The sequence below is a fragment of the Myiozetetes cayanensis genome, unplaced genomic scaffold (assembly GCF_022539395.1).
Source record: "Myiozetetes cayanensis isolate MyiCay16 unplaced genomic scaffold, myiCay2020 scf5-8, whole genome shotgun sequence".
Lineage (NCBI taxonomy): Eukaryota > Metazoa > Chordata > Aves > Passeriformes > Tyrannidae > Myiozetetes > Myiozetetes cayanensis.
The window spans coordinates 108,440,793-108,555,860 of record NW_026087742.1 but is presented as its reverse complement, the minus strand read 5'-3'; the positions used below and the strand labels follow the sequence as shown (position 1 = coordinate 108,555,860).

At 41.8% G+C, this 115,068-nt stretch overlaps 3 protein-coding genes across 4 annotated transcripts; all 3 read right to left on the bottom strand.

The window, feature by feature from the left end:
- Window positions 1–1,565: 1,565 nt before the first annotated feature.
- LOC126649434 (cytochrome b-245 heavy chain) lies at window positions 1,566–22,405 on the bottom strand. Of its 2 annotated transcripts, none has more exons than XM_050333578.1 (13): window positions 22,197–22,403; window positions 19,413–19,508; window positions 17,901–18,011; window positions 15,343–15,427; window positions 13,965–14,110; window positions 13,379–13,569; window positions 10,315–10,444; window positions 9,337–9,429; window positions 7,757–8,010; window positions 7,317–7,479; window positions 6,362–6,508; window positions 5,062–5,186; window positions 1,566–4,359 (listed from the first exon to the last, which is right to left on the bottom strand). In XM_050333578.1, exons 1-13 carry the CDS (start codon window positions 22,239–22,241, stop codon window positions 4,233–4,235), a joined length of 1,713 nt encoding a protein of 570 aa, XP_050189535.1. In that variant the 5' UTR covers window positions 22,242–22,403; the 3' UTR covers window positions 1,566–4,232. The 2 variants fall into 2 exon arrangements, with proteins under 2 accessions (XP_050189535.1, XP_050189534.1); XM_050333577.1 differs by lacking the exon at window positions 1,566–4,359 and adding an exon at window positions 4,472–4,957 and having other exon boundaries at window positions 22,197–22,405.
- An 11,270-nt stretch (window positions 22,406–33,675) lies between these two features.
- On the bottom strand, window positions 33,676–53,310 carry XK (X-linked Kx blood group antigen, Kell and VPS13A binding protein). Its single transcript, XM_050333408.1, has 3 exons — window positions 53,042–53,310; window positions 44,040–44,302; window positions 33,676–37,633 (listed from the first exon to the last, which is right to left on the bottom strand). The coding sequence occupies exons 1-3, from the start codon at window positions 53,284–53,286 to the stop codon at window positions 36,807–36,809; spliced, it is 1,335 nt and encodes a 444-aa protein (XP_050189365.1). The 5' UTR covers window positions 53,287–53,310; the 3' UTR covers window positions 33,676–36,806.
- A 2,020-nt stretch (window positions 53,311–55,330) lies between these two features.
- On the bottom strand, window positions 55,331–93,123 carry LANCL3 (LanC like family member 3). Its single transcript, XM_050332477.1, has 5 exons — window positions 92,556–93,123; window positions 66,335–66,458; window positions 65,065–65,262; window positions 63,531–63,738; window positions 55,331–62,452 (listed from the first exon to the last, which is right to left on the bottom strand). Exons 1-5 carry the CDS (start codon window positions 93,099–93,101, stop codon window positions 62,293–62,295), a joined length of 1,236 nt encoding a protein of 411 aa, XP_050188434.1. The 5' UTR covers window positions 93,102–93,123; the 3' UTR covers window positions 55,331–62,292.
- Window positions 93,124–115,068: the final 21,945 nt, after the last annotated feature.

Below are 115,068 nucleotides of genomic sequence, written 5' to 3'. Positions count from 1 at the left end.
AAAGTACCAGTGGAAAGGGAGGGAACGAGGCCAGAAGAGGTGCAAAATGGGACTGGAAAGCATTTGTAATCTTTCATCAAGTCTTTCAACTGTTTTCCACTCTACTGTGATTATGTTTAACTGCTAGTCTGGGCTGGTTTGTGTGTGGTGAATGTAAATGAGACCAGTGGGTTGCTAAGGTCTGTATCAAATGCAAAATCAAGTGTCTGGTTCATGACAAATAAATGTTGCAACTTGTCTGTGGAACTGACACTGTTTTACACAGTCAGGCATGAGGATCTTGATCCTGCCAACACTTACAACCATAGCATCTTCATGGATGCTCCTAACTTCCTTTGAGCATGTATATAACTATGTGTTTGGGTGTCAGGGCTAACACCTGGCTCTGAATTCTACAAAAAAACTCATTGTAAGATGAAAAAATATAATCAGTCAACATTAACTTGCTAAGAACACTCCAAAATAGAGCAGGATCCTCAGAAAAAGTACCATAACGAGACCTTAGCGTTCTTTCTTTTTTTTTTTTTTTCAAAAATGACTTGTGTTTCACAGGCAGCTTTTCTTTCTGTTTCTAATTTATTTAACATCGCTAATGATGTTCCCATCATTTGAGAACTGAAAGGCAGAAAATCCCCACCCAGCAGAGAAAGACTTAAAAGACTTCAACGAGGAAGACCTATTTTGCAATCGGCGTGTTTTCCCCACCATGATGGTGAGCAGGAGGGGTAGCATTTTTAATGCAGGAAACTTGGATCTCATTTGCCCACATGCACACTTTGCAAGTAGGTACCAGAGAAGGAAGGAGGACTAGATGAGACCCAGTACAGATGAAGTTCTTGTTTGAGTACGTTGTCTGAGTATGGCCAAGTGCCGTGTCCTCTCCAAACACCCTCCTACTTTCCAAAATCAAGATGAGGCCAATGGAAACCAGAGCTGTGCAGCACTCCAGAGGGTCATGATCTTTTTAACTGTTAGACTAGTTACAATGGACTGGAGAGCAAGGATATTGGTGAATTAATTAACTGCTTATTTCAGATGACTACATATGGGAAGACATAGAGAATATATAAGAAGGGAAGGAAAACATGCTACGCTGAGGCCATAAGCAAGGCCAATTCTTCAGTCACTTTGAACTGAACTCGTAATTGCTTCTGTGAGTTTAAACAGTTATTTTAATAGTCCAACAACTGGCTTTCCTTCCCCTCAGCAGATCATTTTTCATTTGAATAGCAAATTGTTTGGAACTGAAGGACAGATCAGGTGTCAGTCCCCTTTGTAAAATCAGGTACAGCCTAAGTTCAACAACGTGTGTCACACAGACTGCACTTCTGTCTGCAATGACTGTGTTTTACCTCTTTTAGAGTCATCCCTGCTGATGAGGCAGAGCTAGGACTGAAGGTTACTGTGAAAGGACAGCCTTGCTGGGAGAGCTCCTTGTATTGTTTAGATTCCACTGGAAGTGGGGGTGATACTGGAGGGCTCCCAGAGACCCTGGTGGGTGTGGGCAGTGGCAGAGCTCTGCCAGAGCAAACACAACAGCTCATTTACTTTGTCACCCAACAAATCAGGAGCTTTATAAAGATGGAAGGAAGAGTTTTGTGGTGGCAATTGACCCTCATCAATGATACGTGGAACTCCCTCAAGTCCTGCCTTCAACCATTCAGTGCTACCCTACTCGCTCTGCTTCACCTCGAGATCTACAGAACCAACCCTGAGACAGCTCTGCCTTTCAGAAAACACTGATGGTGCTGCTGCAGCAGGGTCATGGTGCCAGATGGCCTTCCCAAAACTGCCTGAGAACCATTTGCAGTTTCTCAAACAAAGGTGAGAGACCACCCTTTGTTTCCAGGGCAGGCCTTTTGGAGTAAGCAACTTCACAGAAAAAGAATCAGTTTATTGAGAAAGTGATCCCTTTCCCTGCCACCCAGAGAGAAAATCCACGAACACACAGAAGAAGGAAGTTTTCAGCAAGACCCCCAATGGAAATCTGGTCAGATTGCAAGCTGTGGCATTTGGCCACAAAGGAGGACTGTCCTTTAGGCTCGCCTGTAGCCCACTGCCCTGAAGACAAGCTAGTTTGGCTCTTATATTTGTATTTTAGTGCTCTCTATTTCACTCATGTATCCTAGACATAAACATATTCAGACCATGACTGATAATGCATAGCTTGCTATTTTAGCATGAATATAACAAACTTTTGAAAGAAACTGAGAAGCTCTCACTTGCTTATTCTTTTATATGTTTTAAGAAGATGGTGATTTATTAATAAACATGTAATTACTTTTTCTGAGTTCCAGGTGACAAACAAGCCCTGGTACAAGTGTGCAGCAGGTTAGGGACTGTCATTGCAAATGACTGAGTCAGAAAAGATCCCTTTTAAGGACAAACATGGAAACTTTTAGAAAATTAATGAGTGACTTAAAATACACCCCTCCGAGACTCTTCATACGATAAATATACTGTCTCCATTAGAACCCTTGTGATTCCTCTTTGCCCACTTTCTAAGAGTATAAAAGCTTGATCACATTTTCATTAAAATCAAAGGCAAAAGTTTCAGTACTCTCTGCATAGGATGAGATACTTATTATATTTCAGTAGCAATGTTTTTTATTCCACAGAAGAAGTTTCTTTGGTTCTTTGTTCTACTATTCTTTAATAGGTGTGTTTCAGACAGAATTATCTGGATTTGAATATGGCCTTTCTGAGAGAAAGAAGTGTAAAATTACCCACCAAGAGTTGATCTTTGCCAACATTTGTCAAAAACTGATATTAATAAATAGGAACTGGTAGGTTGTCTTTCTGAAGTAGCTTTGAGACCTTCAATAACATTTAAAAATGCTCTAAATGGAGAACACATCCTGTCTGGCAAGATGAGGTGTAAAATATGCCACATGCGACCAGATGGCTGCACAAACTTGTCTGAAATTGCATAAGGAGACCACCACTTTCTTCTGTGGCTGTAAGAACCTGTCAGCAAGGTCTTGTGCTGTGTAGGAACTATCACAGGACTTGGCTGTGGAGTTTAAAAGTCACTAATCAGGCAACTGGGATGAACAGAAGACTGATAGTATACTTAACTGTGGCTTTTTCAAGGCTTTTTTGTGCTTGCTTTTTCAATAATTTTTCTATGCTTCTGGTTTTACTGCCTTTTTTTTCCCCTCTGCTATATTTTCCCTACTGCTATTAAAAGTTTCAGTTCTCTTTTTGTTGTTGTTTTTAAGAACCTGCTACCTGTAGTGTACACAGAGAAGTACTGTGCTCTGCATGGGAGTCTTATTTCATAGCTGTGAATAAAGTGGTCACTCCTTTCTCAAGCCTTTTTCACCATCAAAGGGGAACAGCTGAGCAACAGGGCCAAAAGCACTGTGTGCTTTTAAGACTGCTTCAGAAAATACCCATTAAATCATTAAACAACAAGCTTGTTCAGCCTCGAAAATCAGCAATGGCAGTCTTGAAAACACAAAACCTCTTCTTGTTTGGATCCCTGCACCATGAACCTGAAGAAGTTGAAACTGAGAGTGCTCAAAGCAGCAAAGTGATGGCTCATATGCCAGGTGTGGGCCTGGGGTTGAATCTCTCCTCGTCATACCCCTGCAGCTGGGGTGGTCCTCAGGAGCCCAGGTGGTTCCTTTCCAGCTCTCTACTTCCCTAAAGAGGAGAAGCTGCTTTTCAGCTGCCTGCATGCTCTGTTGGACGGCACGTTTATGGGTTATGTTGGAAGCCTGGAAGACACTGGTGTGCAAAAGAGTTTTCCTCTTGCACGGGACTAACTTTCCCAGTCACCCTTCCCCAACTCCCTTTTTTTCAGGGACTGGCTGCAGCCAGGATAAGCTGTCTCCTAGTAGCATTATGCTAGAATGCTTTATTGTTCAATAGCATTAAGCTTTATCAGTGTGAATTGGCTCCCAAATGGGTATGTCAGCCTGGACTGTTGAGCAGTCCTGATGAATAATAGGAGGATAAAGGCAGTTAATTGAGGGGAAATCCCCTCACACAGACAAAGAAAATAGATTTCTACTAAATAGCCAGCACGTGGAGGGCAGTGCAAACTTCCCTAAGCTAAAACCTGACTCTTTTACTTTACCACAGCACCAAAATAATTCCCAAGAAGCAAAGGGATTTGTGTTAGTGTAGCTGACATTAGAAGTGGGGCTGCCCCTCTCAGACTCCAAACAGAGAAACACATCCAGTCTTTAGACTTTGTATTGAATGACTCCCACATGCTTAGGGAGTTAGAAATTTTCTTTGTTAAAAATGAAGTGTACTCCTCGTGGGTCAGCTTCTGAGTTGCTGATGCTCTGCTTGCTGAGTGTGTCAGCTAGGCCCTCAGGTCCACAGAGAAAAACACCTATTCTGGAGCTGTTGAGAAAATGAAAATATGGTCAGAAACTAGGTATGGATGCTCTTCCTGTAGATAATTTTTATGTTCTTTTTTTTATGTCTATTTTTTTCCTCAGTTACAGGAACTAAAGTAGAACTGGATGTCTCCTTCTTAAAATTTATAACCCCTTAAAACTTACTGCTGCTTTTAAAATAAAGGTGGGCTAAATCTTAACTCAGTAGAAGTCAGTGAAAACAGGTTTACAACCTCATTGGATTAAGGAAATAGAGTTGCAAAGATCTTATGGCACAAATCTTGAGAGAAGCTGCCTGGTTTTTTCCTACTAATTTTAGCTGCTTAATTAAAGGTCATCCATATTCAGGTTTCGGTTTTGGAAGTAGAAAGTTTTTTTGGAGGTATTTAGGCATCACCTATCATTCCTATCTACTTCAGCTGACATGATGGGGTATGTTTTTTTCCTAAATCTTCTGCTAGTAATTATACACTCCAAGAAGTACCTGACCGAAAAAGGATGACTTTTTTTTTTTTTTTTTTAAATTGTAGGTCAAAATGCTTTGGTCAAGATCGTAGTTCATGTTCATTGCTGAAAAGAGAATAGAAGATACCTGGAGATTGCTAGAAAAAAAAAAAAAAAAAAGCTCCTCAGACTTTATCAGCCAAAGGAACATGGCATTTAGATAGAGGAAGTCCTTAGATATTATAAGTTTGCACAGGTTTACCCAGGATGCCGCTCAGCAATAGTTTTGAACTCATTTTCCCAGTTAGGTCTTCCATACAAGGTCTTCTGTTTAAGGCCTGTAATCACATCTTTTTCTTCTTCATGATGCACCACGAAGTGAGTGGCCTGTGGGAAATGAAACACAAAGGACAGTGTAAAGGCAGAGGCAGATATGGCAGCATAATGTCCTGTTAAAAAACTAAGAATGTCAATATTGACTGCGTTATTTCCCAACAAAGAATATGGAATTTATAGTGTTTTGAAAGGAAAGCCAACAGTAATAAAGTCCTGACTATCAGTATCTACCCATTACTTTTCAAATATGGGACGATTTCAAGAGTTAAAGTTATGCAGCATTGATCACAGCAATCAGTTACGTTTCTTTTGCAATGAACTGTTTTGGTCTAAGAACTCTAAAGTAAGGCTGTAAATTAAAACAAAACTTTCCCTTCAGGTACATTAACACAACTCCCTTGACTCTCATGAAATCCTGTCAGTTTGCTCTCTGGAAGGTTTGATCCATATGCATAACTTTCACCTAGACCAGTTCAGTTAAACCAGGAAAAGATGTGGTTAAGGGCTTAAGTTCTGGCCTTGTAGAGTTCTGCAGAGCTTTTATGTGAGGAAAAAAGAAAGAGTTACAGGTAACTTTCTCCCCGAGCAAAAATTGTGGGACTTTTCTTTTTCCCTTCCTGTTTTTTAACACTGCAAGTGTGATAACATCTTACCTTGCTTCTCCACTTCCCTCTCTGTCTAGCTGAGCTACAGCACTGTAGGCACATGGTGAATTTTGCAGCAGTGAGATGTAACTAAATAAAAACCTCACTAAAAGTAAGAGTGAGCACTTGATTCATCACACGTTCTCAAGTGGCTGCTCCTTTGTACCCTCACAGCAATCTACAGATGTGGGACCAGACAAGGAACCCATGGGAGTCCTGAAACAAATATGCTGCTATTGTTCATGCTTTGTGCGTTAGCTTCTCTGGTCCAAAATGCTCTTAATTATGTGCTTTAGGCAGCATTAGCTGTTTTAGAGATACTTCCATGGTCAGCTGAGGTTGTTGCTATGAGGAAGGCCTGATTCCCACAGTGCACGGCCAGAGTAAACCAGATAGGATGTCAGAGTGCACATTAGTTGCTGATCTCATGTAACTCCTGATGGATAATACCTGTCTGCATTCAAAAGCTCTGAGAGACAGATGGACGCCCAGGATAAAAGTCCACTTGAACATTTATCAAAACAGACTTGCTAACATTAACCCCAGTGCACGTGGAAGTGATATTTTCCACCGTGTGGTTACCTGAGTTTCATCCCAGCCTGTAAGGTAGATATTGTAGCTGAGAAAATCTGCATTATTCCTCTCCTGCATTTGGGCCTCCAGAGATTGCAAGAGATCAGCAAACCATTCAAAGGCATGAGTGTCCCTGCAAAGCCAGTAAAAATAAATCTGGAAGAGACAAGAGTGAGCTGTCAGGGGATATAGGCACTTATGGTTTCTGGGTTTATGTCTGCTGACAGAGTGAGGATTGTGGAGTTCTTGTAGAAACTGTCCTGACCACTTCAGTAGATGGGTAGGATGCTGTTGAAGCTATTCAGGAGTTTTAATGCTGGCAGGGTTGTAAAGCTGAATGACTTATTGAAAGAACAAGGAAATATCTTTCTATTTCTCTTCCACATTTTTAGTTCACAATGTTTCCCTACTTACATCCTTGTAAAACAGTTTGTTAGGACATAAAGAAATGACTTAGAGGTGAACTCTCTTTCTGTCTGCTGGCAGGCAAGATAAAGCAGATAACAAAACCAGTTCTGTTCTCTGAATAGGACCACAACTGCAAAATATGACCCCACACCTCTGCACAGGGAGTTTCCAGGTGCAGGAGGGGAGAGGAAGATGGTAACTTTGCTCTTCCACTGATGAAAAGTTGTTCTCTTTGTGCTTGGGGAAGGAATGCAATATTTGCCCAGGCTGCATTAGTACCTCAGACTTTGTGTTCCTCAAGCAGATTGAACACCATCTGCAGTGCAAGTGGAAATCCCCAGGACCACAGTCGGTGTGTGCATTTGCTCGTGGGCTATTTCTCCTTTCATTATGCTTTTGCTTTTGATCTCTCCTACTAACCTTGTGAGGCAACTGGACTCTTTCTTCTTTTAGTACTCACGTATATCTGGAGCCAGATAAGCTTTGCTGTACCTGTTTTGATTTGGGCTCTTGGCTCTTGAACAATTACATGGGCTCTGGGGATGAGGACATGTACCTTCTTGAGTTTTAGGTTGGTTGCATCGTGGCAGTATTTGTACCACACAGACTTGAGCACAGATGCAAAGGGGGTGACCCCTATTCCAGCTCCCACAAGCATAACAGTTTCATAACTGAACACGTCCTCACTCGCTGTTCCAAAGGGGCCATCCACAGCTATCCTGAAATGGAAAGTATGCTCAGTAAATCAATAGTGAATATTTATTAACACCATTTAAAATAACAGCAAAAGGGTATTTGTCTGCTACAATGCATATTGGGACTGAACACTCATCAGCAAAAGGAGAGGTGGAACTGATAGAAGAAACTGTAAAGAGCCACCTAAAGCTGTGATGAAAGTAGTCAAGGTTTTATCGCTGGTGTCACCAAACTGGTTGAGCAAAATTTAAACTGTCACAGGTGTTTGTTAACTTTACCACAGAGATTCTTTGTACATACTTGGGCAGCTTCCATGCCTCCTGGAATTCTTGTTTATCACACCCACAGGCATTGAACAAGCCCTCTGTCCAGTCTCCCACAATACGGACGTGAATGCTGAAGTAATCCTCTTCTGGAGCAGAGGTTAATGTAAATGGATGCCATTCCAGTTTAGACACAGCTGGACATTTGACAAAAATGTATTGTCCAACCTCCATCTTGAAGCCTTTTTTCATCATCTGGAGCTCAATTGTCTTGAAGGGATGAATGACCACCTGTGGTGAGAAGGACAAGGGAGAAAAATAGGAAAAGACAATGTCTGTGTTCACTGTTCACTGATCACTGGATGTATCAACATCTTCCATCCCTGTCATCATCCTCTGCTGTGAGAGCAAGGGAAGCAGGTGAAACTGTCTTCCCAGCAGAACTGAGAGTGAGGAACAGCACCTGACAGCCAGATGAAAGCCTGGAGAAAATGTCAATTTTTTTGTTTTAAATAGTTTTTCACACCATGCTTGGAGTCCCTCCAAAAGGGACAGGCCAGACCGGCACATCTTGTAACACATCACCAGATCTATGTGTGCACGTTGTTAATTCCAGATGCACCTTACACAGTGACACAGAGCATGTTTTTAATGGAACTGACTGTAAATAAATAAAGGGGAAAAACATAGAGCTATCCTCCTACAGATAGGGAATTGGATAGGTAGTACCACTGGAAATTGACATATAGTTGGGTGGAACCTTGGCTGTTTTTTTAGAATAAATGGAAGCAATATTCTAGAAGCAAGGCTAGTAGTTGCTAGTAATTCTGCCACTGTGATTTTTTAGTTCTAAAGTTGTCTGACCAAAGTTATTTTCATTTTTCAAAAGAGATTTGCAAGAGGGAGAATCAGGCCTCTCTATCTGCTAATGTAAGTATTAATAGCAGTGCTTACGACTATGGAAGACATTTTGTGCTAACAGGTCACTAAACAGACACCATAGACATATGGTGTAGAAATGGCTCACAGATATTTTGGTAAAATTACCAAAAGCACACTAGTATATATAGGCACCTTCCAATGTGTCAGCATTGTTCCAGAGCATTTGAACAGGGTGTGTCCTCAGGATGCAGCCCAGTGTCATGTAAGGAAGTTACACTGGTAAAGGCCAGGGCACTTTTTACATGTTTGAACTTAGAGCCTTGCAAATTTGACTGTCAGGCTTACAGAACCTGTGCTAGTATTTCTGCAACACATCCTGGGAGTGGAAGCTCAGCATTAGATTTGAGGGTATAAAATAATCAAACTTTAACTGTCATTTTCAGAAGTCATTGGTTCTGTATCTTAAATTACTCTTAAGTCTGTTGAATTTCTGCATTGTAGAATTTTTCACCCGACACAAAGAAAATTCTCTTTGCTAAGATTCAGTCCTATGCCTTAGCTAAACTTCCTTCTCTTGGTCCCTTTTAGAGAATGTTAGAGGTTTGCATCATGACAGCAGTCACAACATGCCTTTCACTGATAACTTTGTTGTGTAGGAGCCTCTGGCTTTGCTGCAGCATTTGGAAAAAAAACAGTACTGTTTTGCCTGGTATTAGGTGTAGCATCAGCACATACCTTTGTGATAACAACCTTCTGCTGTGACCTCCAGAACCGCACCAACCTCTCACACAGGTACAGAAACATGGGACCTACTACCCATTTCCATGTCTGTAAGCAGAAGACAATAAGTCAGGTGATGAAAATCATAGGATCATAGAAAGGTTTGTGTTGGAAGGGATCTTAAAGATCATCTAGTTCTAACCCGCCTCCTGTGGACAGGGACACCCTCCACTCGACTATATGGCAACTTGGGTTAAATCAAATCCTGGAGGTGCTACAAGCAGAGAGGAAGTTCAAGTAATCTAGGTTTCTTTTAGTCAGAGTTGGGAACCCTTAAGATAAATGACTCCTTCAAAATTCTGGACAGAGTTACATCTGGCTTTTTAGTTTCTACCAGAGTTACACCAAGATGTTTTCCTACAAGCAATTTTGTCCCTGTCTAAAAAATAAGGTAACAAAGTGAAATGTGGAGTAAAACTCTAAATGTATTATTGACTCATGTCTGTATTACTGCAGTAAAATATGTGGTTTCTGTTAACAGATCAGTCTGATATGTGAAAGAAAACCCAGCTTGGTTAGTCAATAAAAGCTGAGGTTTCAATGTCACTTTTCCAGAGGCATTAATTTTCTGTTAATGATCCATTAATAATCTGAAACTATCTGTTATGCAGTTTCTAGGAAACCCCAGAAGCCATTTTTCACTTTTTGGATAAACAGTTCTCAGATACCATTTGCTCATTTGCTTTGCCTGTTAATTGTGCTCATTTTAGCGTACACTGAAAGTGGAGTTGTCTATCTGTCTGTCTGTCTGTAGTCCACTTCTGCTTATCATCCATTGTGTTGAAATCTATTGCTTCATGTAAGGAAAGCTGCCACTGAAGAGCACTGAGGGTTACATGGCTGTTTTTCTATGCAGGTGCATATATTATTTAAGAAAAAAAGTAAACTGTAAACATTTTCAATCAGATCTACACTCAAGCCAACTTTTCTTACCATAGGAGGATTCCCTGAAAACTGGGGGATTGGGCAAGCCCCTTTCTTCCCCCAGTGAGTGAAGTTCTTGTAGCAAATCTCTGGATTATGTTCAGCCAGACTCTCAGCTGTCTGCCCCCGTACAATACGCCTGGAAAAAAAGTAAAGATCATTAAGGCAACGAAATTAAAATGAAGGTATCTGTCCCTTACTGTTATTCTATTTATGTACTACTCTATTTATACTGAGTTGTGGACTTCTACACTGCCACAGCTTTGATACAGCTTTACTGCTCTAATCAAACCCACAGAATTGCTAGTAAAGAAGTAAAAATGGGGAGGAAAGATCTTGGGAGAAAATACTGATTTCAAGATTAGGTAAAGAACCCAGAGTGCCATTTCCAGGATGTGGTCATAATAGGAGAGCTTTTTTTCTTTTCTGAGTTATCCTACCTTTTTTTTTTTTCAAATAAACAATAATAAAAAAAAAATACAAAAACCCCAAACAAACAAACAAGCAACAACAACAACAACAAACCACCAAAAAATCTGAAACCTGGAGTTGACAAGCAATCAGTTTTCTGCTGACCAGTACAAAGATTATGTCTATTATCTTACAAATTTGGAGAGCCCTTTCCAACATATGTTCTTACTCTGACCTTTCCTCTCCCTCTAAAGCTGTGGAGCAGCCATTCAGATGGTGTGAGTGAACACAGATGTTTCTGACACAAAGCAACTATGCCAGCTATACCAGCTCACATCAGCTGATTTTTGGCCCTTATATTCTTGCCTGGTTAGGAGTTTTTTCTGTTGTTGCTGTTTGTTTTATTATAGAGAATTCTGACTGATCCAGCTGTATTTCCAGCAGCAGAACTATTGCTGAGAGACAGTTTCAGTTTTGAGGGGAAAAAGTGTATTCTGATCTTGTTCACTATTTCCTGCCCCTCTCTTGAGTTCTGCCAACCTCAGGGGCACGTGAGAGTCCCAAAAATGATGGCAATTAGTAGATAAAAATTAGTAGATAAGAATCATAATAGAGAAATTCATATTAGATCTGATGATTTTGCCTAGAAACACTCTGATTCTGATCAGGTTGTTTGGTTTTATGGCTATGTATTTCTGTCGATATCTTCTTTCCTTGACTTCCCTTTCTGCTTTTCTAGCTCAGTGTCCATGAACTAGACTGCATTTCTGATATTTCAAAAAAACCCCATGGTATCTAAGTCATATGCATGGCTATCTTTGGGTGACAGATTTATCAGAGGATTATTAGAAAGCCTGTGTACATTCTTGAAAGTTAAGATATTGCACTGCTCATAAATATTATTAATGAACCTCTTCCTCGTTAAAGATTTGATTAATATCCTGCCTGAAAAATAAAGGGAAGCAGTGACACTGTCCCAGGAACATCACGAGTTGCAGTTTGCAGTTGCAATTTACTTCCCCACTAATGACAACGGGTTCAGCTGAGCCGCCCTCTGGGATGAGTTACGGGAACAGGAGGAGCCCATTTCCCCCTTTGTTCACCCCATTGCTTAAGGGAAAGGGGGCTTGAGAGTTTCTGTGCCTTGCCCTAAGCTCTGTTCAAGGTTTGAAAATGCCAGTACCCTGTACAAGAGAAACAAAAACTTATTTTCCCTTACAACTCAGTGTAGATGCTCTTCTGGTACTGTAATTCAGCTTTCAGCAGTATAGCCTTAAAATGACTTCTTTTTTTTGGCTGAAAGTCTTTCTTTAGCTTCCAAAGCAGAGTGAACTACTCCTCTGTACTCTCCTCTTTTTACATTTATTGTGATGAGAAATTTGGGACATTTGTCTGTGACACATAGCTCATGCACAAAAAAACATTAGTGCTACAATAGCGATGTAACAGCTTGTGTCAGACGAGAATCTGTCCCTTTGAGTCTATTAATAGTATTTGGTTTGGTTTTCTGTGTGTATATATATATATCTATGTATAAATACATACATGTGACAGTCTTCTGTTTCCTGAGGTAAACTGACATCTATGCCTCTTTATGACAGCATTCTGTAGTAACTACTGGCAAGTTTGGACATTGTGTCAGTAACTCTACAATATTTGCTGCAGAGAACATGAATCATTTGTTCTTTTCCTTCAGTAGGTTTTGCACAAACATTCTTCTTGTTTTGAAAATTGGAATGGACAAATAGTTGGGGGTGATCCCCATCTGCCTTCTATTTTTGTTCTTCCTGTTTTACTCTCATTTCTGTCTTTTTTAATGGCATTACTGGCCGGAAAGAAGTGGTTTTGAATAGTCAATTTTCGCTGGGCATTTTTCAAGCATGCTTTCTAATGGATCTAGAATTTCCTTTAAAAAGGACAATGTAGTGTAATTATGAACTACAAAATGTGGCATGGATACTTGAGTCTTTCTTTTTTCTTTATTCATCATAATTGGTTTTGTAAAATGGAACTAAAGTTCATTTTTTCTAAGGGATAAAATGTGTAGTATTAAAACTGTTTCATTAGGGTTTTCAGTTATTTCAAAAGAAAATATGGAATGAGGTAACAATGGAAAAAAGAGTTTGGCATTTGGATGTTAGAAAAACTTAGAGTTGCCCTGTATCTGAGCTGCAGCAGCTAAAAATCAATTCTTAAATGCTGCTGATATTAAAAGTTCATCCAATCTGGAACATAAATCCATATCTATGATTACTATAGCTTTCATTTACCCAACAAAATTCTAAACTCTATAAAATTTTTATACTAAGATCCCCTTATGTGCATGTGTGTGAAGCAATTTCTTTTAGGAGAGAAAAATAAATTAACAATTAGAAACAGGAACCTTGGAAAAGAGCTTTACAATTAAGATGTCAGAAGAAGCTGAGCGTCAGTGAGCTGTTTGCCAAAATCTCATAAAACCTCTTGTGTGTGTGGACAGCTTGCTGCACCCATCAGCGAGAGCCTCTTGGCCCTCAGAGCCTGTATTGGCCCACCACTTTGACTGGCACATCAAAAATAACCTGTTGCTCAGTGACTGAGATCCTATTCTCATGGGTGTAGAGGGCTTTAAATTAAAACACTGTAGTTATCACGTATTTTGTGACTAAGCACAAATACTCACCCAGCACCGTGGATGACGAGGCCAATAAAGAAGATGACAAAGAGATGGTGGGTGTACCAAAATACTTCAAAATACGACCTCCGGATGGTCTTGGTGGATGATGTGATGATCAGAATGAGGGCCAGCGTGATGATAACGCCAGTGAGACCAGCCAAGTACGTGAAAGCCACATATAGGCCCCCCACAGGATTCTGTGAAATAAATATTGAGCTAAAGAAGGGCACCAAAGCAGAGCCAGTTGAACCATCACTCACCAAGCCCTGTACCTTGTTACAAGTCTGAAGTCCACCCTCTGAGAATTTGTTTGCCAGTAAAGCCAAAATCCCACTCCAGTCAGAAGACTGCTTTGCAGGGTATTTGGTTTTGCATCATGATTTTAAACTACTTTGAAATCCTAAGGTGAAAAAGTTCAAGGTGCCACCAAATTTTAGCAACGCTGTTCCCGACAAATAGAGAGAATTAATTATACAAGGTTTTGCTGCAAGATGGCCCAAACCTGGATTTTGCACACCAGAAATAGGCACTCTGTTCTTATATGATCATCAAAATAAATGCAATAAGGATTTCACAGCCTGATTTCACTTACCCCAATAGTTTGTCTAAAAAAGTTGACATAGGTTTCTTGAGGTTTGTCACCAAGGCTGGAAAGCACAGCTGCCAGAGTTTCTTTCTCTTCAACACGGGCATGCACACTCCACTCTACGTTGAATAAGTGTGCAATGGTGTGAATTGCTGGGAGGGACAGGAAATAATCAGCATTAAGCACAAGTACTCAGTGGTTTGGGGTTACCTTTGAAACATTGTCACATTTGTCAACTGCAGCTTAAGAGCTTTGCCGTTCCCACCCTCTTCATCACAATTTCAGGTCACTGATGTGTGTTACTATTAAAGCTTTACCACCTGAAGTTTACCAAATTTGCATGGGTAAGAAGTAAAGGGAAGTTTCCAGCACGCCTTTGTTTAACACAGGTATTCAACAATGCAAGTAGTAGTACCTTAATACATGGGAAACTGAAGCATGGGATGGCTTAAATTATTTGTCAGGATCATCCTCATCTATGGTTTATGTGGAAGTGCCAAGAAGTGAATCTGGATTTCTTTGGGGGTCACATTTGTTAGTGCTGCTTTGTTGTTTTGTATCACTAATAATAATAATATTCATATTCTTGCTGGGCTGAATGTATCAAAAATCCTAAAACAACTGAGGTGTTTCACACTAATTCTACTACAGCTTTCAAAATTTGTCTCCTCTTGTATAAGAAGATACTTATTCACCTTCAAAACAGATACAGATCAAACATGCCCAAACAATCCTCCTCTGCTGCAGACCTCCTTTGTGGCCTGATGTTACCTGTGTCACCCTGATACTTTCCTATGAAGTGCTGGTCAGATTTCAGCCGCAGCTCAGGAAGGGAACCTGCTCAGCTCAAGTAATGTGCTGATACAGGGACTGGTCTAGGATGTGTGATTTGTAAGGTACTTGCATTGAGAAATGATGAATTTGATGAAAAAAAAAAAAAAAGGTGGAAACCCCTTAGTTTAGGAAATGAGAGATAAAATATAATAAAACCATTTTCATGGCCAGTCCACATTTTTTATACCTCTTTTTTTTTTTTTTTTTTAAATAATTTTTATTATTTGTTTCAGAAATGCCAGCTAAAAAATTAATCTGAACAAGAATTCAAACCAGGATACCTGGTTCTCAGGGCATTGCTAAATACCCCTTATTAAAATCTCATAAATCATGTTGATGGTTCAAAATAAAACTATTCTTTCTTGTTTATCTTTTGCTCTCTGCCAGTTGACAAATATTTGGAAACTGCTTTAAGCTTTGGCACATGCTGAGTCCTTTAGGTTAGTGAAATCGGGTTTCTTCCCATACCCTTAAGAACTTGAATCCCACTTAGATTCTGAGCAAAAAAATGCACAAGAAAACTACAAACAAAGAAAGTTAGAGTACCAACCAGTATGAAGGGCGATCATCCATGCCACCATTTTGTGAAAGGTGAGGTTCCTGTCCAGCTGTCGTCTGATACGGGTAGAGCAGCACTTCGGGTATGAAGAAAAAAAGCATATTGGAAGACTGTTTGTGTGGTCTATGCACACTTTTTAAATGCAGGGACAAAAACAGTGACCCTGAGCACAACAATTGGTGGCTTTGCTAGGAAAAATCTAGAACTCCTAGATGTAGTAAAAAATATTTTAGCCCATACTTCAGAAAATGGGAGTAACAGGTTATGTTTCAACCTGTCTCACTGAAACTAAGTTTTTGATAATGAGAAAAAACTTAGCATCCAGTAGGACAAAAGTATGTGTCTTATCTATGTTAAATTACAGGTTATAAACAGAAGGAAGGATCACAGTCTACCATGGCAGATTCTCAAGTTGCCACTCAGCATCAGGATCCCACAGATGTGGTTCACACTGTAGAAATGGACTGTAAAGCTTGGGTCTAACTGTCTCAGACAGCTCCCATCCCAAATATGCTAATCACTTATGGTGATAATACAAAGGGATTCCTTCCCCAAAACACTGGGTGTACTTGCAGGAATTCACTTACAACTTGTTGTTGGAGTTACCCAAAAAGGGACAGAAAAAAATCTCTGCTGATACAAACCAAAGAATTTGGTTCTTAAGAAAAACACAATGGTATTTTCATGAGGGATGATGATGGGTTCCTAACAGGCTCCATCTGAATTGTGCTGCAGTCACTGGGAGTCTTCCTAGAACTTTAAGTTCCTGTAAAGCTGGCATTTGCTGTCTCCACACAGCAGAAGGCATGATTATCATGTGCTGTAGCTTTGTATTGGGTTTGCTGGCTGGCCAAGGGAAGTAAACACATTGTAAACTTACACAAACATTTCTACACAAGGAGCAAACACCCTGGGGCTGTTGCAATGATTTATGTAGACTGTAATATCAGCCAGGAGAAATTTCTCTGTACCTTGAGACACAACTAAAAAGATTGTAGAATAAAATGTAGCAGGAAGTCCCAGCTGGAGTACAATTCTCAGTGCTTGGAATCAGGTTTTAGCCTTTCAGTAATCTGTCAGTATCTTGAGATCTTTCACTGCTTTGACCTTGGGAGATCTCTGCCCAACCCCCTTTCAGATCAACCTCTGTGGAATCTCAAGAAGGTCTTGACCTCGTCATTTTCCTGTTGCATTTGTCCATTAGCAACCATATTTCTTACAAAATTTATGTTCATTATTGACTTCTGAAGCCTGAGGAGTCAGCTCTGAATTTTGGCAGATACTAGGTGATCTGTCTCGGGTTGGAGGGAGAACAGTTTCGACCCTACAGTTTTACTTACTATTATTTTTCCTTTTACATACATGGAAGTTATGGTTGTCTGCTTTTGTAGCAGCACAGAATCTGAAGGAGTACAGGAAAAGATGAAAACCCAATGTGTGTGGCTCCAAGTTTATATTTCTAAGTGTTGTACCTTAGAAAGTGTTGTACCCGGCCTTACTCCTGAACGTAATTTAGGAGCTTAATGTGGCAGTCACATCTCATTTATTCAACCACACTCATTTTCAGGATATATGTACTAGATGGAGGAACAGCCTGGATTGTCTCTGATTATTTTCTTATTACTTCATATCCTGCTCTCTTCCCTTATGAAGGACTCTTGAAACACTGCATCTATTTTACCACTTCCTCTCCTGCTCTGCTTTTTCAGCCCCCACAGGCTGTCTCATTGGCATGAAAGAATTCATACTAGATTTAGAGATGAAAACCAGCTGCTGTGAACTGTTTTTGTTGATCATGTGTTTATTAGAGGGGCCAGAAAGAAAAGAGGAATCATTATATATTTGGAAGGACATTTCATGAGCTTGAGGAGAATATTGCTTTTTCACTGGATTGTGACCTTCACTATCTGCATTATTCTGCTGTAATAGCCTGAAATCTTGTTTTTGGCAGTGTGATACAGTCAGTAGTATCATAGAAAGTCCCTCTAGCTGTCACATAGAATCACCTGTGCTTGTCTTAGTGATGGTTCCTTAGTGCTGAGTATAACAGCTGCACTTGGGAGAAAAAGTCAAAAGGCTGTGAACTGTTTCATCTTGAGATGGAAACACAAACCAGACAAGAAAGAATGTAATTCATGAACCAGCTAAAGAAAAAGTCCCATTCTGGATGTCTGTGAAAGACTACATTTGTCTTAGGCTGATCATGCAAAGATGGCAGACATGGGCTGATATCCCTCTCTAAATGGGTGTAAGCACCAACAGCCACTGCCAGCCAAAAGAGGGACTCTGCATCCACAGGGCAGCACCAGGCTAAGGAGGCATCAAAAAAGGGAGGACTAATTCAAGGCTAAGCCTCTCAAGAGAGCTCTAGATACACCAGTAGATCTCAGTCTTGCTCATAACAAAACTCCAGGCTTAACTGCTTCTTAAAAGAGGACATCCCCAAAGTGTGGTATATTTGGGGAACTTGGACAAAGTTTCTCGGCATATTTGCAAGGCTGTTCAGGTTAATATCTTTCATAAATTTTGAAATGCTTTCTTCATCTTACCGCACTTGATCCTCTGAGGAAGGAGAGCAAGTTTCGACATACTGGCAGCAGAATCAGCATGCAATTGAAATTCAGGCAAGCTGCAGGAGCCCTTGCAAGGGCCAAGGCACGCTGTAATTGGAGAGTTGCTGTTATTAAATGCACTGCCTAAGACATTATACGGGACACAGATAGGCACAAATTTAATTTATTCATTATATCACAACTTCTAGTGAGTGTGAGACCTAGAGAGCATTCACATTTCACAGTAATCATGCTCTGGTCAAGTCAGAGACACATGTGCAGGCAGAACACATTCCTCCAGATAGACACCTTCAGTTTTGAAATAATACGGTATTTGTATAAAAAACTCCCCGTCATGTCTGGCAAACAACAGTCAAACACAGATGCAAATCTAACCATTAGTAGAGTTTTATGTCCCAAGGCTGTAAAGAAAGTCTCACAGCTGTTGCTTCAGTTTGACTGGGGGTTATGGTAGATGGACACCTTATGAGGGACGTGGCGTAAGTTCTCTTTCGTTGCCACATCTTTTAGGAATCTGTTTCCTTAATGTTGGTTTTCACACCCTAAATTATTTCAGATTTTTGAACAAAGACTGTTTGAAATGAGGGAATAATGACCATATTAATCCAAACACAACGAAGGGAAGGAAAAGATAATATTTGCTTTCCTTGCATGGACTGGGACCCTTTCAGGTTTCAGACCACAGCTACTCACTTGGGGCTACACTGAGCCAAACTTATCCAAGTCTCAGGTCTCTGAGACTTCAAAGGCAACTACACCATGATTGCCAAGGACAGGATTTGGAACACAGATCTGAAGCTGTATGCAGAATGGGATTTCATGCTTTGTTGAATTAAACCATGGCTTTGCAAACCTTTGACAAAACCCTGTGCTCTGTGATTTGAAGCTTAGGCTGATTCTTGTGTCTGCGATCAGGGTTTTAAAATATGTGAACAAATTAATTTTCCCTGTCAGTTGGTCATGACCCGTGGTAGCTTTGGAAGCAAGTTTTTAGTAGGACACATAATGCTGCATTAAACAGTTGGATTATATTGAATAGCCCAGGATCCAGGATCATTTCACAACTGAACTGTAATTCAGATGCTTGATGAATATGTGAGTGATGATTGCTTTTCAGAGCTCATATCTTTGTAAACTATTCATGCTCTGAAAAAATATTTGCAAGAGAAAATAACTGCACAATAGTTCAATGGCAATATTTTATTCATCTTTTGCTTAATAAAGAAGCCACAATTAATGTTTACTTTTATTACCAGGAGCATAATAGTTACCAGAAAACATGTTCGGAATGGGATCTCTCTATTTTGTGTACCAGCTTTCTCTTCAGAAGCACTTGACATCTCTCTGCATTCAGTTACCTGTTTGCATGTGACTTTTAACTCCTACATGAACCTGCTGCTCCAGCCACTTGACCCTGCTTCAATCAAGTAAAACCAGGCAAAAATGCTGTGCTCTGTCTATGCCAAGGTAATAATGTCGTGTACTTACGCCGAGGAGTACTCTGGTGTAGAAGAACTTTGGTGGGACATCGTACACAAGGTAGTACCACCAAAAGAGGAAGACATTTAACCCCAGCCACACAAGCTGAAAGAGAATTAAACAGGAAGCTTACAGTTTGTTGTTAGAGATCATCCATCTGAATTTGCACAGTTTAGATAATGGTCGATTAGTTCCCCATGCTTCTGTTTGCACAGAGAGTTGTTCTGCAGGGTATAAATGTTTCAGCAGGGATGATTTTTCTGGTGTAAATGGGCTCTGATGTGTGCACACAGGGCACAGGAGTGGCAATAAACCAAAATACAGCAATGTGTGGCTGAAAATTTTGCACAGCTCAAAGACTTTACACATAATTGTGTAAGGACCACGATATTGCAGGTGTTTAACTAATTTTGTGAGTAGCTGAATCTCCAAACATGATTAAAATTTAGGGATCTTATGGTTGTTCCTCAGGCAGCTCCAAATGGCAGCTCCTCAGGCACATTAACCCATGTATGAGGAAGACTTAGGAGTTATGACAAAGGACAAAGAAGCTTGAAATCTAAACACAGATAGCCTAAATTACACCTAGGGCTGAATTGAAGAGGAGGCTTTGAGGGTCTGAAATCAGCCATCAGGAAATATTAAATATTGGTAGCATGCAGACTACCCAAAACTGGGCTTCTTCATAGCTGTACTGCAGAATTTTCTCACACTTGCTCATCTCATGGTGCAAGTTTTCTCAGGTTTCTTTAGCAAAAGACAAGTTATCAACTCTTAGGTTCATCTGGGCAAAAAGATCATCATGAACCTGGGCATTTGCCCTCCTGGAGCTGGTTGGCTGATTTCATGTCCCATATTGAAACAAATCTGCATCAGTGCACACTCAGTCTAAGTAGGTTTTCTGAGTGATGCATGAAAACAGAGAGAAGGTCTGAGAACTGGGAGAGAACCCAGTTCTCAGACTTTCAGATAGTTCTCTGGTCAGAAGGTGAGGATTCCAGGAACTGTGACATTACAGTCCCTCACCCCTGCTAACCCTAGTTATCCTGACATATTTTACTAATTGTTTTGGCTCAACTGACACTATATATAAAAAAAACAAACCTTGGGATTAGTTCAGATCTTGAAAATGTAAATAAATACTGGGAAATGAAGGGATTTCCAACAGGGCAAGGCAGTATATGGGAAATCCCCAAGTCCTCATTAAAACACCAAGGATTTGGTGCTCAGGATTAATGTGAGGATTAAAAGCTTAGTATACACTCTTGCACACTCTGACTTTAAATAAATATCCTAAGCATTTAAAACAGCAAGATGCTTGGCCTTATCTTGATGGTCTTTTACAGTTCTTCTGGGTGTTAACCCAAATGAAACATGGACCCTTGGCAGCTTGGGTAGAGTTGCAGTCAGACATTTCTTTGACCAGGACCAGTGGAGGCAGCACAGGATGGGATTCAGGCTGACATGTTTCTGCTCTGTTGAGTTACATCGGTAGAAATTGTGTCTGTCCTGTTTCTGTCAAGCACTGGACAACCCTGTACCTGGTCAATGTGCAGCAAAGCTGCAGCAAGCCAAAGCAGAACCCTTCAGTAAGGCTTCCACTGATCTGTCCTTTTAGCTGGTTTTATCAGTGTCTCCATTGGTTTCCTTCCCTATTGGCTGACCTTGTTATAGCTTTGAGGCTTTAAACCCACATTCCTTATTTGAACAAAATAAAGGCCTCTTACTTAATTCTTTTAATATTTCAGTTCTGGTGGAAAAAAAAAAAGAAAAAAAAAAGCCAAAATTGACCTCTTGGCAGTTTCAACTTCCTCAAGTCACTGAAGGTGACAGCAAACACAGTTACACCCTTTCAAAGCACTGAAGTGCCACGGCTAAGGGGTTATGTTCATAAACTAGAGCTCCTCATCTACAGTGTAATATGAAAGTATTGATTCTTCATAGCAGCAGAAATACTCCTTTGAATAAGGATGTTCACATTTCCATCACCACAAATATCTAAGTTCTATGTCTTCTTTTTCTTCCTTTCACCATTTACATCTACTAAGCACACTTGGCAACAACACCTTAACTGCTCTTACATTTTTGTGTTGTATATGTATTTAATATATATATCTGCATATAGGATATATATTTAGGTATACCTGTAGCCCTTCACACTGTGAAGTGAAAAAAACACTGAAATATTAACAGTTTTCTCCAAGGAGGACTGCCCTGGTTACTCTTCAGCACTCTTAAATGCAACTGGGATTTTCAACGATTTTAAATTTTGCTCAGAATTAATTTAACCTACTTTCACAGCCCCTCTATGCAAGCTGTAAACAAATTCAATTAAAATAACTAGTTCTCCTGATGAAGGATTCATGATCCTCTGCTCTCAATTCTTGAATCTGACTCTAATACATATTTTGTACCATCAGGACACTGTGCCTTCAGTTGCACCCACTTTTGTTTACAAAAGTGCAAGAAAAGGTGGTTGATGTAGTTGCTTTCTTTGTTGAAGTGCACAGTCAAGTGAGTTGCAATGTCACTTTTTTCCTTAACTAAAATATTTCTAACAAAGCAAATTAAAGTTAATATTGGATCATTTCTCAGTTAACAATGAAGACTACAGCAACTGAGATACCAGACAGAACTCCTGAAAAAATTATTCCCTTGAAGCATTTCCCTGCACTTGCTGCCCTAGTTTCAGCACGGTCAGGTGCATCGTTCCCTGGCACAGTGAGAACTGCTTAGCACAACTTTCTGTAGAACTTTTTTCTTGTCACAAATCACAATAAAAATTGTACTTACAACGACGAAGATGGACAGTCCTTCATTCTCCACCCAGTTACCCATGATTGCCTGAGATGTGTGTGCACAACAGCCCCACTCTCTCTGGGACAGCCTCTATGTCTTCTCTCATAAGGAAGTGAGAGTAGAAGCTTGCAGCAACTTGTTTCCTTTCTCATTCATTTAGGAAATAAGTTAACCATTGAATCATGCCCACAGTTCTCTTTCAAACATGTTTCTATCATCTTTACATATAATTTTTCATAACACAAATATATATAAACTGTTGAAATAGCCCACTTTTTCTTTCTGATACAAAGGATAAAGTAAATAATACAACTGGTCAAGTTTTCTGCTAAAAAATGTGTTGCCACTTTATAGAACTTTAAACTCTGAGCTGTAATATAGAAAGCACAAAAGAGTTATCTGTGCCCAGACTTGCCATTTTTTAATCACCTCAGGTCTGAGATGCAGTTCATGCTGATCCTTGTTGATAAATAATCACAAGTATTATTTCTCTTCCAGTAATTCAGTGTACACAGAAGCTTCAAAGTGTAATCTAACGCTCTTCTTGTGTAGTACATTCAAGCCTTGCTAATTCTTCTCTGTTCTGGCCAAAACTGAGGACATTAGATGGGCTATTTTTTCATATTTTCCACTCTTACTGAGCCTCCAGCCCAGGAACCAGGTCACTTCATGCTGTGGTTTAACCAGAGCTGGCACCAAAGCACCACACAGCTGCTCATCCACTCCCCTGGTGGGGAGGAAAATCAGAAAAAAAAACAGTAAACCTTGTGGGTTGAGATAAGAACAGTTTAATAATAGAAACACAATAAATAAACAAAATAATAACAACAGCAGTAACAATAATAATAATTATAATGAAAAGGAGAGAGAGAGAAAGGAACAAAACCCAAGAAAAAAAGTGATGCTCAATACAATTGCTCACCACCCTCTAAACGCTGCCCAGCCTGTCTCCCAGCAGGGATCTGTGGCTCCCAGACAGTTCTCCCAGCTCATATACTGGGCAAGATGTTCTACTTTATGGAATATCCTTTTGTCCCATTTGGATCAGCTTCCCAGCTGTGTTCCCTCCCAGCTTCTTGCACAGCTCCTTGCTGGCAGAGCATGAGACACTAAAAAGTCCTTGGCTTGCACTGCCCAGCAACAACTAAAACATCAGTGTGTTATCAACATTATTCTCATCCTAAATCCCAAACACAGCACTGTACCAACTGTTTGGAAGAAAACTCTACCCCAGCTAAAACCAGCACCCTATATAAGAAAAAATATTAAACATTTTGCTTTTGTGATTAGAGAAAAATATAGGAAATTTTACAAATGTACTTCAGCGCTTACAAGCCAGAGGATATCTATCTCAAGTGTGTTTAAAAAAAAAGAAAATTAATGGAGTTTAATGATTTCTGAATGTTTTGCCTCTGTAGTATTACAGTGCCAAAATCTGCAGTAAATAGTGCAAAATGGTGGGTTGGAGGAAGCTTTGTGATTAACAGGGACCATCCTTTGTAAGGTCCAGGCCCCTAGAAGCAGCAAGGCATCCTGTCTCCTGATGGCTCATTTTCTCATGTATTCCACCCACTGTCCCTCAGAAATAAAGATCTCCTCCCAAAGCTACTGAGATGAGTCTGCTTCCTTTCCAGGGAGATGTAACATGGTTTTTTTAAAAGACTGTTTTAGGCTTTAGAAAGCAGCAGAAAGGCAGTTTGAGTGGCGATGTCTCTCTGATGCTACAACTTGTTGGACCCTGCAGAATTTCATGGATCTGAAAGCCTGAGCCAGCCTGGAGCAGCCCCGTGCTGTGCTGACAGCTTTAGAGAACAGCCACATTCCCACAGGCCTGATCCAGCACCTGCTGGAGGGAACAGCAAGCTGCTCATGGCATCTGTTTGACTAAAGTTTGCTCTCCAGAGTAAAAGCTGATCTGATCTGCAACTGAGAAGGAGATGGTGAACCACTAATGAGGACAAGAACTGGAGAGGTGGGATAAATCCGGCGTGACTCACAGCCTTCAGAAAAAGGACTCTGCACAGCCTGCCTTACTCTGGAACCAGAAACTGTATTAAGGTCTGATTGAGGCAGTGATGGGATATTTGATCATGATGTGAAAATGAGGGTGAGGGGACCTGGACCGAATACCCATGTACTGGTGAATGTCTCTCTTCCCTCCTCTACTTCCAACACACCACTCCCTTGATTGAATTTCTCCTGGAATATGGCTTCCATCAGGTGACACAACTGGGACTTAAACAAAGATCCATTACAGCAAAAAACTCACATATTTCTGCATTTTTCCTAAAACAGATAAACACAGCTATTTAAATGATTCAGGTGGTTTCTGCATTATTGTTCCTTCTTGTGATATAGAGAAGAGACGTCTCAAATGTAGCCCAGGAATACTTCACCTCCTCAGTGTAGGCAGGACTTGCAGTGTCATAAACATCTTCCTCCTGAAGCCTCTCAAGCTTCAGTAACTGAAAATCAAAATGAAGTCTTCAAAATCTGTTAAAAGGGGTTTGCAGCAACCTCATTTGGCAGGCTCTGTGATGGGCCAGGCTCTCGTGTGGTATCAGTCATGTTCATGGCCATTCCAAATGGATCATGGAATCATAGAACGAGAGAATGTTTTGGGTTGGAAGGGATTTTAAAGATCATCTAGTTCCAACATCCCTGCTATGGGGAGGGAGACCACCCACTAGATAGGCTGCTCAGGGCCCAATCCAGCCTGACCTTGAACACTTGCAGGGATGGGGCAACAGTTTCAGGGATGCTGGGTGCCATGAGAGCGTCTGGTCCCCCATATATTTGTTTAGGGAGGCAGCCTCTGGAAGCTGAACAGTTGGAGCGATTTGGGAAGGAGAGGAGGGGGGCAGTTCTGAATTGTGGATGTCCATTCTGGCTTTGAGGACTAGCCTGTTCTTCCTGCCCAGAAATGGCAGTGTTCTCATTGCCTTTTTCTTCTCCTTAGCTCAGGCTAAGCTACTTGCACCTTCTCTGGGGTGAGCAAGTGCAGAGTAACCTTGCCTGGAAGCTCCTCAGACACCATAGCCCCTGAATCATGGATTTACTGGCTCAGAAGGTTTCTGAGAGGCCACAACCCCAGAAGAGGCTGAATCTTGGATCAGTCACAACAGTCACAAAGTCTGACATCCTCTTAACAGCCTGAATACAGGCCATGAAACAGAGTATATTTCAGCTGCCCCCAGCCTAGCAATTGTTAAATGCAGACGCTGCCTGAAATCAAAAGAAATGGCAGAGGTGCTGGGCCCTTCCACAGCTGGTGAGTTCTGGTGCTCCCTGATGCTTGTGAGTTTTCCTATTAATTTTGAAAGTCCCATGACAACACATAGCAAATATTGCCTGTTGCAAGTGTGAGTATAAACAGTACCCAAACCACCCACACATCACCCCTGATTTAATTCTGATTCTTCCACCTTCTGAATGAGTGAAACATCTTCGCTATTACAAAACCTTTCGTGTCTTGTACTTTGTTCTAATTTGGAAAATGCATCCTGTACAAGAAAAGGCAACATTGGCTGCTGTGCATTAATTAAATAGGAGTGTAACACTGGAGAATGGAAAAAATTAAATGCTACCTCATTCTGTTTCTAAAATTTCTCTCAAGCTATATATTACTCACAGCATTTTTCATCCTTCTTTGCACTGAAAAGTTCAGTGAATGGGGATCCTTTTGCACCATGACAGTATTGCAAAAGTGTTCAGGTCTCAGGGTTCTTAATTTCCTTGCAATAATTTTACCCCATTGCCTTGGAATTAATTTAGTTCTTCTCCTGCTCTGTGCAACAATGGTCTGTGCTGCACAAATTTGAGGCCAGACACCTGCAATTGGCTGAGGGGTTTCATATCTGCCTCCTAAAAGGGACAATGAAAAATTCTGCAAGTATAAACTCCAAAAGAGAGAGTGATATGATGAACAGAGCAAAAGAGACCCAGCCCCTCCTTCTCGTGTAGTGGGAGGAAAACCAAGGAGGGACCTTGATTAACCTCTTTTGTTTTGTGTGCTGAAGTCTTTATTTTGAATGCTGTGCAATACTTGTTTACCAACCATCCCTTGATTCTACACCAAAGAGGAAGAAGCAAACAAGAGGCTTGTCAAGCTGTCTTCCCTGAAGGGACTCTTCACACACAGCCTGAGGCTGTCAGTGCATGCACTTGCCTTCACTCAAGGGAATGGCACAGTTTAAAATCCTACTCTTTCTGTTTTGTTTACAAAATAAATTATTCCATGCTGAGATAAGGGCAGAAAAGAGGATAGATATGAACCAGGAAAAAACATGTCAGTGAGACTCCAGTAAGGACTGGCAGATCCTTCTAGGTCTTTGCTTTACACTATAACCCTCAGTATAACCCTGATCCAGGACTTCCTCACACCGCCTTTTGCAATGATCATGAGAGAGCCACATGCTGTACTAAAAAAATCCAGATGCTATTTGCCACACCAGTCTTGGCTTGAAGTCAAGCAGCACTATCACAGAACAGGCCAGAATGGTCAGACACTGCTGTGTTATTGGAAGGATGAGCCACCACCAGCAACATACCCCACCTACGGAAATTTAATTCCATTAAGCAGGCAGTAGTTTTGGTGTAGAGCTAGAATAAAGTTTTTTATATATATATATAACACAAAAATATATATTTTATATACATATATTATATACAAATAAACATATTTATACACACAAATATATACATACATGTACATAATATACATATATATACACATATATATACATACATAATATACATATATATATTATACAGCATAACCTCCCATGCAGTAAAGGCAGAGGCCAAAATAACCTGGCTTTGCATGGGACTGAGGGAGAGGAAGCCTAGCTTACAGCCTTTCTGCAGGGTCCCAGCCTTCGTGATCTGCTAATTTGTCTCTGGAACACAACTATTTGCTCTCGCTCTGTAGCGAGACTTCTGTTCCCGGAGCTTCAGATCCACTTCGTTTACACGTGCCGGTGACAGCCCAGGGTCACTCACCTCCGTCTGGAGAGAGGGAACTTCACCAGCGATTTCCCACTCAAGGAAACACCTCGGAAGACGTGAGCGAGGGCAGGTTCTCCTAAGTCGGTGGTTCTCCAGCCCGAGCGCTCCCCGCAGCTCGGCGGTGCCACCGCCTGGGCAGCGCCGGGACCCAGCATCGCTCCCAGGGCACGGCTCAGCCGAAGGAGCTGGAGATGTGTCCATTCTGGCCAGGACCTTCCCACGGTACACACCTCGTGTCCCCTTTCTTGTTTCATCCCTGTTCAAAATCGCTTTCCCACTTTTCCCTCTCGCTTTCAGTGCTGCGCTGTGAAATCCCATTTTTAATTAGCAGCTCATCATCACAGTCTGGGAAAGGATCTCCGGAGATCATTAGCCGACTTCCACTCCGAATAGGATCCACCGGAGCTGTATCACTCCAGACACACATTTGCATCCCCACTTCCACAACTAGAAATCAGGGAGGTGCCTCCCAGCCTGCTATAGCTGTGCTGTGGTAGCTCATGACTGAGAGTGTGCTGTGAGGAGTCATTTAAAAACACCTGAGAGGAGAGGTGTGCTCAGCTGGTGCTGCTGGACTGGGCTTGGTACTGAGGAGTGGGATCTGTGTGGTTACTGCATATTGCAGTGGTCTCTGGACCAGTTCTGGCAGTGGAACTCCTGTGCTTTTATCTGGGCTAGGTGGGTGTCTTAATGTCTGTGTTACAGCAGTGGAAAAAGTGGCATCAGTATAACTACACAGCCATAGAAGTGTTCCAGCATTCCCCCTCAAGCACAGGAACATCCACCCAGGAGTGAACACCGCAGTGGCTACACCCTGCCCACACAGGGTAACATTACAGGCCTCTGCATTGCTGCAGTTTGTCTTATAAAATGCAAAGGAGTGCTGTGACAGCTTTTTTACTGATTTTTCTCTCTCCCAGTCCTCACTGGGGGGGCAGGGAAACAGGGTGACCCATTCATTTAGCAGATACCTGTCCATGACCAAACACCCAACAGATACAAATCACAGGATATGCTGAGTTGGAAGGGACCCACAAGGATCACTGAGTCCAACTCCTGGCCTTGCACAGGATCATGTGCCTGAGAGGATCATCCAAACATCCCTTGAGCTCTGTCAGGCTTGCTGTGGCCACTTCCCTGGGGAGTCTGTTCCAGCGCCCAGTGTGAAGAACCTTTTTCTAATATTCAACCTAACCCTCCCCTGACACAACTTCAGGGCATTCCCTCAGGTCCTGTCTGGCTTGGCCCTGCTTTTATTGAGAACTGCTAGTTTTTAGTAATACCAACAGAGAAAACACTGAGGAATGATGTCATGTTTTATGGACATGTCTAAGCAAGATAACATGATACAATGAACTGTGACACCGAGGAACAGGCTTTTGCTTAAAAATTATCCTTCAGCTACATTACTACAACAGGGTTCACCCCTGTGCCAAGATAAAGCAGGAATCCTACATGCTAAATCATAATTAAATTGCCTCATATTATAGAATCATTCTGCTCCAGCCACACAATCACTGCGGATTTATATGTTTCCCTTCACTCATTTGCCATGATAAAGCTGTTTTGACTTCTGGATTTGCCCTGATAACTTGGACGCTTGCCTGAGAGTACCTCACAAAGCCATACCTGGCTTAAGTTACACTCAAGAGAAGCTCAGAGACATCTGTCCATCTCTTAAGGAAACTTAGTGAAGACACAAATGCCACATAACCTGGGCTTTGAACTGGGATGACTTTCCTCCAGGCTGAATTACCACTGGATTAATAGCTCCTGAAGCTTTCTGTCGCAAAAATATTTACAGCTTTTGTTTTACATACACACACCCCTCCCTCCTGTAATACATTTTCAGCACTTCCAGAGAAACCACAATGAAACCCAAAATTTAAATGAGTGGATTAGATCAGGGATTACAATTTCCACAATATTATTAATTCTTTGTCTTTCTTGCTGTTATGACCTTTCAATGTAAGGTTTGATGGTTTAATCATATTCTGCTATTTTCACTGCTAAGGTTTTCCTGGAAGCAGCAATAGGTTGGAGATACCTCAGTTCTTTCTCAGCTAGATTTAGAGTTCCTTCTCTCACATAGTTTTCTGACAAAGCTCAAGGAGCTGTGTCCACCTCAATTAAAATCAGAGCTGTTGACTGCTAATTACAGTGACCTACGACACTTTATTTTGCATCCAGGGACACAACCCCACTTCACTGAGACTTTTGCTACCTGGCAGGAAGAGTCTGCCAGATCAAACTCCAATCCTTTGTCAATATTTTTTTTTCCATACTAGTATGCTTTTACATGTGCTAATTGCATTTAGTTTTCTATTACACTAGAAATTCTTTGGAATGAGTGATACACTTCAGACCATAGACAGTTCGCATTTTTAAATTTTAGATCTCCCGCTAGGAAATCTTCCCTTTACCTTGCAATTTTTTATTCTTTTCTTGCTTGAAGAGACAATTGCTCCTTTGCTGTTGTACCCTGGTAGGAGCAGTGATGTATGGTTTATTAAGATAGCAGTTCAAACACATAAGCCCTTGATAGCTACAGGACACTCCAGGACATGTGATTGATAGGTGTTTGCTGACGGATTCCTGCTTGGTGCCCCTGTGGGCTTCCAATACATTTTGTACCAAAGGTAAATGATACTGAAGAGCCAGCAGTCACTGGCATTTGAGTTGTCTGATGAGCTAATGGCTCAGCACTCGTTCGCCTTCCCTGAATTTGCCTTACCATCAATCCTCATGGCAAAACAACAACATCCTTACTGGGGCCCATATTTCATGGTAAGGCAGAAGTAATTTTTCACGTATTACATTCCTTGCCTGTTCCCACCTGATAACCTGTCTTCCCTGCGATGTTGTCCCTTTCCTCTTACTCTGAAGCAGCTTGGTTCATTTCTGATCCACACAGCCAAATCACCATGAACAAGGCTTAGCATGTGCAACGTCCCAGGTTTATCCAATCGATTATATTTTATCTTTCAGTAAAAGCTGACAGATTTTTTCCAGAGCATCACATCTTGATGAAGAAAACAGGATCCAAGCAATAACCATCCAGCTACTACATAGTTTAAAACATGATCTGATATATTGCCTGGCCTGTTGTTTTTCTTCCCATGCATAAGGTGGAGTTGAATAAGCAAATTGCACATATTATGTCAGTGCTAATATTTCTGTTCTGATCATTAGCAAGGAAATTGCCTATTTGTGCCAAGATGCAGAATCAGAACTAATGTGTGTACTGCAACAAAATGCATATAATTAAGACTGCTGATATTAAGACAGTCAAACAACAAAGAAAAATGTTTGGTTTTTTTTTTTTACATAAGGCTATGCCTAGATCAGAGAGACCTTCTCACTTTCTGAGGCTGGGCTACACTGCCTGGCTCTACCTGAATTCTTTTATAGGGTTTGCACCTAGTAACTTCAAGAGGATCAGTGGATAAATCTAGGCTTGCCCTCATTGCAACATGTTTTTGAGTTGCCTCACACATTTCCATAGGTTTGCAGTGACATTTTATTTTTTAATAAAATATTTCTTTTTCTCCTGCTTGCTTTTTTTTTTCTTGTTGCTTAAAAAATAAGAAAGGGGGGAGAGAGCTCACAATAAACACAATGAAAACAAGTTTAAGAAACACCTAATTACTCTACTGTTGAAGGGCTCCCTTGCTTTCCTTGCAGTACTACAAGTTGGTGCTACTCATTTTTAAAAATTTCCTTTCCATTCTTTTGAGTCACTGTACTGCCCCCTAGAATTAAAATTTTCAACGTGGCAGTAAAAGAATTTGATGCACTCCATGAGTTCAGCCCTTTTCACAGCTTTCAACTTAATGCAACACAGATTTAAAAGAATTGCAAATCCACGCATAAAGACAACAAAATGCAATGCTGGCATCTCACCTGTAAGGTGCTGTGCTATTGTTTTTGATATTTACCTCCCACTCTAGAAGCCAGATATGAATTAATCATCACCTTGACTACTTCTGGCATCACTCTCCATCTGTATCTGTTCCTGATCATCTCCTGGAAAGTATCTGTGGCTGATTAAAGCTCTGGGCTGACAGGGCACATTAATAAGATGAAACAACTAGCTGATGAAAGACATTTCAGAAGTTAAAATATGTAACATCCATTCCCTGTCATTTTGTTAGCTCTGTCAAAATAGGAACTTAAACAATTACGAACGTGGAGGCACATAAGGTGTTTAAGACAGGCTGTCTCTAGTTCATTCAATCATGTTTCACCTTCAGAGCCAAAAAGTTACAACTGTGATGTTATTCCAGAAGGATCTCAATAAGCAACATTGACAAATTAGCATCCATCCTCTGCTTAGATGTGTTTACCCATTAATGCAAGGGTGTGATTAGAAGCCTTTACACACAGATGCAATTACATGTGAATTTCACACCTGAAAGGTAAAATTCTCATACCTGAATAGACACTCCTATTTCTGTAAAGCTTTATTTCAGTGGCAAGAGATTTTCCTTAGGACTGCAAGAAATAATAACAATAAAAAAGATAAAACTGTCCTTTTTTTTCCCCAGGATATGAAGCTGTTGTTCATCCAAGGGAGCAATTCAGTAAGCTTTCATATTGTCATTTTGAAGCACTTACCTTTCATTTGTAGTTTAGTTTTGGGGTGAACCCAAGACCTAAGAGTTTTATTATACTTATTCTTCTTAGTCAGGAAGAAATTACATAATCCTTAATTCTTTTTACTTTTCAAGTCTTCTGTCTCTGATGAACCAAACTTAACCCCTCTGCCAAATTACTGTATATTCATGTTTCTGTGATGATTCATGAGTGACTAGAGGCAGTCACTGCAAATCCATTTTAAAATAAAAGATTATAAATATCTACTATGATGTCTGGCTTGAACCTGAGTTCAAAATCCCATTTTCTTTGGTACATAAGCTCTTCAAACAGGTAGAAAATAACAGAAAATGGTTTATTGTTTTAGGCTAGATATTTTCAGCTGTTACGGGACAAAAATGAAGGAACTATTGGGGAGTTAAAAACCCCTCAACAATTTAGATTTTTTAAAATTAGATTACAGTTTACTAACCCAAATCTTGTTTAAAAATGTTAATTTTAGTTGTCATGCATTTTTGAAGACTAACAAAACCCTGTCTTTTATTAGATTGCTTAGAAACTTACTTTCAGCTGTTCTGCAACCAATGGACCAATGTAGAAAATATAATTCCCAATCCAGTCCATGCTGTACCCTTCCAACTGAAGTGACTCCCATTAATTCCCATGACTTAATGATGTTCTCCTTGTCCTCCTTCCCTCTGCATCTTTTCCTCCCCACACCTTCTGGTCCTCTTTCATGCTAAGGGTAAGAGTTAACTGGTCTGGGGATCACCGAGTGATACACAGGTTTATAACCCCTAGAGTGTGCTCATTGCTTGGCTTGTGAACTTGTCAGAGAGAAGGTCATGCTGAAAACTCTCATATCAATAAAATAATTTTATCAATTCCTCTTCAATTTTATCTTTTCCTCCTGGAAGTTGACAGCCATCACAAAGCTTGTACAAACCTCTTTTATTTCATCAGCTATCTGATCTCAGAAAAATGTAATTTTAATGTGTCTAAAGTTGATGTTGTTTGATGATGATGTCTGATATGTATTGGGGAGGACAGGGCCGACAGAGAAATGGTGAAGTCACATAAACTTTTCTTTAAGGAACCACGTTGAAAACAGAAATTATCAACATTGTGCCTAAATCTAAAATTTTTCAATGAGTTTTTAATCTACATGTGAATACAGAAAATATATATGGTGGATATTAACTTTAAATCATCCCTTGAGACTAAAAACAATGTCTGTAAGAAAGGATTAATTAATTTCTATGCTATAGGGAGTGCAGCAGTAGTGTCAGTCACCACCAGGACATCTAACATCCTTTCTCACTACTCCTCATTTAAGTGATGTACTCATATTACGACTTGTATCTATTTACACCTGTGTTTATAAAATAAATGTATATTTTATAGATACAAATTTACAAACACTTGAATGTGTTCCAAAGTCTTTATGCATTCATGTCCCTCCACAACAGTCCTCAGAATGGATTTTGCTGGCTATTAACTATGTCAGAGACAAGGTCATGGTAAATCCAGATGAGTCTGAAACAAATATACAGAATAAAAGTTAAAATATTCTTCATAAGGTAATGAATTCTTCCCGATTCCCAATGTAAATCAGTAAATATTCTCATTCTGACAGTAAATAATATATATACTGATCTTGTTACACATAACACCAGTTTCTTAAATTGCCCACCTCTTAAAAAATTTCCTTCTAAACAGCAATGGAAGCATCACAGGTTGGAGGCAAGGAGATCCTTAATCAATCACAGATTATTCTTCTGTCACATCTGCTTGAAAACATTCCCGCTGCTGTGTGGTGACAGATTTCTGAAAGCAGCACAATAAGAATTGATACCAACACAACTTGAAGGATAGTTTCAACATTTTAATTTCTGTTGTTTTACAAGTACAAAAGAAAACCCATGTATCAGATCTTACATACTCTTATACACATGAATAATCCTTACTGAGCAGTCCTTTGTGTGACTCAGGACTACTCAAGTGAGTACAGTTTTCAGCAGTAGCCCCAAATCCTTCCATTGAACACACAAGCCCCTCAAATATTCATGGAGCAGAGTAAAACCAGAGTAAAGTTTGCAGCCAGAGATCACTCATTTGTACACATACAGACTTTGTAGCCAATATTATCCTCTCCGTGCAGCCACTGGGCGGGCTGATAACAACCCCCTCCAGACTGTTTTTATCTTGAGAAAAACTGCCTCTCCTGGCACTTCAGAGAAATCAGCTTGTCCTTAAAAACACTGGCCTAACAGAGTGCCTGTCTCTATGACTCCCTCTCATATCTTTCACCTGCAGTGGCAGCACAGGGGTATAAAATCTCTCAGGCTGCTGGTGAAGCTGCACTCCAGGCTGTGGTGACATGAGGCACTGCACAGGCAGTGGCCCTCATGCTGATGGAGTGTTTAAACTGTATTTGGTTAGTCTGCACAACTAAGGCAAAATCATAGGACAGTAATATAACCCATACAAATATTTTTATTTTTTTTCCCCTCTCATAACAGTGATTTAAATATTCAGTTCCCTATGCATGCACTTCAGGTATAAAAATAGGAAGTAATATGGCACACACTCTAAAATATGCATATGCAGTAGCCTTCAGCATTGTTATGTGAGGTAAATGGTACTCACTGTGTATTCATACCGGGCTCCTGGTTCTGTAACTCTCCTTTACTTGACTTCACTGCAGCAGAAACATTTTACCAGCTGAGGTTTGTGAAGCTTTCACTGTTTCCAAATGGCAGAATCACAACTGCACCATCACTTACAGTGCCCAAAGGCTGCTTTAAGTATTTGAGAGATCTTTAGATATTAACTACTTCTACATATGAAGCCATTTTCTTATTTTCCCTCAAAGACTAACATTTCAGACCTGGGTACATCTGTAGATAGGCACCAACCATAATTCCCTGATTAATGATATTGATGAGTATCCAACTATAAAGATAGACACTCAGTTTTGGCTAAGAACACCAGAAAATTTGAGACTGTGTGCTGAACTTTGCAGGTTTGGAAGCAGGGATTATATTTTCTCTTGTTCCTTTAACTCACTACTGAAAAACAACAACAAAAAATAAATACTTTTTTGCATCTGGAAGAGTAGAGAGAAAAACTATACTGTATTTCCACAGACAAAAGTACAGAGAACTCATGTAGTGTCTTCCAGGAGTCACTTCACTATTTTATGCTCCTCAGAGAGAGAAATTAGAACTGAGGTGTTTGGTGTCTTCCCCAGATGTGAAGTACATTCCCTTGGCAAGCTTAGGCCAAAAATTCCCATTACCACCCACCAATAATTTAATGAGATCTACATACACACAACATACACAGATACATATTAAACTAAATAACTCAGTTATAAAACTGAAATATAAAGACATTCATTTACAGTGCAATAAAGTAAAAAAAAAAAAGGTAGCTTAGCTCTTTGCAGAACTGCAGGTGACTTATTTCATTATAAATGACCTCAGACCTGAATTTGAGGCATTTCTAATGCAATGATGCCGATGTCATCCCTAGTGAAGAGCTTCACCCTCCATGGTGACAGAAGGGAGGCTAAGCTTAGGACACTGGGAGATGCCTTGGGCCATCAATTATTTGTTCCCACGAGCAGCCACAATGTGTATCACTCAAAAGGAATGCAAGGTGCCAAGCAAACAAAGTGCTAATAGCTTTCACTTAGTTTTTGAAAATACAGATGGGTTTGTGCATTTCCACTAAATTCCTGGGTGTTCCTCTGCTAAAGCTTTCTCAGCAACTTGCAAAATACAGAAACCCTTTTATTTGTGGTTACGTATTGCTGAGAAGAAAAAGCCAACGACTTCCATTTTTTCTTTCAGTCTTCAAGCCTGTGATATTTCTGAGGTAAAGAAGTCAGAGTGTCTTGAATTAATGATATTAAAGTAATCATAACAAATCACAGCCTCAAAAAGAAGGACTCAGTGTCTTCTCTCCCCAGATAAAGTCACTGAGCTTCCTACCTGGTGCACTACCAAACCTCTGATAATCAGAGTAGTGCTCATCTCCTCACTTCAGCCATCTAAAAGGGAGATGGATAGTCAAAACTCGTTGTCAAGGCATCTGATTAACACTGAGTAACAGGTGTCCAGAGAAGGATTCGCATCGCCTGTGCATTTTAAGATCGGGTGAATCACTCCCTGGAGATGTGCACTGGAGAGCACCTACATGACAAGTACACACTATCTGCCCAGCTTCTAGGTATTTAAATAAAGTGAACACCCCCCTGATACCAGAACATAGCAAAGTATTAGACAAATGATAATGTCAGAAAAATGAGGTATTCCAGAACATCACAATTAGTGTGTTAAATTTAATTCCCTTACTAACAAGCAGCAAATATGAAGGGTGAAACAGTGCAAAGTCAATAACCCCTCTGTCCGTCCTCAGTAACAGTCACATTTCAGTGTTAGTGCTAGCTAATTGGCTGTTTCATGGCAACCCAAACTACACTGCTCAACTCTTATACCGCAGAGAGAAGTATTATCTCATTACACTGATTAGAGTGTAAAATAGTCTGCAATTTTGATCAAAGCAGACCACAGCTACAGCCTCCATATAGTCCAGGTCTAAGTTCTGTTTCTGTGCTAGGTGTGCCATGGGACATCCTATCTGCAATAAAATTCATTGCCTTCCATCCTCAGACTTCCTGAGTAAGATGAGCAACAGGCCAGTTTTTGAAGGACATCTCCGATAATAACTAAAAAATAAGCATGTGGTAATAAACCTATGTGCAAAACCCCTCTGAAATAGAAGTCTACAAACAACAATTGCTCTCCACACACAAACACACAGAGATACAAATACCCAAACACTGTTCTCCACAAAGACAGGCTTGTCAGCCACCATGCAGTGCTACACCTGCAAGAAAGAAACTCCATCCACAAGACACAACGTCTAAGATACGCAGCGTTCCCAGCAGGTGACCTGCCACCTTTCAAAGGCACCTACTTGCTTCCAGTTGTATTAGGCATTGGAAGAAGCACTTTGATGAAGGTTCCCCTTTTGAGAATCTATTGTCTTGCTACTGCTCTGTGCTTCATCAATATTTTCAGGAGTTTTCACCACTGCCTCACCTCCCAGTACAGCGGATTTGCGAGTCTTGCGCATAAAGAAGAGGAACTTGAAACAGGACAGCAAAGTTTCGGTAATGCTGGACGAGAAAAGCCTTTTGCACGGGTGGCAGAACTGGTAGAACACCAACATGAAGAAGATAGCCATGCAGTAACTTAACAGCAGCCTCAATAACAACAACGGGGTGCAGACATACATGTAGATGTCTGTTTTATAAAGGTACCACATCATCAGGAGGAACGCGTTCTCCAGGAACCGCAGCGTGTAGTACATAGTCATTCGGTACCAGTTTTGGGATTTGCTAATTAAGTCAGGAGCACTGAGCTCCACCTGCACTGCTGACCAGCAGAACATGTTAATGCCAGCATACAGGAAGGTGAGAAGGCACAAGACGATGGTAGTGCCGACCCTGCTGAACTCCTTCTCTATGTTCTCGGGAAATGGGGATTTGCTACGCCAGAAGAGAATCCATGGGAAGAAGTAAAAACCAAAGAAATTCGCCATCGCAACGGGGAAAATCCAGATTCGAAGGACTGAACTGAAAAGGACCAACACCGTCACCCGTGTGGCAATCTCAAAGCTTCTCCACAGGAATATGCAGAGGTAGGCCGCTGGTTTCACGCTGATATCGTAATCATCGTACTTGATCTTAATGGCCAGGATGTTGCAGCGCAAGGCTCCGTAAACAATGGACAGGAGAGAAAGCAGCATAACGATACCTACAAAGAGAAAACACAAATCAGGACCTTTGGCTCAGCAGAAGTTAAAGACGCTGCAGCAAAGTAGTGCAGATGCAGTTATTTTCACCCGGGATTTTCCTGGGGATTCCCAGCAGGGTGTAATGCCACAAAAGGCATTCCTTGTGTATATTTCTGTGAAAAAAATGAACTCTACCCCAGCCAAAGCCATCACATAACTCTAACCCTACCTCGTATTTTGGTCCCTGTTTGTTACTTTTCCAAGTAGCTAGAAAGAAAAAAAAGGCCCAACTGTCTCTCCCTCCTTCCCCTGTCAAGGGCTGTTCGTACATATACTGTCCTTGGTGATTATACAGCTCAGTCATAAGAGTATTCAACTTGTTCTCAAACTCTTGTAGCACTTCACAAGGCACACGAGTGCTACTCCCTCCCCTTACAGATGAAAATCTGCAAAACAGAAGCTGAAACTTTGGAGCAACTTGGACGTGCAGATAACTTGGTGCTTGTGAAGTTCTACATCAAAGTAAATTGTTGAAGATCACAAAAAAGCTCTGTGATAGAGCTCAAAATTGAAAGCCAAAGCAATCTAAACACAGAACCATCTGCACTGTTTCTGCCTGTGTAGAGAGATATTTGCTCACCTGTGTTCACTGCGTTTTCCTATATTTCCACATTCTTTATACACCTATCTGTATCATGCATTTAAAAAACCCACTCCTTTTTAAAAAGTATTTAAATGTTCAGATCAACTTTCAGTATCTCCCACCTACTCAGAAATCCCTGAAGGGAAAGTTTAAATTCTAATGCATTTAAATTCAGCAGAAAGTAAAGGCAGAGGCCAGGTGTTAGCTGGCTTCCCCAGACGCAATAGGTGAAAAGCCCTCTGGGGTTGCAGGAGGGTGTCTTGTCTTGCCACACCACAAATGTGCAAGAACACTGAATACACAGAATAAACAGAAGTGCCAACTGCCCACATTTTTTTAGCATTTGCATACACAATTATGCAAATATATATTCACAATTTTTACCAACACGCTGAAATGGGTGATTTAGAGGACCAATTTTCATCACCCCCAAACCATACATATAGTTTCAATCTTAGCATTTTGTCCATGCAAATGAGTTAAGCACAGTAAAAATGGTTCAGTTGGTTTTTTTAGAGTTTCAATGAAACTAACTAAGCCAACCAATCAGGGCATTATATTGCATCAGATAAAACACTCAGAGCTGGGAATTCTTAATTATGTGAATTACTTCTGCAATGTTTAGCAACCAGTGCTTTCTGCAGCCTTCAATTAATTTGTGTGTCAATATCCTACAAATGGACTGTATTCCCTGCTTTGCTATAGCTATATAGGGTTTGGGGTTTTTCCTAATTAAAATTATTCACTTTTAAGTATGACTTTGAAAGAAACATGACTATTTTAAGATCTCTAATAACTTTTTAAGAGCATTTCCTCTATCACTTCAGCTAAGCTATCTCCCATTCTGATGAACAAAAACCTCTGAATTACTTGGAAAAGAGTTAATTAAGTCTTTATATTTAATTTTCCAAAGCACTCAGTAAGCTGAAAAGCATTTACTATTTTATATGGTAATTTTGTACGTACCAGTTTGGTAGTGCATATATTCTCTAAAAACAGGTAAGTTGAATTTTTTAGTAGGTGTTTTTAAACATCTTTCTTACAGCACTGTACCTGAGCTGAGAATTTTTAAATGTTATGTCTTGGAAAAACATTGGCTGAAAGCAGAAGAGCAGGTGAGTGCAGTCAAGAATATTGCTTGATATCCTGTAGCCTTTTACAAAGTCTCTCCTGGAGTTTTGAGCTATGAAAGAACACAACTTCCAGCAGCTAACAAAGCTCAGAGTTAAAGAAACAAAAACCTACCCACCAGGGACTGAGTGCTGCTGTCCTGGAAGTCTGCTTGCTTTCTGCTTTGATAAGCTGAGACATTGATCTTACTCCCCAATTTCACTTTAGGAAATCTATATTGATCTCAAATTTACAAACTCAAGCCTTCAAAAGAGGCATTTCTCCATTGATAAAAAGTAGGTCATGCTGGCTGCAGTTTAACAAAGTAGTCCAGTCCTGCTCCTTTCCCAAAAGCTCATTACTGTCACCAAACCTTCAGTTCAAACGTCACTTTTAACTCCGTGAGAAAGACAGTTTGAAGGAACCACAAAGGGAAACGTGAGAGAGTGACATGGTTGCTTTTGCTCATCCTGAGCAGGCAAAGAAATGAAAATTTGAAAGGAAAAGCATCTTCCCTTGGAACAGTCCCAAATTCCTTAACATTCTTTATAAAGGTGGCATTTCTTTTCTTTCTTCCTCCTCCCAAAAGGCTGTACTTTTCTTACAAATCAGAGGTGCACACTCACTGAGTCATTCAGGCAGGCAGCAGGCACTGTTTTATTTTGTTGGGTTTTGTTATTATGTTTTAAGTATTTTCAAGACCTGGTCCTTCCCACTTCAGCAATTTCTAATTCTGCTCTAGAGGAGCTAAATCACAAAGACTGATTACTGAAATCTGTTATACATACTGTAGTTATATATACATACAGTATGTTAGATTTACTATAGTTTTCTAAACTGATAATCAGAACCCTTGAATAATAAGGGCACTTATATATTTCCTTAGGACAAGACACCTAGAAACTTTTTTTTTGCCATAAGATATAATTTCAACACTTAGAAACAACTATTAATACTCAAAGTATGTTGTTCAAACAATGAGAAAAGTATTCTGTGGTCAGAGCTTAATGAGTTCAGAAGAAGTAACTGTAGAAACATCTGAAGATCTCTAGCAAGACCATCTACAAAACCTAGTCAAGAGCATTAGGAAAGCGACACTGCAAACACTAGTAAGTTGTAAGAAATACTAAAGCAAAAACTTCTGTTCTGAAGATGTCTGTCACTGCTAAAAATTTTCATAAAAAAAACCCCAACCTTTTTCCGGAGAATAATTTCATTTTTAAATGGTAGGAAATCCTCCTTTTGAGATTATCATTGTAAGCTATGCTCGAAAAAGATAACTTGCCTGCTGTTAACAGCACACAAATTAGACTTACAAAAACAAAAGCACTGCTTCCACATTCAATACTGCACACTGAGAACTGGCCCTTAGTCAGAGATAAGCAGACAAGCCACACATCCATCACCTCCAGAGAGCTGGTTTTGTAACTAAAATTAACTCAGGTCTTTTTGCACCTCCTGGCCTTATGCTCCTCCAGGGTGTACTACCTAAGTGAAGCGGTCTGGAGAGTTGCCCAGCAGTGGGTAAGTGGACCTGAGCCTGTTGTCAGACCCTCTTCAAAGCAAGGTTATATCTGGCTCCAAGGCAAAGACACTACTGACAGGTGCTGAGGTATTTGAGTGCAGAGTGTAGCCCAAATGTGCAGAAGAGACCTCGACGTCTGTTCTGGGAGTGCCAGCTACAAAGTCATTTCATGGGCATTTCATACAGTAGCAAGTTGGGAAACTTCTTCCCAGTCACGCTGTAACCAAAGAAAGAACTGATTGTTTAGAACTAGGACTCAGATTAGAATCATAGGATCAACCGGGTTGGAAAACCCTTGATCCACTCCCACATGGTTACTAGACCATGGCACTCAGTGCCACATCCAGTCTCATCTTAAAAACCTCCAGGGATGGTGAATCCACCACATCCCTGGGCAGCCCATTTCAATGTCTGATTACTCTCTCCATAAAAATTTTCTTCCTAATATCCAACCTAAACCTCCCCTGGCAGAGCTTAAGCTCGTGCCCTCTTGTCCTGCTGCTGGTTGCCTGGGAGAAGAGACCGACCCCCACCTGGCTACAACCTCCTTTCAGGGAGTTGTACAGAGTGATGAGGTCACCCCTGAGCCTCCTCTTCTCCAGACTAAACAACCCCAGCTCCCTCAGCCTCTCCTCACAGAACTTATGTTCGAGTCCCTTCACCAGCCTCGTTGCTCTTCTCTGGACCCGCTCCAGCACCTCAATATCCTTCCTGAACTGAGGGGCCCAGAGCTGAACACAATACTCCAGGTGTGGCCTCACCAGCGCTGAGTACAGGGGAAGGATCACTGCCCTGCTCCTGCTGGCCACACTGTTCCTGATCCAGGCCAGGATACCATTGGCCTTCTTGGCCACCTGGGCACACTGCTGGCTCATGTTCAGCTTCCTGTCAATCTAAACTTGCAGGTCCCTTTCTGCCTGGCTGCTCTCCAGCCACTCTGTCCACTCTGTTACATGGGAGAATCCTGTGTACACAGAAAACAAGATGAAAATGTGCTATGCATCATTCCCCTTTAATCCGGAGGCTGAATAATACTGGTGGACAAAAGGTACTACTGCAGAAATAAGCAGGATAAAGAGATTGCAGAAAGTTTCAATATTTCAGTAGGTAAGATACACAAAACAGGAATATGGTTAGTGCTCTCGTTTTTCTGATGAATGATCTCTAACAGACATTGCCACCATTCCTAACACTTCTTTTTGTCCTCTGTATTTCTGTATTTTAGAATTACACCTCCTACAGAGATGGCTCCTGGGAGTCATGAGGTGACTGCTGCATTTGCTAGTGGGCTCACCAAATTCACTGGTGAGCCAGATTACCTCTTGTTTGCTTAACTTCATTTCACCCACAAAAGGTCGTTTATCAGTCTGTCATTCACAATTTATCTCAGCAGTGACACAAAAAGTCAGAAGTAATAGAGTGTTACAAACCATTCTTAAATATGCAATTCTCTAATCATGTGGAACACAGTGCTTCTCCTTGGCTGTCATGACCAGTAAGGTCAAAACCAGTAATAAAAAAAATACAATAAAAAGGTGACCTTTGTCAAGTAAATGCCATCTGCAGCAAAGTGACTGGAAACTTTGCTAATTGCACTGTTCAGCAAAGGATTCAGGTGCTTTGTCCTCATCCCATGTCACAAATGCCATGGTTAAGTGAAGACTCTACCTTAGCTGTGAACGAATCAAAACTGTCAAGAGCAATGTCTTTCAAGAAACTACTGCTATGGTGTCCTGGTTTCAGCTGGGGTAGAGTTAATTTTCTTCCTAATAGCTGGTGCAGTGCTGAGTTTTGATTCAGTATGAAAACAAAATTGATAAGACACCGATGTTTTAGTTGTTGCTGAGCAGTGCTTACTCTAAGTCAAGGACTTTTCAGTTTCCTATGTTCTACCAGTGAGGAAGTACACAAGAAGCCGTGAGGAAGCACAGCCAGCACGTCTGATCCAAACTAGCCAAAGGGATCTTCGACACCATAGAGCACCATGCCCAGTATATCAACTGGCAAGATGAAAATGTGCTATTCATCATTTCCCTTTAATCTGGAGGCTGAATAATACTGGTGGGCAAAAGGTACTACTGCAGAAATAAGCAGGATAAAGAGATTGCAGAAAGTTTCAATATTTCAGTAGGTAAGATACACAAAACAGGAATATGGTTAGTGCTGGGAGGGTCTGATTGCTGCTGGGCATTGGTCAGTGGGTAGTGAGCAATTGTATTGTACATCAGGTGTCTTTCTTAGGTTTTATTCCTCTCCCTCTCTCCTCCACTCCCTTACTACTTTATTATTGTAGTATTACTTACTACTGTATTACTGTAATAATAATACCTGTCACCCTAGCCTCAGCCTCCCTACCTGTGATGCTGGTAAAGATCCCTGGCCACTCATAGCCTCAGAGATACAACATTTTGTATTTCAGTGGAAACACACCTCCAGATTTACATAGGTGTCAAAGTCCCTTCTTACACTGAAAAGCTCCAAGATCAGCCAGAGAAGGTTCTTTATTTGGCAGCGAGCCAGCAAATCAAGAGCTCATCATGGAGCAAGATGCAGAGTCCCACAGTAAGAGAGTTGTGTCCTGGTAAGTCTGTGTGGTGCAGCACTGCTTGGAGAAGGCTTAACAGCTTGGGTCAAGAGATGAGATGGTCACAGCTGCATACCAGCTTATGGAATCCTGCCTTTTGATTCCTAAATCAGAGTCTGGCACAAGTAAAGACCTGCCCTCACGTCCTCAGTCCCTATTTAAAACTCCATTCTTGAAAGTACACATTCCTTAATTCAGCATGGCAAAACATGCTCTGTGGTGTACCTAAAGGAATTTTCCAGGAAGTTTGCTTAAAAACCAAAATGGAATAGAGGCAATATTTTTTTTCTCTCTACAAAAAGACAGTTCAGTTCTTCCAGCTGCCTCCCTGTCATGCCAAATCATCAAACTGGTGTTTTTATAGCAACCTAAGTATGGTACAGAAAGTGTCAGAGTCTAAAACACGATATACACTTAGAAGCAACACCACCACCAAAATCTGTCAGGAAGACACAATGCACTGCAGCGCATTTGGTTCTCGTCCAGGGCAGCTACACCTGACTGCTGACCTCCTCTCCCTCCCTCCAAAACACCAGAGAAGGTGACAACAGCGCCTCTACCTACTTCTGGCAGCCGTGATCTCCTGCCGCATGATGCAGATGTAGAGCTGGAGGGTGAGCTGCGGCGCGGAGCCGAGGAACGCCTGGATCACGGAGGCCCTGCTGAAGGCGGACCTGTGCGTGCGCAGCTTGCGCTCAGCCTGCCCCACTTCCTTCTCGATTTCCTCCGAGTACCCATCCTTGGGCACCTGCCACTTCTTCGTGATGCTGACATAGGGGTCTTCAATCCTGCCAGCGTGGTAGTAAATATAAAAGGCTTCCACACACCTACAAGCAAATGAGTAAATAGAGTGACAGGGAAAAGAAAAACAAAAGAAAATAATAGGTCTTGCCAATCCTTAGTATTTTAAGCAATCACATACTAAGTCCTAAACCATTTGTTCATGGAGCAAAGCCTGTATGTTTTCTCATCCTGGTAAATTTGGAATAGGACAGATTTGACTCTTTGAAACACAGAACTACATGCGACTAGAGAGCAAGAACCTGGCAGTGCCCCTTGGGCTGTTTGCAGTACTCAGACATGGGAGGAGGTTTAGTTGTTTCCTATGAGCTGCCTTTGCTCTCTGCTGTCCTCTGCTCCACTGAAGTCCTTAAACTACAATGTTTATAGGCCAACCTAGGGCCCAAGCCCTAAGTGTTTCTTCAGATCCTCATGTCTTTCCCTTCCTATTATCCATACATCTGTGACACACTAGTGGGACATGGCAACAAACACATTTTCCACACCTTTGCCTTAAACAATGTATCTGAAGAGAGAGGTTCAGAGGTACAAGCAGGTGTGCACACCTCAAACTGCTGGACTCTAATTCTTGCTTTACCCAGCAATGGTTCAAAACACCAGTAACATGCCAGAGCAGCGAGAAGGAGCAGTTTTGAGCCTCACAACTCTGGAAATCAGCATTTTTTTAAAAGACACAAAAATAGGAGATTTAGTCCTTATGTTTGCTTATGTTTATTGCACTGTTAAAGAAACATTGATCTTGCAAAAAGCTTTTAAATAAGAAGATGCAGTGTTTCCTGTTGCTGTAGCTCTTCATACTTTAAACACAGTGGAAGCCAAACTCCCTTGTTTATATAGTCTAACTTACTGCAGACTAACTTCTAAGAAACAAAGTGGAGCTAGCACACACACTTCTACTCATAAATGACATATTGTTATACTATTTGCTGCTACTCGTAAATTACATATTGTTGTACTATTTGCTGCCTCTACCTGTGCACAGAGAATAATCCATACATTTGAGAGGGAACAGAAAGAGTTATCTGCAGTTAATGCTGTAGCAACAAGGGCAATCTGGCTCTTTGAGCATTAGCCTCAGACAGATTTCTGCAAGGAAAGGCCAGTTTCTGAAACTGCCTTCAATGAATGTTTTTTAATTGGATAAAACTTTAGAAAAACTATTCCAAGAGAACTACTCAGATATGAAGGTGTTAAGGGCAGGCTTGGGCATCAAGCAGAACCCAAAAAACAAAGAGGAACAGTCAGCCTTGTCTGGGAAGTAATGACAAGCAAGGGATGACAGAGATACAGGTGAAATCATAATCTGAGGGCGAAGGGAGAGGAAAGGAAAACTTTATTTCTGTCCCATTGCTTAGGGTCCTAAAAACACAGGGCATACTGTGGAGGAGTCCATAAGCTGAAAAGTGTCCTCTCCCCCAAAAGCCCAAAGCCAGCTGTAGTGTGAGCAGCAGCCCTGGTGAGGGCTGGATTCCAGCCAAGGGAAGCTTTGGGGGTAGAAACCCCCCAGTGCCAAGGTGACCTGTGGCACCAGCTCTGGTCACACCCCCTCCCACAGCCAAGCATACGTGGCATCTTCTTGCACAGGCATCATCTGCTGGTGGGGACTGAGCTGTCTTCTTTCCTTCCATAGTGCCTGCTGGGGTTCACCTCCTCCACCTCTGCAGTTAATACTTGCTGGAATGCGGCATCTCGGAGTCCCCTCCAGGTCAGATGGCCAATGAGTTTTTGTTACCTACAGATAAGGCTTATCGTCCATTTAAAAGTATCTCACAACTAAACAGCACAGAGCTCTGCTTGTCTGAGTCTTTATTGAACTCCCATTTCCTTCCTGACTTTTTAAACCACTTGCCAACTTGGAGCCTATCACAGCCTTTTAGGAGAAAGCTGTAAAGCAGCACTTAACAAAATTCAATTATAAGCATACTGATTTTTATTTTAATAAACTGTACTTCATTTTCTCTCCTAACTGGACCATTAGCAAGTTTCAACTGCTAATGCTGAAACTGTTTCAGCATTATTTTACGAGTGTGTAGTACTATTCTTGATTCACAAGGCTTCAGCTATCATCACTAATGGAAGTCCCTGGTGCTCTGGAGGCTCCATTAATAGAGACAACTTTCTGTTTTCCCCTCATTAATCTTTTCACTCCCTGCCAGCCTTGTTCTACGTGAAAGAATCCACACAGCCAAAAATAAAGTGTGAAAAATTAATAAAGCACTTATGAAGCCAACATAGATTCTGAAGCCAAAGAACTGATTTTATTCCTAAAGAAAGATACCAGAACATTTTTGTCCTGCTTAGTATTCACAGCCATGTATTCACCCTGAGCTGAGGGCAAGTCTGAAGCTATTATGGAAAATGTAATCTCAGCATCAGCTTCTGAACTCTTGCTGTTCGTGATTAGAAGCAGATATAGTTTAGGGACCCATCCAAAAAATACACAATAATCCAATAAAAGAAATGACAAGATTTATAAGACAACTGACTATAGCAAGCATTATAATCAACAAAATGTTGGATTTTGGGGCAAGCATTTGATTTGTATTTATTGGCTGGATATTAAGTAAAAGTATATTGTTTGTGATGGGAAATTTTGTATCAACAGAGAAAAGCAAACACAACGTGAAATGAGCAACCTTAGAGCCAAAGGGGACTTTTACCAGTACAGCAGAGCAATAAAAATGGTATGTGCAAGCACTCAGATTACATCAATAATTATGCCCATTTTCTCCCAGGCCCTGCCTATCCCATGCAAGAGTGCTTCTGGAGGTCAAGCCCTCTGGGGCAAATAACAAATGCAGCCAGGACTCTGACTGGTGCCACTGCCCAAGCAATTGCTTAGAACACGACCAGACTGGCAGCTGACACACTAGAAAAAAAGAGCACCAATCTAAAAGTTTTAATGAATAGAGAATTAAGAGGGGAACAGGCACCTGAAGGACCATCCAGATGAGAAGGATCCAGAACTATGATGCAGAATCAATTCAGATCATGCACCTGTGCCAGATTATGACTTTGCCTACAAAACACACGCTGAAGGTTTGGGCATCTTGTCTTTAAATGAACTTGCTTGTTCTTTTTTAGTATGAAACACAACTAAGACACAGTACAAGATGGCACCTGCTTCATGATAACTCTCCTCCACCCTTACAGACTGCTGCAGTGTGACAGCCCTGGTTGCTCGTCGCTGCTCTGCTCCAGAGGAACAGGAGTGGGAGATCCCAACTTCTGCACAATCCATTTCCTGCAATGCAGTGACATTTAGGGCCCCTTCAACAGCTCCTCACTTGGCACCAAGAGCAGAAGGAGAGCAGCTGGTTGTTTTCACTGCATGTAAAGCAATGACAGCTGCAGTATGGGCTCTGAAGGAACTAAATTTGCTCTGAAGGAAAAAAGTAAAATCTACTTTCTACAGTGGAAGTTAAAAGGTAAGAAAAGGATGGTGCTGCTTTCTCCCCATCTTGGCAGAGAGAAGAGCCATACGTTTTGAAGGATCCTGATGGTGCCCACAAGAAGTGATTCAGCAGCAAACATTTGCCTTCTACATGGTAAGTAGGAGGAATAATCCCATCCCTATAAGCTTGCTGAGAGTGAGCACCTCATTCCCTCTTTTAATTATGGATGCGTGGGATTTAAATACAGACCAAGTAATGGTGGTGTGAAGAGGGAGCAGGCAATGAAAACCAGGAACTTTCCACAGCCAAGCACTCCAAGAATAAACAGCTATTTGAGACCTATCCACACAAGCTCACTGCAAACATACAAACAGACTTCTCTAATGACTCAATTTTCAGTAATCCCTTCTCTTTAGAAAAGCAAGCAAAAGACTTACCAGTCCTGCAGACTTACTCACCTACCTACATCAGGCAAAGATTTGTTCCTCACTCACTGTTCTACCTTCCACCTGCAGTGACTTTCTGTTCACCCCATCATGGACATCTAACACAGCTTCTCAGGAATAAAGGAAAAAAAGTAGCCTGAAGACAATCGAGGCATATTCTTCCCATCCGGAAAAGAGGAAGATGATACACTAACAGTTGTAAAGTTTAGAGCTAGCAGGACCTCCTGTGACAAGGTCTGCCAATGGAAGTACTACAAGGAAGGAAAGTTTTTAGACCTGTTCTGATTTAACTATAAAGCAGGTCACTAGGAAAGAGAGACTACCCATGGGAGACAATGCTTCTGCACAATGAGACTGAACTAGTAGAGCTTATTAGATTTCAAGCTGCAGAATTAGATATCCAAAACATGAATGACTCCAAACACTTCAGCCTATAGGTGGTTTTCTTGGAGTTGTTGTGGGTTTTTGGGGGTTTTTTTGTGGGGTTTTTTTGTGTGTGTTTTTTGTTTTGTTTTGTTTTGTTTTGTTTTTTTGTGAGTTTGTTTTGTTTTGTTTTTACTTCCTGCAGCTCACAGAATCAAACTTTGGCCTTAACACCAGCTCCTCTGGCAGTTTGATGCAAACTTCCTCCTGCATCTGCTGTGTTGTCTACAAGATAACAGGCATGTAATTGTTTCTCCTTATGCCTTGAGAAACAAAGCCTGATCCCATAAAAAAAATATTCTATTGTTTACGTCCTTGTCCCATTACAACCTGAGGAAAACAGTCATTAGTGTTCTACATAGGGACCTGTTACATCTGATTGTGATGTTTTTTGCAAGAGAAGTTCATCCTTCTGCAGACACAACCCTTCCCTGATTGTATCTCCTCACAAGGAACAGCCCGTGGGCTCACACTCCACTAACAGAGCACCAGGGACAGCAGTTTCAAAGATACCTGCAGTCACTTCAGCTTTCGTCTCCACGAAGTTGGTAAGAGAAGAAAGCACTGCCAAGTCCCCACCAGTCTCTTTTGAGTATGCCACTTCAGTAAATCAGATGGTAGGGAACCACTGCATCTAGAAGACTTAAGGTACAACACCAGCAACACCTCTAGAGTGTGACTGTCCAAGCCAGTTTGTTGGAAACCTGCACTACAGCTACTGATTGTAAAAATACTGTTGCTTGCAAAATGGAAGAGGGCAAGGAAGTTAACAGGGGGTTCTCTGGTGCCCTTCACAAAGGGAAAGGAGAAAAGAAGGCTTGGTGGGACCTTCTTCCTCTCTGCAACTATCCAAAAGGAGGCTGCAGCCAGGCAACAGTTGGTCTCTTCTCCCAAGATAACAAGCGGCAGGACAAGAGGAAAGGGCCTCAAATTATGCCAGGGAAGGTTCAGGTTGGATATTAGTAAAAGTCTTTTCACTCAAAGGGTGGTCAAGCATTGGAATAAGCTGCTCAGGGAAGTGGTAGAATCATCATGATTAGAAATGTTCAAAAAGGCATATCGATGTGGCACTTATGGACGTGGTTTAGTAGTGAACACAGTGGTGCTGGGTTATCAGTTGGACTTGATGATTTAGAGGTCTTTTCCAACCTAAACAATTCTCTGATTCTATGAAGAGTTATTTGCACTTTGAACAAATCCTTACATGTGGTGCAGTACACTAGTCAAAATACATCCAATTATTATTTACTGGAATTGTAACAGCACCTAAAATCTCAAGATGATCTTGGTGATAGAGGTGCCATCCAAATGAACAGGGAACAAAGAGACAGTCCTTGGTACAGGACCAGCCAATAATGGACCAAAAATCTCATCATGACCTTCCCTAAAGAAAAGTATATTAAACCTCTCATTAACACTGGTTACTATTTTAAGTAATTTTTTCTGTTATAATTTACTTTATGTGGTAAAAGAATCTCCTTTAAAAAAAAAAAAAAGTATCCAAATATATCTCCTAAGCATCCAGACAAATTACTGCACTCATAAGGAATGGCACTGACCTGAAATGCTGCAGGAATCCCCCATAATGCCCAGAAACCTGCAATCACTTTGTTCCAGCCAAGTCTCTGCACAGTCTCTGGCATGCCTGCATCCTGAGGATCACAGCCAGGCCACTAAGGGATATAGGAATTTTGCTCTACAAATTGCCCCAAATTTGTAGAGAAACTCCTAGGCAGTGTGAGATAAAAAAAAAAAAAAAAAAAAAAAAAAAAAAAAAAAAAGGGTACATTAACAGTACAGCAAAAGTCCTCTCCAGGGAGAGGGATGCTACCTAATTTTAGTGCTTCCAGTGGTGGCAGCAGGACAGCAAGTGCCTCCCAAACAGGTGGAGTGTGGGTGTTTGGGGAAGGTGGTGGTATGCAAGAAGGTTCTATGAGAGAATGTACTTTCTCCCCATCACACAGATAGGCTGGATCATTTCTCTTGCAAAGTTCAATAGCCTCCTTCCCTGCCAAGATATTTCCAAACCATTTTTGGTTGTTTTGTTTTGGTTTTTTAAGGGAAAAAAGAAGGGGAGAAAAATGTCTAGATTTTAAGATGATAAAGAAAACCTCACACAACATACATGTACTGTTGGTAAGCAGTGCACTGATATCCCAGTATCTGAGTTTGAACAGAGAAATTCTGACTACCCTGTACCACACCAAACCAAAGATAGATGGTTAAAAGGTGGGTGTTAGCTTTTTTAAAGCCAGCCAAAGCAGCCAGCCCTCTTCTGCAGCGTGTCATCTCACACAGCCTAAAGGTTCTTAAACATTTCACTCTGATGCCACAAGCAGACAGAGGCCTGAGGAGGCTCTGCTGTCTGTGTCCTATTTGACCTAATTTGGTCCAGCCCTCCCTAAACAACCCTGGGCTGTGCCAGTGAGATACAAGAGACTGAACAGGGAGGATGGAGTGAGGCTTCACACCAGGGAAGCAGATGACTGAGAACAGCAGGATTCTCCGGTGTAAAGGAGCAGAGGTTTGCCTACCAGGATGGAACAAAATGCTTCCAAGGACAATGGTCCTTTTCAGCTTACAAAAGTTAAAGCCACAGTGCAGTGATGATAAAGCCAAAAAGTATTTTGCCTTCTAGCTGCCACTTGCATGCATGGAAGTCCACACAGGATAGAATAGAAAGCCTCCTGTGCAAAACAGGGAACTGTAAGGTATTTCATGTGCTGAAAACCCTCAAACTTATACAGGGCAGGGAGGCAATCAGTTTCCTCTTCTCACAGATACAGCAATGTTTAATTGCAGGAAGGAAAAAAAAACCCAAACCAAACCCCTTTACTGTCTGCCTCAGACTGATCCCTTCGTCTTCCCACACTTTTTGTAGGATGTGCTGCACCCTACAAATAGACACATCTCCCGAAAACTAGAGAGAGGTAGTTTCCTATGAAGTTTTTGTTTTGTAGAGTCCTTCCAGCCTTTAGCAGGAAATAAGTTTCTCAGGTAGCATGAATGTACAACCCTCTTTATATTAGAAATTATAGTTCCAGTTATACTGGGTTTAGAGAGAAGAAAACATATATCACTTTGTAATGCCCAAATGATGCCACGGGGACTGTGGCACAGGCATGCTGCAACACCTCCAGAAGACCTTCAAACCTTCTGGAAATGCCAGGTTTGTAAATCTTTGAGAAAGGCACAATTGCAGAGTTGGCAACATACTTGAAGAGAGGAGAAGGCTTCCATATGCCCACTAGTTTTACAGCAGTGACTGTGGCTGGGAGCTTGCCAATGGAGCAGAAAGTGTGCTCTGCACAACGTGAGACTTGTGTTGTAAACAGATAAACTTGATATTGAGAAAGAAAGAGAAAGTCAAGTCATGTCTGGTGGTTAAGGTCAAAGAGGAAGTCTGTTTCTTTCAGATAATTAGAAAGAAAATCTTCCACTTTTTTTTTGTTGTTTACATCCTTTATTTGTTTATTCACATCTTCCAGTTTGACATGACATTCTTTCCTCGTTTGACCTCAAGAAATTGATTTAGAATGACAAAAGTCACCAACACAATTTTTATTTTGATAGTTTCTTTCTCTTTGGTTCCTCTCTTATTTTCCAAAGAATGTAGAAGTACTTTATTCTCAGCTTTTAGAAATCAGAGCTCTTCAAGAACTAACTGTTTAGCCATAACTTAAATATCTTTAAAATCTTAACAAAACAAAAATATTAACGAAATCCAGTCGTGGTTAAAGAAGTCAATGTTTTTGATGTGTAAGATATTTTGTAACATCCAAACTCTTCGCCCTTCTTAGTGTCAACAAATCTTCCTTTCCCACACTGTCCAGGAATTTCAAAAAGTTGCTGATGCTTCTCCCAGCCTCTTCTACAGATGCACTGCATTTAGTCACCTTTCTTTCTAAATAAAAGATATGAATGTAAATTTAAAATGAACGCCCGCAGCAAACATTTTGTCTTGGGAGTTGCGCCACCACCGTAACTTTTCATCTATCTGGGATTTTTTTTTTTTTCCCTTAAGGGTATTTTCAGTGAGAAGTTACACTGAAGTTGAAAAAAAAAATCTCCAACGCAATTTGGGGCAAGAAGCTCACATTTGGGAAGAAGAGACTGGCTAGAGCATCACTATCTCGGTCCTAATCTCCCAGCCGAGCGAACCTTCCCTGTGCCTCCTGGAAGTCACCTGCGAGCAAAGCGCTATGGGCGAGCCGGCAGCGAACAGACACAGCCCTCTGCAGGGAGCCTCGGCGATGCCAACCCAGCGCAGCGCCGGGGCGCGGATGGGGGCTCCCCTGGCTCCCCGCGGGCCCGGCAGGGCCGAGCCCCTTCACCCCGGGGCTCAGAACCTGAGGGCACTCCCGAAGGACGCCGTTCAAAGGCAGGACCCGCCGGTGCAGAGCGGCAGCGGCCGCGCCCGCCCCGCACAAAGGCCGGGGGGCTCCGTGCGCCCCCCGCGCTCGGCCCCGGCCCCGCCGAGGGGCGGGACGGACTCACCGACCTGACGAGCGGCCCGAGCTGCAGCAGGTGCAGCAGCAGCACCAGCGGGCGGTCGCGGGTCACGTCGCGGTGGATGAAGACCAGGCTGAGCTGCACCAGCACGCAGGGCAGGAGGGCGCAGAGCAGCGTCAGCCAGTGCCACATGGGGTCCCCCGCAGCGCGGTACGCCGCGCTCAGGCACAGCGCGGCCGTCGTCTCGGACAAGAAGAGGACGAGGGAGACGAGGACGGAGCCCGGGAATTTCATCGCAGCCGCCGCCGCCCCAGCCCGGCCCGCCCGGCCCGCCCAGCTGAGGCGCGGTGCGGTGGGTGCGGTGCGGCGCCGAGCCCGCCAGGGGGAGCCGCCACCGCCCGCACCGCCGCCCTCAGCGCCGGCCCGCGGCCTCCGCCGGCGGGGCCGCTGCGGCTGCAGCGCCCAGAACCGCCGGGGCTCGGCCCGCGCTCGTAAATGGGGGAAGGTTCCCCGCCGGTGCGTGGGGAGCAGCCCCTCATCGCAGCTCCTTGGTGTGAAGCACTCCCTCATCATCCCCCTCATCACGGCTCCTTCGGCCCCAAGATACAGCACTGAGCGGAGGGGGATCGGTCGGGGCGAGCGGGTGCTCCCCAGGGCGCTTGGTCAGGCAGGAGGGATCACAGACTCACAGGATCAGTTAGGTTGGAAAAGACCTTTGAGGTTATCGGATCCTAGGTATGACCGAATACCACCTTGTCAACTTGGTGTTGACACGTCCTTAAGTATCTCCAGGGACGGTGATTCCACCACCTTCCTGGGAAGCCCGTTCTAACGTCTAACCATCCTTTCCGTGAAGAAATCCCTCCTAATGTCCAACCTAAAACTCCCCTGGTGCAGTTTAAGAGTATGTCCTCTCATCCTATTGCTGGTTGCCTGGGAGAAGAGGCCACCCCCACTTGGCAACAAACCTCCTTTCAGGGAGCTATAGAGGGTGATAGAATAGATATCCTGAAAGCAGGAGGCAAGGGCGAAGTCCTGTACCTGGAGAAAAAATGACCCTGTGCACCAATGAAGGCTGAGAGACAGCTGATAAAAAACTAAAAAAATAAACACAACAACAACAAAAAGCCTAAGAAACAATAGGCAGAGAGGGAGGTGTGAGTGCTGTGGAGCCTTTTCTGATGTGCCCAGCTCAGAGGCCCCTCAGTGAGGCACTGGTAGAGGTGCCCTTTTAGCACTTTGCCAGGTGGATCTCACCCTTGCTTCCCAGCCCTTTTCCTGCAAAGGTTCCTAAGGTCACAGAACACTAAGCACCTGCTGTTAACACCAGCCCATAGCCCTTGCCCACTGTCCCTGGGCCTTTCCCCTTCACCCAGCAGGATCCTTCCTCCCTTGCCCACCGGAGCTCTGCAGTCCTTCAGGAAATGTCACCCTGGCCGCGTCACTGATGCCTGCACGGATGAGCAGCACAAGGCAACAGCCTGAGGGAAAGATGAGCCTTTTCAGTCTCTCCTTCTCTCAGATCCTGAATCTGCACACCTGGCAAGAAACACAACTCCTGAAGTACCAAGTCAGGTTGGCAGATGGTGCCTCTATCCTGCTCAGGAGCGGGCTGCAATCACTGCTATATCTCTCCTCCTCTTGGTGCAGGTACTTGGTTCATGCTCAGCTGGCTCTGATGCCTGCCCTGATAGATCTTATTTCTCCTTGCCTGTTTCTCAGGCAATTGCAGACTTGGCACATGGAAATTAACAAAAGAGATCTGGGATCTACCAGGAGCACAACAGGAAGGCAGGATATGGAGCTATTAGCCTATTAATAGGATAAAGCTAATAGCTACTTCTGCATGTCTGCTACTATTCTTTAATGCAATTTAGACTGTCACCAGAATTTTATAAATGCCATTTCTTGAACTGCTGCTCTGGTAAATCTGGAGTCCCATTGCTCAGCTCTAGTTGAATTCAAGCTCATGATGGCAAAGATGGAAACCTTGTTAGAATTTCATGCTCTGTGTCCTTCACTGGGAGTGGAGGGGTCTTTCCGGAAAAAGAAGAGGCCATGAAAACTGAGATGTAAGCAGGCTGAAAATAAGCACCTAAGTGAGAAACTTTAATCTACAGGCTAAATGCAACCTATCTTGTCTCATGGGAAACTATCATGAGGTAGTCTTACTTAAGCACTATGTGCAGCCTGGATGATTTATCTAATTTTAAAATGATTTATTTTACACGGTACCACTGAAAAGCTTTTGGAGCCCTGAGCCATGACTCTTCTGGAAAGAAAGGTTGCCAGCATTATGAAGGATAAGTACAGAAATAATCAATCCAACACAAAATCATACTGTTCAAGGTTGGACTTTTATTTAAGGCAAAATATAATCACAGCTTTAATATTCATAATATGGATATACACAAGAGATTGTTCTGCCACTAGGAAGCTTAACATTATCACTGCTTTTAAAAAGCTATAAAATCTAGTTTCTATCATAATCTACAATACAAAACTAATACAATAAACACATTCTGAAAGATCACAGTGTTTAAAATATTGGAAAAGCAGGGCAGGGGTCCTGCTTTTAAACAATAAGGTGCATATCTAAAGAATCAAATCAGTTGATTCTACGGGCCTGTACCACATCATGGCTGTGAATGGCTGTAACACTGAGAAACCAATCTAGGGTGTGGCACGTACTCAAGGAATGAATATCACACGCTGGAATATACTGAATAATCAAGTGTCACCAACACAAATTAGACATGAAATAATGCCATTTAAGTTCCCTGTACTTTTCACTGGTATTGGCATTCATGTATATTGCAGAGATATTGAGAGAAAACGTGTATAAAACTGCTATCAAATAGGGCCCTGCATATGCAAACATCTGTGCTTTCCTCATACTATACAAACAAGCCTTACTAATTCCATGGGACTCGTGTAAAGGAAAGTTTGTAGGCTTGGGGTCCGGAATAATAGTTTAGCCTCTGTTTCACACATGTGGAAGGACCTACCTTGCATGCCTGGAATCAAGTGGAGGTCCACCACTGACATCAGCAGGTGGCATATCAGGCCCTTAAAACGAGTGCAGGAGGCTGAACCAGTGGCAAAATCAGACCATTGTTAGAGGAAATCTTTTCTTCTCTCATGTGTGGTCATGGTAATGAAGACAGAAGCAGAGTTTAATTTCTGGTCAGACAGCCTTCCTCTTCTATCTGAAGTAGAAATGTATGTTTGACTAGGATCAGTTTTCCATTCCCTATAGAATATAATTGACTTCAGGACTTCTATATAACATTTTCTCTGGACTATGCACATATAGTCATGCAGTGCTGTTGCTGAACATCACTGCACTATAAAGTATCTTTTATTCAAATATCATTATACCATTTGGCAAAATGAGTTTTTATTTATTTTGCTGCCGTTCTAGTTAGTATTGCTGTACTTGAGCTAAATGCCTCCACCTTCTCGTTGACTCATGCAATGAACAAAGTCAAGGGACTTTCCAAAATACAACCTTCTAAGTATCAACAATAAGTATGGCCTTACATATTTTCAAGCAGATTGCTATTTAAAAACTGATTTTCTTTTTTTTTTTGAGAGCATGATATAGAATTTTAAATATAAAGGGTACAGGACCAACGGTGACAATACAAATTACTCAGGAGGTTTAGTAATTCAAAGGCAGGTTGAAAAGTTGGTGCTTGTTGGCTTCTTGAATGCATTTTTTTTAAACTGCCTCAGCATCAATAGTGTACATCACTTCTGTTCCAGTAGGCTGTAGGTTCAGCTACAGGCAACTCCCTCACAGCAAACTTTTTTCAGCACATGATGACTTTGCTATAATGGCAATGAAGTGCTGTTCAAGGCAGCTGAAACCTGCACAGTGAACGCTGTACCACGACCTGTGCAATGAAGCACACTGTGCTATTCTCTAGGAAAATGCCTATTCACATCCCTAAATTGCTGTATTGTTTTGTGTGGGCCCTGAGTGGTTTTGGCTTATGGCTTTGAAGTCTGTTGTTCCCCTAGTAGTGTGATTTTTGGTCATTTTCTTATTTCTTTTCAATTTAGCTTTCTGCTGCTTACTACTTTGTCCAGGACATAATTACATAAACTGAAATGTCCAGGCTGAGCTGCTGGCCAGCAATTGTTCATTAGTGCAGTTCTCCACGTCAAGATTACTCTTCAAAAAAATCTCTAGGGCAATTCTTATTCCTGATATGCTAATCTTCCTACAGATTAGAATATGCACTCATGCCAGTGAATATTCAAGGTATGCAGGAGAAGATTACTGCACCTGAGATTTACTTGGCAGACCTCAGAGATCCAAAGAAAAAGGGTACATTCTCAAAATGCATGCACACACTAAAATAGGTCACTGTTGGCATAAAACATGCAATATGTTGGCAGATGCTGTAACTGTATATGCAGATAACTATGTAAGTACAAAAAGCTGATTGCTTATCAAAGTTTCCATTTGCACATATTGCCCCTGTATGCTGCTGAATACATCAGTACCTACATCTCAATTTTTTCCACAGTATTTAAAAAAACATTCAGTATTCTCATATTGTTTACATGTCCATATATAATTAGTGTCACAACGTCAAAATGGCATTAATCTGATAGAGTAGCAATAAGGGTGACCACTTTACTTGCATTTTTTTATGTATATTTCTCAGAACTAATTAACAGTGTTTTTTTGAATGTTAAGCCATTTTACTTGGTTTTGATTGTCATAATAGAATTGAGATACTAGAGAAGTGACAATGCTCCCAAGAAAGTCTCTGTTTTATTTAATGATGTAAAACATCAGTGACAGTTGTTACACAGTATAATGACTTTCCTTAGCAGTTGAGAAATGGCAAAGCCAGTAAGAAGACCACTTGGAAGCATAAAACAATGTAAGGCAAGTTAGTGGAACACCCTGCTTAAGCAAAATTAATCAATCTTATTTTCAAGAACAAAAGACCTGGGCTGCTTCTTCAGCCTTCTCTAGTTATTCATTCATAGGTTGGGAAAGAAAGGCAGGGAAACCAAAGGCAACAATGATGCAAACAAAGCAGATATTGAAAGCATTGAAAGCAGTGGCACAAAATGAACACGTTGTTATGATAAGAAGTTGTGAGTAGCAGGTAAAAAATGAATATATATTTGTTAGAACTTTATAGTTGATAAAACTTATTGCATCTGGTTCTGTGAATCCTGAAATCAACAAATCTGGACATTACAGATCTAGCTTCCCTCAAAATTATTCCCTGACAGTAATCTATGGGTGACAGACCAAAAGTCATGAACAGCATACAGCTCCTTAAACTGATGTGTAATCTACAGCTTTACTCACAAACAGCACCACACAAACACAGGTACATCACAAATAAGCACCACTACCCACACAATGCATCCTCTTTGCTTTAACACCATATTCAGAAATACTATTATATCACTTAAATTCCTATTGCCTACTTTAGAAACTAAACACAGTCAAGAAACTAATGTGCAAACATGACGTAGTTACTTGTGTTTTGCACTTTTCAAGAGGCCTCTCGAGTTTCCAGTAACACAGTCCTTTGTCACAGCACCATGGCAGAATCTGTTCAGGAATACACATTTTCAGTCTACTGGGGTCCAATTCAGGAGCAGAAGGGGACAGCATCCCATGGAGAATGTCTAGCAAAAGGTTGCATGATCGTTTTCTCCAAACAGGAAGAAGGGAGCACAGAGAACCTTATTTTTTATTACACCAAAAAGTGCCGACAGCTCCGCTCAGGTTACTTTCCTGTCTTTGTCTTAAAAGCAACAAATAAAGGTTGCAACAGCATGTATGTAACAGCATATATAGTACAAAAAATAAAATCAAGGTAGGCAATAAAAAGGAGGGAAAAGATGAAAAAAAAACTTGCTGGTTTAATGACTGGGATTTTCTAACGAGCCCTAGGGTGTATTTACACTGTGTTCAGAAGCTGTGACTCTGCACATCTAGTAGCCACCTTAACCCAGCCAGGTCAGGTAAGAAAAGCCACAAAGCTCTAAGAATGAGCTCAAACTGCCATGTCTGATGAAAGAGATGAATAATCATGTTCCAAAATTTTTACCAGATGTACACCATGTGATTGGATATTTGTGTGCTGCCCTTGCTGAAGTCAGTGACCAGCTTGTATAACCTGCAGAGACATGTTTGGGACCTAGATTTCAAAAACCAGGCAGTTTTTTGTTTTGGGTGGTTTTTTTTGGTTGTTTGTTTGTTTGTTTTGGGTTTTTTGTGGTTTTTTTGTTTGGTTTTTAATTGTTGAATGGACTAACTCTTACTCAAGTAACTATTTTCTTTCTTGACAGATTAGTATCAAATGAAGCCAAACACACAGCTTTATATATGGAGAACAGCTGTGGAGAAAGATCTGTTTTGAAGGTGCTGTTGAACACAAAACAGAGCAGATCAGAGTCTCCTCTGAACACAACTTGGAAAGAATTAATTCTGCAAAGGGACACAGGGGAAAAACCACTAAAAAACTGACTCTGAGTTCTTAATGTTTATTTCCTGCCATCTATGAAGAATCACATTTAAAGATAAATGCAAACTTGACCATTGCAAGTAAAGTATAATAAAACAGGGTGATTTTACCTACTGCTATTATAGTGAATTTTAACACGTGGTATGTGTTATGGTATCAGCACTTGTAACTTGGTCAGAATCCAAGTTATTGATTTATCATGCTCTAGATATATTGAGGTTTTGGCAATGGTTTTCATTCTCAAGCATCTCCTGAGAAATAACTAACTGGAAACAATTAAATGTTGTGGTCCACTGATAATTAAAAAGTAGGCATTGGGCACAAAATCAAAAGGTCATGATTAGTATTCTGATATGTGTAGATTCCATTAAGGCTTAAGTTTGGAGTTGTTTAGGGGGTTTTTAGGAGTTTTTTAGGGTGTAGTTATCAAAACACTAGATGCTTTTGGTCTACGTTTGTATCTCTGAATAAAAGGGTTAGCAATAAATGAAGGATTGCAAAAGTTTCAGTCTAGATCACAGCAAAACCTATTTCTCTGGCTTAGAGTAAGACAGAACACAGTCACAGTGGCTATTTAAATACTGTGGCACAAATGCTTGAGCTGAATGACATTAACCTACAATAAAAACTGAGACTGAAAAGTTACTGATCACATTGAAAAAGTGGATAGGCAAACTTTTGCCTTTCCAAAACATTTGTTTAAAAGATTCCAGTTATGAAATACATGAGCCATATGCATTACAGGAAGCAACTAGATAAACATCCTAATGGAGATGGGATCTTGACTACCCACAACTGACTTAGCTCTGATCTAACAGGAGCATTTCAACGTTGCTGGGCAGAGCTTACACACATCTCCACTGACTTTTTCATTCAGCCTCATGTGTATACACCTCCCTGTGGAATTCATCCTTCTATGTGCACACATAGTGCTCAGAGTAACCAACTAAGTGACATTTATGGCTTTCTTAAAAGGCCTTTTAACCCATGTAGCAAATGTATATTGAGTTGTAACATTTCCATTTGCTAAAAGATACCTAAATTCTTGACAAACTGATATAGAACTGCATTGCTTTATTCACTAATGAAATATGGCTATTTTTATGATTAAGTAATTAATTAGAGCTGCACAGGGCAACACTAAATAAGAGAAATTCTTATCTGCAGCTCATAGTCGTGCAAGCCATCTCATTAAAATTACAATGGCAAGAGCAGGAATGGGATTATTATATTAAAATGTGGAGGGATTTCAAGACCCTGCTCCAACTTATAGCCTGATCAAAGCCCACTGAAATGAAATGGGAACTTTAATCCATTAGGCATTAAAAATAAAGAAATTGTAATTTCCTCCAGCTGAGAATGCAGGAAGAGAGACTGCATTGTTTGGCAGTGCATGTACATCAGCTTTTTTTTCTACAACTTCAGTTTCTGACATACTGGTATTCCCAATTTGTCTTTACAGGTAATTGTTTTACATTATTCCCATGTAAATAAAAATAAATAAATAAATATTAAATATATTTAAACTACAGATATTGTTTTTATGTTTTTAGTACAAATCTATGTCAATGGTTTCTTTAGCTTTCAAGTACCATGGCATATCTATAATACATATAAAACAGCATATAATTGCAACCTTAAGTGCTAGTGCAACTAGTATTGAGCAACCCATTTATTTCTATAGCTAAAAATCATTTGGGCATATACACTATTTTGTTTACTAGGAAAGGAAGCAATTTTAGTTTTTGTTACCAGGTTTTTCTTAAGATCAGTATGTCATCCTAGGTTTGCATTCAGTTTGCAGGGTTTATAGTGAAGAATTCATCAAGGAAAAGAGATTTTTCCGTGTTCGAAACATGTATGTTACTGTTCAGGAATGCTGCTATAAGTAATTTTTAAAGGAAGCTTCTGTGTCACTGAACAATACTTATCTAGCAATGCTGAATCATGAAGAAAGCATCTGCCTGCTGTTATCTTTGCTAAAGAACTTTTTTAACCAAGTCTTCTCCACAGCTCCGCCCACCTTCCCAGTGACAGGGAAAATACTGACAAGGGACAGGGTTACAGTAATTCAGTGAGGAGACCAGCTCCTTGCCACAGACTGAGCTCTGAAAGGCAGGGTCAAATTCAGTGCTCATTTACACACATGAGACCCCACTTGCTGAAATGAACTGTGAAACTGCAGCCTGAACACACAGCTATCTACAGAACTATTATATGCACATGAAGAGGCAAGAGCTCCAAGATAAAGGTGTTACTAAAACTAGCAGATGTGGTTTAGGTAAAAAAATCCCTTTGTGCAGTGTAGTGAAATGTCTACAACACCTTTCCCAGCAAGTGCATTGCTTCACGAATTGTCCTTGCAGGACACTTTTTAAAACCTACTGAATGCATCACTGTTTCTTCTTTGCACGTCCCTGCAATTCCAGCTTGCCTTTTTATTTTTTTTCTCCTGTATAACCGCCAAATTAAAAGTATGATAATGGCCCTTTCTCTCTCACTTGAATGATTAGATTATGTTTCTTATTACAGCTAAATATCTACCCTGTCAGATTCAATCACTTCCCCCCCTCCTTTTCTTTTTTTTTTCACTGACCCATTTTTAGTGACCACACACTTCCCTCCCAAAGCCCCAGTGTGTTTTCTTTCTCACCCGACTCCCAGCTACATTAAGGCTAGCATTAGTGGTACCACTGGCTCGTTTTGGAAATAGCCTGTCTTGACAAAAAGGTGAAACTGCAGGTGCCCTCCCCCATTGCCACCGGGATGTGGCCCTGGAGGGTGTCAGTCTTTAGACAAAGACACTGAAGAGAGGAAACTCGGCTTGGTTGGGTTGCAGCAAGTCAGTCAGGAAACACACAGTTCCTGAAAAACCTTCATACAGACTATATACACTCTCTAGTGCCCGGGAACCAGCCTTGAATTCCTCTGTAAATAAGAACTCTGCAAATCTATGAGAGAAAAAAAAAAAAGAGTTTGTTATTATTTGATATCCCACTCTGTCTACTTACCTGTTGTTTGAAAACATCATTTAATAACATTCAGCAATTAAAAAAAAATAGAATGATCACTATTTAACCTTATCTGCAACTTTTACACTATCCAATTCCACAAGGAACTGAAGTTCATTAGATTTTGAAAAGACAAACCCTTGCAATCTGTATGTGCATTTTGCTTGTTTAAGACCTGTAAATCTTTTCTGATTTCTGTAAGACATATCATTAAACAAATACTTTTTAATAACCTTTACGATGCAAGCAAGGTTTCACATTGATGCAGCAAATTCTGTCATGCTGAAGTAACTACACAAATGAAAGGTTCTCACTTCAAAGAAAATAGCTGAAAATAAATCACCCTAATTGTTATCCCACTTTCCCTCATTGTCCTATGCTGTGGGGAAAACAATAACAAATATTGAATTCTATGTTTTTAAACATATGCAGTAAATTACAGATATATAATTAAAGATAATTGCAGCACTGTGGCAGAATTTTCTCTGGATCATATATGCTTGCATCTGTAGAAAACGGAATAAAGGCCACTGGCTAAATTGAACAGCACAATGTCAAACTGGCTAAAGGTGGGAAGGATAAATTAAAAAACTGTCAAATAACAGCAAATCATGTCCTATACTGATTTTCCCACTTCTAGTAGAAAGAAATAGCATTAAATGCTCTGAAAAAAAATGTAACAGATCATGTTTTGCTCTGCTCCTGGGCTCAGGTACACACAGCTTGGCCGATTTCTGAACTCACATCAGGGTGAGACCTGGTTGCACGCCATCCCTCCACATCCACCCCAGTTCCCTCTGAAAGAGCACAGGGTCGCAGGCAGGCAGGGAGGGAGGCAGCCTGGGAGAACATGATACTTCTCCCACCACAGGCAGCCTGGAAGCAGGACTGCAGAGCTCCTGCAGAGTGCACCTGCCCCACAGCTCATTGCAACTCACTGATCACAGACTGAGCTGCTTTATAAATGCTACCAAAACCTTCCAGCATTACCCTAAATCCAGAAGACAGGAATGCTAACCTTTGTGCCCTGTATATGTATTTTGAGTTTCCAGTGAGCCTATATAGCAGCAGGAACACATAAGCACTACCAGCCACTCCGTGGCATATTCCAGGGCCCTTCTTCAACAGGCCTTTCTGCCAAGTCAGCTCTCCACAGCGGATGCAAGTGTCCAGATATTGAGGCTTCTTGGAAACCAGGTAAGCTTTGGCAAACAGGTATGCAATGCCTAGGAAAAGAGCAGGGAGATTATCCTTCCTGGTAAGGACGCCAAGGGTTTCATAGAACACTTAAGAAAATAAAGATTAATACACTAACAAACTGCAGCCTCACGCTCTGCATGTGTCAGCGTCACCTCTGCTAAATGTGGAGGGGGGAGTATCTGCTGTGATAAAAAACCACATGGCAAGATGTACTTCTCCATTCCCCGTGACAATATTTTCAATATATCATTGAATTTCAGCGTTTACTCTCACATTCCCAGACTTTTATAAATTAAAACCAGCAGTCACATTTTTGCCTTTAAAACAGTAAACTCTTAGCACTGTCTTCTACTGGTGCCAAATCTCCATTCACCGCACCTACTTACACTGCTAGAAACACAAGGATGGGCAAGATAATTTCTTACATTGGTAACAGATAATTTTTTTTTTACTAAATGAGAAAAAGAAATTCAGGGGTTTTTTTTCCAGTGTGGCCCATGCTGCTTTATCCTAGTTATATACATCTATGCATACTTAAAAAGAAAAAAGCTATTTGGCTTATTTTTAGAAGGGATTTAAATAAATTAATCATAATAAAGTTTGGTAGGCAAAAGCTGTTTTTACTCCACTTCACTGGAGTGCCATTGCTAAGCCAATATCACTCGTTAGCAATAAAATTCTGCCTGGAGGTAAAGCAGCAGTTTCAATATACAGCATTACTTGCCAAAATTGCCAACAGACATCAGCTTTACCTCATGAACCCCAACTAAAGATTGATTTTTTTTTTCTGAAAAGCAGTTTTACATGCATTACTTTCAGAAAAAAATGCTTCTTGCTAGTACAAACTGTACTTCACATGAAAATATTTCGGTCAAATGTATGCATTATCCATGTGACAAGTGCAGCTTAAACTTTGATTCTGACAGGGGAAAAAAAAGAAAGGTATTCTCAAGTCCTTCCCCAAACTCACAGATGTGTCTGTATCTGTGTTCTTTCCCATACCATTTTTCTTTCCAGCCACATGCTGTCTTTTGACTTAGCTGTACCAGTCTTTGAGGTCTTGTCATGAATGGGAGCAAAAGCGGAAAATATACAGTTCAGGATCACCAGAACTCTTTCAGCTGTGATCACTTACACTTTTAAGGCAGAAAATACACCTATTGTTCCAGCTGCTTCAGCAATAAATAAAACACTCTGAACTGGAAGAAGAAGCCCAAATAGTTTGTCTGCATCTCATAAAAGGTCAAACCTGGTCAAATTTAACCTGAGATTATCTTCTACGTGGAATCACCTAATGTGACAAAGCAATGGGATCAGCATCTGGCTATTCAAAGCATCAATGGGAAAAGAACCTGGAGCTCCATGACACCAGTGCACCAGCTCATTCTCCCGCTCGATCGTCTCCCCCAGCTCAGGAGGCCAGTTGCTGTTCTGTTCCTGGTCCATGAGGAAATCCACACTCTGCCACACAAGCTCCTGATCTGCTGGCTGCAGGTACTCATAGTAGGAGAGCAGCATCTGAAGGATTGACGAAAGTCCATGAGCTGCACCTGTAAAGAAGTAAAACAATCAAATTAGAGGGTAGGTTTTGGTCCTACGTTCAACTCAAGGCAACTTTCCCTTGGGATTGATTTCTTTGTCAAGCACATGTCTCCTTCATCTTCTTTCTGCATATTACAACAGTGCTTAGAATAAAAGATTTCTAGGTGCAGAACACTATATTTTACTACTTCTGTCATTTTCAGTTCCTCCAGCTTTGCAAAAATATATATGAATTTTTTCTGCTCTCACTATGATATGACTGAAACTGAGTGCATGAAGTTAAACTGAACCTGAACTGAATACTGTTTTACAATATTATTCTTGACTCACTGCTGAATCTGGACCATTAGTTTGAAATATTTGTTGAATTCAAATTGAAACTGGGCCATAAATGGGTATTCTCAGTTACTGACTGACAGTATCAGTCAACTAAAACCTAAATTTCGGTGCAAGAACTGTCTGTACCTGCCAGGGTCCGTGGCACACAATGCAGTGACTTCTCCCGCTGGTTGCCTGCCAGAGAACTCGTTAATATATGCAAATCAGTCCCACACTTTCTGCATATTGCACCCTGAGGACCTTGCCAGGGAGCTGCTCAATGGCCTTTCCCCACTGCTTCAGATGAGCTGCAACTAAAGCTGCTCTTGATGGGTAGGACCTGGCCACATGTCTGAATTGTGCTGCTACAGCCCAAATCCCTTGGCAAGCCCCTGCACGGCAACAGCAGCTTACAAAAAACATCCCTGGCTGTTCCCTCAGGTAACCTGCTCCATACAGACATGGGCACCTCCTGCTGCCTCTGTCTGGCAAGGCAGATTTACCAGGGCAGAAAGGAGAAGAGGGAATGAAGCTGCTCCCCTGGTGCAGGACAGGCACCTCTTGTGTTCCCCAGTGCCCGGCAGCATCAGTTCTTCCCTCCAGCTCCTCGTTCCCCTTAACAGTTTTAGGAGGTTGGATGGTCCCAACTGGGTCAGGAGAAATCCCACACTGTAGGTTTTACGTATTTTATTTCTGAAGTGCCTACTAGCTCAGCATCTACACACAGCATCACTCCCAAAGCTGTTGGTGTGTTTTGCTCACCAAGATACTCCGTTCCGTAGTAGGAATACATGAGTGGGAATGGTTTCCTCTTCTTCACTGCATACTGTTTTCCTGATTCTAGTATGGCCAGGCAAATTGATTTTATTTGTGCTGGGGTCAGCACCTAAACAGAAACATCAAACAAACATCAAGTCTATTATAATAATTTAATTTTTTAAGACATTTTTCAGGACTCCGCTTTTTTGCTGGTGTACAAGACAAAGTACTGCCTTTAATCTTATAAGCATGCTGGAATGTACATCATTATTAAAAGTTCCTTACATAACACAGTCAATTTACATAATGGTTCTCAAAAACAGAGTTTCATCCCCTCTCAGGAAGGGAATGTCAAACATTTAGCTGCACAGATGAGGTGAAAAGAGGCCCACTAAGAGCTTTTCCTTCCCAGAGATCCAGCAGTCATGGACCTGGTAACACGCAGCAGGTAAGCTGCAGAACAGCAGCCCCCAGACTGGAGGAAGAGATGTTAGGATAAGACAAAGGAAAAGATTAGAAAAGTTGTGTTACAGGCTGTGTTATTAGGCCATACCAGGCTAGACAGATTTTTCTACAGACAAGATACAAAAAAGAGGAAGCAAAGAGGAGGGTACCAGGTTTTACTGAAAATCACTGTTACATATGTGGGTTCAGAAACATCTTAGTTAAAAACTCAGGCTCTCTTACTTCAAAAAGATGCGAAAAATGAAGCTCAGGACTGGTTTCTGTGAAGATAGATTAGCTATGCTTATGGGACTTTATCATCATGAACAGGTCAATGCTGCCTTTACTGCAGTCCTAAGAGACAACTAATGCCTTATTCTGTAAGTAAGACTGATAAATCATATATTTCACCAGACATGAACTTTTCCAAGTTACTGATCCAAAGCATTCAGTTTTACAGATTTTAACGACAACTCTATTTATATGCAATTCACTGCAATCATCAGCAATTTCCTCTGTGTCAGCCACATCTGTACATTACTAACCAACACCTAGGCCAATTAAATAATTTAACTGAAGTAGTGTTTTGGCTTTAGGGAAAAGCCTGTATGGCAGCAGTACTTTGAAGAAATATATTTCAAATTATGAAAAGAGAACTGAGAAAGAAAAAAGGCAAAATGAGACAGGAAAAAAAAAAAAAGAAAAAGGCTGCACAAATACTCTTGACAAGATAAATGGTAATCCTAAAACTAACTGGAATACCAAGATGATGTCTTTGAAATGTTTCTGAACTCGTTTGGGTTTGTTATAATTTGTATTATGACAGGATTTACCATTACTTCTTCAGTTAAAAAGTTTAAAAAATACTGATAGCATTAAGTGTGGAGGCAAGATATGTTATAAACTCTGTTCTCTCATTTGGCACGTAAAAGATGCTACAGAAAATTAATGTCACATAAAACTTGACTGAAAGCTAATGGCTAAAAAATCTTATTTGCCTGTCTCACCTTGCTCCCTGATAACAAGGGATTTTATTACAGCTGCTCCAAATGACTATTATATTTGTACCCTGGAGAACAACCTACTTCTGATCTTCATTAGTGTTCTTTTATGTTGCTGCAGTAGAAGTAAATAAGACATTAACATCTGGAGACTTCAGTAATTTTCAGTCATTTTTAAGTGAATCATTTTAGCTTCACAGAACTTAAGGAAACGATTTAAATCCTAAGCAAATGAGAGCAGAGACACGGGGAGACACAGTGAATTCTCTCCAGAGCTTTCATTTTAATATCTGCCAGTTTGGGATCTATTCCTCCAGACTCCATACCTTGTAAAAGCATTAGTAAGGTAACCCCTTAGAAATAAATGTAAAGGATAAAGTCTATTAATTGCAATTCTGGAAGGCAAAGGCACACTGGTTAGAAAAATCTTAATCAGTTCACTTTCCGTATGTAGCGATCCCTTTACTTAATACTGACAACTGGCTTTCAATACAGACCATGTTTTGCTAAGCTTATTTTTATGTGCAGAATATTTAACTTTTAGATGGAATTAATGCCTATTTTAAAATGCTGGTTGAGTGTTTTAAATGCATATAAACTTCTATCCAAATCCAGCCTTCCACAATGCTGCATAAAGAAGGATCAGCTAGATAGGAAAGCATTGTTCACCATTTTTTAATATAAAGCAAGTGTAAAAAGTCAAGCACTTAAGCAGTATGAATACTTAAGTGTATACACAGTATACCCTTTTGCCTGGCATAATGAAATATGCTAATGAATATCACCTCTTTTTCAGAATGCAAAAGCAGCCCACATGCAAAGCCACATGAAAAATGATATTTAGAATCGTGATTAGAATGGATGATAGAAATCAACCCACCTGATCCACTTCCACATTACCAAGGAAAATGGCAAAGAAAATGACCTGTGTATCTGGAAAACAACATTATCTTTTGCTAGCTATAAAATTACCTCTTAACAAGTGTCTCAATCCACAATCATTTTAGGGCTGTTGCCTGTTTCCCAAAACACTTAAATATGAAGGATTTGTATTTTCTCCTTATTCCAGGAAATGGTTGGCTAGAACAGAAAACCCTAACTGAACCATAATTATTAGTGGCCTGGCAAAATCTGGATAATCAGAAATAACATTTAAGATCTCCCTTGACCTGCTATATCTTATTTCATCCAATTCTGTCTTAAAACCTCCTCGGATTTCTTTCACCTCACCAAGAAAAGAAAATTGTGACTTGTCTCTGTATGCTCCCTCACAGTATATTTAATAAAACTGCTGAATCTTACAACCAAAACAACAATCACAGAATACATTAATCATAACCACCGCTGATGTAGCTGTGGTTCGACAGAGTTCATTTTCATTTCAGTGCAGTCACAATGCCTCCTTGCCCCTGGGAATTACTGAAGCAATAAGTTTAATTAGGAACAGAAAAGAAATAGACTGATCATCCTCAAGGCTTTGAGAGGATAAATTGCATATTGATATCACGTCCTCTGGAGCTGTCAGATGCTTTGATGAAGAATAAAGCCAATATGAGAATATGCTACCTAGAAGAAAACTCATGCCTGAGATAGATACATCTTTTGAGAAACTTCTTGAATGTCATTTAGCATAAGCATAGGTAAAATTATTCTTTATCCTGTCAGTACTTAGCCAAAAGTCTACTGGCACTAAGATACATATTGCTGGTGCTTTAAAACTTCAGCCAATTATTTTTGTACTTTTAAAGACATCACAACCTGTCCTATCAAAGAATTTCAGAATGGTTTGGGATGGAAGGCACCTTAAAGACCATCTAGTCCCAACTGCCTGCCATGGGCAGGGACACCTCCCACTAGACCAGGTTGGTCAAACCCCCATCAAGCCTGACCTTGAACACTTCCAGGGATGTGAACTTCTCCACCACAACTTGTTTCAGTGCCTCACAGTAAAGAATTTCTTCCTAATAGCCAGTCAAAAGCTGCCTTCTTTTAGTTTAAAGCCATTCCTCCTTCTCCTGTCACACCTGCCCTCTTAAGCTTTCAGCTATTTAACAAACACGTATAAATTACACATGTTCCTTTTCCAGGTTAAGTATAGGTGGTCTGTCCACTTTAGTCAAAACTGGTGATTTTGTCTCAAGTGATGTTAGAAATGTTCATTTTAGTCTCCTCAGCAGATTGAAGTTTGGAATACATGCATTCCATGTTTCCCCTGCAATTTCTGTATCAGTAGGTTGGTGGAGTCCTTTATTTACTGTTTTATATAATTTCTCACTGATTCCATGTGCTGTAAATAACTGCTTTGCTCACACAGGTGACAGCTACATTCCCACATACCTTTTACTTTAAGCACAACACTTAGGAAGCACTGTAATACTTAGTATTTGTACTACTCTCTGTGCCTAGGAGCCTGACCTACAGTAAAAAAGCCACTGTGATTGTTTTTAAAGTCTCTCCATTTTTCTCTTGTGCCACTGCAGGCAATATGCCTTTTCCCATTAAGGCATTCCACAGTTTTGTGACTTATTTAAGGCAGATACTTCATTCAGTAAATCCCTGTTAAAAGCCAGCAAGAAAGTGCTATGTCTACAGCAATCACAGAACACCATCCATCCTTTTTTGTTGTTAGCAGTCTTTCTCAATCTGAGATTGTTTAGTTGGAAGAGAAAGATTTCACAACTCCTTTTGATCTACTAGGAGACATTTTGCAATGTATCAGTTATGACAATGCCCAGCCCTGAATATGTGTTTTGAATGTAGACAAAAGTCTTGACCTTGAGAATTAGGAAGTAAAAAGCAGGACTAGTTCTTCTTTGCTTCTGATTGCTGTAACATTTTCCACACTTCATCATTCCTTGTACAAGCCCCTTGGCTCATGCTTTGCCTTTTGAAAACCACTGCTACATAAAACTGCACGATGTCCTGAGTATACTTGATGATTGTAAGCTTTTAATTCTCTTAAAAGAGCTGTTTTATTTTCTTAGAGCTCTTCCCTGTATGTAACTGAAGGCATTACTGAAGCCAAGTATCATTTTGATAGATGCAGAAGTACTTTTAGGAGGTAACAGCTACACTTACATTATTGTGGAAAAAATCTTCCTCTATGCATGTAAAAACATTTTAATATGTACCTAACACATCAAACCTCTCTCTGTCACACTTCCAAAAAGCCATTTACATGAATTTGATCAGACATTTTTTCTGATGCTGTACAAAGTGTCAAAATAAGCTGAAGAAAACGGGTCAGTCTGCAAATAACATTAGAGGAGTTTTGCCATTAGTGTCCTATGCCGGTAGCCCAGCAGAGGGAGCTTGTGAATTAGTTATAATAACCAAAAATGCTGGGAAAAAAAGATACAGATGTTTGTGTTCAGCAGGACAGCTGACTCAAGCAGAAGGATGATGGAGCCAACTTGGTAATTTAGTGATACCTTACTGCACTGTGTGATGTTCAAGTTCACTCCTTAAGCTTCATCTTTTTCTACCAAAGACAGGGGCTGGGATTATTCAGGGATCTTTCCATGCAGTGTCATGGCCAGGTTTTTTTCTCATATTAACAATGCTACAGACTGTGTGTAGACTCGGGACAGCTACTGGTATGATTCTGCCAGTTCACTGGAGAAGGGTACTTGACTGCAAGCTTGAGTAAACCAGACTTCCCTCTAGATCCCATCAGTATTGCTTGTTTTCAAACCATAAATTTGGGAGGGGGTGACGCTTGCCCTTTGCCTCAGCATAATGAAAAGAGCAATGTCAGTTATTGCTGTCCTGTTTTGTGGATCACTAATCATGAGCCCAATCAGAAACTGAAGGCTGCCTTTATTCCTGACGGATCAGATTACTGTTAAAGAAGACAATGCAGAACTTCTGTTAACCCTAACAGTGTAAAAAATGTCCACAGGTCTCATTAAACCATCAAATTCTGCAGTTAAACTTGTCCTTCAGAAGGGGAATGTGAAGCGTTGTGGAAAAGGATGGAGCTCAACTGTTACAGCAGACAGGAGGCTGGCTGAGAGCAGCTGCTGCTGCTACACAGTTGGTCCAATGCAATGAGCACCTCTAGTCCTTGTGTGTGTCAACTTCAGCACTGGAGAGTTTCAAAGCAAAACCAGCAACTGGCCTTTTGTGACAGCAACAACAGTCAGGTCTCTGGTGCACCTCCCCACACATACACGTACACTCTCTCCTTTGTGACTGCCTCTGATGGGCATTTTGATTTGTCCTACAATAATAACACCAGGTGGGAATTGCAGGAGTGCCCAGCTGGTCCAGTCTCCAGCAGCATTTTATACCCTTTTGCAGGACCAAAGCCAATCACCATCATCACAGCTCCCACATCTCTGGAATGCATTCATTACATGAGCATCCTGACAGCTCCTCCTGCAATTCCCACCTAATATCCTTACCTTGGGATAATTCTCACTTGGTGTTTGTATCTTAGGACAAATCACAATGCTCAGCAGAGGCAAGGACAAGAGAGAGAGTTGGTGTGTGAAGGGGGAGGATGCACAAAAAGACTCAACCTTTCTTCGAGCTCCCTCTATCCTGAGTCAGTGAAGGGAGAGGGAAAACACAAGTTTCTCCTAGTTACACTCAGGCCCCAACACCTTTCACTCTGCTGCACCAGGGTCTGGCTGGATACATCTATCCAGTTCTACTACAGTGGCTCTCCTAGGTCTTGGGAAGGAAACAAGAAATCCCCATTACCATCATTAAAGTAGAGAATCACAGCCCCCCTGCTCTCTGCTGCTGGAGAATTGAAGCAGGAACGATTTCAAGGAATGGATCTAAGATCAGAGCAGTTCTGATAACCACCATGACTGAGGAGGTATCAGCCTGCCTATTAAGAGCTTAGGTCCTGTTCAGCCAAAGGTGTCTGGTCAACAGCAGAGACAGCAGGGAATTTCTCGGGAGGACAAGTCCTGTCACAGAAGAAGAAGAAGTGAGGTACCCCAGGATGCACTGCTGTGTTGAGGCTTTCCAATGACAGCTGTCTGCACCCCAGCTGCGTGTTCTCTACTGCCTAGTAGAGGGTTACAGTTACCACAGAGAGCCAACAATTTAATTTCAAGCATCTCTTCCTAGAATTGCACCCGAATTCAAGAGCATGAATTGAAAAGCATGTTTAAAAACAGTAAAAAGATTTGCAAATTAACAGAGAAACAAACCCGGCACTGCTTGGAGAGGCTTCTTCTTGCATCACAGAATTCTACCCCAATGTTTTTCAACAGGCACATAAAATTATTCTTTTTCCTTTATTATTATTGTTCTTCACCATCCTCCCAGTGCATGGCTGAGCAATTGTGGGGACAAAGACCCTGGGAACTGTATGTATCAGGAATCACTTTTTTGTGATCCAAATTCTTGTTTGGAGCTCCCATGTGTCAACCACTCCTCCACCAGACACTGGAGCAGCTTATGAGATCTGCAAGTAAGTGGGAGATTAGTGCTGCACAGGTACTGCTTTCCTTCCATCTATTCTCCCCTCACAGGTAGGAGGAAGATTATTCATGCAGAAACTATCAGTGAGAAAACCTTTGACTCTGTTTAGTCCCAGTCAAAATGTACACCAGTACACGAGTCCTGCAATTAGCTGATGCCAAAACTGCAGTGAGGAGCTGTCAGCTCCTGATGGGAGATCTGTCCTTCTGCACTCTAGGAACCTGTCCCTGACAATTCTACATTATGATGATAAACATCTTCCAAGCTGTGCACCTTGCACTCTTTGTTTGGGTAATAGGCAGCCCAGTGTGCTGTAGCTGTGCTGCCCCAGGATCCCATTCTATTTTTTACACTGCTAAGCAAGGAACATCTGCTCTGCCTGTGTATACTGGATCAGCTTACTTCCTTTTAACAGCAGGTCTGCTGGTTCATCTGGAGTGAATCCACACCTTCATCTGTTCCACAGACATTTCTTGTAGCAAAGCTGTGCTGGTGCTTGAACTGGTTGATGGATGGCAACCTATGCAGAGGTTTAAGAAGTATTATCCATTCTCCCAGCTCCAGAGGAACAGGAAACAGGATTCAAGCCTTAGCAAAAGATAAAAACTTTGTAACCATGAATGACTGTCCCCAAACACTCCAGGAACCATGGCAGTGTCTATAGACTAAATTAAAACATGATGCAAGTCCAGTTTAATTGGACACCACTGTTTGCTGCTAGAAACTTAGGCAGACTGCTCCTTGGGAAAATGAATTTTTTAGTGTCTGTGCCCAGGTCAGCACAAGATGGGCAGAACTTGATCTCAGGTCAGTAGGTAAAAGCTAACATTGTTCAAAGGGAAGCTGACCTAGGCTTAGAGTTCTACAAATGAAAATGGCAACTGTATCTAGAAACCAAAATAAGCTGGTAAGCCACATTTTAAGGTGTCCTGGAGGTTTCCAGAAAGAACTGGACATTTCCATTACTTCATTCTTTGGCTTCATCTGTAAAAGAAAGCACCCAGCATCAGACAGGGCACTGATAGAATAAAATGTAATGCGTTTACTTCTGAGGAGTACAAATGTGCAACGAGAAATGTTCATGCTAGAACTTCTTATGATTATGAATTGTACAGCTGACAAGTTGGTGAAGACACAGTTAACTCTGAAGGTGCCACTAAATACAGAAGTGAAATCAGGTACCCGAAAAGCACTGCTGCGAGTGGTAAGAGGAAACAAGGACATCTCTGACACATCTCCAAAATTTAAGTTCTGAGAAACTTTATCTCATTTTCTATGAGAAACTGATAATACCTGTGAAGTTCCTTTAAACTGATGTTTGGCTAACAAAGACAAAGGGACAAGAGCACTGTGTATCACTTCACAATTAACAAAACTTCACTGCAGTACTGATTTCTCCTGGTAGTGGTTATGTCCTTGGTGGCTGGCTGGTATTTCTTGTCAGTGTTGGGAAGGGCGAGCTGGATGCTGTGTGGCAAAAGGTGGCACAAAACAGAGACAGGGTGGCCTAACTGGCCTTGGGAGAGAGGGAAAGGGGGTGAAGAGAGAGGGAGAGGTGAAAGAGGTCCTGTGTCCTATAGTCTTAGCAGGTTATGTCTGAAGAGAATGGTCTACATCCAAATTCACTGTCATACTGGGCTGGAGAAAACAAGTCAGTGGTTTGTATACAGCATATTCGGATGATTGAAAGTTTTTCTACTGCACCCTTCACTGAAGTATCTCCCTGACCAAACCACTGCACAGAACCTGTATGATCACACCACCTTTCCTCTATTTTCTATTTTATTGTAAGCGCCACTACCATGCTGCAATTGTATATAACATTAAAGCTTCACTTGTTTCAACAACAGTGATTATGTTGTTCATCTGAGATTGCCAAAAAAAAAAGAGAAAAATAAGAGATTACACTGAAAGCAACTACATAATACAATAAATAAGAGAAGTACAGGATGGGGACAGAGAAAGATTGATTGCTGGTTCCTTGAGAATATCTCCAAGGATGCTCATCGTTCAATTCATCTTAAGTAACACCATCATCTTAATCACTCAGAGTGATGGAAAAGAGCCTTTTTAGTCTCATGCAGCTTTTTTTTTTCTTTTCAATTTGTCAAAGTCATTTCACCTATTAGATGATTAATATGGCTTTTAATATCAAAGTCCTCATTGACCTGAACGGGTCATTGACCTGAACAGTGAAGGGCTGGGAGAGAGGGTTGTTACTCCTGGCAAGTATTATATAAGAAATGTTGTAAGTTTTAGCACTTGGTTAGGGTTTTTATGCCATGTAATTATTCTTGCGAATTCTTGTTACTTCATGTCTTGCCAGTAACACCATGGGGTTGGCTCACAGTCTGTTGAGACTGATAACAACTGTGTCTGATGAAGCCTTTAAAGGCTGAGACTACAGGAACATGGCTTACCTGACAGAGTAAAATGCTGACCTTGCTTGCAGAAGCTGAGTAGAGAAACCTAACATTTACAGCTGAGCAAATATCTAAGTGTTCAAGGACTGATCCTGCTCTCAGTTTTTAGTGGGTTTGGAGGGAACTGACCAGCATATGCATTGTCATTCATTGCTCCAAACCAATGTGGAGTGCATGACTTACACACAATAGAAGTATTTGTGGGTTTTAATCACTTTTTTTCCAAGGATGTGCACACTCTATGCCTCTTATTGAATAAAGCTGCATTTATAAGCAGTTCTCCCTGGCACTCTGAGAGAACTGTGCTTCACATCAACAAATATTCTCATGAAGACTGTCTCCTGTGACGAGCCAGGCAATACATTGTCTTCTATATATAAATAAGAGAGATTAAAAATTTCAGTTGAGGTATGAGGCACCACTCCCCTGAAGAGAAAATTCCTAATACCGGTCTATAGTTTGTGTTGAGCTTTAAACTCTTGCCGTGAATCTTTTTTGCTACTACAAACACACTGTTTGAAGAATTAAAACGAAATGAAGAAATTTGAAGAAATAAAATAGCGGTAAAAGGAAAGATTGCAGTTTATACACCCACCAGCAAACTGTGCTGGATCAAATGGTGTCTGATCTTGCTTGATATTCGGTTTAACAGGAATTCATTTGCCTTTCAAGCAGTTATACTAGGTCATGGTTCACAGATGCAGCTGTGAACTGTTTTCCAGGGGGAATTTTTTTTCTGTCAGGACTACAGGATTTGGCCTGGAGCACACCTGTCAAAAACATTTTATCACTTTCCAGCTAATCAAATATTACAATGTAAGCAATTGTACATCCATTTAATTTTACATATGAAGTGGGTTGCTGGGTATCATAACTTTAATTCTTCTTCCTTTTTTTTGGCATCCTCGGTGTTTTATTTAGCCATGGCTGACAAGCAGCAACTCACAAAATATGCCAGGGCCATTTGTAATCCAGAAGACAGAGACTTCATTCTATACATTATTAAGCAGCCTTATATTTTTTTCCTCTTTACGTTAAAGATACTACATTCCTTATCTGTCATCATCATCCAGTCCTTTTATCTTCCTCATGCAACAATTCCCAGTCTACTTCAAATGCCTTTAGGCTTGTTTTCTGAGTGTTCAGACCTCCTCCCTCTGCACAAGTGAACGTGCGTCATTCACTGGCTTACCAAAGTAAATAAGAAAACAGACATGACTCCTCAAAGCCTCATTGCAGAAGTGTCAGAACCAAAAAAAATTGATGGGGGAGGAGAAGCTACAGAAAGTAGCATTTGGAAAGCTATCCATGAAAGACTTTATAGCTTCTTATTGTCAAAGCTTGCAGAGACAAACTACAGAAAAGTAAAACAGTATTCTTTACTTTATTTGTTTCTAATTAAAGTTCAAAAAGAGAACGAGGTTGCTATGAGCATTAGAGGCTCCCAATCACAAGGCTGTCAGCTGTGGGGTTTTCTTCCCCATTTAAAACCAATAAAAACTTGGGCTTTTATCTTGACATGCTACCTCGGGATGCACGGAGTGTGCTGATTGTGGCTGTATAATACATGTACATTTTTAACAGTTCAGTACCTTAGAGGAGTCCTTGACCTTCTCAAAATCCTACACTCATAGAAGAGAAGAACCTAAACTATATGTGACAATTTGCTTAGTGCTGTGAACAGCTCAGTGAAAATCTCAGCTCAGTCTATCGCAGAGCTGTAGAAAGCAAACAGAAAGTGTTAGGATGCTGAAATGATTATTTAAAGGCTACTTTAGCAGTTATTGTTTTGTTCTTTCTTCTGATAATTCTCCAGGTCTGTTCTCTCATTATTAAAATAAAACAAAACAACAACAACAACAACAACAACATCAACAAAACACACAAACCAACAACAAAAAAACCCAAAAAACCAAAACCAAGCAGAAACAGGTATTTTAAAGCAAATTAAGAGATTCTCCTAAGCAAAGCTAAATGGATGGCAACATTTATTTTCTGGACAGGAGGTAATTAATGTGTTAAAGTATACAAAATTATTTTATCTTTCAATGTCAAAACCAAAATGATAGATTGTAAAACGCTGCAAGTTTTAAGACAAAATATCTTTCTGCACAACCAAGATTCAAGTAAACCAGAGAAATTATTTCTGCAAAATTTAGCTGAGTCCACTCTCACTGTGGAATTTTAACAAACCAACTGAACCTTAAGATGAGAATTTATAGGAGGATTTTGGCTTAACTGCCAGAAGTACTCCACCACTCCAAATGGAACTAAATAAGAATTCTTCAGAGCCTGTGTTGCTTAAATAAATAATTTATCTCCTTTCAACTCATCAAATATTTCAATGTAAGAACATTTATTCCTGACAGATGTTGCAAGGCTAAATCTTACAATCAACTCCCAGAACTCAGCCCACCAATTCCAGATGAAAAATAAACTCTTGTGTTTCAGAGCATTAAGTCAGTCCGTTAAAAAACGCAGGTTAGGAATGTTACAGACAACACATTTCAAAACTAGCTTCCACAGACATTTGTGCAGCTACTCTGAGTCATCTAATACTGGTACAAGATATTAAACCAGACGGAGCATTGGAAACAAATCTTGAAGAAGAGAGATTTGTTTGTATACTACAGTACTCCTCACTGCAAACAAGGGGAAGCATCCAACTGTTTGGACAATGTCCATGCTGTGCTGTATGTAAAACAGTTTGAAAAACTGTTATTTAAACCTGTTCTGCAGTTAGTGTGTCTCTACCATGTAGGAACAGTATTCTTGCATGCTGACACCACGGGTGACAAAGAAACAAGAGTGACTTGGGAGCCTAGAGTTTGAGGCACTTCCCTCCAGGCCCTGCTCTGAAGAATATTTGAGTATTTTATATAAGTAATTTCAATCAGAGGGAGTATTTTATATAAGTAATTTCAATCAGAGGTGCAATAAGAGAGATTTGCTCTAGCCATCAGCACACACTCAGCTTAGAGGCATCAGCTTAAATTCTTGCACTGTGTCAGAAAAAGAGGGGATGTGAATTTGAATTGCCAGGTTAGTGATGAAGTCTCAAGGTTATTGCACATAAAAAGGAAGAGACTATGACCCCTACTTGTACTGCAATTTGCTTAGAGCCCATTTGGTCTTGAAAACTGTAGGGTGACAGGAGGTGAACACATTCTGCCCTTGCCACTGGGAAAAGACACAATTCTTAGTTCGCTTTTACTCCACATCAGGTCAGACCCTGCCTGGGGGTCTGTGAGAAGAGCACCTCCAGCAAACTGGGAGAGATGAGCTCGGTGGGATGTACTCCCCAGCTGCAGCTCTACAGCCTCCTTTGTAGGAGCTAGAGGTGAGTCTTGGCAGGTGAGATGGAGAGCAAAATGCCACTACTGGGGGAAGAACTGGGAGGAGTTGCATAAACACCATGGAGAAAAGAGAGCACTTTAAATCTGTACCAGAGCTCCGTGGATGGTGAGTGGTGTAGCATAAACCAGGTGCCTTGGACTTTTAGGCACATTCAACCTTCACCACCAGAACAGGAAAGGTCTGACTACAAAAATTCCATGTCTTGGCATCTGGAGTGAGTTTTAGGAGATGGAAGGGCCTGAAGAATCACAGAGAGTGAGTCCATAGTATCTTTGTTGGGTGGTACAGCTGTGTAGGCAATCCAAAACTTTACTGACCTTCTGGATGCCCTTCTGTGTTAATTTCTACGGGTACTGGTTAAGCCTTCTCATTTATATTAGCTGTTCACTCCCAAGGGGAATAAATGCAAAGGAATGTAATGATAATTTACATTAAAGGAAGTGCAGAACACTGATGTGCTCTCATGTTACACCCAGGTGTACAAGCAGTGCTGCAGCACACGTGCAGACTAATCCAACACTCACGTGAACTGGGCACATGAGAAACTCAGGCCCTGTCATGTCCAGATTACTTGAGTCTCAGTTTCTTCCTAGCACACAGGATAAGTATTACAGATATTTCTCCCCAGATACATGTGCTTGCACTGCTAAAAATAAACCTTGTTTTAGCTCATTTTTTAATCTCCTGAGCTGTTTTCATACTTTTCCTCTGCCTGTGCACGGGATTTGGCACTTGCCTCAGTTTAAAAGCCAAAGCAATTCTTATCCAGAGAGCTGCCTCTTCTGGATCATTAATGAAGATAATAAATAAGGCTGGTTGCTACATCAGTCCCTTATTAGTAGTTATGATTAGCTTTGCTTTTTGGTCTTTCAGCCAATTCCAAATCCACAACTGTCCTCACCCAAGCCAGCATGAATTAAGTTTTCAAAGAAGATTATCTTTGACACTGTATCAAAAGCCCTATTCAAATGTAAACAAGGTATTGGCTACTGCTCTTTCATCAGCCACTAATTTTATAATTCTGTTATTTACATCAAGTAATCTTGCTTGTCTTGAAAGACTTCTTTATTCTAAGCCATGCTACTTTATATGCAGTCCTACTATGCAGATATTTGAGACATTGTGACACACAGAGGTATGTCTAAATATTTGTGACTGAGGAACAACGTGGCTACCTGTGAAATTAGTTAAATTAGGTAAACACTGCAATGTTAGCAGCATTCACAGGCTAAGAAAGGCATAAATTAGTCACTTTAAAGTAGCACCAGCAGTGCCTCCAAGCAAAGGGAATTCTAGAGAACTCCATGCTGGCATCATGCCACTTGTACTTTGTGTGATGATCTGCAATTTGTGCCGTGCCAATAAGCTACTGAATAGAAATATCAACTTAAGCTACAGGAAGAATGCTGACAACATAATGCAGGAAAACCAGATGAAGGTGATCAAGTCCTCTGAGTCATCTGAATTTTACCCTATCCTTAGACTGTGGTAGCAGCCTGATGTAGTAAAAATCCTGATGTTCTGTATGTGGCTCCCAGATACTCCAAGGCACATCGACAAGACAGTTCTGATGCAAAAGACAGTAACAAAAGAGTTTCCAGTGGCACACAGGGCCATTAGCATTGCTTGGAAATATGCCCACAACTCCAAATACAATTCAAATCATATTTCAAATACAGACAGTCTCTTATAATTCAGTACTGCCACATTTCAAGGGCAGAATAAGAGTCATGAGATTAATTTGAGGAAGCATGGAATACTGTGCTCTTTAAAATGTAGCTTACTTGGTAAGTAATGGGATCACCATCTGTACTTTTCTCCTGGTTAAAAAATTGCCTTTTGGTACCATAATAAAATCAGGAAAATTTCATCAATCTTCCCTTTGTGCTACTTATGCTCAGTTATGACTGTGTGTAAACCAAGCAGACTTTAGGAAAAAGAGACTGCTGTGTCAGAAGGCACAGTTCAGATTACTCTGAGGGTTCAAACCTCACACAGCAAGGAAGAAGAGTAGTAAGAGTCATGAGACAAATCACACCACTGCCACCAGTAACAAATATTCACAGCACTTGGCCATTACCTTGCATGTCATTAACTAACAGGGACTACTGTAACCTCATGTTACAGAGGACACCGTGTTGTTGGTGCCCTGGGAGCACTCAAAGCCCTGCTTCTCTTTTGCTGCATTTGTCATTTTACATGACTATTCTTTCCAGCCCCATGGGAAGAACTGTGTAAACTGAGACAGAAGAGCCCCAGCCAGCTATTCCTGGACCTATGGATCATATAATGGGTTTTCCAAGTCAAGCTTGCCAAGTCAAACTACTTGTATTTTAAACTCTTTGCCAGATGCCTTTTCTACCTATCGTGTGTGACTAATATTCCAATGCCCTTGGAGTAAAGCAGCTTCACTTCAAGGGCCCAGAAGGACATGGAACTCCTCTGATGTCTGTCTTGCAAAATCTGAAAGAAACCCACAAAAATAATAATTGGAAAGAACTTCCTACATAGCCCTGGCACTTGAGGGGTGTCCTGGCCATCTGCAGACACCAGGAAGAATGTTTCATCACCCCTGGCCCGTAACTCAGCTTTCAGAAAAAGGGTTTGCCTCCTTCCCCTGATGCATCCTTGGCTCCTCATACAGGCTGTGGGACAGGGAATTCTCTTCCTCCACTGGCAAACAGCAACCTGAGGTTGTTTGATTAATATGGATGGTGAAGGAATAATGTTCCCACAGCACAGGGGGATAGGCACTTTTAGGGTATTGTCTCCCTTTAAAGGTGGGGCATGGTCTACCTCTTAGAGACATTTTCACTAATAGATGTTCAGTGCTACAGGGCTGCAAGGCACTGAGAAGCCTTCGAGCTGCAGCGTGCATTAAAACAGCTTTGTTTTTGTTGAAAAAAATTAAAAAAAAAAAAAAAAGATCTTCACACTAAAGCTCTTCAGATCCACAACCTTCCCAATTACCTGACAGAGCCAGGAACAATTTTGTCAACCCCAATATTTAGCTATAAGAGAAGACTCTGCCCTTCCTTTCATACAGCAAAGACTGACAAGGAGGATGCAGCTGGAGTCCAAGGCTCTGTGGCAGAATGTGGTGTTGAAAGGGTCCTTCTGACCCTTCTGGACTTCTGGCTCTTCCCTGCTTCCAACTGCAAGGGAAAAAAAACTGCAATCCTTTGCCCATCCAAGGTGTTAGGGGGAATCAGAGGAGATGGGATGGCATTGAGAGCCTGCTTTTGGGGAAAAGGGGCAAATGGAGCAGGAATGACTGTGTGCTTTCTGGGTACTAACTCAAGGATTGCTCAGCCTGGAGAAGAGAAGGCTCTGGGGAGATTTCATCAATGTGTATAAACACCTGACAGGAGGGAGCAGAGAAAGAGCCAGGCTCTTCTTAGCAGTGCCCAGTGACAGAATATTGTACTTAAGTATATAAAGAAAGATTTCTTACTGTGAAGGATGCCAAACACAGTTGCCTAAAGAAGGTGGAGATATTAAAAAACAAATGGACACAACCCTGGGTAACCTGCTTTTGTGGACCCTGCTCTGAGCAGGGAGTGGACCAGAACACCTGCAGAGGTGCCTTCCAGCCTCAGCCATGCTTCGACTCTACAACTGAGCCAAACCCAAATCTGAGTACTACACTGTTCAGATGAATCGTGTGGATTCAACTCTAAGTTTGACTCAGCTTACCTGTGTTACTTTTTTGAAAATTTACCTCACAATATTTGTTTTACCAAAATAAACTATGCCACAGTGGTTAGAGAATAAAATCAGAATAGGACCAGTGCCTTCATATTACATACAGCTCTGTCTACATTTTGTCTTCTGGATGTGTAGCAGTTATCTGAGCATTATTTCCAGGTATTTTTGCTGGCATAATAAAAGGCATGTATGGATGAAAACAGCAGCCTGGCATAAGAACGCTCATGATTGATTCAGCTCTGCAAGACCAGAACAAACAAATCAATATTTATTTAAAGAGCCTGAATAAGTTTATTTTGCTGTTCTACTGCTAAGAATTTTGCCCAAGTTCGTATTTGACCAACTTAGGTCTGATCAAATTTGAACAGCTACATGTGGAATGTGTACCTTGCGGTCCATTGCTATTATAACTGTAATTTTGACTGCTTAATCACTGGCTTAGCCTTAGAAAACTGAAACAAGCATAGCATTAGCCACTTCACAGATGGCAAGAAGAAGAGACAACACTGAGCTTTACCTTTATATTAGCAACAAAAGTAAATCACAAGAACAGACTCAGTTTAACTTCCAGACACTTCTTCAGATTTCAGTTACTCCTTGATTTCTAATGTGGACAACACAATTGACTTAATACAGCCCTCTCAAATATATTGCTCCAACTATACTTCCACAAAAGAACTCTATCACTTCACAGACATCCCCTGGATATGTAATGGCACACCTTGTGTTACAAGGTAGAATAACATATTCCCAGTTTTATTCAGGGAACAAAGGAAAGGAGGTTCTCTAGCTGGCATTAATGACACAAAGCCCCTTCAGCTCTGAAGCTCTGAAGAAGCTTCTCATCTTGCATATATCACAGCACAGCTTCTGTGGTTCCATGATTCTCTGCCTCCACACAACCCCTACCTTCCTCACTTGTTCAGAGACTTTTCCTAATGAACACCTGTCCATGTAGCAGCACCCCATTAAAAGACTGCTGGATAATAGCAAGTCATGAGCTGGATGTGAGTCAGTGCCACGCTGGTGTGAGATGCAAACACCTTACTGAGCTGCATATATGGAAACGAGACCTGGAAGAAACACAGTTATCTCTTTGCTAAATCAGAAAGGCCTTTGCCACAAGCAGGTGTCCAACTGCTGGCACTCTTCAGGAAAGGCTCGAGGGAGACTGGCAGAGTGCAGTGGGAATGACCAGGCATGTAGAAAAGATGACACACATGGGAAGACTGTAGGGATTAGGATTATTTTTAGAAATGAAGATTAAGGATAAAAATTATAACAGTCTCTCTCTTCTGTAAAGAGGAACAGAATTTCCCGCTATTTCTCAACGGGGAGGACAAGGAATATCAGGCTTAAATTACAGCAAAATTCAGATTAGTCATGAGGCCAGACTTTTAACAAGGAAGCTAAAAGAAACCCCTGTATCAGACAGCCAAGGCAGCCTGCAGATCCCCATCACTGACTCCAGGGTGTGAAGAGCAGGTTAGAGAGGGTCTGCCAGGAATGACACAGGTGCACCTTCCTGTGGGTTAGATGGCAGCCTGACTTTCCTCTCAAGGGCCCTATCAGCTCTTTGACTCTGGTAGGGATATTTTTTTGGTTGTCAGCCCTGAGCAGAGAAACTGCAGGACAACACCGGTATGGAACATGCAATACCACCACCTTCCAATTCTGCACTGACCAACCAGCACAGAGCTGCTTTGTCCTGTGCTGCTTCTAGCCCCAGGCCCACACACTTTTAAGAGCAGCTTTAATTTCCTTGACACTGAAATCTAAATAGGACCACCACATCCCCAATTTATAACCCTCAATTGATGCTAACATTGTACTAACAAGGGAATGGAAGTATCCTGTGAAGGAAAAGATTAAACACACAAAGTAACTAAATTACTTGGACAGATAGAAGGTGTATTTATCTGCCACATGTTTTTCTCCCAGATCATTCAGTGTTATCAGATACCCATTCCAACTCACTCATGATTCACTGTTCTTCAACAAGATATGTTAAGCCATTAAAATGAAGAATTCAGGAATGCCAATCTCCTGCAAAAATAGATTTATGGTTCTGCTCTCAGACATCAAAATATACTGAGCTGAGAAACACCAAATGACTCAGACACAGCTTGGACTGCTATTCAGATGCTTTTTGATCATGTTTGCCTAAAATGAAAAAGTATTTCAATTATTTTGCCTTGGTACTCCAGCTCACTAACGATCACTTCAAAATAATCCTACAACATAGATAAGAAATACTTGTTTTAGACAGGGTGTTGTCATTGAGCTTCTTGTAATGGAGTGGACAGAAGGTTATGCAACATCACTCGGTGCTTAATCTCGTGCTTGTCAGTGGTCAAAGGACTCACTGCATGACAGACACAGACAGAGAGGCATTTTGACAGATTGCCTTATCAAAAATGGTGACCTGATTGCATATATTGAATTCAGATTTTTTTTTTTTTTTAAAGGGGGGGAATAGAGAAGTTGGGTGACAGCAGGACCATGGGACTTACCCATTCTGATCCTCTCCATAGAGCTCCACTACTGCTCGGAGGTGAGGCAGAAGACAGAGGTTTACTGGCTGAGTAACCTTCTCTGCAGTCTTTACACAGCCCATCTGTGGGGTGGCAGGTTGATTTTAGGACTGTCCAGCTGAATTAACTGAGAAGTTGGGCCTATTGATTTAACGGAGGAGAGACAAAAGAAGAGGACAGATTCTATATTTGGGCCCTGCTGGTTTTGGTCCGTTGCTGTGCCACATATTTATGTACAATTCTAATGCTCTAACAAGGTGTATTAAATGACTACAGAGGAACTTAAGGCTTACTTTTATCCCTCCATTTCAGTGCTGTAAAATGCTGAGGATGTTATGCTTTTAATTGGTAATTGTTTTTAGCCTTGTGTTCTTTTCTAACTCCCAAGAGCAACTCGGTCTTTCACATTCCTGCTTATTCAATCTGGTACATAAGTAAGGTTTACTAACAGAATTACTGCTTAGGTTACATACTGATTTATAGTGTTATATGCACGTAATAGGGAAATGTCAGCATCAGAAATATGGAAACATTCATGAAAACGCCCATATTTGCTTCCAGACATCCGTAGTTATCTGTTATTCAGTAGAGAAAGAAAATATGGAATTTAAGACATAATGTTGTGCTCTGAATTTTTAAGCACTGAATGTGATGGCAGCTATCTTTGTAAGTGCAGGAGCCTTTGCAAAGAGAATATTGTAACAGAAGAGTGACAAACAAAAAGCAAGCAAACAAAAACAGTAATTTTCCTCAACTAAATGTAGTTTACTGCTCTGCCTGTCCTCTTCTCCCTGTCTTTACCCTTCTTTTTGAACTTTTACCTTATTCTAAATTGAGTACATTAGCCATCAGATCTGTCTGTCAAAGAGCATGGCTTTAGTTTTAAATCTCCTCTGCTCCAGGGTCTACATTATTTCTTGACTTTCTCCTCTCATCTTTGAATTCTGCAAACCCCTCTGCAGCTTTCCATTTTTTTTATATTTTTGCCAGCAACTAATTCTTTTGCTTCTTTTAATTTTTTGTTTTTAATTAGCTCTTTCTTTTTCCTCTCTGTTCCATCCCTGTCAAATGTCTTTTTTCCTCATGCCTGCCTGTGCCTCTGCCTCCACACATTCCACCACACATGCATGTTTGACACACACACTATTTCCTTCTGCTATGTCATCCAGTGTGAGCTAACAGTTAACGGTGGATTTTGGTCCTTTATAAGAACCATGACAAAAAATCATGAGGGAAACCATCAATGTCAAGTATCTGTAGAAACACAGTATTGCAATAAAGTTCTTTGACGGATGCATAAATAAAATATGACATTAAAGAAAAAAAAATCTGAAACCCTAAGGCAATGGATTTAAGGAACTTTCTGCACTGTGCCACCAAAGTGACCCCAAGTAAGCAAGGATGTGAAGAACAGTAGCTTCCACCCCAGCCCTGCACCTCACTGCTGGAGAGACCTCCTGCTTCTCTGCTTCAAACAACCTGATATCTCCAGATGCTTCCAGAGATTCAGTCACCAGATACACTCCACAGGTCCAAAACACTGCTCAGCAACTTTTGCACAAACATGCCCTCATTCCGATCCCCGTGTTTTGTGTTTTGTTCTGCAGATCTCACCTTCAAGCCTCTCTGCTCCGCAGAGGACAAGACACTGCCTCCAACACCTCTGCTTCTAGCAGAGTGATGAGCGGCACCGACAAACTCCAAAGGGTGACCTCAAAATTCTCCACGGGGATGATGAGGAAGATGACTGAACTGACTAAGTTTAGGAGTTAAATTCCGGCATATGAAATTTAAAGGAGTCAGAAGAAGGGTGGGAAAGTAGAGATGCCTCTGCATAAACATATTTACCTTTTTTGCTAAAAGCTGTTATTATAACATCCGTATTGGGCTGCTTTTTCAGCTAAAGGATGCTGCTGCACAGGCAAATTTTCTTCCAACAGCACAAAGCCACAGAGATACGGCACTGCTTTCGTACAAAACTGTCTTTTTAATACCCCTCCTCAGCTATAAGTGGTTGAAATCCGTATTTCTGCAACTGAATATGTAAAGGATGTAGCTAAACTCGTGTAAATCAAACCTCCAATTCCAGAAGGATCCGGTCTGTATTACAGTGCTTTTTTACTGGCTGGTAAACAACGCACTTGAAATTCAACATTTTCAACCTCAGATTTTCTACTTTGACTCTACAACTGGACATTCAGTGTCTGCTGTGTGGAACTGAATCCAGGCAGCCCTTATCAACATGTTGCCATCTCTGAATTTGAAGGCTGTTAAAACGAAAACGATTCATGTTGCCTTGCTGAAGAGAAACAGAGAAATTCTGAAAGGTAGATCCAAATTGTTTCAGAATGACTTCTTAAAAAAGAAAAATATCCAAATGCAAATAACTAGCTTTGTTTCCCTGTTTACTTTAGAAAACTCCAATACTGAACTCCAGGTTTAAAATCACCAATTTAAGCAAATTAATGCAAAATCTAGCCCCTCTGTGGAAACCATGGCTAGGAGACTGTATGTTCAAGAGGCAGGCCAGGATCAAAAGCTTCTTATCTTTACTGTTAACTCATTTTAATCCTCTGGCAAAAAAAAAGACATCATGGCTGTGTAGTGGCCTGTGTAAAATGAAATAATGAAATCAGCACAGCTCCAGCTAGCACCATGATGTTTGACATTTCAAACACCACAACGCTTCAGATAAACTGGCAAATTCTTCCACAGAGAGAAAGGACTTCAATGGCCGCAGAGGAGAAATGAAATCTCACCTCAAAGGACAATCCTTCCCTTTTAGGTGCAGGTGGAGATTAAAAGCCTGACATGGGGATTCTGTCCTACAGCACTTGCAGATCCACCCATTCTGTGGGTGCTTAGCAGATCTCCCTTGCTAAGATCAGTCCACTGAGTGTCTTTCATAAATACTGTGTTCAGCATTAATACATTTCCTTTAAAGAGCTGCAAATGAACATGTTCTAGGCAGGATTCAGGAAGCTCTTTCCTCTCATACTTTCCATTTTTTTTTCCTAAGAGATTGTAAAACAAAAAAGAAAGTGGAGCAAAGTAACCTACAATAGTCTTTAAAAACTAGCTGACTATCTGGAGGGAAAACTCTAAGGAACAAGTTACATCATCTAGAATTGTCTAAGGGGCTGAAAGAAAATAATTTTCATTCATTTATATCTTCTCTCACAGAGTATTATGAAATACACACTGGCTGGGCCTCTCAGGTCCCACACACTGTACATCCATCTGTTCTAGTGCCTTTTAAAGCCAGTCCTGCCTGACACATCCCTTGGTCTGGCACCCAGATACCAGACTGCACAGCAGTGCTATTTCTGTTTTCCATGTACCAGGTGAAGTAGGCTCAGCTTGATTTGCAACCTTGTGAGGTCCAAAAGAGGCTCTGGTTATCCACAGCAGCAAGGGTAAGTATGGTTTTTAGAAGGTCCTGTTAGAAAGATCGTTGCCCTTTCAGGACATGCCCTGACAGAATAACATCAGGCTTGTGTCCACCCTGTGACAGGACAACACCCTTGGAAACACACACTAAATTGTGACATTGCATTTTATGGAGAAGGAAACAGAGATGCCCCTCTGGCACAGAGACAGAAAGCTTAACCACATCATGGCATGGAAGAGCTTAAAGTCTCTGCTGGAGATTCTCAAGACTCAGCCCAGTGTTCTCAGCCCCTGAGGGAACAGGTTTGGCCACATTGGTGGCACAGTGTGCTGGTTCAGCTTGTCACCACTGCAACTGCAGGTAGGGGTCTCTTACAGTGCCCCAGTGTCTTTCAAAACCATGGTCTCCAATGAAACCACAGCACCAGGCAGCCACTCAAAATGCTGCCCTGTCTCCCACAGGGCACACTGCAATCCATTGATGTCTTTGCTGCTGCAGCCCCGAGCCAGTGGAAGTCAGTCAAGCCCATCCATACAGGCAGTTATTAAAAGATAACCCAAGCTGTACTAAAAGGCAGTAATATCTTGGCAGATGGTAATGCAAGAAGCCACTTGAACTTCTGTACCTTTCCCTCTGTCATCTGACAGTTACATCGCCAGAAGGAAGCGCAACTACCGAGGCACACCATGCTCCATCAGCCACGAAATGGGACAGAAACATCCCTGAGAAAAACCAAGGATAAAATACCATTTGAATAGAGGGATGGGAACATCATTTTGATGATGTCTTACTACAGTTTGCACAAGTAAATAGAGACTGGGTGAAGAGAATTAAAAGCCGGACTGACAGATTTCCCCAAGAACACACAATGAACCAGCAGTACGAGCATCAGGAGAAGGCATAGCTACAGAAGACAGAACAGAAACTAAATTTTCCCTGAGTGGTGAAAACACAGCAGGTAAGGACAGGTAAAGTGCATGCACCTTATACAAAGGACATATTTTTCCTGCCAAAAGAGTATTTTACCCATCTCTGCCTGGGAAGCACTGACTGCAACACAATGGAAATTAAAAAAAGGCATGAATACAAACATCTTTGCTAATGCACAGTGCATCATGAAAGTCAAATCCTGTTAAGCCTTGACTGTTGAAGTAATCCTTACTCATGCAAAAAATCCCAATTAATTCATCAGGGGAAAATGCTGTATTAGCCTGAAAATCTGAAAACCAGCTGAATGTAAATCCCTTCTTCACATGAGGCCAGTGTTATCCAACTGACTGGATCCTTCAGGACAGTCCATTTACTTCGTGAAGAACATGTTAAAGACACCAACACTCTTTAGCAAGCAACTGAAGCATCAGGGCACAGCGGCTGAGCTAAACTGGTGTTTACTGAAATAAAGCCCTCTCATTCCTTCCCTGCTTGGAATAAACAGAAACAAAACCCACAACATAAACTGTAAAATTCGCTCCCAAGTCTTTCTTCAAGGGCAAGCGATTCCTTGTATATAGGTCACCACTTGACTTCTTCAGAGGGAAAAAAACCCCAACCATACAGACAGCAGCGGTTGTATTTCAGAGTAAGGAATGGATTTCTTTTCGTGCTGGAAATGTTTGCACAGTGTCCTCAAAAAAAAAAAAAACCCAACAACCAAAAAAAACAACAACCAAAAAAAAACCCAACGTGGGAAACAAGAAAACATGCTGCAATGAGCCATGTGAGACTGTGCACAATCAAATTACAGGAGGTAGCATTTTCCAGCGGTTCGAATCACAAGACATTGCTTCTATTTTGGGATGTACCTGGCTTACCGTTTGACCTTGGGTAATAAATGACATGCACTCTCTCTGGGCATCCCTGCCTTCATTTGTGAAAAGGTACACAGTCTGATCTGGCAACGTACTAACTAAAATAATTCTGTATTAGGATGGGAACATTTATTCAAAGGACACAAATTTTGCTCAAGTACGAGTACACAGAGACTAGAAATCACTGTAGTTTTCCTCATTAAGGAGCAAAATTAAAAGTTTTAATTTTTGTTAAAATTTAAAAATTAAGTTGGTTTTATTAATACTTAATTTATTCCTTGCACTATACATTTAAAATTACAAGGTATTGACAAAACAAATAATACTATAGGAGGACATAGCTTACTGACAAAAACATCAGCAAGGAGAGACACAGAATATATGTTTTATTGGCAAAATAACTCCCCCTGACTGCAGTTAACCCACCTGCTAAATACATTCCACAATAAGTGCACACCTTTGCCTGTCTGTGGGGATGTTTAACTCTTTACAGCTGCGTTAAGCACAATTTTTCACCCAGCAAGCACACAGAGAAGAGAGTTTTCCCCTTCCTCACACTGCCTGTAAGAGGTAATTGCACCTACTCTCCAAATTCTTCAGCAATTGTTCTCAAGGATGTAAGACAAACAGGTAAAAGAATTAAATGAAGCAGTAGAGTGCAGTGTGCCACCTCAGTCAGCTAGTATGTCACCATACCATCATGAGCACTGATATGGGCACTATACACACTCCTCTAATTCAGATTGAACTAACAGGGGTGGCTTATTTCTCAATGAGAAACCATCCCCTCAGGCTGCCACTGCTGCATATACGATTGTGATGTGTCTTCAAAACTTTCCTCTTACAGAAAACACTGTCAGACTGAAAAGTTTGGTGATGTTATGGTTACAAATAACATAACCACGTTTATGGTTGTGATTGTCAGACAATGCCATACAAAGAAACAGCACATCTCTTTATGTATGCTACTTCAAATGCCTAGTGCTGTAAGAATTCTTGTTCAAGGCAATCAAAGCATTTAACTGACTTAACATTCTTCGTGTCTTTTCTGGATACCTTTGAGCCTCCTGAGACCTCCAGTAAGTGAATTTCCTCGGACTGCAATTGCAGTGACTGGTATTGGATGGGGCAGGGCCACTTGTTTTTACATCATTTATTTACCTGTAAATAAATGTTGCTTCCTCTCCTGGGAGGAAAGAAAGCCAGAAGCATATGAACTTGCAAATCAGTGATTAACAGAGGAAACACAGATTAGACCCGACAAGAGGACAGGAAAAAAAATCTACCAACTGCCTGCTCAGATACCACACTGACGTCCTAGTAACAAACACCACAGCAAACAGAATCGGTTGCAATAATTACTGTGCCCTAGTCAGTGGAAGCCCGGAATTGTCAGCACTGACAATGACAATATCCTGGGGTAAAGTCCCGACTACTGAAACCAATAGCATGTTGAACCATAACCACATCTTGTGCTTCCAGCTAAAAGAACGGCTCTCGTTCATGAAAAGCACCAAAATACAAGCACAGATTTCCAGAAGTCTGTATGCTGGGGTTAGCAAAACCAAGCGCCTCTGAAAATCGGGTTCCTTGCTTGCAAATTACAGCACAGCACACCTTAGTACTGTATACCCAGCACTCCTCCTTTTCTTACCCGCTTCATCTTCCGGAAATACTCTTGAAAGCCCAGGGTGGCTCCTGCCAAGTAATTCACCACCTGGCAACCAACAGCTGATGCTCTTGGCGTGCCCCGGGATGCAGCGCTCCGCTCCAGAGCCCGGAGGCGCGACCCCATCCCGCTCGTCCCGTGCACTCCGCTCCGCTCCCTCCAGCCAAAGACACATATTTTAATTTCGGCAAGGAGCAGCTGCTAGAGGAAGCCCTCTCCTCCCGGGGGAGCGGCCCTTCAAAGTACAAGCTGACAAAGACGCCTTTTCTTTTTTTTCCCTTCTTATTTTGTAGAGACCCGCGGCCCCGCTTCATCCCCCTCCACCGCCAGCCAGAACCGAGGGCACTGTCCCGCCTCGGCAGCAAAGCGGGAAGCTGCTCCGAGGGACCCCCGCCAGCTCCCCGACGGGCCGCCCGGGGATGCCCCGCCGCCCCCAGCCCCCCTCACCTCCATGCCCAGCCGCTGCTTCAGCACCAGGGCGGCGCACAGGTACCCGGCGCGGCCCACGAAGAGCTCGTCGGAGCCGCACTCGAGGAAGGAGAGCGGCGCGCAGACCTCGCTCAGCTCCCTGAACTTGCCCAGCGGACGGGCGAACTCGGGCAGCCCCAGGGCTCGGTAGACCAGCGCTGCCACCGCGTACACCCCGGCGCCGCCCAGCAGGAACGCGGCGCGGGTGTCGGCGTCGGCCTCGCCGCATCCCTCCTGGTACCGCAGGCAGGCGTCCACGACGCGGCGGGCGGCCCGCAGGTACGAGTCCCTCGACGGGGCGAACAGCGGGCACTGCGCGACGTGGTACAGCATGTAGGCCACGCCGGCCACGCCGCCGTACAGCCCGCCCGGGCACCCGCGGGGGCCGCCCAGGGGCGGCAGCTCCCGCAGGATGCGCTCGATGGTGGCCGTCACCAGCGGCACCGCCGCCTCCCTGTCCGGCGCCGCCGCGGGGCTGCCCGGGTAGTCATCGAAGCGGTTGGCGAAGCAGCGCTGGCTCTCCATCGCCCGCCGGCGCCGCGCTCTGCGCAGCGGGGGAGAGGCGGGCGGGGGCTGCCGCCGAGGGGGCGGAGGGATGCGCGGGGAAGGCGGGAGAGAGAGGCGGGAAAGGGGCGAGGATGCCGGGCGGGATGCGCGGCACTGCTGAGGTGGGGGTGGGTGACGCCGGGCGGGAGCCCCGGCGGTGCCAGGGACGGGGCTGGCACAGGCGGACGGTGCCTCCCCAGCGCCCCTCGCCCGCCGCCGCCCCACCTGCGCCCGGCGAGCGCTTCCTCGGAACGTCTCCCGGGATGGATGTGGCTGACCCGGATCTCCGGACCGCCGGCTCTGGCGTCCGGATCTTCCTTCACAAATGGAAGCCTTCGCTGCACCTTTGCCCGACCCGTCTGTGCATCCCCGGGGAAAAAGGGGTTAATTGGGTTTTTCACTCTCCCCCGTCCCGCTGCTGCCAGTGGTGCTACCATTTGGCTCAGAAATGAGTTCTGCGTCTGCAGGGGTGATCCAGGGGCAAGGAAGGGTGGCCGGACAGCTGCTGAGTTATTCCTGGCTGTGGAACGGCCCCTCGGGGGCTTCTGCAGCCAAAGCTGAAGGATGTAGCCAAACCCAAATGAGGGCAGCCCGAGGCCAATTTACATGGGAAGCTGAGCAACTCCCCAGCAAACCAGCAGTGGCACAAGGCCATCTCTGGCCCCTTTCCTTCATGCATAAGCCAAGCAGAGTTTATGAGGAATAGAAAATTTAGGTCACTGAATAGATTCCAGTTAAAAGAAAGGAGGGGGGGGGGGAATAAGGAAAATCTTGAAGCAGATACTTAGAGCAATTCTTAAATGATACAAATACACACTTGTCACATCTTCCCCTGATAATGTGAACTTGTGCAGCATAAGTGAATTTATCATCAAAGACTTATGGGCACCTGGTGGTATCTGGTACTTTCTCTGGAGATGCAGCCTCAGTAATTGAGGGCCTTCACAAAGGAAGGTGGAAGCAGCAGCTTGCTGGAGGCTCCAACCAGTAGCCACCAGCTGGCACAGCAGTAGCAAGAGCCAGAGCACTGTCCTTTGGCTGTTGGAAGGCCTTTCTAGAGTGTGTTTGGCTTCTCTCAGCCTCATGCTGGCTGTTTTAGCCCTCCTTCTGCCTCCCCTAGAAAGTACCTTCAGCTCTGTGCAGCTCCTCACTTGCACTTTCACTACCCACTTTCTGATTCAACCCATCCATCCTTTGTCTTTCCTTCCTTTGCCTGGGGTTTATGATCTGCTCAGAGACATTTGCTTTCACCCTCTGATTTTGGTTTCTACACTTTGCTTCCCTGCATTTTTGCCATGTTCACATCCCAGATACTCACCCACTAGTTTGTGTTTGTACAGTGTTCCTCATCCATTTTCAGTCTTACCCACAGCTGTACCACGTGTTGTTTCTGCCACACAGATCTTGCCAATCCAGAGCACTGAAGAAGTGAAAATGCCCCACCAATAGATAGGACATCTAATTCATACAGTATTTACTGTCATAAACTGGATCCTGTAGGCCCATTGATAGGGTTTGGGGTGTAGCTAAGGGTTTTCCAGCATAATTTCTGTTGATGTAGAGAAATGTGTTCCCTACATGCTCTTTTAAGCGAAAATCTGGGAGTTTTGTTTTTCATTCTGACACCATTTATTCCACATTTTGTGGATGCTTGCTTCATCTTTCCAGTGTTCTTTTCAAATTAAAAGGACTGGTAATTTCCTTCAGTATTCTGGGGTGGGAGATGTCTCAGACGTGGCCTTCCTGTTGATGTGAAGGAATCTTCTCACTGGAGGTGCTCATCTGCCTGCATTGAATGTAACTGAGAGAGTCACCTTGGTGCAGGTACCTCTTTTTGAGAACCTCAGCAGGGGGAAATTGACCCCTGCCAGTTTCAGCAGCAAAGGGTTTAAGAAAAACACAGAATTTATAGGAAAATCAATTGGGTTAGCAACATTTTTCTGCATGAGGGTCAAATAAGTGCTACAATATTTTTCAAAAGAGGGTTAGTAATGGCATGCCAAAAAGGAGCACTTTCTGTGCTCTGGAGAGTCTTTTGTTGAAATAAAGAGAGCTTAGCCACTGTGGGGTGAGCAAGTGTCACGCAGCAATCAAGCAAGAAACGAGGATGGCAGTTTCTGCTGTACTGCTTTTGTATGAGTATTAACCACCTAAGCCAAAAGGAGAGATACATTTAAAAACCCCACATGCTTCTTATAGCTGTAAAACCCCAAATCTTAAACTACTCATGTTTTCGTGTACAAAAATTTAATGTTTTCAGATGGGCTGTGTTCTGTACCTTTTTCTCTCAAACAAGCACAGTTGCAGTCCTGATACCAGCGGAGGAGAAGAAGGGTTGATTATCAAGTGTAGATCATGTGTCTCTCACCAGATCACCCGAGATTTGCCTTTCTGTTGGGTCCCAGAGTACGTGTGGGCCTCCAGTGTGGGCCTTCAGTTTGAGAAAAATGTGAATTCCCCCTTCTCACTCCTCTGCACTGCTGCAGCTCCCTGGTTTGTGCTCTCTGGGTGTGCCATTTCTCCTCTTTGGCTCTTTAAATCTGATGCTGCAAGCCAAGAAGCAGGAAAAAAATTACGTATTTTCCAAGGAAAGGATATGATACTGGTGTGGTGGGTGGAGGAGGCAGCTGAAACCTCGAAGCTATTTATTCTGTTTCACTAAATCCACAGTTATGCAACACATATTCTGGAGACTTGCTTTTTACATGTTGATAAAATGTCTAATCATAAAATAATTCCGGTTGGGACTAACCTTAGGATCTAGTCCAACCTGTGCTTAAAGTAGGGCTTATTGGTGTGCTTGTTCATGTATGCTTGTTCACTTCTGCTTGCTTATTTACAGATTCCTTCAGGGAATCTGTGCCATCTGATATTTCTGACAGAGCACAATAGTCTGTCTTCCATTGTCATGTGGGGACTGGAGGCATCTCCTAATAAATGTCTTATTGGTTATTCTGGCATTTGTCTTGTATGCTTTTTACTGACGTTACAATTTTGTATGCCTTCAGGATTTTTGGATGCCCACGTGGTCGCCAGTTTCGTTGTTACCCAGTGTTCCACATTTCTCCTGAGCCTCAGGTGAAGCACTGAGCTCCACACACAGTCTGAGCTTCAGTAACAGGAGTGTATTAAGTGGTGTGAACACATTAGCAGGGTTGTGCTAGGGGGTCTTCAGGCTGCTTTGAGCACACCCATATTAAATTCAAAATCAGTTCCTGCCCTACCTATTAAAATGAGCCATCAGTACCCTTCACTGCCCAGTGCTGCTCTTCCCTCCGCAGAGAGTTTTGCCACCGTAGGCCAGCTTTGCAGTTAGCTCCTCTCCCTGCCTGGCTGGGCTTTGTCCTGGAAATCCACACTCCTATCCAAGGGGCTCTGGGGTTTACAGGGTCACCTCTGTCCCATCCCTGTGGTCCATTCATGTTTGGTAGGCACCTGGCCCTTGGGCATTTGGCAGGAAGGAATGAATTAGGCAGAGCTGTTTCATGTCCACATTGGAATAGAAGTACTTGTATTTCCAGTGTTCTGTGTTGAGGGCTCTTGAAGGGGAAATTACCGCTGCACTGCAGATACCATGGTAGTAGCCAAAATACAGGAGTCTGACCTGGAGTCAGGCAGTGGAGGCAGCCCCAAGGGTTTCATGGCATTGTCATTCAGTTGCCACACTGCCCCAGCAGTTTCTGGTTGCTCAGTATATTCTGGTTTCTTACCATAAGCATTTTTTCCTTTTCTTAGGTTGAACTAACCTGTTCTGTATGGACTCCACTTACAAAGCAACACAAAAGGTTTTGTTTTTTTTTGTTCCATGATGATCAATTGACAGTGATCTGAAGACATGTTTTAAGAATTAAGTGCTTCTTGGCATTGTACAGTGGAATCTCTTCCTAATTCAGCCTTTTTTTCTGCTACTTGTGTGTAGTGTATAATACAAACACATGAGGCAAGTTCTAGTGCATATGTTGCCATTCACTGTACCATTGCCACAATGAAAATTACACATCAGAAGATGGGGATGCACTGAATTACTTTTTTCTCCAAGGGCACACTGAATTTCTGTCTACTGCTCAGTTTCATAAAACTTAGGAACTGAACAGGAGTTTAATTTCTTTGAGACTCTGCCTTTATTCCCAAGTACAGTAGAAACTGACCGACAAATGAGAAATTTTGGCATAGTAGGAAATGTTGAATAGATACTGAATAGTCATGCATGATCATGCAAGCCTTGCTTCCTGAAGAGACAAGACTAGAATATTTTTGGGTTTTTTGGGGGGGTTTTGTTATTTGGTTTTTTTTCTTTTTATGAGAATGTGTGGAGAACAACTTATAGGTTCTTGCAATAAGATACTGAAAGATTGAGCAGAAATCCTCATTGCCTACAGAATTGATTTTTATTACGGAATATCACATTTTTTATTTTGAAATGTAGGCTAATTTTGGTGATTGTTTCAGCTTAGATAAAAACATAACAGCCTTTTCAGCTTAGATAAAAACATAACAGCCTTTATGGAGTCTCTGAAGAGAATATTGCATTTTGTAGTATCTCTATGTCATCCTACTTGTGATGAGTGAATCACATTTCAGCTGTTGACAAATGCCAGGACTTTCTGCAGAGCAGGAGGTTTGAAATTTGGAGTTTTGGTTTAAGTGATAAAAATCCAACTTCAAAATGGCACTACCTTAACCCTGTCCTGAGCTTTTTCCATAGGCTTTGGTATTTCTGGCGTTCCTTTCCTTGGCTCAAACCTACTCAGACTTACAGGATGGCAGAACTCTTTCCTACAGACATGTCTGGCACAGTCCACAGTTTCTTTGTCCAGCAGATTATGTCCATCTTTTCACGTTCAAGGTGATTTCTAATGAACCACGAGTACTCTTGTGCACTTGGAGAGCAGTAGTTCATCTGCAGTTCTCTGCCTGGTTTGATATTGTGTAATGGAATAAGGAAGGAAAAAAATCCCAGTGGATACTCTACTGTTGATATTAAAATAAAATAGTTATTTTTCATCTCAGTTATTACACTATACTATTACACTATATACAACATATACTGTAAATTCTAAGTTTCCTTAAGTGCGTCTTTTCTACAATAGATGTCAGTGTGATACCCAAGATTTTAATTGTAACATTTTTTGTCACAGCCGGAATTTGGAAGCATTTCAAAGCACAGGAATGAAAATCAATATCAGAGATCAAGTAGTCCATTTTGCTATTGCCTTTGTGCTAGCTCATCTCAGTAATTGCTGGGATGGAAATAATAGACAAATAAATGATGTTTCTACTTGCCAGGGCAGGGACCTCACCAGTGAGCTCCACAGCAGGCAGTGAAGAGAGCTGGGGACAGTGACTGGGCCCATGGCAGCCCTGGGACCTCAGCACAGCCACAGGCACTGAGTAGTAATGCCCATTGTTGGGATTTCAGGCTGTAACACTAAGTCTGCTAAGAAAATGTCCTGGGGTCTTAAATACAACTAACGATGGTAATGTTAATAATGGTTTTATGTCCCTGGGGAAAGATAGCACCTCCAGAAACAAGTTACCCTTTAATGATATGCTAAGGAAGTTAGATATATGATAATGCAGATGGAGGATTTCCAAGTTCTGAATCATCAAAACTAGTGCAGCGTTTGATCTTTTTTAAAATTTCCATCTTGGCCATGCTTATTGACCTGGTCTAGATCTCTCAGCTTGACATATTTGAGGCATTTGTACTGCCAGGTGACATGCTGTGTGTTACAAGACATGCATGCACACACAGCTACACCCTTAGAAATACAAATTATCCAGAAACAAAACCTCTTCCAGGTGTTTGGTGGTTTGGTTTTTTGTTTGTTTGTTTTTTGTCAAATTAACAAAGCCCTAAGACAAGGCTGGGTTTACAAAATTGAAAACTTTAATATGAGACTTCTCCTGAGAACCTTCTATCCCAGCTATTTTCAGCATTCCCTAAGGAGTAAGCAGCCTAAGTTAGGATGCACTGAGTCGTGCAAATTTGCACGGGTCTGTCTTTGTGCATGTGGGAGCAGCCTGGCCTAGATGGTTTTATGAATCTGCAGAATACTGGCTTCTCTCCACAGAATGCTGATGCATTATCCCTTACAGCTGCAGACCTAGGAAAACATAAAATAACCTGGCTTTGGATGTATAGTTATTGTCCACTCAAAGAATGAAACAGTTGGCCTAATTTAAGACATTGGAAATTAATGAGGCTGACACTCAAGAAAACTGCAGTGTCCTCAGGGTTGTTTTTTAATTTTTGATTGACACATTTCAAATCACAGTTCTCTACATAGGATGACAGAATGGCTGAGGGTGGAAGGGACTGCCAGAGGTCATCTGGTCCAGCTCCCCTCCACTGCTCAAACAGGGTCACCTAGAGCCTGTTACCCAGGACCACGTCCAGGTGGCTTTTGAATATCAGAGCACGGAGACTCCACATCATCTCTGGACAACTTGTGCCAGTGCTCAGACACCCTCACAGTTAGAAAGTGTTTCCTGATGTTCAGACAGAGCTTCCTGTGTTTCAGTTTGTGCCCTTTGCCTCTTGCCCTGTCACTGGGCACCACTGAGAAGATCCTGGGTCCGTCCTCTTTACACCTTCCCTCCAGGTGTTTCTATGCATTGATGAGGCCCTTCCCTGAGTCTTCTCTTCTCCAGGCGATCCAGTCCCATCTGCCTCAGGTTTTCCTTATGGGAGAGAGGTTTCTGTCCCTTTATAATCTTACTGACCCTTTGCTGGACTCTCTCCAGTAGCTCTATATCTGTCTTGTACTGGGGAGCCCACAACCAGACACATTTCTCAAGTATGATTCGTGATCTTCTAATTTTAAGAATCCACAACATGCGTTTGTTTGGTGGTTTTTTTTTAAATGTAGATGTCACAACTGAACTAAAAATAGGTCTCAGAAGAGAAAATAATTAAGGAGGCCAGAGTTAATTCTTAGTAATCCTGAAACAATGCATGAGGCACTTCCTTTTAAATACAGTGATAATATTGTCTTGGGAAAGCGCCAAGAACATTTCAAAATCAATTTCTGCTCACTTTCATTTGCAGCTCCTGTGCTTATTACACCGTCTGTCTTCATTTCATTGCTATATACCAGTCTGATGGGATGCATAGAAGCTGTGCTAAACTGTGCTAGATGAAGATCCATCTGTAGCATTTTATGCTATTTTGCCTGTTAAGCATCCAAGGGGGAGGTAACAGAAATATTAAATATATTATACTCTGGTTTGGTTTTTTTTTTTTAGTGTGAGCTTTATGGGTTGCTTGAAGTTATAAATTAATATTAGATAAAGTAGTATTATTGGACTTTAAACAAAACTATTTTGCTTTATTTTTATACCCTCAAATGTGTAAGCTATAATCAAGGAAATATTACATCTGGGATTCATCTTGCATATGTGGATAGTTCCTCGCTGCCCTCAGTAAATGTTGTTCACAAGATTGTTTCAGAAGCCTGTTAAGCATTTTTGGTTTTGTAGTCTTTCATTTTCAAACTGGTTCTTTTAAAAGCTAGAGGTAGAGGATATATAAAAATAATTCACAGCTTCATGAATTATTCAGGGAAACATTCTAGTTGATAAGGCAATATGTTCAGGTACTAAGGTATAAATTTGGATGGGATGTGACAAAATTAGGCTCTGATTCAGTAAACCATATGGGTCAGAAGTATTGCTCACATACTCGATATAAAAAGCTCATGCTTGAGTGGATCAGACCTATACTGCTCTGGCACAGGATTTCCCCCTTCCAGCTTCCTGTAAGTCGAGATTCCTCTGAAGTAAGCAGAATTGAGGCTGTTTAAGAAGCATTTAAGACACTTAAGTCTTCACAAAATGACACTAGTGAATGACAGAATAAAACCATGGCCTTCCCATACAAACATGGTTTTAGAATTTCTCTATGTAAGCCAGGTGATTCAAATTCATCAGTGAAAAAGGCAATGTAGATAAAGGAAATAATATATATGTAATATTTATACACAAATTTAGATAGCTGTATGTATAAGCTCATGTTTCAAATTTGAAAATAAAACTTGCTGTGATGAGCTTGAAAATAATTTTTAAATAGAACCCTTCCTTTCTGTGATTATTAGCTTTATTATTGCACCTCATTAAAAACAAATTAAAAAATTAATTCAGTTATACTTACTCACTTACTGCTTGGTTCATTTGCTGTGTCACAGGACTGTTTTCAATATTTGTGCAAAGAAGAAGCTTGACATCACTTTTTAGAATCACAACTGATTTAGAAGAATTTGCCTGCATTTGCTGCCTTCTGTTGCTGCCTCCCCTTCCTTCTCTGTTCCCCTCTGTCAGAATCGAATTATGACACGAAGCCGTCAGCTCTCCAGAGTCAGGCATTAATACACAGTCTGATGAGAAGCCTCTCCTTTGAAAAGGTTGCTGGGCTCCATCAACAGCCACTGCAATGAAAACTTTGTGCTTGGAAGTGCAGCTGCTGGTGCTGGCGGGGCTGGACTGGCTGGCTTTCTGCATGCCCCACATTTGGATGCTTGTTATTCAATGCACAGTGACTTTCACAGATGTCGGTGCTTGTTACCTACTGTGGAGAAATTAAACCTCTGCATGTTAGCCCAGAGTACAAACTGTTCCCTCTCTTTAATGTCACTTTGCCCTCCAGCCTACGCTGGCTCTGAGGCTTCAAGGCCCACGCTGGGGTACTCAGTCACATGTTCCCCTACTCACCTTTAGATTTAGGTATTGTTGTGTTCAGGAGATGAAGTTTCAAATAATTCTTCTGATTAGAACAACCCTCTTTCAGGAGGGGATCAGCCTGATGTTCTCAGTGGGCTTGGTTCCCATTAGCGTTAAGGTCCTCGTCTCCTGTTTACATCAAGGTCCTATTCCTGCATAATGTTTCCTGGAGCTTTGTCTGGATCAGCATTAGCTGTCACTCTCATTGCTTTTCACTGCTTGGGTAGTTAAAAAAGATGGAAAATCAGTGTGTCTGACCTCGTTATGGACAGGAATTTTTCCCTGGCATTCTCCCCACCATTGCCACAGAGGAAGTTTCTGGGTGAGAGGGGACATGTTCCAAGCATTTTATGGCCCTCTGATGACCTCTTCCCAAAATAGCACCTAAAGACCAGTAACTTCTGGAACAAGATAACGAACCTCTTACTCTTCCAGCAACATATCCCTGGCACACATGTCCTGGAGAGTGTGGGCACACTCAGCTCACAGGCAGGCTGCAAGTGGGCTGGCAAAGGAGCTCTGTGGTACTCAAGCAACATTTTGCTGCTAAATTAGTATATCCCTAGGTCTCTGTCCTTCACCTTATGGTCCACAGGCATGACTGTTAAACATATGAGGTTGGGACAGAGGATTGCATGTGTTTGTAACATTAATAGTTAATTCAATGTAGGTCCCTTGGCTGAAAATGAAGATTTCTGAAAAGCCATCTCTGTCTCCAGTATGCGACAGAGACAAGTTCTGTAAAAAGGTGACTTGCCAGGTGCAATTTCTTTCATGACCAAAAACTCTCCCTGCCTTCCTTTGTTAAAAGTTTACCCTCTTCAGTGCTTGCCTGTAAGGCCCAGAAAGCTCGTTTTTTAATTCTCACAAAACGTTCCAGGCAGAGGGTGGGCAGGGACTCCCACCTCTGGGCAGAAGGGGTGGTACAGGAGCCAGGAAACTGTGCTGTGAAGTGCCACTGCCTCACTTAATATGTTTTCTCCTCCCTTGTTCTGTAGGCTGAAAGAAGAAGGAATAGCAGCTGCAACAGCTGTTTCTGGAGGTAGGTTGCACCTAGTAAGAAGGAAAACATGGTAAAGCAGGGTAAACAAGGGAGATGTAGCCACAGGCAGAGGCTGCATGGCATGAGCCAAGTGTATTCATGTCACACTCAGTGTGTGAGACTTGACAGGTCTTTCATGTCAGAGGCACAAGGATCATGTGTGGTTTTGGATCCTGTCCCTTATGGCAGAACAAGCAGGATTAAAGACTTGAAATTAAGCCCGTTTAGTTTATAGAAATTCAAAAGATGCTTCCTTCTTCCAGCACTTTCTGCGCTGCGTAGGTTTTATGATGTTAGGAATTAGGAAGAGTACTATCACTTCCAGCATGTGACACAACTGAGACAGGAATTCATAAATGCATTTGGAACAAACAGCTCCATGTTACTGAAAATAAGATCAGTTCTGTGATTAAAACGAACGCAATCAAATTTGAAGCTTCAGGCGCCGCAACTAAACAAACATATCTCTAATCAGCAAATTATGTCCTTTCAAGGAACGTTATAATTCAAAATGGAGGAACTACTTTAAAACTGTCTTCTCTGGTGAACAAATGATTATGCAGCAATATTTACGTAGTCGTATGTTATTTTTTAAGTATTTTAAAGGGAATTCACGGAGATTTTCCGGTGCCACCTCCACGAACAGATCTGGTGCAAGGGGGACCCCTGGCGGGACATCCCCGCAATGCCAGGCCCGGCGCCCGCCGCGAGTTTCCCCAAATTCTCATGGAAAATCCTCGTATCCCGGCAAAAACCCGACTGCTCTGCTAGAGACTGACGGCTGGAGTATTTATAACATTGGCCTCGGGGACTTGGAGAACTGGGGAAGGGGAAAGGAGGGGTGGGGAGGGAAAGGAGAAAATAGAAATGAGGAAAAAAGATTTGTGTTTTATATTTTATGCTTCCCTTTGACATTTTCACACACGAACAATTTAATACGATTTTTACAAGTCCACAGAGTCACAGAATTGTTAGAGTTGGAAGGGACCTCTGGAGATGATCTGATCCAGCCCTCCTGCCCAGGCACCTGGAGCAGGTGACACAGGAGTGCATCCAAGTGGGTTCTGATTGTCTTCAGAGAGGGAGACTCCATGGCCACCCTCCCTGTAAAGAAATTTTTCCTCACGTTGAGGAGGAACTTCTTGTGTTTTACTTTATAGCCACTGCTCCTTGACATGTTGCTGGGCACCACTGAAAAAGAGTGTAGCACCATCCTCTTGGAACCCACATTTGAGATATTTAAATGTATTGATGAGATCCCCTCTCAGTCTTCTCTTCTCCAGAGGAAACAGGCCCAGCTGCCGCAGTCTCTCCTCATAAGAGAGATGCTCCAGACCCCTCATCATCTTTGTGGCCTCCACTGGCCCCTCCAGTAGCTGCTTGTCTTTTTTGTGCTGTGGAGCCCAGAACTGGATACAACACCCCAGATGTGACCTCACTAGAGCTGAGTAGAAGGGCAGGATCTTCTCCCTTGATCCACTGGTCACACTCCTCCCGATGTACCCCAGGATACAATAGGCCCTCCTGGCCCCAGGGCACACTGGCAGCTCATGATCAGCTTGTCATCCACCAAGACCCCCAGGTCCTTCTCTGCAGAGCTGCTCTCTAGAAGGTCAGTCCCCAACCTGTATTGGTGCTTGAGGTTATCCCTCCCCTTGTTGAACCTCTTTAGCTTTCTTTCTGCCCAGCTCTGCAGCCTATCAAGGTCCCACTGAATGGCAACACAGCCTTCAGGGGTATCAGCCACTCCCCCCCAGCTTCTTATCAGTGGCAAACCTGCTTAGGGTGCATTCTATCCCTTCATCCAGGCTTCTTTGTCATTCTTTCCTTTGAGGCATTTCAATTGATGTGCCAGTGATGTTATTGAGTAGTGATACTCTCACAGAATCAAAGATGTATTTTGTATTTTGTTTATGGGCTGACACATCAAGTGCTCTCAACTGTACATACAAACTCTGTCTTGAAATTTACTGTGTTTAATGGAGACAGGAATGAAAATGCTTTTCATTTATTTGACACAATTTTTGTGGGTTTTTTCCTCATGGTAAAGACAGTAAATGCTCATGGAATAAGATGAGACATCCACATAACTGGGCTAGGCTAATCCTATAAGAAGAGCCAGCAACATGGACTTCTTCTCATGCCTGTCCTTTAGTGCACCCTGCTTTTGGAAAGGGTGGTCACATTGGTGAAATCACTGAAAACACCCTTGAGTCTTGGTCCTGCTCCAAGCCCTTCTTTTCATTTGCAGAATGAACAGAGAGGTGAATTGATCCTCTGTGGGAGTTCAGCTTACCTGTTCAATAGGCACGGGGAACTGCTGTGCCTCTTTTCAGGATTGACATCCAGAAGGATGACCATGAGAACACACTCAGGTCTCTTGACACATGAGTCTATAGAAGCATAAAACTTTACTAAAGATATGCAAAGCTAATAATAATAGATTACCATGGCAGTTTTGTCCTAAAAGCATTTATTTGGAAGTGACATTTTGCTATTGTTTACTCCTCCTCCTTTCGCCTCTCCTCCTCCTTCTCCTGCTTCTCACTGCTCCTCACATTTCTCTCCTCACTCCTCCCTCTGCTGGGCAGCATTTTGCCTTTTCTCACACAGGCCTCCCCTGCAGCTCCAGCACTGCCAAGCCTGGACACCTGGGCCACAGACACGGATTTGCCTGTGCCAAGAGTGACCTCCTCAGCTGTCTGCGAGACACAGGCAGTACTCCCACTTTGGAAGAGGAGTGCAGGAAGAAAATCAGGAGGTCTGTGGAGGTCTGTGTACACACGGCTGTCTCCCAGCAGCCATCAAACTGTGTCCAGAGTGGCTGAGCCTCCAGCTGTGGGTCAGGATCCGATGGTCAGGAATAGGTAACACGATGGCCTCTGCAGGCCTTTGGGAGTTCACTTGATGGGACCACCCTCCTGACGAACAGCTCAAGGACAAGCAGCAAGACCCCGTGATGGAGCTGCTGGTTTCAGCAGTGTCTTTTGAAGCCAGTTTGGATGTGTTCCAGGACATGGAAAAGGACACAGGGAGGAGGAGATGTCAAGAACACCAGGAAAAGACAGGGAGGTGCTATGCACCTCAGCATAAGTGTAATCACTGCAAACACAAATTGGAGCACAAACTTCATCTTGTTGCAGAGGGAGGATGGAGCCAAGGGGTACCATCCTCCAACACAGTCTTGCCCAGACACTCACAGACAAGGCATTCCTCAAAACAAACAATTTTAGTAACATATACAAAGGGTGAATTTTTCCCATGCCTCCTGGCAGGGGGAACATCAGGACTGGGAGCAGGTGCAGAGGCTGTGCTGGAAGCAGGGATATGGCTTCTGTTTGTCTTGTCAGGCAGCAGAGGAGGAAGCACTACATGTTCTTCAGTGGGTTCTCCACGTGGCTGCAGGAGTGTTTTGCCAGGAGACCCACCAAGATGCTGAGCCCTGGTGGAAAAGGTGCACAAAGGGTGGTCTCAGGGACATGAGCAGCCAGGACTTTGTAGGCACTGCCTGCTCTCATGGCTGGATGCAGCCATCAGAAAGTTGTTCTTGGAAAGGGCTTGGCAAATGCAGTGGAGGTCCCTACCTTTTCCAGGGGCTCGTCTTGAGTGTTGTAAGAGTCTGGATTCATCTTCCCAGTCCTCCTCCACCCTCTGCTCCTGGGCACTGCTGGAGGCTCCCTGCTGGCTGCTGCTGTCAGAGCCAGCTCTCCTCTGCTTGGGCAGCCAGTAGAACCCAAAAAGCATGAGGAGGATTTCAGCAGAGGCCCAGAACCACCACTGCTGGCAGGCAGAGAGAAGCAGGCTCTCCTCACTGAGTCTGGCCTGCTCCTGGATCCTCTTCTTCATCTCCATCAGCCAAGCCATCTCCTGATTCTGATGCTCCTCATGCTGCCGCAGGAGCTCTTCCGTGACCTTCACTGACCGGTCATCCATCAGCAGCGTGAACTGTAGGACACCCAGCACCATCAGGAGCTGGGTGATGCTCAGAGCCATGGCCTGGAGGAGGAGGAGGCAGAGAAGGGGCTCAGCAGGGCTGGGTGGCAGGGAAATGGCAGCTGCACTACCAGATGGGGCATCTGGGGACTTGTCCCCTCTGATGTCACAGGTGCCAGAGCCCCATGGTGACCCCACTCTGCCAGCCTGGGCTCTGGATGGAACTCAGATGAAAGTCAGATGGAACCAGCGAGTTTATGGCCTTTAGGAGGAGGGGCAGCCACTCAGGAGGACTTCACAGCTGTCATGGGATTATGCAGGGAGAAAATCAGAAGAGCCAAAGCCTCACTGGAAGGTTTTAGGCAATTGGGGTGTGGTATCTTCTCCCAAGTAACAAGTGACAGGACAAAAGGAAATGGCCTCAAGTCCTGCCAGGGGAGGTTTTGATTGAATTTTAGGAAAAGTTTCTTCATCGAAGGTATTGACAAGCACTGGAACAATATGCCCAGGGGAGTCACTGAATCACTATCCCTGGAAGTCTTTAAAATACGTGATTTTTCACTTATGAACATGGCTTAGTGCTGGACCTGGCAGCGCTGGGTTAACAGTTGGATCTTAGAGTCTTTTCCAACTTAAATGATTCTTTGATTCAGTGATTCTGTTGCAGTAGTCTAATGTAATAACTAGGCTCAATGTAAATCCTCACCTGAGGTTCATTTGACAAGTCCAGTCATTTTCCATATATCTTCCTATGTATATATCCCAAATAAAAAAAAAAAAATTAAAAAGCATTTTAAGTGATCCTTATGGTGTCTATAAGGCTGTTGTTGTTGGGGTCTCACCCAGTGACTCAGTGCAGTCAGGCTCTGGCTGGGGCCAGACCCAGGTCTGCTGCCCTTTTGCCCACAGGATTTCAGTTCTCCCAGGCACCTGAGATGATGCCCAAGCTTCACGTTCCTTTCCTTGGATCTGCACTGCTTAAACTGCAGCTTCACATGGTTCTTCAGAGGCCTGAGCACTCATAACACGCAGGGACATGCACTACCAGAAGTCCTTGCAATGTTTATCGTGTCATACATTAATAACTTAAATGTAGCTTCCGCAGTGAAAGTTGCTGGTCCTGACAGATAAGGCTGACCATGATGTTAACACTGTTATCTATCACAGATGCTGCAAAAACTCAGAAAAAATGAGTGAACCCTTTTCATTCTAGGAGTTTGTTCCGCTGAGCAGAGGCTGCACAGGGCTCTAGGTTATGTTTCTTGAGTGTCATAAGTGATGTTTGAGATCATTCTCCTTCAATGTGACATCAGTAAAAGACTTTAGCTTCAAAGCATAATTGAATTATGTTGACCTTTCCAGTCATTACTGATTTTGTGGAGAAAATGGCATGATCAGCACTTGTGGCTCTGCTACATATTGGGTAGCTACTGTGTGGCTGCTGGTTATTTCAGAAATTGCTATCTCATCAACAGTTGTCCAAACAGACTTTAAGGCTGTCAAATTCATCTTAAGGCTGTAGTATTGCCAGGATATGTGGCAAACAAAGGAAAAATACCCTCAGAAAAAAATATGCTGCTGTACACTGTTCTGTCATGTTCCATTTTCCCATGATAACACTGTATTTTTGGTCTGTGTTCTCAGAGTACCTAAACAATAGGTTTCATCCCACTGCTTTGAACTTCCTAGATTGCCTGCAATGCACATAATAAAGATTGAATATTTGCTACTGGGATAAACTTTACCTTATCAGCGTCTAGGATACAGATCCACAAATCAGAGAAACTCATCTTGGTTCTTGCCTTAGCTCACGGTCTACTGAGTGCTTTCAGTGTCAGTGGTAATTTGTCAGTTATAGAGCAGGGAGAGTAGGATGTGTTATTCATCCTAAAGAGAAGAGCTGCTGTGAGAGGCTGAAAACCTGGAAGGGTTAATGTAAACCTGAAAGTTAATGTCTCAAACACTGGGCAGAAGAGAAAAGGAATCTTACCATGCTGACAAGATAAGACAAGGTTAGGAAAGAGGGTCTTTCCAGGCAGGATAGTTGTTTTTTGAGACCACCTTCCTTATCTTGGGTAGCCATCTCTAAAACCAAATTTGAGACAATAAATAAAAATTTGTAATTGATTGTTTGGTGTTGTTTCACCTTAATTTAGCCCAAGTTATCCCAAACATCCATGAGCTATCCCGGAGTAGGCAGTCCAGGACTGCCCTCTTGGAACCCAACAGCTGCTCAGATGAAAAATACTCTGAAATCTTTCTGTGATTTTATTATATTTTAATTTCCCATGATAAAGAACAATAATATCTCTAAATTAAAAATTAAGTATTATTGAGAAAAATAAAAGTGATATTTTATTTTTTTACAAGTCAAACTAGGGCTTGTTTGAATGCCTCTGACTTGATACTGAGCTTTTTCAAACAAGACATAAATCTACCACTTTCAGTTGCACATTTAACCTTTGTAGCCTCATTGAATAATGACTGAAGCAAACAAAGAATGGCATGTAACACTTATCTTTTATGCATTTTTTGCAAGGAGTGCAAAGATTGAGAATTAGAACTATTAATAAAGTTTTGTTTATCATATTTATCAAACACATACACCCATATGCTTTTTAAAATTTTTGGTGTTCTGAATATCTACAAGCAAAAACCACTTTGGAAAATCAGATGAAAGTAAACATAAGAACCAAGAAAAAAAATAATTTTCACATATTTTATAATTATTTAATCACTCCAGAATAATTCCTTTAGACATTCTCAGAAAGTGTAACACAGTTTTTCTGCTTACAGGCATAAGCCCATCCATCTCTGTTCTTTTTATTCTGTGTAAGGGAGATGACTTACTATTTCTTTCACATGGAGAGTTCTGCATCTTATACAGAAAGTTGTCAGAATGATCAAATTGAACAGCAGGATAAAATATTTAACATAACCAGTGAAAAGCAGAAAAGAAAATTTCTGCAATATTCCTATTCTCTATTAATCAAAAGCTGACTGGGAGTTTCTAACCACTCATGCTTTTCAAACAATTGATTTCTCACTGAAGCAGCCAAAAAAGGAAAATATTGCAAATCAACCCAACCTCCCTGTATTTTAGACCACTGAAAAGTTGAAATGTGATTTGCTTTCAGGCACTTTTCATTACTTGATTAATAGAGCTGATTCAGGTTTGGCTTAGTGGTTGCTCTCTCTCAAAGGACTGTTTACTCCCCACTCAAGTATGAAGTCATGAAGCAAGGGCAAACATCATCCTTGCTGCTTATTCCTGGAGAAATAAGTCTGTTCACCTTGGGCCAGAATTAGGGTCTAAATTGCTATGGGTGACATGGCCTGCTGACAGAGCAAATGAGTTTGAGTCATTGTGCTGATTATTATCAGGTATTTTACATAAAATTGGCAACTTCAGTGAGAATTTTCAAGGCCAAGTACTGCAGCACTAAAGGAGGCACACACACCTAGTGCATCCATTCCTTTCTCATTCACTCACTGCGAAGCCTGCAGCTCAAATTGAGGCCAGCTCCAAATCATCTGCCATGTGAATTGTGCCAGGTGAACCCAAACTACCTTTTCAGTTCATAAAATACTCATTCAGTCCCAGCTGGGACTGTAAAATATGGATGTTTGGTTACGGTGCTGGAAACATACCCTTTTCATTCTCTTACATATGTATTAAGGAAATAGTTTCACACCCACTCACAGGCACAGTTATATGAAAAATTAGAGCTCTAAAAAAAAAAAAAAAATTAAACTCTAACTTTTCCATCTCCCTCTGCTGGAAGCCCATTTGACACTACAATTGCCTGTCTAATCCAAATGATGACCATTACAAAAATGTTTCAGACTTTACCCTGCCATAAATTCCTATCCTGTCCCTTCATATCCATCTGCCCTGTGGGAAATTTAGGTTCCTGCGTATTATCTTCTCCTGACATTCAATATTCCATGTTGGACAAGTATTTGTGGTAGGATCAATGCAATGCAATTCAGTGCTAAAACACTAAAGGAAGGAAGAGCTTTGGAGTCTCCAAGATTATATATCCACTATACCAGTTAACTGAAGAGTGCTGAGATACACAACTTTAATCAGAGAATCTTCATGCACAGAAAAGTATTCTAGGACACATTTGAGAAATTTTACTTGTATTACTCTTGAGTTTTCTCTCTCCTTTTGATTTACAGACAAGGATTGATGCAAATCTTTGCACTTACAGTGAGTCAGATATTCACCTCCCAAAGCACTGTTAACATATTCTGAAAAATATTTAAAATATAATTTTCCAGCACATAATAATATTCTCACATATGTATCTGTACTAGGTGTGTTTCTGCGTGTGTAAATTGGACAGTGCCATGGCATAATGCATAGGTCTATTTTCAAGAGTTGGAGGAATGAACACGTTGTCCTTAGAGTCCAAACAACTGCTAATAGAATGCTCAGAATGCCTCTGGCTAAGAGGCCTTAAGTGAAAAGAACTGGGGTGAGTTTGCCCTGTAAGCTCAGTGTTGTGACATGAACAAAATTGCCACAGACACAGCAATTTTAGTTGGAACTATACCTGTCACTTTTTAATGAGAAAGAATTAGGGTACTTTGTGAGCTGATAAAAAACTTTACTGTTTGGTCTTTATCGGCATCTGATTTACACAGTTCAACAACCTGCCATTTGTCTTTAAGTCCGAGTAAGGTGTTACTCTGGATGAACCCAGTGCTCACCACATGAGTGATAACAGGACTCTTACAGGCTCCTTTAAAAATTGTGTGCTACATTTAGATCATCTCAAATGCAAGCTGATTGCTACTAATTTTCATATGATCTCTCTGTGTTGGGTATAAAGAGCTGAGGAAAGGATGTATCCTGCTTGAGTAAAATATGAAGAATATGAAAAAAACATGTTTAACACACTAGTCTGTGTTGTGTGACCTCTGTTGCTGACAAAAGATATTTCAGTCACAAACAGGGAAGGATGATTTTTTTAATTAGGTAGGAATGAGAAGTGGTTCAAGTAAGAACTTTGGATATATCTGAAATGCAATGTCATACTATAGAAAAGCTTACGCAAGAAGTTATATGGACAGAGATGTATATAAAGAGTGAAAAGAACTCTGTACTTGATAATTATAAAAAAAGTTAGCTCTGTACAACTTTACTGTGTCCTCTCTCTCCAGGCTTCTCATACAAGAATTAGTGGTGTTTGATGCTTCCTTTCTAGTCCTGGGGTTATGGTTTGCAGACATCCTGCAGTGCTGGTTCTCTCTTGATTCTCTGCAAGCCAGTACTGAGGTTTCAGGAAGGCATATGCTACCCAGGAGCATTTTCTCTGGCTCAATACAATAGCACATGGAATATCTGCCAGAATGGGAAATCTCTCTTCTGTAATCTGAACTCTGTGTTTCTGAGGAGCCAACAGACAAGAGGGAAGGACCAATTGTTAAATGAAAGGAAATAAGGAGAAAACAAGCTAAAAAAGTAGTAAGGTCTGCGAGAGGGAAGGAAAAGGAAAAGGGAGAAGGAGAGGGAAGGGAAAGGAGAAGGAAAAGAGGAAGGGGAAGGGAAAGGGAAAGGGGAAGGGGAAGGGGAAGAGGAAGGGAAGGACCCTCATTTGTCTGGTAGATAGGCAGTGATGAGTTCTCATCTCATAATTATGTGACTAAGCAGGAGCTACATCAGTATGGATGTTGTTATGGCTGAAAACCTTGTCTTGCACTTTCAGCTCTATGCACACCACAGTTTGCCTGCTCATATGGACAATCACTTGAAGGGAAAACACAATCTGCTATAATGCCTATCTGCTAGACAAAATGTGCATGATTAGTTCCATATGGCTTTTTTTTTTTTTTTTTCTTGAAACAGTAGAGTTCCAAAGTGAGGAACAGAAGTGATGATGTATTTCAAAATCCCAGTTCAGTAATGCACTTGTGGGGGAAAATTGGCCTCCAGTGGGATTTAAATGCACATGAGTGCACTTTGCTGAATAGAGATGTCCTTAGACATCTGCTTAAAGACATCTACATAGTAAGACATGATCTTCTTAGTGCAGGCTTTGAGTCAAATTCCAATTTATTTGCTGAATGAAGCTTCAGAAGAAAATGTCTGCAGTATATATAAAAACAGTGTCTGTTTTCTAATGTAACACCTTCCCTTACTGCTGAGTTGCATTATCAAGCAGAAAAGTGCTAGGGCTGCTCCTCTTCACACAGTCACACTTAGGAGACAGATACACTACTTAATGGAAGGAGGTGCCTGGTCTTAAATGTGGTTATTTCTACCACTGCAGACGTGAGAGTCCTTCAGAGGACAAATCAGAAAATCCAGATGTTGTACTGTATTGTAATGTAAACCACCACTGATGACTTGGAAACAGCCCCTGACTTTTAGTTTCAGCTTTGAAAAGCTTCTGGGTGAGTTTTTCTTTCCCCACACTCCATACAAAGAAAATGAGGCAGGATAGTCTCCCAGTTTAGATGTCTAAATTAGTTGCCTAAATTTAAGTGCTGTTAGTAAGCCACATGAATAACCTCTTTCAGATGTAATTTTTTTAGGGGAGATGGGCTCCAGAGTAATTTGTCCCAAACTCAAGAAAGAAAACAAAGCTTTCTGTCTAACATGGCTGTTTGCTTTCAAAGCACTTTAGCAGGTGGCCAGCTTTGGGCTTTAAGAGCTGTAATGTGCAGCTTGTGGCATCACTCTTGCCAGCATGGTCTCTGCCGTGCCATCTGCAGGTGTAGCAGGATGGTGCACCTCGGTGGGTGTAGCAGGATGCTCTGCCTGGAATGGGGTAAAACAACACAATTATTGCCCTGTTTGCAAAGCTACCAGTGGTAAATGGTGGAGGAGGACTCATGCTGCTTTTGGTGTTGAATAATGGTGAAATCAGTCTGACTCATCAGTCCCAAAGTTAAACATCCTGATAGTGAGGTGAAGATGTGGTAGGCCTGGTAAAGCACCCGGATAAAGGAAGAAACAAGTGATACCAATTGGTTATCTAAGGCTGCTGAGCTGACATAGCCAGCCTGGAGATAGATGATAGACAGTCAGTCACTTTATACTTGTCATGGGTCCAGTCTGAAATTTTAATGGCAGGGTCTTCTAACATATCCCTTCTTGGAGTGTGTGTGTGGAGATTCCTCCCTTGAGTGAGGCTGTCTCACAGTGTTAGTCCTTGAGGCTGAGTGAAAGAGGTTTGCCCACAGTCATTGGTACGGGTGAGTGACACCAATCTCTACTTAATTTTTTGTTAGCTTTAATAGAATGGCATATATCTATATCTATATACTGCTTCAATATTGCTTCATAGTGCACTATATTATAATAGTATTATAATATTGTTATAGCTCCTATACTGTGTCATTAATAATTCTGCTGAAGATCATTTTGTCTAATCATTATCATAATAAATCATATATATGTATTTATATAAATTTATATGGTTTGGTGTCCTTAATCCTGGAGATAACGTTTTATGAAGGTTCAATTACACCTATACAATACTTTACACATAAACTATTGACAAAGTCTGGGGCTAAGATTGGATCCTTTGTAGCAGATTTAGAAAGCAAGTGGTCCTTTCTGCACCCTGGGATTCAGTGGAGGAATTTCTTTAATAAACTTTGTCTGAATCTCCCACTCTGCCCGTGACAGTGGGGTGACAGTCACTCTCCATCAAAGACAGGAAAATCAGGCATCCAGATGGGAATGTCCAAAAGCCAAATTGGTGAGCACAGGAGAGTTTCAGACTAGTCAGTCAGAAACACTGAGAGAACTGAAAACTTGTCTTTGATGTTTCCCTGGAGAAACAGGGATTCAGTGTCTGCAGTGTCTTGCCTGCTCTCTTACATAGTCAGGGATTACAAAAAGTGCCCAGGAGACTAATTCCCAAACCAGCATCACCCTTCCTGTCATTTGAACAAATGGCTCTGCATTACAGGAAAAGCTGCCAGCTTATGGGGCATTTTGCACTGGGGTGATTGTCACCTCTCACTGAGCTCAGACTGCTCCTTAGTCAAAAATGTGGATTTGTGAGAGCAAAATCCCCACAGGGGACTGGACCAGTAGCCTTGGCTGTAGGCACTTAGCCTGGGGAGGGGCACGCTGTGGTTCCTCAGGCTAGTAAGGAAATTGAAGCACAGCTCTCATAAAACAGAGAAAAATACTCTGGAGTAGGAGCCAGAGTCCTGCCTGCAGAAGGCACAAAGCCCTCTGAGCTGCAGGTCACGGCTGCTCTCTGCTGGTGCTGCAGACCTTCCTCT

Bases quoted from the DNA above. Each gene is read 5' to 3' on its own strand.
- LOC126649434 (XM_050333577.1), bottom strand. From the start codon at position 22,241: ATGGGTAACTGGGTGGAGAATGAAGGACTGTCCATCTTCGTCGTT. The intron at 19,509-22,196 runs GTAAGTACAATT...ATTCTCTTTCAG, and splicing joins GACTGTCCATCTTCGTCGTT to CTTGTGTGGCTGGGGTTAAA. The intron at 13,570-13,964 runs GTAAGTGAAATC...TTTATTTCACAG, and splicing joins TTTTTAGACAAACTATTGGG to AATCCTGTGGGGGGCCTATA.
- XK (XM_050333408.1), bottom strand. From the start codon at position 53,286: ATGAAATTCCCGGGCTCCGTCCTCGTCTCCCTCGTCCTCTTCTTGTCC. The intron at 44,303-53,041 runs GTCGGTGAGTCC...ATTTGCTTGTAG, and splicing joins CAGCTCGGGCCGCTCGTCAG to GTGTGTGGAAGCCTTTTATA. The intron at 37,634-44,039 runs GTAGGTAGAGGC...TTCTCTTTGTAG, and splicing joins GGAGATCACGGCTGCCAGAA to GTATCGTTATGCTGCTTTCT.
- LANCL3 (XM_050332477.1), bottom strand. From the start codon at position 93,101: ATGGAGAGCCAGCGCTGCTTCGCCAACCGCTTCGATGACTACCCGGGC. The intron at 66,459-92,555 runs GTGAGGGGGGCT...GTTTCTGTTTAG, and splicing joins AGCAGCGGCTGGGCATGGAG to GTGCTGACCCCAGCACAAAT. The intron at 63,739-65,064 runs GTTCTTTTCCCA...CTCTTTTCCTAG, and splicing joins CTGGTGTCATGGAGCTCCAG to GCATTGCATACCTGTTTGCC.